The sequence below is a fragment of the Pinus tabuliformis genome, chromosome 3_2, assembly GCF_031772625.1.
Source record: "Pinus tabuliformis cultivar Carrire ecotype Pingquan chromosome 3_2, CPIR1, whole genome shotgun sequence".
Lineage (NCBI taxonomy): Eukaryota > Viridiplantae > Streptophyta > Pinopsida > Pinales > Pinaceae > Pinus > Pinus tabuliformis.
Window position 1 is genome coordinate 609974943 of NC_142302.1, and position 144179 is coordinate 610119121.

The window sequence follows — 144179 nt, forward strand, 5'->3', positions numbered from 1 at the left end:
ATCTATCTTTTCTATCTTCTCTTGAGCTGGTTTCATAACAATCCACCATCCATCACATCATATTTAAGAGGAAATTCTAAGGTTCATGTAGTGGAAGATCACATCGAGCATCAACAAAAAGTTCTTCAAATCTTAAAGGATAACCTCAGTTTGGCGCATAATCAAATGAAACAACATGCATATCAGCATTGCAGTGAAAGGAGTTTTAATGTAGGCAACTAATATTTTTATGGATACAACCATACAAACAAATATCCCTCAATCAATCTATGAAGGATACAAAATTATCACCAAAGTACTATGGTCCTTACAAGGTGTTGCAAAAGATTGGTGATATGGCATACAATTTGGAGCTTCCTGCATCTTCCCAAGTGCACTCAGTTTTCCATGTTTCATGCTTAAAGATGGTTATAGGTGACAAGCCCATTGTTTAAACAATATTGATAGAACTTGACGAGGAAGGAAAAATCATATTGGAGCCTGAAGCAATCACAAAAAAAAGAAATCGACATCTACGTAATTGAACAATTTTAGAGTATCTCATCAAGTGGAAGAACTTACCTGCTGAAGACTCCACATGGGAGGATGAGAATTTTATACAAAATCATCTAGAAATACTCAAGCATTGAGGACAACACTTTTTTGAAGGAGAGGGGATGTTGGGTCCCTATAATACTAGTGTAGCCCTTATTGTTATTGTTGTTCCCATGTAGTCCCCATATTGTTATTATTGTACCCTATATAAGTCCACTATTATTATTGTTGTGCGCTTACATTATGATTGTTGTGTAGGCTCTGATTATATTGTGACCCCTTAGACTCTTATATATAGAAATAAGGTTTTTTCATTTCAATCATCAAACAAGTGTTCAATGATGTAATTTAATGGAGGTTTCCCCCTCGAAGTGGCTATTTTTCAGGTCGTTGATCTATATTTTCTTATTTTTTGTGAGCTGGTTGCATAACAAGGGATTTTAAATAATGTTTGAAGGAAATGTCATTGCATGGCTAATGATACTTGTTGATTATTTCTAGAATGGTCATCCTAAAAAAGCCTTGTTGTGTCATGAATGAGAATAATTGACAATTATTCATTAAAATTGGAACCCCCCTGAAGCCATGGAATTATTTCATTTGAAATACAAGTCTAGGATGTAAAATCCAACTCATTCACCATAGTTAGTGTTAGGAATTTGTGTGATGATTTATTGGTTCTTGAACAATGTAAGAAGATCCACAAGTATGAAATAAAATGTGAATGTGAATATGATTTTGTTGTTATCCCTATGAATGTAGACATGTATGGAAATGTGGGAAGGTTAACATTAACCAGAAACAATTTAAAATAATTTTAAATATTATGGGATGCCATACAATGTAATAATTTATTATCATTCTAGAATGATAATCGTCATGAAGTATTAATATCTTTCAATTCCATGTAATTCCAAGGAATAAAGTCCAACTCAATCTCCCTATTAGTGTTATGTGATACATTGTATATATCTATTTGCATTGAAATAACGAAAATAAACATGGTTGCATTTAATGGTTTTTATATAAATTAATAATAGCTTTGTTACATGTAACTAACAGAAGTGTTGGTTGACTCTTCTCCATGATAATGTTGTAACATCCCCAAGCTAGTAGTTAGGCCACACTACCACTTTGATACCAATCTACAATGTACCCAATGCTTAGGTACCCTAATGCACTATATATCTTTGGAAAAATTAAAATACTAATACCATTATTTAATAACCTAGAAGATGAGACATGAAGTACATCAGCTCATGCAATTACCAAAAAAGATAAAATTTGTGAAATTCAAGCATATTAACATACATAGTATTAAATCATAAATATTAAATGAATAACCAATGGAAATATAATTATAGAGAACATATAAAGTACTCATATTTAAGAAATTTGACCAACTTCATACAAATGTTAGAAATGCCACCCAACTGTTGGCTCTATTGCACAATCATTAACTATAACAGGCCAACCTTGATATGAGACTATGACTTCACAAGAATGGGTGCCTAAAACAACTCTATCACTCACATATAATTATCTCACAAATTCTCTCTGTTCACATAGTCAAATAGCTATCACATCTATACAATTTTACACAACCAGTCCAATGGAAATGTCAACCTCTAGCTGTTTTTTCCCTGAAACTTGAATAACCTAAGGAAAGGAATCCCTTTCTTCATAATGTAACCCCTTATGATATTTTTTTTTTCTCTAAGGATGCTACTGATTAAGAAATCTCATTTCTTGAATCTCTAGGGACTCTACACCATGGATAGTTCCATTAGAAATTCTAATGAATTCATGCACCCAAGGATCTTTCATATTATGGAATAATAATCAATTTTTAACATGTTTTTTTAGGTCCCTATACTACTAGTGCAACCCCTTATTTTTATTAGCACAACCTCATTATTGTATTATTGTGCCCATATAGTTCCCATGTTGTTATTATTATGCCCCATAGAAGCCCACTATTGTTATTGTTGTGCCCCTATAATATTATTGTTATGTAGGCTCTGATTATATTAGGACCCCTTAGACTCCTATATATAGAAAGGAGGTCTTGTCATTTGTATCATCTAAGAATTTTTCATTTGTGTAATGTAAAGGAGGTTTCCCCTCGAAGAGGCTGATTTTTAAGTCATTGATCTATCTTTTCTATCTTTTTGTGAGTTGGTTTCATAAAATTTGGTATCAGAGCTTTGGATTCTAGGGTTTCGCTACTCTAAACAGGTCATCATGGAATGTTCATTGTAACGTTTTCGATACGAAGTTTCAGAAGCTAGAAACAAAACCCATTTGATATGAAATCGTTCTGAACCTTAGGTACGAATTTCGGATCTTGTCTAGCAATATTTTCGGAGATATGATTTGAGGAAGTTAGGGTTTTCGCAAGGTCCAGAATTCCATCTCAAACAGGTCATCGTGGAAGTTTCGCTATAATTTTCTTTCTACAAAGTTTCAGACTCTGAAATTAAAATAAATTTGAGTTGAAATGTTGGTGAATCTCGGGCCCAAATTTCAGATCTTTTTTCACTATATTTCAGGAGATATGGTCCAAGAAATTTATGGTTTTTATAGGCTCTCGAATTACAACCCAAATAGGTGACCTTGGGAAAATCATCATAACTTTCTCTCTGAGCATCATATTGAAATTTCATAAGAAGGTACAGAAAGAGGACAGACTGTACTTCTTTGCTTATCATTTTCAGGTCTGAAGGTTGAAACAGTGACATGTGGCACTTCGTACAAGTTCTCTCTACTGAAAACATATATAATCAGGTCATCTTGGGAGATTGGGCATAACTCTTTCTTGGAGAATCCAATTTTGATCAGACTTGTGGAAATTATAGACCTTGGAGATTCAAACTTTCAGAGATACAACAGATTCAAAAATTGAGTTCCTAGAAGAAAGAAAAATAAAGACCCGAATCAAGAAAATAGAAACACCTAGTAATCAAAATTGGATGGATGATTTGAAGAATGTGATCGAAGCTAAGATAAATAGTTTTATCTATGCCATGGAAGCTGATATCGATGGTATGGAAGCATATTGGAAGAAAGACATGGAATATTTGAAGAAAGACATGGAAGGTTTGAAGGAAGGTGGGACAAAGCTACTACAAGGAAGACCTCCTAATGGCGAAAAAGTAGTGGAGGAAATTCATGATGAGAAAAAAAGTAATGTTAATCATGATTCATAGAATCTAACATTGGATTGAAGACCCAATATATTTCCAAGATAGTTATGAGGAATTTTGATGGCAAGGATCCCGTAACATGGATACTACAGATGGAGAAATATTTTGATCTACATAATGTGCAAAACACACAAAAGGTACGTATTGCATCTTTATATTTAGAACCGAATCAGTTTGTATGGTATAGAGGGATTTTTTCTCATAAAAAACTTGTCATCTGGTCAATTTTCATGGAGGAAATGATATCAGATTATGAGGATACAAAGAGAAACACGTTCTTTATCCAATTGATAAATCTTAAACAACAGGTTTTAATGGCAGAGCACATTGAGGACTTCCAAAAATTGAATATAAGGGTAAATGATATTCCAGAGAAGCAAAGGATTGAAGTATTCATAGGGATTTTAAATGATAACATCCAACATGAGGTTCACCTTTGGGAATCTGATTCATTGGAGAAAGCATACAGGCTGGCAAGAAAAATTGAAAGAAAAATTATGGCAACAAGGAAGCCTACCACTCATAACTATAAAGATGGAAATGTTTTTTCTCCTAGCCTTTCACCAACTACAAGGTTGACACCAAAAAATTGGAAGAAAAAAGAGAAAAATGGCTTTGTTACAATTGTGATAGAAAATACACTAAAGGTCATAAGTGTGCTGAGAAGAAATTAATTTACATAGATGGGGAAGAGAAGAAAGAAAAGGAACAAGAAACATGAAAAGAAGAGGATATACACTAGGAACCAATCCGAGAGAAAGAAGAAATGAAGCTGACCATATATTGTAATGCATTGATAGGAATTACCATGCCTCACACTCTTAAGATAGAAGGGAAAATCAAGAAGAAAAAGGTAATAGTGTTGATTGATTCGGGTAGTACCCATAATTTTATTCATTGTAAGATAGACAAGGAATTGAATTGCTTCCTATATCCAGCACAAGAGTGTCAAGTAATGGTTGAAAATGGAGGAACCATAAATTACTCTGGAAAGTGCCATAATATCAAGCTATCCATGGGAGAATATGTCTTGAATAGTCCAATGCTTTCCATTCCAATGAGTGGTGTAGATGTTGTACTAGGAGTCCAATGGCTATAATCTTTGGGTATGATAGCTTTTAATTTTCAAGAACTTTTCTTGATATTTTTTTGGGAAGGAAAGGAAGTTGAATTAAGGGGTATCGCAAATAAACCAGGAAATATGATTAGCTCTAACAATACGAAAAAGCCTCTAAAGAAAGAAAAATGGGGCGTAATTGAAAAATTATGTTCACTGGAGGTTCCCACATCGAAATCATTTATTTCTCTAGATCTCCAAAATGTTTTGGACAATCATTCCAAGGTATTTGAGACTCCCAAAGGCTTCCCACCTATTCGTGATCATGGTCATGCTATTCATTTGATTCCAGGAATTGTTCCCCCAAACATCAGGCCTTACAAATATCCATATGCCCAAAAGAGTTAAATTGAACGTATGGTTGCAGAAATGCTATAGGTTGGTATAATTCAACCTAGTCAAATTTCTTTCTCTACTCCAGTGGTATTGGTACACAAGAAGGATGGATCATGGCACATGTGTCCAAATTATAGGGAGCTCAAAAGCTTACTATTAAAGATAAATTTCCCCATTCATGTCATTGATGAATTATTGGATGAATTACATGGAGAAATTTACTTTACCAAGTCAGATCTTCGTTCAGGATGTCATTAAATTAGAATTAAGACTGAAGACATTCCAAAGAAAATATTTAGAACTCATGCAGGTTATTATGAATTTTTGTTCATGCATTTTGGCCTTACCAATGCACCTTCTACATTTCAAGGTTTGATTAATTCCATTTTCAAACCCTTAGAAAATTTGTGTTAGTATTTTTGATGATATACTAATCTACAACAAGTCTTGGAAGGATCATGTTCAACATGTTGACGGGTGCTCAAACTATTGGAGGAGAAACAATTATATGAAAAAAGCTCTAAATGTTTCTGTGGAGTACAAGAGGTGGAATATTTGGGTACTCAATTAGCTCATAGCTCATCTTATTATCCTCAATCTGATGGGCAAACTAAGGTAGTGAAAAAATGTTTGGAAGGATATCTTTATTGCTTTGTATATGATAAACAGACATAATGGGTTAAGTGGTTTCCTCTGGTTGAATGGTGGTATAACACTTCCTTCCATACTGTAGAAAAAATGACCCCATTTATAGAACTTTATGGATATTATCCACCCTCAATCACATCATCTTTAAAATAAAATTCTAAGGTCCAAGCAGTGGAAGATCACATCGAGCATCAACAACAAGTTTTCAAACTCTTAAAGGATAACTTCACTTTGGCGCAAAATAGAATGAAACAATATGCATATCAACATCGTAGCGAAATAAGTTTTGATGTAGGTGACTAGGTATTTATACGACTACAACCATACAAACAAATGTCCCTCAAGAAAGCTAAGAAGGATAATAAATTATCACCAAAGTATTATGGTCCGTACAAGGTGTTACAAAATATTGGTACTATGGCATACAAATTGGAGCTTCCTGCATCTTCCCGAGTGTACCCAATTTTCCATGTTTCATGCTTAAAGAAGGTTATAGGTGAGAAGATCCTAGTTCAAACAATATTTCCAGAACTTGACGAGGAAGGAAAAATCATATTGGAATCGGAAGCAATCACAAAAACAAGAAATCGACAGCTACGAAATCGATCAATTTTAGAGTATCTCATCAAGTGGAAGAACTTACCTGCTGAAGATTCCACATGGGAGGATGAGAATTTTATACAGAAACATCCAGAACTACTCAAGCATTGAGGACAACACTTTTTGAAGGAGAGGGGCATGTTAGGTCCCTATACTACTAGTGTAACCCCTTATTGTTATTAATGAAACCCCCTTATTGTATTATTGTGCCCATATAGTCCCCATGTTTTTATTATTATGCCCCATAGAAGCCCACTATTGTTATTGTTGTGCCTCTACAATATTATTGTTATTTAGGCTCTGATTGTATTGGGACCCCTTAGACTCTTATATATAGAAAAGAGGTCTTGGCATTTGTATCATCCAAGAATTGTTCATTTGTGTAATGTAAATAAGGTTTCCCCCTCGAGGAGGCTGATTTCAAAGTAGTTGACCTATCTTTTCTATGTTTTTGTGAGATGGTTTCATAACACGTTTAGTAATAATGGTTCTCTACAATATAATTACTCCTTTGTCTTCCCTTAGAGAAAAAAGAGTGAATAGAATAATGACGATTGAACACTAAAAGGAGCCGAAAAGGCAAGGTTAAATATGCATGCTCTCCAACCACCATGTGACTTCCCAAGAAGCTCACATATCTACATTTTTCTCAATTAATTCAAATATTGGTGCAATAAGATATTCCTAGAATGATCTACCTTCTCTAGCTTCCCTTCTCTCACGGAACCATGTCCCCTATACTCTTATCCTCATTCATCTACATTCGATGATATATTTTATTAATAATAAATGAATTCATTACACATGTAGGCTCTCTAGAATTTTATCATGTACCACATATATTATTAAACTAGGGTTCAAAACCTAGGGAATTACATTCTCCTCCCCTTTATTTCAACACTATCCTTAGTGCTTGATATAACACATGTGTATGTATATACATAATTTACATCAAGAATTCAAAAAATGAATGTGGGTGTGTTTCCCCGATACCATCTTTAATATCCCATGCCACGTCTTCAAGTCTATAACACATCATTGGACCTTTACCTACCCCATGAATTTTTTTTATAGCATCATGACATTCGTATTTAGTATATGCACTACTTATGCCTATAAATCTCTTTCTAGATCCATATAAATAAAAATCCATTCAATTACATGGTTAGGATCATGTACATGCCTTTTAAAAAATACATGTGGAACACATAATGTACTAATTGAAAACATTGCAAGCATGTATGGAACTAGTCTTATCTTGTCCAATATTTCAAATGAACCACAAAGTTGGCTACTAGCTTAGTAAAATTTCCCAAATTTAGTGATCTTTCCATTGGCTTCAAATTCAAAAACATATACCCAAACACTTTAAATTATGTATTTTTCATGTTCTACTCAAATGTTGTGAAATGAAATTGATGCCATCATGGAGATCTATAATCTTAACTAAAAATGAGAAAAAATTCTATATATGCACTGTGTTTTACCTTGTAGGGGTTGGCACATCCTTATGTTTCTAGAGATGTTACTGGGTTTGACAAATACCACATCAGAAGGGGAGGAGGAGCACTTTAGTTTGAAGAGTATAGAAAAATAAGAAGAGGGTTATTCACATTACCACCCAAATGTGGATCTTCCCTCTAACTTGAATAATATCATACAAGGGGCTAAGGAGTCTGAACCAAATGTACAAATGGATTGATTATGATAATAGTTAATCTTAAAAGTCAATATTAAAAGTGTATATAGTATTGCATTTGCATAACTCTTTTATTTTTCCTCAATTTCTATTTGTTTCTACTTAATTTTTACCATCTATTCTTCTATTGCATCGAGAAATTATGGCGCAAGTACTACTTTGTTAGCTCGTTTGTGCAACTTATTGGAACATTTCATTTTTTTCCATATAAATATTCAAATGGACTCATATTTAATGAAGATTAATACTCATTATTATAGAAAAACTCAACCAAATGAAAGTAATCATCCCACTAGGAGAGTTTACATATACATTTTGAGTATGTTTTAAATCACTTGTTTAACTCTCTTTGTTTTCCATTTTGTTTGTGGAGGAGATTTCATACTAAAATTCATTTTTTACCAAATCCTTTAAATAATCCTCTCCAAAATTTTAATGTTTTGGACCACTATCTAATTTTCTTTTGATGTTCCATGCAATCTAGTGATTTCCTTCATGTATATTTTCTGAAATATTAGTTGTCTTATGAATGATTTTTATTGAAATAACATAAACAACCATTGCCAATTTATATACTACCACGATTATTAAGTGATGTTTCCTTGTTGTTTTGGGAAATATAGCTATAAAATGAATGGTTATAACTTCCCATTTCCACTCTGGAATTGCAATGGTTGTACAAACCAAATAGGTGTGTGGGGTCAAATTTGAGTATTTCACATTTCTTCGAAATACAATCAACTACATTTTTTTCATTCCTTAGCCAAAAGTATTGACTTCTCATTATTGAAATTGTTTTCTAGTAACCGATTTGTCTTACATATGGAACATTGTGCATTTTATCAAGATTAATTTCCTCAATTCTGAAGAGATAGGAACATAAACTTTACTTCATACATAAGTATGCCCTCTTCTTGTATCTTATATTCTTTTAATTTATGAGTTATATCACTTGATATAACGTTTCCTTTCACTATAAGTAATGCTGATTTGTAACAACAACCTCCAAAATTTTTCTTTTAAAATATGACACTACAAAAAAAAAGGTCATTGGTGAGGGTCATGCCTATGACGGACCTTTAAGGTCCGTCACCAATGTCACATATGGTGACGATCCTTTAAAAAGCATTGTTGTAAGTGCATATACTAATGGTCCTTTAAGGTTTGTCACCAAAGCCATTTTTAGTGACATTTTTGGTGAGGGTTGTTAAAGGTGCGTCACTAATTCTGTCTTTCGTGACACTTCTAGTGATGATTTTTTATTGACCCTCACCAATGCTCCTTTTGGTTACTTTTGGTGACGGTCAAAAAATGTTCGCCATCATTGATCATTCCAATGAGTTTTTGATGATGCGATGTGCATGCTACAATATTTTTTGTGAAAAGATAATGATTTAAGACCATCGTTGTGGAGTATTTTTCATTATGTATTTAAATCCATAGTGGTTAGATTCAGTTAATTTGTTAAGAAATAATTAGTGTGTATCATTTCCCTCAAGTAATGAGAATATATTTTTCCTATGAGTCAACGCATGATTCATCACTATTATTTTTATTATCTAACAAATTCCCTTTAGATAAAGTTCCACTAGTGTGTGTAGGAACTATATTATTTAATACATAATCAGGATCCGTCAATTCTATTAATTAGAGAGACCTAACACTCCTCAACGCTCTTGACACATATTAACATGTTTTGGAACAAACGAACATTCCTTGGCACCTCGCATGTCTTGGAACATCTTTGTACCTAGAACACCATACCATGACTAGGACACCCAAGCACGTGTTGGCAGGCCCTATCATAGCATATCACTCTCCTAGCATGCGTTGGCATGCATTGTAGTCCCTAGCATGCCCTGGAACACTTTGGCATGCATTAAAATACATTATCACTTGGCACACATTGGCACTTGGCATGTATTAGAACCTATTATTAGTGTGCCTAGCATGCCCCTTTTGAAAAAGATAAAGTCTTGACTTATTAACCCTCTTATGTGTTCATTTCCTTGCATTTTAACTTGGTTCTTCCTTATGTTTCCTTGACAATCCTTGAAACATATTAGCATACCCTGGCACCCTGTACATCCTAGCATGCCTTAGCATCTATCATATCTTGGCATGCCTTGGCACTATTTGGCACATGTTAACACACTCTAGAACTCCCTAGAACACTCTGGCACTTCTTGAAATGCCTTGATATTCCCTAGCATGCCTTACCAATGCTTAGTATACCTTGTCACTCCCTCCTTGGCATGCTAGGCACTCGTTGACACTCCCTGACACACCCTCATATTCATTCACTTCCATTCATTTTGACCTAGTTCTCCCTTGTGTTTCCCTAGTACTCCCTAACACTCAATATGCATTAGCACTCTCTGGCATACCTTAGCCTCTTTGACATGCCCTGCCACTTCATAACATGTGTATCACTCCCTAACACACATTGGCACGTGTTGGCACTTGGCAAGTCTTAGCATGTCTAGCATTCATTGAGATGCCTTGGTATGCTTTGGCATGGTTTAATATTAAAATTTATTTGAGATCAACTATTGGAAAGTAGATGAGAAGTAACAGAGGAATATTTGGCACTTAAAATGCACTAACACTTGGCACATGGCACCTATCAGAACCTAGTGTTGGTGTGCCTAGCATGACCCTCTTGGAAAAGGTAAATTGATGACTTATTAACCCTATTATGTGTTCATTTCCTTGTAGTTTAAATTATTTCTCCTTTTTGTTGAATTGACAGTCCCTGACACGTATTGTGACACCCTTGCACATCTTGGCACGCCTTAGCACTTGACACATCTTAGCATATTTGACATGCCTTTGTACTATCAAGAACATGTTAGCATTCCCTAGCATGCCTTGGCACTCACACCCTCCCAACTAGCCTTACATTTTCTCACGACTTGGGAACCCAATCAAGTCCTTAACTACTACAGTTCATGTGACATTGGCCTGCTTTAGCCTCAATAACTTGACCAATTGCACCTATTACAAGTAGATTGTGCCTTGTTCACCTAAGAACTACCTATAACTCATCTTAGGCTACTCGTGTCCAAGTTCAAACTGTCCCAGTTAAGAAATTACCAATACAAGGAACAAATCTAGCCACGACCATAAAATAACTAAGAAATATGGCTTACACACTATATTTCACATGTATGTCCAGTTCATATAAAAAATAGAGCATTAACTAAGAGTTTGCAAGAACCACAAGATGCACAAGACACATGTGATATAAGCCAGCACAAGCCGAGTGCCCCAAAACTTATACACAACAATGTACAATATGCAATTGTCTAAAATAGTTTAAAACATGAGCATTTGGCAAAAATGTGCCACATGTCATATAAAAATAATAGCTAAAGGAAAAATAGTGTTGTGCCTAGCAAAAAGTCTCCCTTTATCTAAAACTATTTTTTTGAGCCCCTTATCACAATCATAGGATTGCCTCTTGTAAATCCTATTATGAACTTCTCCTAACACACTTCGTCCTTGGCACACTTGAATTCACTAACACTCCCTGACACACACTCTTATTTCTTCATTTCCATGCATTTTGACCTAGTTCTCCCTTGTGATGCCTTGACACTCCTTAACACTCCTCAGCATGCATTGATATTGTTCAGCATGTGTTAGCATTCCTTTTCATTCCTTGTCATGCCCTGACCCTCCCTAGCTATCATGCCCTCACAATTACCCTTACTTAATTTGCAACTTGGGAACCCAACCAAGTCCTCGCTTGACTACAAGAGCTTGAAAAAGTTACGATTACTACAACTAGACTATGTTGTTGAATTGTGTAGCTTGGGAGGTACTCCATAAGCCTAGTGAGATGGGTTTGTGTGAGTTTGGTCACAAAAGGCTTTGTGGGAAAAGAAACCAAGCGAAGGGGTTTTGGACCCAAGATGGGGTTTAAAATCTAAAATAAAATTATAAAGGAAAATTAATATTTCCTAAGGTCTAAGTGGATAAAACTTGTAATTTCTAGAGGGTTCCTAAGAGGCCTAGCTAGGAAAAGCTATTTAAGGAGGAATTAGTATGAAGGCAAGAACATCAAGTGAGAAGGAGCTCATTTGATCAAGGAGGCCAGGAGAGATGTAGTCCTAAAGTAGGCTGAGTTAGAGGGTTGAGTAAGGGTTGCTAAAGGGAGGCCATGATCATCCACCAAGAGAAATATCATCATGTGAGGGTTCACAAGAATGTCACATACCTTAATGAGTTTGAGCTAGGAAGTAGGATGTAATACCGTTTGTTCTCTTCTGCTAGATCGAGCTCAAGAGAGGTGGCTCATGAGAATTTGGGCATGTGATTTTAGTGGTGTTTTTATGTGAAGGCCGCATCAGATTATGAAATATTATAGAGAGTTGAGACCCTATCTTGTGGTTGTTAGTAGGTTGCAAGGTTTGTGATAAAGAAAAACACAAATGGAGGAGGGCCTGCACTGAAATTTAGGGCTAGAATAGAAGTAGTTGCAAGTGTAATATTGATTGAGGTAACCGTAGTTTGAGGGTCATACAGATATGAAGTTTAGGTCAAGATTCAGTAAAAGAAATGCCCAAAATATATGGATCCATATGATCTATGTCGAGTCTCTTATGGAGGCCAGAGTTGTTTTTTCTACTATGGGTGGATAGGCTTTGTTCTAAAGAAATTATAGTATAAGTATAATTCCCTAGTAGGATGGTTTCCTAGCATATTCAATCCATAAGGTTTCCCTTAAGACCGTGACAAACCTGTGTAGAAGAAAAGGGGTCGTGACCCTTGGAGCAAGTTTTATCTCTGCAATATAGACCACATATATGGAAGATGGTTTGCAGAAATATGTGTGGAGATAATAGATCCAAAGGAGGGTGAAACCTGAGCAGAAGATTGAATAGAATAAATGTGCCATATGAGGAATGGATTGACATGAAGAAGAGTAGATTTTGGTGGATTGTCCATAGAGTTTTAAACAAAGATCTGAAGCAACCTATAAACAATTAGTCAATGGATTGTTAGTGGATTATTTGTGACCCTAGTTTAGTCATCTACAGATTGTTAGAGGGACGATAAGAGGAGTAGTTCAAATTTGTTCATAGATTGGATAGTAAAGAAATTTGTACACAAGAATCGTGATTTTTAGAGGACTCGAATCACTATTAGGTGGTAGATTTGAAGAGACCTAGATGAGGGTAGTGTTGTGGGCCATAGATCAGTAAAATAATTGATTGTGGTTGGAAACATTGATGGTAGTTCTAGTACAGTTGGAGGGTCATTGGGTGATTTTCAAACAAGAGCCCTAAGTCTTATACTTTTGAAGGACAACAAGACTGGTAGAAGGGCAGGTGTATTGGGCCTAAGGACGTGTAGACTTTTAAGGACTAAGTAGCAGTCAAGTGGGCTAGCCAAGTAGCCCTAGTTCACTATATTATAGAGGATTGAGTTAGTGAGAAGAAGGTTGACCTCCATAGCCCTAAGCTTGTCATCTTGGAGTAGCAATATGGAAAAAATGGGTAAACCAAAGAGTTGTTCACAATGGAGTTGTGAACAACTGATTGAAGACCCTAAGTGTTGCAGACCTTGAAGAAAAAAGGAGGTAGCTAGAGGGAAAATTTTGTTGAGTCGAGTTTAGTAACATAAAGGAGTTGAGTTCATTGATAAAGGAAGATTGAGGAGTTGCAAAATGGGAGGCAAGAGGACCTGCTAGATGTGTTCAAGACACGTGGAATGAAATGGTTGTATGTGGCCACCATCAACAAGTAGGTCAAGTGTTGTCTTGTTCAATGTAGATTGGTTGTTAAATGACTAACAAAAAGCCTTAGTTGTATTCCTTGTATCAGTGTGATTGTAAAGGGCCATGATCCCTGGTACGTGAGCTCTAGCATGTTCTATTATAGTTTGTAATATAATGAAGAAGAGTTTGAAAAAGTTAAAAATTTTCATGTGCAATAGTTTATTCGCTGATGTGTGTAGATTTCGTTTTGTAAAGTAGATGTGTTATGGAACTTGAGTGTGTTTGCATCAAATATTCTAAGACCAAACCCAGATTCTCATGTGCTGTGGAAATTCAACATATTCCTTGTTCACCTAAGAACTACCTGTAACTCATCTTAGGCTACTCATGTTCAATCTCAACTCATCCCACTTAACAAGTTACGAAGACAAGGCTCATAACATCCAACTGTGGCCATAAAACAACTAAGTAACACAGTTTACATCTTGACATGCCATAGCACCTGACATGTCTTAGAATTCCTTAGCACTATGTGGCATGTGTTAGAATCCCCTACATTCCTTGGCATGCTTTGACACTCCCTAACACACCCTAGCACTTCCTAACACGCCTTGGTAGTTTAGCATACCTTGGCACTACCTAGCATATAACCTTGTCACTCCCTCCTTAACACACCTAGAACTCATTGACACTCCCTGTCACACACTCTTAATCATTCATTTCCATGAATTTTGATCTAGTGCTTCCTTGTGTTTCCCTGACACTCCCTAGTATGCATTGACATACCCTAGCACCTAGCACATCTTGGCATGTCACCCTAGCACTCTAGCATTCCTTGGCACTACCTAGCATACCTTGTACTCTCTCCTTAGCACACTTAGAGATTTTTGAGACTCTTAGTCACAAACTCTTATTCAATATTCATTTCCATGCATTTTGACCTAGTTCTCCCTTGTGTTTCCCTAGTACTCCTTAACACTCCTTGGCACGTGTTGGTACACCCTAGCACCTAGGACATTTTGGCATGTCACCTTGGATTTTGTCACTCCCTCCTTAACACACCTAGAACTCACTGACACTTCCAATAAAAAACTCTTATTTTTTCATTTCCATGCATTTTGACGTAGTTCTCCCTTGTGTTTCCCTCGCACTCCCAGCTAACACTTCCTTGCACGTGTTGGCACATCTTGGTCGCATACCACCCTAGCACTCTAACATTCCTTAGCACTGCCAAGCATGCCTTATCACTCCTCCTTAGCACACTTGGAACTTGCTGACACTCCCTGTCACACACTCTTATTCATTCATTTCCATGCATTATGACCTAGCACTCCATTGTGCTTCCCTAACACTCCTTAACACTCCTTGGCACACATTGGCACACCCTCACACTTGGCACATCTCGACATGCTTTCCTAGCACTCTATCATGCCTTGGCACTACCTAGCATACCTTGTCCACCCCTCCTTAGCACACCCAGAACTTGCTAACACTCCCTATCACACACTTTTATTCATTCATTTCCATGCAATTGAAACTAGTCCTCCCTTGTGTTTCCTTGACACTCCCTAGCATGTGTTGGTGCCACACCCTAACACCTAGCACATCTTGGCATGCCTTAGCACTTGGCATGTATTGGAATGCCTAACATGCCTTGGAACTTTCTAGCATGTGTTATCACTTCCTGGCATTCCTTGCACACCTTGGCACTCCCTAGTTTCCATGCCCTCATAGATAGCCTTACTTTTTTTGCAACTTGGGAACCCAACCAAGTCATTGAAAAAATAGTGTTGTCCCTAGACAAAAGTATCCCTTTGTCTAAAACTTCTTTTTCCATCCCATTATCACAATCATAGGCTTACCTATTGCAAGTCCTAGGATTTTGTAGTGTGTAAAGCTTAGTTGTGTGGGTTTGGGGCTCAAGACCAAGTTGCTCCATTTAATTGAAGTAAAATGAGAGGAAATGAGGTACTAGGTCCTTCCATACAATGGCACATCTTGGTCGCATGCCACCATAGCACTCGAACATTCCTTAGCACTGCCAAGCATGCCTTGTAACTCCTCATTAGCACACTTGGAACTCGCTGACACTCCCTATCACACACTCTTATTCATTCATTTCCATGCATTATGACCTAGTTCTCCCTTGTGTGTCCCTAGCACTCCTTAACACTCCTTGGCAAACATTGGCACACCCTGGCGCTTGGCACATCTCGTCATGATTTCCTAGCACTCTATAATGCCTTGACACTACCTAGCATACCTTGTCAATCCCTCCTTAGCACACCTAGAACTTGATAACACTCCCTATCATACACTCATTCATTCATTTCCATGAAATTGAAACTAGTCATCCCTTGTGTTTCCTTGACACTACTCAGCATACCTTGTCATTGCCTCCTTATCACACCCATAACTTGCTAACAATCCCTATCACACACTCATATTCATTCATTTCCATGCAATTGAAACTAGTCCTCTCTTGTGTTTCCCTGGCACTCCCTAGCATGTGTTGGCACCACCCCCTAACACCTAACACCTATTGGCATGCCTTAGCACTTGGCATGTCTTAGAATGCCTAACATGCCTTGGAACTTTCTAGCATGTGTTATCACTTCCTAGAATTCCTTGCATACCTTGGCACTCCCTAATTTTCATGCCCTCATAGATAGCCTTACTTTTTGTGTGACTTGGGAACCCAACCAAGTCATTGAAAAAATAGTGTTGTCCATAGACAAAAGTCCCCCTTTGTCTAGAATTTGTTTTTTCCATCCCCTTATCGTAATCATAGGCTTATCTATTGCAAGACCTATTATGAAATTATCCTAATACATTCATCCTTGGGACATCTAGAAGACACTCTTATTCATTCATTTCCATGGACTTTGACCTAGTTCTCCCTTGTGATGCCCTCACACTACCTAACACTCCTCAACATGCATTGACACTGTCTGGCATGTGTTATCATGCCTTTTGATTCCTTGGCATGCCTTGGCACTCCTTAGCTATCACGACCTCATAACTACCCTTATTGGTTTTAAGACTTGGGAACCAACCAAGTCCTACCTCGACTACAACATCTTGATGAAGTTATAGTTACTACAACTATAATATGCCTTTTTCACCTAAGAATGACCTATAACTCATCTTAGGATAGTCATGCCCAATCTTAACTCATCCCACTTAATATGTTACCAAGTCAAGGCTCACTTCCAACCATGGCCATAAAACAAATAAGCAACATAGTTTACATCTTGACATGGAATAGCACCTGGGATGTCTAACAATCCTTTGGACTTATGTGGCGCATGTTGGTATTCCCTACAATACATGGCATGCTTTAGCACGCCGTATATACTGTACCACTCCTTGACATGTCATGGCACTCTTGCATGCCTTGGAACTGCCTAGCATATAACTTTGTCACTCCCTCTCGAGCACACTTGGAATTCACTTACACTCCCTATCATACACTCTTATTCATTCATTTCCATGCATTTTGAACTAGTTTTAATTTATGTTTATGTCACACTTCATAATAGTCCCTGGCACACATCGGCACACCCTAACATGCATTGGCACACCCTTGCATGTCACAAAACACTCTAGCATTTCTTGGCACTACCTAACATACCTTGTCGTCCCCTCCTTAGCACACCTAGAACTCGCTGACACTCCTTGTCACACACTCTTAGTCATTCATTTCCATGAATTTGAAACTAGTTCTCCCTTATGTTTCCCTAGCACTCCATAAGACTCCCTGGCATGCATTGGCACACCCTAGAACCCAACACATCTTGGCATGTTTCCCTGGATTCTAACATGCCTTAACATTGCCTAGCATACCTTATAAATCCCTGCTTAGCACACCTAGAACTCACTAACACTTCCTGTCACAAAATCTTAATCGTTCATTTGCATGCATTATTTTAACCTATTTCTCCCTTGTGTTTCCCTAGCACTCCTTAACACTTCCTAGCACATGTTTTTGATGGAAAAAAAACTATATATATGGAAACTCATCCTCCATTTCTCAACAAGAAAATTTAGCTAAGTAAGTCTGTAATAAGATGTGTGAAGATAACCAACCAAGAGAAGGACACAGAGAGCAAAGATTTTGGTGTTATTTATGGGTCTGTTTTAGGGCTAATAGCTCCACACATGCGAAGGAAGGAAGAACTATCTACTACAGAAAAGGTCGAAGATCTTGCTGTTATTCAAGAAGTCGAATAAAGGAAGAAGATAAGCAAGGTTACAAGCTGAATTATAATAAGAGTTCATACCATCCAAGTGAAGAAGGTCAAGGTTCAAAAGGTTGGTCAACCACACGTTCTAGGGTTTATGTAGGAGGGCCGAGAACTACAGATCTGATTCATGGAACTGGAAGTTGAAGGATAGTTGAGTTATTGAAGGAAGAATCTTGATCATCATAGACTCAAGGAAAAAGAAGGAAGTTGAATCAAGGAAGCTTGTGACTTGGTCATGGAGAGGTCATTAAGTCAAGGGTGTAGGCCATGGTCTTGGTATTCATCAATTGAACTCTCTATAAGAAGAATATTTCGTTTGGGTTTTCCTCTCATGTTGGAGAGGTTTTGGCCCTGGTTGAAAGCATATTAATTGTGTCTCTTGTCTCCTCATTGTTTATGAATTGGTAGATGTTTGATGAAGAATATTGTTTTGAGCATTCTTTGTTATTGTGTATTAGTCTTGAATGTGTTTGTGTATGCAAAATTGGTTGGGTTTGTAAACTATGAGTAGAGCAATGTTTGATTGATGCATGCTTTCTACAATAAAATTTGGGTATTTGGACAATTATTTTGGAATTTATGCACCTTGCAAGTACATCAAATCATATAATACATAAATATAATGGAAAGTTGTAACGTGTTGCATCATAGAAAGGATTTTGATAAAATATGATAGCTTAAATGTACATTATAGTTTGGAAAGGTGGGGAATAACTCCTAGTTAGTCATAGGTAGCCTAATCAATTCCTTTTTAATCTGTAAATGTCCATGATGATTTTGAAAGTAGGTGGGTAGCAATTCTTACTCATGTCATAGATAGCCTAATGAGTACTTTTCTCTATCTAGAATGATACTAGATAATTTTTTTTTTATAATACATCATGTTATAAAAAACTTTAAAATAAGCTTCTCATTTTGGTTCTTGCATTTGTGGTAAAATCTGAACCTAGCTTCTGAAAGTAGTGTTATTTTGGAGGATGCCAACAATATTTTTCACTCCATAAAGGTTTTAACCTATCTTTAGTCTTTGATGAGTTTTTTTGGATGATTGTACTTTAAAAATAAAGCACATCTGTAGTTTTCTCACTTGCTAATTTAGAATCAATGAAAAAAATCAAAAGAATTACTTACATTTGTTTGTAGAGTTATAGGAAATGAGGCAATGCATACTTTGTAAATCTTAGCTATGAGGATTTGGGTTTCAAGGCTTAGTCACTTCACAATTGAAATAAAATGAGATAAGGACTTGCAAATTATTAGTTATATGTAATGACATTAAAGTGAGTAAACACAAAGTATCAAAATTCGAAGTAGAATCAATCCTTGTGTATGAAAATTTAGTCAAGCATTTTTTTATGGCTAAATTACCCCTCAAATATACATTTGATTAATGAAAAATATTAGAAAACCACATCTGTGTAATCGAGGAATCCCTCTTAGATGCACAAACCTTTCCCCTTGGCTTCCCATTTTCTTTGAGGTTGTGCTCCCTTACACTCCTATATGCTTACTAGGGATAGTACACTTGAACATGGCAGATTCTAAGATATATTGTGATAGGGGCGATGAAGGTCTGGGAAATTATTGTTGCCACAAGACGGTCTTTCCATGTTTAGTTCAACACTACGAAAAAAAATGCTCATGTAGAAGGATTGATGGTGATTTTTCAATTGTGGGAAATAGAAATTCCATACATTATGGTGCTTCTTGGTACAATATTGCCGATTCATAGAGAAGGATACCTCATGAGAATTTGGGCATGTGATTTTAGTGGTGTTTTTATGTGAAGGCCGCATCAGATTAGGAAATAGCATAGAGAGTTGAGACCCTATCTTGTGGTTGTTAGTAGGTTACAAGGTCTGTGATAAAGAACAACAAAAATGGAGGAGGGCCTGCACTAAAATTTAGGGCCAGAATAGAAGTAGTTGCAAGTGTAATATTGATTGAGGTAACCGTCCTTTGAGGGTAATACAGATATGAAGTTCAGGTCAAGATTCAATAAAAGAAATGCCCAAAATATATGGATCCATATGAGCTATGTTGAGTCTCTTATGGAGGCCAGAGTTATTTTTTCTGCTATGGGTGGATAGGCTTTGTTCTAAAGAAATTATAATATAAGTATAATTCCCTAGTTAGGGTGGTTTCCTAGCATGTTTAGTCCATAAGGTTTCCCTTAAGACTGTGACAAATCTACGTAGAAGAAGAGGGGTCGTGACCCTTAGAGCGAGTTTTATCTCTGCAATATAGACCACATATATGGAAGATGGTTTGCAGAAATATGTGTGGAGATAATAGATCCAAAGGAGGGTGGAACCTGAGTAGAAGATTGAACAGAATAAATGTGCCATATGAGGAATGGATTGACATGAAGAGGAGTTGATTTTGGTGGATTGTCCATAGAGTTTTGGACAAAGATCTGAAGCAACCTATAAACAATTAGTCAATGGATTGTTAGTGGATGATTTGTGACCCTAGTTTAGTCATCTACAGATTGTTAGAAGGACAATAAGAGGAGTAGTTCAAATTTGTTCATAGATTGGACAATAAAGAAATTTGTACATAAGAATCGTGATTTTGAGAGGATTCGAATCACTATTAGGTGGTAGATTTGAAGAGACCTAGATGAGGGCAGTGTTGTGGGCCATAGATCAGTAAAATAATTGATTGTGGTTGGAAAAATTGATGGTAGTTCTAGTACAGTTGGAGAATCATTGGGTGATTTTCAAACAAGAGCCCTAAGTCTTATACTTGTGAAGGACAACAAGACTAGTAGAAGGGCAGGTGTATTGGACTTAAGGATGTGTAGACTTTTAAGGACTAAGTAGCAGTCAAGTGGGCTAGCTAAGTAGCCCTAGTTCACTGTATTATAGAGGAATGAGTTAGTGAGAAGAAGGTTGACCTCCATAGCCCTAAGATTGTCATCTTGGAGTAGCAATATGGAAAAAATGGGTAAACCAAAGAGTTGTTCACACTGGAGTTGTGAACAACTGATCGAAGACCCTAAGTGTTGTAGACGTTGAAAAAAAATGGAGGTAGCTAGAGGGAAAATTTTGTTGAGTCGAGTTTAGTAACATAAAGGAGTTGAGTTCATTGATAAAGGAAGACTGAGGAGTTTCAAAATGGGAGGCAAGAGGACCCGCTAGATGTGTTCAAGACACGTGGAATGAAATGGTTGTACGTGGCCACCATCAACAAGTAGTTCAAGTGTTGTCTTGTTCAATTTAGATTGGTTGTTAAATGACTAACAAAAAGCCTTAGTTGTATTCCTTGTATCAATGTGATTGTAAAGGGCCATGATCCCTGGTACATGAGCTCTAGCTTTTTCTCTTATAGTTTGTAATATAATGAAGAAGTGTTTGAAAAATTTAAAAATTATCATGTGGATTAGTTTATTCCCTGATGTGTGTATATTTCCTTTTGTAAAGTAGATGTGTTATGGCACTTGAGTGTATTTGCATCAAATATTCTAAGACCAAACCCAGATTCTCATGTGTTGTGGAACTTCAACATATTCCTTGTTCACCAAAGAACTACTTGCAACTCATCTTAGGCTAATCATGTTCAATCTCAACTCATCCCACTTAATAAGTTATGAAGACAAGGCTCATAACATCCAATCGTGGCCATAAAACAACTAAGTAACACATTTTACATCTTGACATGCCATTTAACCTGACATGTCTTGGAATTCATGAGCACTATGTGGCATGTGTTAGCATTCCCTACATTCCTTGGCATGCTTTGACACTCCCTAACACACCCCAACACTTCCTAACACCCTTTGGTAGTTTAGCATACCTTGGTACTACCTAGCATATAACCTTGTCACTCCCTCCTTAACACACCTAGAACTCATTGACACTCCCTATCACACACTCTTAATCATTCATTTCCATGTCCTTGCGTTTCTCTGACACTCCCTAGTATGCATTGAAATATCCTAGCACCTCGCACATCTTGGCATGTCACCCTTGAACTCTAGCATTCCTTGGCATTACCTAGCATACCTTGTACTCTCTCCTTAACACACTTAGAGCTTGTTGACACTCTTAGTCACAAACTCTTATTCAATATTCATTTCCACCATTTTTACCTAGTTCTCTCTTGTGTTTTCCTAGTACTCCTTAACACTCCTTGGCATGTGTTGGTACACCCTAGCACCTAGGACATTTTGGCATGTCACCTTGGATTTTGTCACTCCCTCCTTAACACACCTGAAACTCACTGACACTTCCAATCAAAAACTCTTATTTGTTCATTTCTAGGCATTTTGACGTAGTTATCCCTTGTGTTTCCCTCACACTCCTAGCCAACACTTCCTTGCACGTGTTGGCACATCTTGGTTGTATGCCACCCTCACACTCTAACATTCCTTAGCACTGCAAAGCATGCCTTATCACTCCTCCTTATCACACTTTGAACTTGCTAACACTCCTTGCCATACATTCGTATTCATTAGTTTCCATTCATTATGACTTAGCACTCCATTGTGCTTCCCTAACACTCCTTAACACTCCTTGGCATACATTGGCACATCCTCGCACTTGGCACATCTTGACATGCTTTCCTAACACTCTATCATGCCTTGGCACTACCTAGCATACCTTGTCCACCCCTCCTTAGCACACCCAAAACTTGCTAACACTCCCTATCACATACTTTTATTCATTCATTTCTATGCAATTGAAACTAGTCCTCCCTTGTGTTTCCTTGACACTCCCTAGCATGTGTTGGTGCCACACCCTAACACCTAGCACATCTTGGCGTGCCTTAGCATTTGGCATGTATTGGAATGCCTAACATGTCTTTGAAATTTCTAGCATGTCTTATCACTTCCTAGCATTCCTTGCACACCTTGGCACTCCCTAGTTTCCATGCCCTCATAAATAGCCTTACTTTTTTTGCGACTTGGGAACCCAACCAAGTCATTGAAAAAATAGTGTTTTCCCTAGACAAAAGTATCCGTTTGTCTAAAACTTCTTTTTCCATCCCCTTATCACAATCATAGGCTTACCTATTGCAAGTCCTAGGATTTTGTAGTGTGCAAAGCTTAGTTGTGTGGGTTTGGGGCTCAAGGCCTAGTTGCTCCATTTAATTGAAGTAAAATGAGAGGAAATGAGGCACTAGGTCCTTCCATGCATTGGCACATCTTGGTCGCATGCCACCCTAGCACTCTAACATTCCTTAGCACTGCCAAGCATGCCTTGTAACTCCTCATTAGCACACTTGGAACTCGCTGACACTCCCTATCACATACTCTTATTCATTCATTTCAATGCATTATGACCTAGTTCTCCCTTGTGCATCCCTAGCACTCCTTAAAACTCCTTGGCAAACTTTGGCACACCCTAGCACTTGGCACATTTCAACATGCTTTCCTAGCACTCTATTGCCTTGACACTACCTAGCATACCTTGTCAATCCCTCCTTAGAAAACCTAGAACTTGATAACACTCCCTATCATATGCTCTTATTCATTCATTTCCATGAAATTGAAACTAGTCATCCCTTGTGTTTCCCTGACACTACTTAGCATACCTTGTCATTGCCTCCTTATCACACCCATAACTTGCTAATACTCCCTATCACACACTCGTATTCATTCATTTCCATGCAATTGAAACTAGTCCTCCTTTGTGTTTCCTTGGCATTCCCTAGCATGTGTTGGCACCACCCCCTAACACCTAAAACTTATTGGCATGCCTTAGCACTTGGCATGTCTTGGAATGCCTAACATGCCTTGGAACTTTCTAGCATGTATTATCACTTCCTAGAATTCCTTGCATACCTTGGCACTCCCTAGTTGTCATGCCCTCATAGATAGCCTTACTTTTTGTGTGACTTGGAAACCCAACCAAGTCATTGAAAAAATAGTGTTGTCCATAGACAAAAGTCTCCCTTTGTCTAGAAACGTTTTGTCCATCCCCTCATCATAATCATAGGCTTATATATTGCAAGTCCTATTATGAAATTCTCCTAGTACATTCATCCTTAGGACATCTGGAAGACACTCTTATTCGTTCATTTCCATTAAATTTGACCTAGTTCTCCCCCGTGATGCCCTCACACTACCTAACACTCCTCGACATGCATTGACACTTTCTGGCATGTGTTATCATGCCTTTTCATTCCTTGGCATTCCCTGGCACTCCTTAGCTATCATGACCTCATAACTACCCTTATTGGTTTAAAGATTTTGGAACCAACCAAGTCCTACCTCGACTACAACATCTTGACCAAGTTATAGTTACTACAACTATAATATGCCTTGTTCACCTATGAATGACCTATAACTCATATTAGGATACTCATGCCAAATATTAACTCATCCTACTTAACAAGTTACCAAGTCAAGGCTCACGTCCAACCATGGCCATAAAACAACTAAGAAACATAGTTTACATCTTGACATGGAATATCACCTGGGATGTCTAACAATCCCTTGGCACTATGTGGCACATGTTGGTATTCCCTACAATCCATGGCATGCTTTAGCACTCCCTATATACTATACCACTCCTTGACATGTCATGGCACTCTTGCATGCCTTGGAACTTCCTAACATATAACTTTGTCACTCCCTCTAGAGCACACTTGGAATTCACTGACACTCCCTATCATACACTCTTATTCATTCATTTCCATGCATTTTGAACTAGTTTTAATTTATGTTTATGTCACACTTCATAATAGTCCTTGGGACACATTGGCACACCCTGACACGCATTGGCACACCCTTGCATGTCACACTAACACTCTAGCATTTCTTGGCACTACCTAATATACCTTGTCGTCCCCTCCTTAGCACACCTAGAACTTGTTGACTCTCCTTGTCACACACTCTTAGTCATTCATTTCCATGAATTTGAAAGTAGTTCTCCCTTATGTTTCACTGGCACTCCATAACACTCCCTGGCATGCATTGGCATACCCTGGAACCCAACACATCTTGGCATGTTTCCTTGGCTTCTAACATGCCTTAACATTGCCTAGCATACCTTATCACTCCCTGCTTAGAACACCTGGAACTCACTAACACTTCCTGTCACAAAATCTTAATCATTCATTTGCATGCATTATTTTCACCTACTGCTCCCTTGTGTTTCCCTAGCACTCCTTAACACTTCCTAGCACATGTTTTTGATGGAAAAAAACTATATATAGGGAAACTCATCCTCCATTTCTTGACAAGCAAATTTAGCTAAGTAAGTATGTAATAAGAAGTGTGAAGATAACCAACCAAGAGAAGGAGACAAAGAGAAAATATTTTTGTGCTATTTATGGGTCTGTTTTAGGGCTAATAGCTCCACACATGCGAAGGAAGGAAGAACTATCTACTGCAGAAAAGGTCAAAGATCTTGTTGTTGTTCAAGAAGTCGAATAAAGGAAGAAGATAAGCAAGGTTACAAGTTGAATTATAATAAGACTTGATATCATCCAAGTGAAGAAGGTCAAGTTTCAAAAGGTTGGTCAACCACATGTTCTAGGGTTTATGCAGGAGGGCCCAGAACTATAGATATGATTCATGGAACTGGAATTTGAAGGATAGTTGAGTTATTGAAGGAAGAATATTGATCATCGCTGACTCAAGGAAAAAGAAGGAAGTTGAATCAAGGAGGCTTGTGACTTGGTCTTGGAGAGGTCATTAAGTCAAGGGTCTAGGCCATGATCTTGGTATTCATCAATTAAATTCTCTATAAGAAGAATATTTCGTCTGGGTTTTCCTCTCATGTTGGGGAGGTTTTGGCCCTGGTTGATTGCATATTCATTGTGTCTCTTGTCTCTTCATTGTTTATGAATTGGTATATGTTTGATGAAGAATATTGTTTTGAGCATTCTTTGTTATTGTGTATTAGTCTTGAATGTGTTTGTGTATGCAAAATTGGTTGGGTTTGTAAACTACGAGTAGAGTAGTGTTTGATTGATGCATGGTTTCGACAATAAAATTTGGGTATTTGGACAAGTATTTTGCAATTTATGCACCTCACAAGTACATCTACTCATATAATACATAAATATAATGGAAAGTTGTAATGTGTTGCATCATAGAAATAATTTTGATAAAATATGATAGCTTAAATGTACATGATAGTTTGGAAAGGTCGGGAATAACTCTTAGTTAGTCATAAGTAGCCTAATCAATTCCTTTTTTAATCTGTAAATGTCCATGATGATTTTGAAAGTAGGTGGGTAGCAATTCTTACTCATGTCATAGATAGCCTAACGAGTACTTTTCTCTATCTAGAATTATACTAGATAATTTTTTTTTATTTATAATACATCATGTTATAAAAAACTTTAAAATAAGCTTCTCACTTTTGGTTTTTGCATTTGTGGTAAAATCTGAACCTAGCTTCTGAAAGTAGAGTTATTATGGAGGATGCCAACAATAGTTTTCACTCCATAAAGGTTTTAACCTATCTTTAGTCTTTGATGAATTTTCTTGGATGATTGTACTTTAAAAATAAAGACGCATCTGCAGTTTTCTCACTTGCTAATTTAGAATCAACGAAAAAGAATCAAAAGAATTACTTACATTTGTTTGTAGAGTTATAGGAAATGAGGCAATGCATACTTTGTAAATCTTAGCTATGAGGATTTGGGGTTCAAGACTTAGTCACTTCACAATTGAAATAAAATGGGACAAGGACTTGCAAATTATTAGTTATATGTAATGACATTAAAGTGAGTAAACACAAAGTATCAAAATTCGAAGTAGATACAATCCTTGTGTATGAAAATTTAGTCAAGCATTTTTTTATGGCTAAATTCCCCCTCAAATATACATTTGATTAATTTAAAATATTAGAAAACCACATCTGTGTAATCGAGGAATCCCTCTTAGATGCACAAACCTTTCCCCTTGGCTTCCCATTTTCTTTGAGGTTATGTTCCCTTACACTCCTGTATGCTTACTAGGGATAGTACACTCCAACATCATAGATTCTAAGATATATTGTGATAGAGGGGATGAGGGTCTGGGAAATTCTTGTTGCCACAGGAAGTTCTTGCCATGTTTAGTTCAACAATACAAAAACAAAATGCTCATGTAGAAGGATTGATGGTGCCTTTTCAATTGTGGGAAATAGAAATTCCATACTGTAGGAATTTACAGGGTAAGTTCCACAGAAAGAATACCAAAAGGACACCGCTCACAACCAGATCTCAAATCAATACACCAGTATTTTTGACGTGGTTAAAACCCTCAGAGTGCAAGGAGGGAAACAGTCCACGGCCTGTCCCAACGTGGGTACTACAGGCAATTTATTAATCAAAGAATGAAAATTTACATAAGCTTCTCTCATGCACGGATCACCCGAACAATGACCCTCCATGCGCTTTAAATAGAACTCATGGACCAATCGGGTGTCAAGCCACGGATCAAGTGTCGGTAATACCGAGGTGAGAGTGAACCGTCGGATCACTACATATCGTGACCGTCGGATTGTAAGTTACAAAATGTACAACGGTAAAGAAACACACTTTACCTAACTCTAACCTAACTCTATACTAGACCAAGTTGAACTTAACTATATCCTATGTGTCGGAATATCCTAACATCCCCCCTTAAGAACAACTTGGGATAGGATTGAAGGATTTACAAATATGACACAATAGGAGAAGGAAGGAGGCACTAGAGCCTATCCCCCCTTAGTGACAACTTCCTGAACTCCAAGCATATATCGAAGTTTAGTGAACTTCGCCTCTGTGAGAGCCTTTGTGAAGATGTCTGCAACCTGATCATCTGTTGGACAATATTGCACTTCAAGAACATGGTCATGAATGAGCTTTCTGATGAAGTGCATGTGTAGTTCAATGTGTTTGCTGCGCTGATGCTGGACTGGATCTTTGCATAGCTGAATGGCACTTTGATTATCACACCAAAGTGTGGTTGGATGCTGCTGCTCAAAGCCAAACTCTGATAGGATCTGACGACGCCACAAGGCTTCCTTACTAGCTTCCACGGCACCACGATACTCTGCTTCTGCTGACGAAAGAGAAATGGCAGCCTGTTTCTTACAAGCCCATGTAATAGGTCCTGAACCAAGAGTGAAGACATAACCGGCAGTAGACTTCCGATCATCAGGGTCACCAGCCCAATCAGAATCAGTGAAACCAACTAACAGAGGAGCTGCTTTGGCACTGTAATGAATCCCAAACTGTACTGTACCTCGAACATAACGAAGTATTCTTTTAGCTGCTTTCCAATGACTTTTACGGGGGTTTTGCATAAAACGAGCAACAAGGCCAACAACAAAGGAAAGATCAGGACGAGTATGGGTTAAATACAAGAGTTTTCCGACAAGTTGACGGTATAAGGTAGCATCAACTTTAGGAGAAGTACAAGAGACTGAAAGTTTGACTCCAGACTGAAAGGGAGAAGGGGCTGGCTTACAGTCTTCCATGTGAAAATGACGAAGAATATCACAAGCATACTTGGACTGGGAAAGGAAAATACCCTCTTGGGATTGCAAGACTTGAAGACCGAGAAAATAGTGTAAATGTCCTAAGTCTGTCATTTCAAATTTCTTTTTAAGGCTGGACTTCACATGGTTTATAAGGTTGGGATCACTACCAGTAAGAATAAGATCATCAACATAAAGAACAAGGATGATAAGAGAGTTGCCCACTTTCTTGGTGTAGACAGTATTGTCAGAATGACACCTAGAAAAGCCAGATTCTAAAAGAAAGTTATCCATTTTGGCATACCAAGCCCGAGGAGCTTGCTTGAGGCCATAAAGGGATTTATTAAGTCGACAAACAAGGCTGGAGTCTGTTTGTATGAAGCCAATGGGTTGTTCCATATAGATTTCTTCCTGCAAGTCCCCATGCAAGAAGGCAGATTTAACATCCATCTGATGGACTTCCCATTTTAAAGAGGCAGCAAGGGAAAGAACAAGGCGGATAGAGTTCATTTTGGCAACAGGGGAGAAGGTTTCAGTGTAGTCAATGCCTTCAACCTGTGAAAAGCCCTTAGCAACGAGACGAGCTTTATGTTTATCAACTTTCCCATCTGGTCCATACTTGGTTCTGTAAACCCATTTACATCTAACAAGTTTGCGTCACTTTGGTAGAGGAACAAGATCCCATGTATCATTTGTCATTAATGAATGATATTCTTCATTCATAGCTGCTTCCCAATGTGGATGGCCTGAAGCTTCTGCAAAAGTGTCAGGATCATTTTTTACTGGAGCTTGAGCCAGTAAAGAAGAGGCTCTTTCGAACTGAGAACGTGTACGTCGCTGATCTGTAGGATCACCGGCAAGATCACCTGTTGCATCCCGAGTAGCACGGACCCATCTTGGAAGTTGAGGATCCTGAGAAGGTGGGGGAGGATTATCATCCTCGCTTTCATCATCTGAAGAAGAAAGGTTTTCAAAAGTAGAAGAGATAGGAAGAGGTGGCACATCCGCCGGACTAGGCTCGCAGGCCGATTTATTTTCATCAAATTTTACATCTCTTCTAATGATAACATTTTTGGACTTAAATGGAATAAGTCTATAACCTTTTACATCTTCAGAATATCCAACAAAAGTACATTTCTCACTCTTAGGTTCTAAAGCTTTATGCTTTTCATCTGGAATATGGGTCCATGCTTCACTTCCAAACACACGAAAGTGACTTACATCTGGTTTAATGGAACTCCAAGCTTCTTCTGGAGTGATATTCTCTAGAACCTTAGTAGGAGTGCGATTGATTATATAATTTGCACAATTAATTGCTTCGGCCCAAAAACTAAGACTGAGTCCTTTAGATTGCAGCATACAATTAGCCATTTCCTTTAAGGTGCGATTTTTCCTTTCAGCTACACCATTTTGTTGTGGAGTGTATGGAACAGTATGTTGCATTTGAATTCCATTTTCGGTGCAAAAGTTGATGAATGTGTTTTTAACATATTCTCCACCATTATCAGTTCTTAGCTTAAGAATTTGATGTCCAGATTGTTTTTCAACAAAGGCTTTGAAGGCCAAAAAAGTGTTAAATATTTCGCTCTTGAGTTTTAAGAAGTATACCCAAGTGCGTTTGGAGAAATCATCAATGAAAGTTAAGAAGTACTTGCAGCCAGAGAATGAATCAACAGGAAGAGGACCACATAAATCACTGTGCACAAGCTGTAAAGGGGCTGAGGCGTGCCAAGAGGCACGTTTGTCAAAACTGTCCCGATGATGTTTTCCGAGTACACATCCGGAACAAACACCATCTCTGCAAGATACCATAGGAAGACCTGTCACCATATTTTCTTTACATAGATGCTGAAGGGAGCGATAGTTTAAGTGACCAAATCGCTCATGCCAAAGTTTGCTCACTTCATCATTATGAGCAACAAATACTGAGGGAAGATTGGATGACCCAAAGTTGTGAAACTTATACAACCTTTTGGAATCATCAGCAAAACCAGTAGCTAGAATCTGTTTAGGATCGTTTAGATCCTTGATTACAACATCATGAGGTGAAAATTCAGCAATTTTACCTTCACCTGAGTGAGTTATCTGATAGACAGATAGAAGGTTGCAGGATAAGGTTGGAACACATAATACATCATTAAACTGACCATTGTCTAGATGAACAGTTCCAGTCCCTACAACATTAAGAGATCTATCATCACCAATATATATATTTTTGGTGTTACAATCATTTAAAGAAGAAAACATGGCTTGGTTTTTGGCCATGTGACAAGAGGATCTAGAATCAATGAGCCACTCATGAGAATGAGAAGAAGAAGAAGATACATTTAATGCATAACCAGACTGAGATGATTGACAATGAGATGCAGAAAGTGCCATTCCGGAAGTTGAAGTTGAAGTAGGCTCCACATGGATGTTATGTTTCTTCATTGCGGCTTCCAAGGCTTCCATCTTCTTAAAGCATTTAGATTCTAAGTGGCCATCTCGATTACAAAAGTTACAATGTCTATCAGTCTTCTTCCATTTGTTTTTATTGGTCTTATCATTTTGCTGAAATGATCTTTCATTTTGAGGCTGAGATGGTTTAGGACCATTCTTTTGAGGATATGACTTCTTAGGATTCTTTGAATTTGGTTGCTGCTGGGCGGCTAACGCTTTCGTGGAAGAGTTTCCAAGATTAAGAAGACCAAGGTGTAAGAGTTTTTCTTGTTCTCTTATTAAGGAATCATAAAAGGAGTCAAAGGAAGGGGCCTTGTAGTCTTGTCCTTGACAAATGAAAGCTTCCCTTGTAGAATGGAAAGTGGAAACAAATACAGAGTAGGCTGGTCCCAACTTAGTAAGGATGGAATAAATAAGGTTACCATCTTCTTTCTTAACTTTAACACCTTCCAAGAGATATCTAAGGGTTTTGAATTTGGACAAGAAATCTTCAATGCAAGAAAAATTATTAGGATCCAAAGTAAGCAGCTCATTTTCAAGTTGATGGGCTCTAATTTCATTTTTAATCCCAAAAACTTTAGCAAGTTTTTCTAATGCTTCATGAGGAGTCTCAAGTCCTGCAATGTGGAATCTAAGATCAGGAGAAATAGACATCCCTATCAAACCACATGCTTGATCTTGTCTATTTTCCCATTTTGCCGCCTTGTCTTCATCTTTTGGTTTCTTCTCTTGGTTTGTGGCTATTCTGAAGAGACCTTTACTTCTAAGTAAATCTTCCATGTATTCTACCCATTGGAAGTAGTTAGTGCTGTCAAGAATGACTTGGCATGGACTTTCCATTTAAAAAAAACTGAAGCTGAAGATGCTGAAAGTAAGTGTTCCAACGGATAGATCTCGAAAAAATAGGCGGTTTTAAAAAAAACGGCTCTGAAAAAGGCTTCCGGATGAAGAAGTTATGGCTTTTTGAAAAAAAATTGTTGACGTTGCCGGCAAAGTGCGCGAATGTGCGGGAATGAAAAAATCCGCCCCCCACAAAATGGAGACTTGAACCCAAGACCTCTACTCTCTTAAAATAGCTTTGAACCAATTGATCTATACAAAAAATTTGAGAGAGAGAGAGAGAGAGAGAGAGAGAGAGAGAGAGAGAGAGAGGGGGGGCCTTGGTTTGCATGCTTGCCTTGAAAAAAGTTCTTTTTCCCTACAAAACACAAAACACAAAACCCAACACGAATATGCAAAGAAAAACGAACCTTGTGGCTCGAAGTTAGCTTTAGCCAAAAAACTAGAAATTTAAAAAAAGTCTCAAAGTTAGCTTTAGCCGAAAAACTAAATATTTTTCTCAATGTTTCTGATTTTCCGAGATCACACTAAGGTGCAGGGAAAAGAGCATACGCATGAGAAAAATCCTTCCTTTCTGTTTCTGATTTGCCCAGATCGCACAGAGTCGCAGGGCAAAGAGCATACGCAGAAATGAAAGGTATAGATCCGGTAAAAAAAGGCTAAATAAACTGAGACCGAAATAAGCAGAGAGAAAATAACAGTAAACTGCAAAAGAAACACTGTATACCTCCCGATCTGAAAAATGACGCAGCTAGGGCTACCGGAAACCTTTTCGCGTGAAACGAAAGGGGTTCCTCACTGGAACAGATGCTCCGAACGCAACAGAGCAGTCCTCTCGGCCCGAAAGCAGTCAGAAACAGCAGATCTAGGAAACGACAGCCGCATGCAGTTCTACCGGCTTCAGATTTGGATCACCAACGGACGCGGCCCTCAAATAGCTCCGATACCATGTAGGAATTTACAGGGTAAGTTCCACAGAAAGAATACCAAAAGGACACCGCTCACAACCAGATCTCAAATCAATACACCAGTATTTTTGACGTGGTTAAAACCCTCAGAGTGCAAGGAGGGAAACAGTCCACGGCCTGTCCCAACGTGGGTACTACAGGCAATTTATTAATCAAAGAATGAAAATTTACATAAGCTTCTCTCATGCACGGATCACCCGAAAAATGACCCTCCATGCGCTTTAAATAGAACTCATGGACCAATCGGGTGTTAAGCCACGGATCAAGTGTCGGTAATACCGAGGTGAGAGTGAACCGTCAGATCACTACATATCGTGACCGTCGGATTGTAAGTTACAAAATGTACAACGGTAAAGAAACACACTTTACCTAACTCTATACTAGACCAAGTTGAACTTAACTATATCCTATGTGTCGGAATATCCTAACACATACATTATGGTGCTTCTTGGTACAATATTGCCGATTCATAGAGAAAGATCAATGGTTCCTTGGGTAGAACTATACCAATGTGTGGGTGGGACCAGGCTCATGAGATCCATTTTTTACTACCATCACAATGAACTACAACCAAATTGATTAGAAAGGATTTATGCGATGGCAGAACCCATGAGATTCATTTTTTACTACCATAACAATGAACTACATCCCAATTGGTTATAAAAGATTACATTGTTAAAAGTTAATTTTTAGCTTTAAAGTTTGACATAATAACCATAAAACTAAATCTCATTTGTTTAAATAACATGGAAACCCATAATATTAGTATTAGATAATTAAACATTAATAAACAATATTTATAGTTTTTTTGGTTTAATTATATAAAATCCAAATTTGAATTTGTGTAAAATTATTACTTACAACATGGTTAGTTATTTTGTAATTTTGGAAAATAAAAAATATAAACTTTTGAAATGAGTATACAATAAGTTAAGAAAATATACATTCCATACATTGTGATATATTCATAAAATATAATGTTTTTAAAATTTATAAAAAAATAAATAATTATAAATAAAAAGTTAATGATCATCCAAATTAAAAATTTAATTTCTGCCGCGTTTTCTTCCCCGCTTAGTGTATTCGAATGAATGTTGAGTAGTTGAAAAAAAAGGAAAGACTAGAACACTAATAAATTTAATTTCTGCCACGTTTTCATCCCCGCTTTATTGTATTTGAATGAATGTTGAGTAGTTGAAAAAAAAGGAAAGACCAGAACAATAATGGGCATGGTACAATCTTCTTTGTGGCTATATGGAAACATGTATAGGTCGCTGAATCAATCTTTAGGGTTTCTAGATCGATTGTCGTTCTTAGAATTGATTTGCAAATTTGTTTTATATTTTCACATGAAATGCTGTAGTGATTCGCTCGTAGTTAGTGTTTCGTGGTTGAATTTGGATGCGTTGAGGGATCAATATTGAGGAGGATCTCTTCAATGGCTTGTCCACAAAACTTTGATTTGTTTGATGTCTATTTTCGCTGGGCAAATTTGGACCATGGTGGAAGGATTAGTGGTTTTGAAGCCTTGTTCTTCTTTCAAGAGCCCAATTTACCCAAGAAAATACTTGCACATGTACCCTTTCTCTCCTTTAATTCCTTCCCCAAATTCAATTGCTTCAAACAATCTGCCAACTTTTTCACCTGAAATTAGGTTATTTGGGTTTTGTATTTTCATGAATTTAGCTTCAAATGAACTAGCCACACAATTAATATATTGGAAACGAAATTTATATTAAATATAGGCTAAAATCTTATAGTAGTTTGGTAGCATACCACATAAGAAAAATTCAAAATTACAAAAGGCGACAAAAACCCAATAGGGAAAACAACGAAAAAAACAACAAAGCAGACTTCTCAGGGTAGGGGAAATCACAACTCCCTACCCTCCCTCATTTCAATGCAACACAAAAATCTTTTCTTGCTGTCTTTCCATTTCATGACAGTTCTTCAATCATAAATCTCAATTTCAAGCCCTTCCTTCTAGCTTTGGTTGAATCTCTACATTGCTCTCAATTGCAAAAGCAGGTGATAGAAAGGATGGGTAGAAGGTTGGGTACCCGAGATAGAGTTAAAGAGGAAGAAACATTGAGTTAGACACTACAATATTCCTCTCGTGGGGTTAAAGGATCACAACAAGGACACATTAAGCCCCCCATAGAGAACAAAGATGCTACTACATGCAATGGTAACAATCAGAGTATGGTGCAACGCCGTATATTAAGGTCCACCAATGACATCATATTATTAAAAATCTAAGCATGAAAATAGATTGAAACAAAAATAAAAGGGAAACCCTCACTTACTCATCAGGCCCTTGCTCAATAATCACGCAACATTTGGGTATGAAAAATCAAGAATCCCTTCTTCAAAGTCCCTACTTGCTTTTATAGATCTCTTCATATTGATGGATGGCTTCGACCCTCCTCGAATGGCCATTGGATGAGTGCTGGGATGTTACATTCTTTAAAATTCCTGGCAACTGTTTGGATTTTTTTTTTAATTTAAAACTTTTATATAGAACTTTGACTTTCACATTTTGTAATTTGGTGCATATGTATTCTGCTCAGGCCAATTTTTTTTAAATAAACTACATATTTATTTTCTTTTGATTATGTTTCTCAACTATGGCCATGGATTTATCCTCAACAAGTAGTGAAAATAAGATATGTTCCAGGGAACTGAAAATATGTTTTTTCATCACTTGTATTGATATACTTTGACAATAAATAGTGATCCAAGTTGACTCAACTCCCGGATTTAACCAAGATCTTTTAATTTCGTGATGTGATTAGAATTGCATTAAAAATAGCATAATTGAACATATATGCATGCTATAAAGAAGAAGGAACATGGCAATCATCAACAAAATAAGACTCAAGACATTGATAACAGAGTTCTTCTAGGAGGGACTACGTCTCCATGCCCCGGTGTAAATATGGTGTAGGCCGCTGCATTAAGTGTTATCAATAGTGATGATGTACATAGGTGGTGACGTCGCTATCACACAAGGAAAATTCCCTCACGTAGGAGTGGTTCCAAGAGATGTTCCACTGCAAGAACCCTCATTCAAACATGACTCCTATCAGTATGACCGAAACTCATCCATGATGATAATGAGCATCTTGCCAACATGGCATAAAAGGAATCTCAATGCAAACATACATGGTGACACATGAATATCTCATCAACATAACAACAAAGGGATATCAAACAAAACATGACAAATCATGACAACAAGTACATCCCACATATGATTCGCATCACATCAAGTAGGAATCATGAAACAAGTAGGAAAACACAATGCCACATCAAACATCAAATAGGGATCTATGCAGCACAATGCATCTCATAGCAAAAAGAAGTACATGAACACACTACATATACCTCACATCCTGGTGCCATATGAAGAAAAGGATGGCAAACTACTGAAGCTGGCTGTACCATCAATCTCGCGACGTCGCATCGCATGGAAATGATGCTTGCACATGAATGCTAACACCTGCACTCCACTTTGAAAAGTGGTTGAAAAATGAAATGATCAAATGGAAAATCTAAATGCACCATCATATTTGTGGTGTCGAATAGTGCAAAATTGACTGTCAAATTTTTGAATACTTAGAAAATTGAAATCTGGGGCTTAAGGAATCTTTTAAATTCCTCGTAGATTCCTCAAAGATTCCCTCCTCCGGGTCATTTGAAGATCTGCTGCTCAGATCAAAATTCTGACTATGCCATTAGGTTTGTGTCATTGAGAGGTGTAATATTGACATAAAATTTGTCCAATTTGGACACTCGCAAAATTTCACCCTCCTGAAAATTTGGCTCAATCATGGTTCGCCTACCTCTTCTTTGGGCTCATGGTTCCGCTTGCAAAAATTAATAAAAAATTACATGTCTTGAAAACCATGCCGCATTCTGTCTTCCTCCATACTGGGCGCACTGAACAAATGATAGGTTTATATGTAAATATTTGGGTGGATAAAACAATGAAATTGTTTGGTGCATTGGTGAAATATGGAAATTTGTTAAGGGGAGGTCAGGGGATCAAATCTCGCCTCCCCACAAAATCCACATATATATAATATTTAGGCCATATTTTGTTTGAATGGAAAGCAGTCACGCATTTGGCGTGCTTAATGAAGCCGTCACATCGGTGGGGTTCGTTTCGTTGTTGATTGGTGTATTAATGGTTGGTTGGTGGTATTATGGGGCCACCTGGTTGGGGCCGGCCCACATGAGCCAAGTGGGTTCAATCCCCGCCAACCTCACATTTAATTTATGTGGCATTATTATAAGGTGGGGGTGTGGGCCGAGTCCACTAGAGGTGGCCTGCCCACAACCCATTACATTGTTTTTTATGGCGGTGGTTGGAGGGTTCAGCGGGGTCATGGCCGTCGGCGCATATTTAAACATAAATTTGGCTAAGTGATGCGGTTGGGTTGGTGGGGGTGATGGCCCATTGGCCCTTTAATAATTGAATTTTTTTTTTTGGGTTCTGGTGGGGGTGGCGGGGGTCATGACCCGCCACCCTTTTTATAATATTTTTTTATTATTTTTTTTAAATAATAACACATTTTTTTGAATTTGTCTAATATAGGGGATATTAGAGAAATTAACGATCCAACAAATTTGCAAGCTTTCGGGAGCTAGGTTTCATATCTTGAGGTTGGTTGAATTGTAGGACACTTAAACCTGGCCCACAATCCAACTTTGACCAAAACTTTGACTGGCTCGTTCTTCCTCATACGAGGTCAGATTGACGAACCATTTGCACCATTACAATTGGGACAACAATATCTACGCTCTGGTCCTAGTTCTAAATCATTCTGATCACTTTGATTTTTGAGCTTCCATAAGCCCTCTTTGTCATGTCTGTGTCCCTAGAGCCACCTGGATCAATCCTCCCCACTGAGGAGCTTTTGGTCCTCCAAAAGCACGAAAAATAATCTGCAACTTCTCTGTACCTTGTCTGCATCACAAGTGTCCTGAAAAGGTCTCGCTTCCATCTCCTTCACCTTTGTTCTTCGAAGCCTTAAGAGATGAGTTGACACCTGCAACCTCTGCAACCTGTAGTAAATTCTTTTTCAAATTACATGCTTGTCTTACATGACCAACTAATGACCCAAGCATCCCATACTTTCCACGAGTTTATAAGACATACTCGGTGGTCAAGTTTACATCAAAGTGGAAACAATACCCTAGCTACGAAAACGAGGCCAACATATCATTGTTTCTCCAACAAGTGATGGAAAACACATCTTCACCGCAACACATGATTTAAAAAAAAGGCCAAACACTATTTTTGCTTTGACAAGTGATGGAAATACAACATCACTTTCACATTTTATCATGCAACTCAAAATAAGACCAGAAATCATTGTTTCTTAACAAGTGATGGAAAACACATCATCACTTTTACATTTTAAAATTCAACAAATGATTTACAAAAGCAAGACCATGAAAAGCTAACATATCTAGAAACCATTTTTCACTTATTGATGTGAATGGGTCATCCCCCTGTGGTGGTTTTGCTTGTCGAACAATTGTTTCACCTGGTTCATGCATCGACACTTTGTCTTTAAGGCGTTGATTTGGATGGAGCCTCCAACAAGTGGCTCTTTGATGGCCACCTCTATTGCAATGGTTACAATACATCTTATTCCTCCAGACCTACTTAACATGTTTCTTTGCCTACTGTTGAGAGGGTCTTTCATGCCTTATATTTGTTTGTGTTGCTATTCTTTTCAACACTTAGAAAATGTATGGTTATGTAATCCACAGAAGGTACATGTTTTTCGATGCCATGTTTTATGTCCATCATTAACAACATGATTATAATTGAAATGAACATTCAAATATCGAGAATTGTTATACGTTTTCTTGTTGTTTTTGGTGTCATTATGATGATGAGAGCTTGCCTTAGCTCTTCCCCTACAATAGACACTGCCATGGGATGATGGGGATGTGTTCCCATCATTCTCTTTCCTCGATGATTTCAATGATGTCTCGGAAGAATCGTCCACCTTCGAGCATTCTCCTTCAGTGTATCTCAAGCCTGAAAATTGGGGTTTTTTCACAACCTCCAATGGTTGAGTTATGCCTTGGTTATTAAAACCAATTTCTTTTTTCTCCTTGTACCTCATCCTAGTAATAAGCCTCATGTTTTTCCCCGTAATTGGTATCTCCACATCTCCAACAGAAATCATACTATGTGAAGATGAAATTGAAAGGAAATCAACATCTTTTACCTCCTCTATCGATTTGGAAAGAACTGATGAGGGATTCTCATCATCTATTGTTGGTGGTTCACTAGCTGTTGTGGCACATTACACAACTTCCTGTCTTACATACCCAAGTCCTTCCTAACGGGGTAATCCCTCTCGTCTGATGGGGTTGACAATGCCTTGTCCATTAATGCCCAAGCCTTTTCCTTCATAACCCATTTTATTCAAGAGTTTGGAGCCAATTCCTATGGTATGATTTTCAAAAATAGCGTAATCATCATCAGGACACATACATGAATTTAGAGAATTATTTTTTACCTCACATGGGTCACGTTGCATCTTTTCCAAGGCCTCATCCTTAGCTTGTAGCTGTTGTAGCAAACTCTGTTTTTCCTCTTTCTCTTCATGTAAAGAATCTTCAATTCAACGTTCTCTGTTTGAAGATTCTTTTTGTTGTGCTTCAGTTCTTCCAGGGCCTTTTCTGTGTCTCGTAACTGAAGCAACAATCACTCCTTTTCCTCTATCTCTTTTGGTAGAGCTTCATACATTATTTCGACCTTTTGGGAAATTTTGAGCATGTTCTCATACATCACTTTTTCATCCTTTGTCGCCACATGTTCCATTGTTCACACTTGCAATTCACATCCATGTAAAGACCACTCTGATACCAAACTTGATTTGAGTTGACTCAACTCTCGGATTTAACCAAGATCTTTTAATTTTGTGGTGTGATTAGAATTGCATTAAAAATAGCATAATTAAACATATATGCATGTTGTAAAGAAGAAGGAACATGGAAATCATCAGCAACATAAGACTCAAGACGTTGATTATGGAGTTCGTCCAGGAGGGACTACGTCTTTGGGCCCCAGTGTTAAGATTGTGTAGGTCGATGCATTAAGTGTTGTCAATAGTGATGATGTACATAGGTGGTGACGTCGCTATCATACAAGGAAAATGCCCTCACATAGGAGTGGCTCCAAGAGATGTTCCGCTGTAGGAACTCTCATTCAAAAAGGAGTCCTATCAGTATGACCTAAAGTCATGCATGATGATAATGAGCATCCTACCAACATGGCATAAAAGGGATCTCAATGCAAACATACATGGCGACACATGAGTATCCCATCAACATAACAACAAAGGGATATCAAAAAAAACATGACCAATCATGACAACAAGTACATTCCACAGATGATTCTGCATCACATCAAACAGGAATCATGAAACTAGTAGGAAAACATGATCCCACATCAAACATCAAATAGGGATCTATGCAACACAATGCATCTTATAGAAAAAAGAAGTACATGAACACACTGCATGCCTCACATCTTGGGGCCATCTAAAGAGAAGGATGTTAAACTACTGAAGTTGGTCGTACCATCAATCTCACGACATCGCATCGCATGGAAATGAATGCTTGCACATGAATTTTGACACTTTCACTCCACTTTGAAAAGTGGACAAAAAAGGAAATGATCAAATAGAAAATATGAATGCACCATCAGATTTGTGGCATCGAATAGTGCAAAATCGACTGTCAAATTTATGAATTATGAGAAAATAAAAATCTGGGGCTTAAGGAATCTTTTAGATTCCTCAAAGATTCCCTCCCCCGGGTCATCTAAAGATCTATTGCTCAGATCAAAATTCTGACTATGCCATCAAGTTTGTGTTGCTGAGAGGTGTAAGATCAACATAAAATTTGTCCAATTTGGACACTGGAAAAATATCACCCTCCTGAAAATTTGGCTTAATCATGGTTCTGCCTGCCTCTTCTCTGGGCTCATGGTTCCACCTGCAAAAATTAATAAGAAATGACATGTCTCGAAAACCATGCTGCGTTCTACCTTACTCCATACTGGCTGCACTGAACAAATGATAGGTTTATATGTAAAAATTTGGGCAGATAAAACAATAAAATTGTTTGGCGCATTGGTGAAATATGGAAATTGGTTAAGGGGAGGTTGGGGGATCAAATCCCGCCTCGCCACAAAATCCACATATATATAATATTTTAGGCCATAGTTTGTTTGAATGACACATAGTCATGCATTTGGCATGCTTAATGAAGTCGTCGCATTAGGCAGAGTTCGTTTCATTGTTGATTGGCATATTAATGGTTGGTTGGTGGTATTATGGGGCTGGCCCATGTAGGTTCAATCCCCGCCGACCTCACATTTAACTTATGTGGCATTGTTATAAGGTGGGCGCATGGGCCGGGTCCACTGGAGGTGGCCTGCCCACAACCCATTACAATGTTTTTTTATGGCGGTGGTTGGAGGGTCCGGCGGGGTCATGGCCGCCATCCCATATTTAAACATAAATTTTGTTAAGTGATGCAGTCGCGCTGATGAGGGTCATGGCCCGTTGGCCCTTTAATAATTGAAATTATTTTTTTGGGTTCCGGTGGGAGTGACGGGGGTCATGGACCACCACCCATTTTATAATATTTTTTTTATTATTATTTTTTTTAAATAATAACACATTTTTTTGAATTTGTCTAATATAGGGGATATTAGACAAATTAATGATCCAACAAATTTGCCTACTTTTTGGAGCTTGGTTTCATGCCCTGGGGTCAGTAAAATTGTAGGACAATTAAACCTGGCCCACAGTCCAACTTTGACCAAAACTTGTACTAGCTCGTTCTCCCTCATACGAGCTTGGATCGACGAACCATTCACACCGTTACGATTAGGATGACAAGATCTACGCTTTGGTCCTAGTTTGAAATCATTCTAATCACTTTGATTTTTGAGCTTCCATAAGCCCTCTTTGTCTTGTGTGTCCTTGGAGCCACCTGGATCAATCCTCCCCACTGAGGAGCTTTTGGTCCTCCAAAAGCATGAAAAACAATCTGCAACTTCTCTGTACCTTGTCTGCTTCACAAGCGTCCTGAAAAGGTCTCGCTTTCATCTCCTTCACCTTTGTTCTTCGGAGCCTTAAGCGATGATTTGACACCTGCAACCTCTGCAACTTGTATTACATTGTTTTGCAAATTACATGCTTGTCTTACATGACCAACTAATGACCCAAGCATCCCATACTTGCCACGAGTTTATAACACATACTTGGTGGTCAAGTTTACATCAAAATGGAAACAATACCTCAGCTACAAAAACGATGCCAACATATCATTGTTGCTCCAACAAGTGATGGAAAACACATCATCACTGTAACACATGATTTAAATAAACAAGGCCAAACACTATTTTTGCTTTGACAAGTGATGGAAACACGACATCACTTTCACAGTTTATCATGCAACTCAAAATAAGACCAGACATCATTGTTGCTTAACAAGTGATGGAAAACACATCATCACTTTTACATTTTAAAATGCAGCAAATGATTTACAAAAGCATGACCATGACAAGCTAACATATCTAGAAACCATTTTTCACTTATCGATGTGAATGGGTCATCCCCCTGTGGTGGTTTTTCTTGTCGAACAATTGTTTCACTTGGTTCATGCACCGACACTTTGTCTTTAAGGCGCTGCTCTGGATGGAGCCTCTAACAAGTGGCTCTTTGATGGCCACCTATGTTGCAATGACTGCGATACATCTTCTTCCTCCAGACCTGCTTAGCCTGTTTCTTTGCTTGCTATTGAGAGGGTCTTTCATGCCTCATCTTTGTTTGTGCTACTATTCTTTTCCAAAACTTAGAAAATGTATGGTTATGTAATCCAAAAATGGTACATGTTTTTTGATGCCATGTTTTATGTCCATCATTAACAACATGATTATAATTGAAATGAACATTCGAATATTAAGACTGGTTATACCTTTCCTTACTATCGATGGTGTCATTATGGCGATGAGAGATTAACTTAGCTCTTCCCCTGCAATGGACACTGCCATGGGATGATGGGGATGTGTTCCCATCATTCTCTTTCCTCGAATATTTCGACGATGTCTTGGAAGGATTGGCCACCTTTGAGCATTCTCCTTCGGTGTATCTCAACCTGTAAATTAAGGTTTCTGCACAACCTACAATGGTTGAGTTATGCCTTGGTTATTAAAACCAAGTTCTTTTTCCTCCTTATACCTCATCCTGGTAAGGAGCCTCATGTTTGTCCCTATAATTGGTATCTCCACATCTCACATCCAACCAGAAATCATACTATGTGAAGATGAAACTGAAAGGAAACTAACATCTTTTACCTCATTTGTCAATTTGGAAAGAACTGATGAGGGCTTCTCATCATCTATTGTTGGTGGTTCACTGGCTGTCGTGGCACATTCCCCAACTTCCTTTCTGACATACACAAGTCCTGCCTGACGGGGTAATTCATCTACTCTGATGGGGTTGACAATGCCTTGTCCATTAATGCCCAAGCCTTTTCCTTCATAACCCATTTTATTCAAGAGTTTGGAGCCAATTCCTGTGGTATGATTTTCAAAAATAGCGAAATCATCATCAGGACACATACATGAATTTAGAGAATTACTTTTTACCTCACATGGGTCATGCTGCAGCTTTTCCAAGGCCTCGTCCTTAGCTTGTAGCTATTGTAGCAAACTCTGTTTTTCCTCTTTCTCTTCATGTAGAAGCATCTTCAATTCAAAATTCTTTGTTTGAAGATTCTTTTTGTTGTGCTTCAGTTCTTCTAGGGCCTCTTCTGTGGCTCGTAACTGAAGTTGCAATTGCTCCTTTTCCTCTGTCTCTTTTTGTAGAGCTTCATACATTATTTCCACCCTTTGGGAAATTTTGAGCATGGTCTCGTACATCACTTTTTCATCCTCTGTTGCTGCATGTTCCATTGTTCACACTTGCAATTCACATCCATGCAAAGACCGCTCTGATACCAAACTTGATCTGAGTTGACTCAACTCTTGGATTTAACCAAGATCTTTTACTTTCGTGATGTGATTAGAATTGCATTAAAAATAGCATAATTGAACATATATGCATGCTGTAAAGAGGAAGGAACATGGCAATCATCAACAACATAAGACTCAAGATGTTGATAACGGAGTTTGTCCAGGAGGGACTACGTCTCCAGGCCCTAGTGTCAAGATGGTGTAGGCTGCTACATTAAGTGCTATCAATATTGATGATGTACATAGGTTGTGACGTCGCTATAATACAAGGAAAATTCCCTCACGCAGGAGTGGCTCCAAGATATGTTCCACTATAGGAAATCTCACTCAAAAAGGACTCATATGAGTATGACCTAAACTCATGCATGATGATAATGAGCATCCCACCAACATGGCATAAAAGGGATCTCAATGCAAACATACATGGCGACACATGAGTATCCCATCAACATAACAACAAAGGGATCTCAAACAAAACATGACGAATCATGACAACAAGTACATTCCATAGATGATTCTGCATCACATCAAGCAGGAATCATGAAACAAGTGGGAAAGCAAGATCCCACATCAAACATCAAATAGGGATCTATGCAGCACAATGAATCTCATAGCAAAAAGAAGTACATGAACACACTGCATATACCTCACATCTTGGGGCCATTTGAAGAGAAGGATGTCAAACTGTTGAAGTTGGTCGTACCATCAATCTCACAATGTCGCATCACATGGAAATCACTACTCGCACATGAACGCTAACACCTACACTCCACTTTGAAATGTGGTTGAAAAATAAAATGATCAAATGGAATGTCTGAATGCACCATCAAATTTCTGGTTTCGAATAGTGCAAAATCGATTGTCAAATTTATGAATTTTGAGAAAATGAAAATCTAGGGCTTTAGGAATCTTTTAGATTCCCCATAGATTCCTGAAAGATTACCTCCTTCGGGTCATTTGAAGATCTATTTCTAAGATCAAAATTCTGACTATGCCATCAGGTTCGTGGCACTGAGAGGTGTAAGATCGACATAAAATTTGTCCAATTTGGACATTGGCAAAATTTCACCCTCCTGAAAATTTGGCTCAATCATGGTTTCGCCTTCCTCTTCTTTGGGTTCATGGTTCCACCTATAAAAATTAATAAAAAATTACATGTCTTGAAAACTGTGCCTCGTTCTGCCTTCCTCCATAGTGGGTGCACTAAACAAATGATAGTTTTATATGTAAAAATTTGTTGGATAAAACAATGAGATTGTTTGGTGCATTGGTGAAATATGGAAATTGGTTAAGGGGCGGTCAGGGGATCAAATCCCACCTCCCCACAAAATTCGCATATATATAATATTTTAGGCCATAGTTTGTTTGAATGGCACACAGTCACGCGTTTGGTGCGCTTAATGAATCCGTCGCATCAGGTGGAGTTTGTTTCATTGTTGATTGGCGTATTAATGGTTGGTTAGTGGTATTATGGGGCTACCCGGTGGGGGCTGGCCCACGTGGGCCGCGTGGGTTCAATCCCCACCATCCTCGCATTTACTTTATGTGGCATTTTTATAAGGTTGGGGCATGGGCCGGGTCCACTAGAGATGGCCCGCCCACAGCCCATTACAATGTTTTTTTATGGCGGTGGTTGGAGGGTCTAGTGAGGTCATGGCCGCCAGCCCATATTTAAACATAAATTTTGTTAAGTGATGCGGTTGGGCCAGCGGGAGTCATAGCCCGTTGACCCTTTAATAATTGAATTTTTTTTTTTAGGTTCTGGTGGGGGTGGTGAGGGTCATGGCACGCCACTCGTTTTATAATATTTTATTATAATTATTTTTTAAATAATAACACATTTTTTTTAATTTGTTTAATATAGGGGAATTATAGAAAAATTAATGATCCAACAAGTTCACCCACTTTCAGGAGCTAGGTTTCATGCCCCGGGGTTGGTCAAATTGTAGGACACTTAAACCTGGCCCACAGTCCAACTTTGACCAAAAATTTGACTGGCTCGTTCTCCCTCATACGAGCTCAGATCAACAAACAGTTCGCATCGTTACGATCAAGACGACAAGATATATGCTCTGGTCCTAGTTTGTAATCATTCAGATCACTTTGATTTTTGAGCTTCCATAAACCCTCTTGGTCCTTTGTGTGTCCTTGGATCCACCTGGATCAAATAGCATGCAATCGCCTACTCAAGTGAAAAAACTCAGTTTCATGTACAAGCACGTTGAGAGTAATAAGTATCTTCCCATGTGTCATGACAGAAACAAATTCCATTTTGCTAATTCATCTTGTTTCTCATTCCAGTGGCCACAATTATTGTGCAAGTTTCTCCTACCACTTTTTTCCTCCATGAAAGTTGATAAGAAAATGCTAAATGTCAAATTTCAGCAAAGATTCTGAAAACCTTTTTGATCCATTTTCTAGCATGGTCCAGAATCTACTTTGATAGTACTACAATGTATCTCTTCCAAAACTTTATTGTCTTTCATATATGGACAACTAATTTGATAAATGATCTCTTAAAATCTATCTTAGACTCAAAAGTTATTGGATGTTCTTGAAGATGGGAAAAATGTTCACCCAAAATGTCCAAACATATCAGTAACAACACATAGTTTAACATAAATATTCATCCTCATCCAATTATTAAATGTGGAAATATTCCTCTAAAAGCCTGGATTTCCCATACACTGGGCCTATTACTTATATAACCTCTGGTTTTAGTTTCTCTTGCATGTTTTCCGATTCAGCTGGAATATGTCAAAATATAGAGTTCCTTGATGTCTTCACTCCAACTTCTTGGATGTCATATCAAAGAAAGGCTCAAAGGATATTTCAAATATTATCTTTAGAGCCATTTTGACCCGAAAGGCCAAGTATCCATGCCATCGGTCACACTCTTATATTGATGTGTACATTTCCAAGAAATTTATCATCAATAAACATTGTTGCAAGACAATAATTGTTCAAATAAATTTTTGAGACATTCTAGATATCTAAAGTGATTTCCTTATAAAGCTCAAGTTGAGCAAAGCATCCAACATATGGATCATGAAATAGTGGATCCTCACACTAACATATTCACCGTGGGATTGAGACAAAGATATACAAATTGTAAACTCCCTCATGTGGATGAGCAAGTGGTGTTGGAAACTATCCACGCTAAATTTATCAGACTGAAGGTTGAGGAAACCATGAGTGCCATTTAGAAGTAACATTCTCACCATATTGAAATGGTGTCCTTCCTCAATGTAAACAAATCTTCAACAATATGGTCACTCCCCCACATGTGTCACTTCTCCCAATCCTCACGCTTAATTGGCACGTTGCACCTATGCATTTCATTTGACAATGTGCAAATCTTGGGACTTTGTATCCATTATCGTGGGTCTTCATCCCTCTTCTATTATGGAGAAAACTTTTCCAGGTAGGGGAAATCACAAATCCTTGCCCTCCCTCATTTCAATGCAACACGAAAAGCTTTTCTTTCTCTCTTTCTATTTCATGACAATTCTTCAATCATAAATCTCAATTTCAAGCCCTTCCTTGCAGCTTTGGATGAATCTTTGCATTGCTCTCAACTCCAAAAGCAGGTGATAGAAAGGATGGGTAGAAGGCTTGGTACCTGAGATAGAGTTAAAGAGGAAGGAACATTGAGTTACACACTGCAATATTCCTCTCATGGGGTAAAAGGATCACAACAAGGCCACAGTGAGCCCCCGAGAGAGAAAGAAGATGCTACTGCATGCAATGGTAATAATCAGAGTATGGTGCAGCGTTGCATATTAAGGTCCCATTATCATGCCCTCAAGACTTCGATTGCTGAGGAGAGAGAAGATATTTTAAAAGAAGAATCTGACAAATTTGAGGCTATAATTAGCAAAGTGGAAAGCTTGCACAATCTTGTTTAGAGACCTCGTGAACAAGTTGCAGATGATGAGACACTCTTTGATCTCAAATCCACAGTCCTCGCTACTGTTAACAGATCATAGAACAATGATGGTGCTACTCCAGTTGATTTTATTAGTAGTGCTATTCTAGGAAACTATAGTGACCAGGCATATGGAAGTAGGTCTTTGGAGGGAAATGATGATCAAACCCAAATATCATGGAGAAATATTGGGCTTTTAGCTGCTTCTGTTTTCCAGGACGTGACAAGAATTTGAACTATGCTTGGACCAATGTATAATGAACCCAAGCAAAGGAAAGCTATAGTATAGAGAAAAGAGACTAAGCTGACAGAAAGCACTTGAACTGAAGTAGTGAAAGAGTCCCCAAAAGATGAAAAATCAGAAACAAACAGGAATTTGGAAAGCATGTTTAACAGTTTGCGAAAACAAAAGCAAGCTAGATTAGAGAATTTAGTTCTAAATAGAATATAATTTTCCTAGATAGTAGAAAACATATTTGCATTATCATTTCTAGTAAAGGATGGTAGATTTGAAATAAATGTCGATGAAAATGGAAGACATTTTGTTGTCCCCAAAAATGCTCCTAGAGCTACATATATGGCATTTGGAGAAGTTGCTTATTGACAATTTGTTTTTCGGTTTGATTTTAAAGACTGGAAGTTGATGATGGAAGTTGTTGAAAGTGGTGAGCAGTTGATGCCTCACAGAACCAGTCCACTTATGATTCCTTGTTATGAGAAGGCTACAGAGCCTCCTATCAGAAAGATTTCAAGAAATAGGGGCAGAGTGGTACCTGCAGCTCTTGAGGCATAAGAGGATGAATGTGGAAGTGATGATGATGGTGGAGGTCTTCAAAGACAAGCACCGAAGAAGTGAAATAAGCATCTCCTTTGACTTTTGCTGCTTTTTTGGCTACTTTTTGTTGGAAACTATCTCTGTTTCTATCAGTGCACTGTAACTCATACATGAAGCTAATCTTTAATTTAAGTAATATGGTATATAAACAATGCTATCTTGTTCTCATAATTAGTTATAATTAAGTTGACTAGCAGTGCAAACCCCGAGTCATGTAGTACACCCCTTTAGCCATGGTTCCAAGGCTTGGGTAGCAAATTGGCAACATGTAAAAGGAAATTGTTAATGTAAGATGCCAAGTCCGATCTGTTAAACCATGAGTAGTCTCCTTGTGACAGTATGTTGTAATTTTATGTTTGAAAAGTATTTTGAGATACCACACAAGAAAAACGTTTCTGATTGTGTAGTTGGTTTAATTTGAGAATACATAGAGATGAGAGTAGGGTAAGGCCAGGTGAAAATAGATGTAAATATATAGGTTCAAAAAACTATCTAGCAACCCTTACCATACCCAAACCCTTTCGATGGCATTTCAGGGATAGAGAGATCATTGCGGAGGCGTGTGGAGAATAAGTAGGGATATGCATGCGCCAGATTGACTAATTGGTTGAGCCTGACTCAAGTAGGTGCAACTAGCAGATGACAAGATGACAAAATTAGAGGCTTATGGTAAAAATTCGTATTGCAGCAACAACTAAAGGAACTACTAAAGGACCTGCAAAGCAAGATCAACCAAATTATTATCTCTAGTTCAAGGGAAACTTAAATAAAATAAATAGCATTTAACACTATTTTTTGAAACCATGATTGGGCTTTACACACTACGACCCCATAGTTATTTAGAGGGAAAATGTGATAGAAATGAGATTTTAGTAACAAAGTGAGGCTCGAGGAGGTCTAAAAGTCCAAAACTAGTATGTTCGATTCTTTCAGTGAGTCTTATAGTAGATAGAAAGTGCCTACTTTCACAAATCAAATATTCATAATTCCTCAACCATTGGGAGAGCCATTATTGCCTTACTTTACCAGATATAGATCTAATACTAAGGTAAGGAGCTCCACCAGAGGAATATACCTTATTGAACAGAAAGACCTTCCTCCCCTTGGCAGATAGACCATGGACATAATCTTGCCATAAGGGAGAGAAACCTTATTGGACTGGCCAAAGACTTGGAATAGTGACACTAGAGAGTCAGGAAGATCCCCTTCAATGGGCTTTTCAAGCTAGCTTTAACAAGGCCTTATTCCTGTATCTTAAATAGTGGGTTCTTCTTGGCTTGGCCCTTCCTCTTTGATTGACTATTTTGATTTCCAGATTCTGATTCCTTTGTGTTTTTTTTTCACGAATTTAGATTCAAATGCACTAGCTACATAATTACTTTATTGGAAATGAAATTTATATTAAAGATAGGTTGAACCCTTATAGTAGTTTGGTAGCATACCACACAAGAACAGAGTTTCATTCTAATTTGAAGGATTTGAAAAGTGCTTAGACCATGATGTTCTTTATTCTTGTCCCCTTGAGTGATATTTCTGAACATGATGACATCTCTTAGATATTTCAGCTAGATATATCATATGATTCAATCAATTATAGCTTTAGACTGTAAATTACAATGGTACGTAGCCCATTACTGACTCAATAGACTTCGATATCTACACGTGCACAATAGAAAAACTATTGTAAGAACTAATGAAACACTTGATGCTCAATTTGACGATTCATTTTGTTTATGGGGTTTAAATTCTCTTCATTAAAGGATTCTTCGACTGTGCATAATTAAATTGGTGTGATTTTGGGACTTTAGCTTAAGATCTTACAGAATATGATCTTCAAAAAGAGCAAGATGCGTTGACTGTCACAATTGTGCTAGAAACGTGCATTGATGGATCTAAAGTTGGATGATCTCTCTTCCTTTTTCATTATCTAATCATTATGTCTATGCACTCTACAGATATGGATGCATGCTGATCAAAATGGCGTGGGCTTCTTTGGAAGGGTACAATTTTACAATGCTTTAAAGCTATTAATAGTAGTAGAGTGGTTGTGAGTTGACACAAGATATTGTGAGGGAAACTTTTTTTGGACCAACAACCTCTCAAATTCCCGCACCTCAAATTTCACCACCCATTGTAGCTACACCACTTCTCATTCTTCTCTCAACAAGCATTAGAGGTGCCATGATACAACCAAGTGTGGGAACTTCTCAATAGTATGTGCTTCCAGGAAATAATTAGTTCTTACAACCTATGTATCCACTGACTATTCCAACACCAACCCCTTTTCAGGGAGATTCCATGGGAATTCCTGGAGTTGGTACAATAGGTCAGTGGCCACAGATTTCTAGTAGTTTGGTAGAGTGGCTAGGTTTAAGGATTGCTGAACCAACTTCTGTTGGACCTATTAGCAATGTTTCTGCTGTGCAGGGTGTTAAATTTAGGGGAAATACTCCCTTGTCACTCAAGTAAGATGGTCTCAGGAAAGAAAGTTCAACATTTCAAGAAGGGTTAATTCCATCAGTACCATCAAAACCCTTGCAAGATAACATCAAATCCATCTTATCAGCAGGACTAAGTGATGTTAAAGGCATGTCTACTAATGGAAATGGTTTTTCTTCGTTTTCAATTTTCGGTGGAGATGCTTTTTCTGTAACCCCTCTCAATCTAAAAAATTGTAAATTCCCAGTTTATGTATTCAATCAACAATGTTTCATATTCTATGTACTGTACTTGCTCCAGATCTGGATAAGAACAATCAGCTAGATAAATCATACAACACATCAATTGTGCCTTTATCTATTGGAGTTGGTGAAGAAACTTCAAGCCTGGGAGGAAACACCCAACTATCCCTCCCAAGGATGATGTAGTTTGATGCTCAAAAGTATACCAAGGTTTTCTTTGAGGTGGACACCGACAGGGATGGTAAAATCACCATTGGACAAGCTCGTGATATTTTCCTGAGCTAGAAGGTTCCAAGAGGTATTGAAGAGAAGCTTCTAACATGTACTGAAGAGACAAATGAGAATATACATTTGATGATTATTTCTATGTCATTTTACTGAAGTGCTGGATTAATTAAGTCATTATGTGATTTTACTCGATATCTTCATGGTTGTTGGCTTCTTAAAATTGGAATTTAATGTAACATTTATGAAGGCCGATAAAGACATGTCAGTGGACACATGAAAATTTTCTAAAGGTTCTCAATTTTGTATGAAATAATAAATTAGTCTTCCTTTGAATTTATTAATGCTCATTTCATTATGTGTTTTATGTTGTTTCAATTAATAATGAAAACATAACAACTAGCCATTAGATATTCTGGTTCCATCATTTGAGGATTGAAATCCATGTTATCATTGACATATCTATAAAGAAGATCTTCCTTTAATGGTGACGTTGAAGGAAATGAATGCCTGACATTTCTATCACACTATCCTAACTTTAATTGTTGGTGTTCTTTTGGGTGCATCATGTAGAGGTTTTAAAGTAGGTTTGGGATTTGTCTGACCAGGATGCAGACAATATGCTTTCTTTAAGGGAGTTTTACATTGTACTCTATTTTATGGAATGATATAGAGAATGTCGTCCCCTTCCTCCAGTGCTTCCTCCTAGTATTTAGATATGAAGCACTAAAGTTTGAAGATGAAGTGAAAACTACTACACAACGTTCAGTTGTGTTTAATGGAATGACCTGGTAGCAAAACCCAAGTATTTTTCATTTAATATTGTATTCAAGTCTTGTAAATACAAGTTTGTGCATCAATTATTTTTCTAAATAGATGCAATTATATTTTGATTTCTTCAAATATGGTATTTGTTTATCGGATCTTTTTTGGTTGTACCATTCAATTGAAGAATATCTGCTTGTTTGGTTAAAGTTTTGTGGTTGGTTGTGATCTGTTAAAAGTGAACTTGGGTATGATACTTTAACTTAACATAGGCTTACAATGCAATCATGGTTTCTCGGACTGGTATGCATGGTGATGTTCCTGGAAATATTTCAAGGCAATTTCAAGCACCTCGAAGTGATGGACTGAATACTGAATAGTCAGTTCAACAAAAGTCCCGAGTGCTAGTTTTGGAAATGAATTTTGTAAATCAGGTAAGTCGGGATGAGCAGAACACTTTGAAGTCAAAACAAAAGGATGCAAAAGAAGCAGAGAAAAAGGTATTCTTACAAATATCTCTCTTCAGCAATTGCTTTGTTTTCAATGGATTTTTCACACTAATAGTGACAAAAGGCATCAAGGGAAATTTGAGGTTTTATGGACTTATACATTGATGTTCCCATGTAAGTAGATATAACTTATTATTTCATAATATTGACTAGATATTGCAGCACTTATTGTATTCATTGTTGCATAGTTTGAGATGTTCTTGTTGCACAATTGGGTTGGAAATGGATGGTATTTTAGAGCAATAAAATATTTGGTAATGTGTCAGTTTTGTCGGATCTTGAAATTTTTGATAGCAAGTGTACCCATGTGTAGCACAAATAACAACAAGCTTAAACCATACCATTGAATAACACTAACTAGGTTAATAGTAACTACATTGTTTTGTTCCTAAATATTAAGATATAACATTAGTGATCCTAATTTATTTTTAGATTAGGGCCATTACTAACATGTTATGTAGATGCTCGAATTGATGACATGCCAATTATTTAGAATATTTCTTAAGAAATTCTGGGGCATTTGGAACATGCGATTTCAAGTATGCACAACCCAAAATCAATCATAAATCCTAGCCAGCTATATATCATAAATTTTGTTTAGAGTTAATTAGCTAGATAGGAATGTTCTATATGATATCACAACTCTTATTTAAAATACAATGAATATTTTGCAAAAAAATGTGGATACAACCAAAGCTTAAGGTATCATGGAATCCATAAGTTATTCGTGTTGAGAAAATGAAACAAATGTGCACCACATTACACTATCTGCATGAGTGTCATTAGTATTAGTGCAAAAGTTATTTTTTTCCACAATAAGGAAAAGATATTTAAATGGACATGAATCCATAAGAAAACATGAAGGAAATCTAATATGTTGGCATATAACTAGAGGTGGTAATGGGGCTAATGCGCTTATTACGATTCAGAACAAATAAGTGGGTAATGGGTTACAAAGAAAACTTTCACTCTGGTTTATTACTGGAACTTTAATATATACGATAATAAATAGTGAAAAGATATGAGTTACTAGTGCAACCTTAATAGGTCATTTTTTATTGGGATGTTTCCTTGGTCTCATAGATGAAATCTTCATTACGGGTCCTTAACATTAAATGGAAATTTGGTCCATAGTTATTCATGTTTGTAGTTACTCTTAAGAAGATAGCTTTTCTACACCTGAGGCTGGTAATTTCTCTGAAATAGTGAATAAGCTAATGAGGAGAAGCATTGTACCCATGAACTATTTGGAATTTGATTTCTGAAAGAGTGCATCATGCCAAGGGTGATGAGAAGTTATTTGATCTATACTCAAGGATGTAACTTTCTAAATTGAAGTAGGCTTTGAGAACTCTTTTTACACATTAATATATGCATTTGTCAAGGAGCTATTCTATTAAAGGCCATGTTGTTTTGACTATTCAATTTAGTAATTTTCAAAGTAGATACTTTTGACAAATACCTTAAAGTACTTGACATGGTACATTGGATTTTTAAGATATTAATAGTCAATAATCAATAATGTTTGTTGTTTAAAATCAATGTGATATTGCAAGTTAGTATATCTCTTGAAGTGCTCCTTAACCATTTAAATCAAGCAAAATATGATTATGGATTACGAAGTACATATTAAAGAGGTGTTTATTGTGTTTAAAATGCATTTTACAAGTCAGATATGTTGTATAACCCTAACTAGCCATCCATATTCTCTTTTACAACTAATGGCTACATGCATGGAATTCATGATTATTGTGTTTGTAACCAACATACAATGTGATGATTCATCACATTGTATTTATTTTTCATATCAAGTTTGGGCCATTGCTACCTTAATTGGTAAAGATACTTCTATCCAAATTTAACATGTACAACTTCACATCTGGGTCAAAATGTGGAAAGGGATCTTCAATTAAGGTAATCTCTGGATTGGAAGACACAAGTTGCCTATTTATATTATGGTACAAGTTTTTGATTCAAAGAGATGAGTTTTCAAAATTTTATTTCTCGATGAAGAGCACAATCACAAGACATGGACCCAAGATGGGAAAAGTCTAGAAAAGAATATTGATTTGGATTCCCTAATAGAAAATTGTCATAAAACTCCACAATTAAAATAAATTCTGAAATAGTGGTTTTCCTAGTCAGCAAAAGTGAGGTGATGAAATTTCTTGTATCAGTGTTCAAGCCTCTTTGATGAAAAAATTGTGTTTATAGTTATCGATGCAACAAAAAAAAAAATAATGGTTGGAGTCATATGAAAGTATCTTCTGGCAAAATAACTTCCCCTCACTCGCAATCTCTTAGTTGATACTATTGGTTCAGATTTGTCTCGCTTATCTAGTCACATTGTGGTAAGAGTAGGCTACTCCAGATTCTCTTTTTGAGACATACATAAAGGGGAAATTTGTCAAAATATGTCAGAGCAGTCATCTCTATCAAACTTCCTTTTCAAATCTTGGGTCAAGTTTGTTGAATAGCTTAGGAAAACATAGTTAAGCTCATTGCATCTTGACTGAACTTGACAATATTTGACTAGGTTTGGCCCAAACTCAAACAAATCAGACATATTTAGAAACAAATTTGGGAACTCTTATTTTAATGTTGGAGAGTAAGCATAAAGTGTAGCACAAAACCCAAATTCCATACATAAAGGATTTATTCCATAGGATAATAGAAAAGAGGCTAGGATTTTCTTCCTTTTTCTAAAGAAGTAAATGCCATTTTATCAAGTGCATAATCAATCATGATGGGTTCTTTTGGTTCCTCTAATATTTGAGTACATGTGGACACATGTTAAAATTGGTGGATTTCATTGCTGGTTATTTTTTTCTTATCATCATTATTTCCCCCTCTCTAATCTTATTCTCTATGGATCTTTTTGTTATTCCCCTAGATCTATTATGTAAAGGTAAAGGGGGGATGAAGTATATTTTTGTATTGTGTAGTTCTTTTAGCTTTGAGGTTCTTGTCTTCACACCTCGTTTCTAGTTGAAGTACTTGTGGGAGGACATAGTTATCATTGAGAGGTAGAGAGTGATTTCCTTGTATCCATGCGATTTCATCTTTGGATACTCGTGTTTGGTGTGGATTTGGAAGTGTTTGAATGCCTCTTGGATATTTTGTTGGTGTAACAAATATTAGCCAAACTTGTGCTTACAATTTTAACATCTGTTTAATGGTTACATTTTAGGATCATTGTTATTGATCGTTGTATTTTGACATCTTGAATTAATTAATAACAAGAAGCATTCCCAATTAGTTTTCTAGGCCCCATAGCCAGTAGGATTCAAGCATGTAGCTCATTATTCATAATTGCATCATATATACTCATTTTTTAACTTTTGGCATGAAAATTAGTCTTTGAGGCATATTTTTATGCTGTCACAACATACTATACATGATTCACAATGTGAGAAATAAATCTTTGGTGTAATTGTAGATTTTAGGTTTGATAATTATAGGTCATTTATACGTTATAAATGTCTTCAAATATCACTTATAACTGAGTATTTAACTGAATATATTGAGTATCTTATATGCAACTATTTTTCCCTCCACCCACTTTTCATAACTTTCATAACCATTAGGTAGGGACTTGCAAACTCAATGTTAATTTACTTGTTTAGTAAAATATTTGCCAAGACAAAGTTTTATAATTTATTGATTGTAAAATTTACAATTTATAAAGTTTCAAGATCTAGTTTTTTAAAGTCTAATTCTTTAAAGGGTGCTAGCTCAATGGAAGAGCGACTGCGTTACAAGTAGGAAGTTGGTGGTTCGATTCCATCGTGCCCTGATATTCATATGGATTGGCGACGATCAATTTTTTGTGACAGATGCTCTTTTGACCATCACAAATGAGTTTATGGTGATGTTTTTCGACCCTCACCAAAATATGAAATGGTCATGGTCAATGAATGACACCATATATATGCATCATAGTGATGATGATGAAATGTCCATCACAATAAATCCTTGTTGTTCATATGAAATGGTGATGGTCATTATCCATCATTATAATCATTATTCATGACGAACCTTGAATGTCACCACAACACCTATACTTTTGGTGATGCCACTTTTGGTGACATTTAATTTTTTGGTGATGGAGGCTAAGGTCCATCACCATTTTTCATATGAAATGGTGATGGCCACTATCCATCGTTCTAAATCATTATTGGTTGACAGACCTTGAATGTCACCACAACACCTATACTTTTGGCGAAGCCACCTTTGGCGTTGTTCAGTTTCTGGTGACGAAGACTCTTTTGACCATCACTAATGAGCTTCTGGTGACATTTTTCGACCCTAACCAATGTATTTTTTCTTGTAGTGTGAATTATTCACACTAATGGATTTAGCATGCATTATATGTACCCTTCTATTGTATGCATCAACATATTTGTTCTCTTTCACTTTGATGTAGCTAATATCAAATACATATTCACTCACAAATTCCAACCATATTGTTTTTCCAATATTTAACGTTGGTGGCTCAAATAGATATATTAGACCACTATGGTGTCTCCTCAATTCAAATGTCTTTCCCATTACGTAAATGTACTCTCAAAACAAGTTCCAAATAATTTGTGATATAATTTTTTGCATGTTCTTTCAATTTCATTGATTCATAACCAGTGACATATCCATTCCAAGTAAGTATTCACCAAGTCCTTTTTTGCATGAATCTCTATATACCACAAAATCTTCATCTGAATAAAAAATATTTAATATTGATGAAGTTGTAAGTAGATTATTTGATAACTGTAAATCCCTTTGCATTTTATTTCCCATTCAAAATCAATTCCCATCTTTTGTATAGAAGTGATGGGATAAGAAATTCATGAAAAGAATATTATAAACCTCTTGTAGTATCTATATAATCCCAAAAAAGTTCTAATTTTTGAAATATTCTTTGATTTTAGCCATCCTTTAATGGCTTTAATCTTTTTTGATCTACTTCTATGCTTTATTTTGAAATGATATGCCCAAAATAATGGATATTCTCTTGGTAAAAGTAACATTAACACATCTTGGAATAGAGCTAATTATCCCTTAATACTTGTAGTACAAATCTTAGTTCTTGTTCATGATCTTCCTATAACTCATACTAAATTAGCATGTTTCATGAATACAACAATGAATTTATGGATTTTTTTTTTTTTTTTTTTTCTCCTGAATATACCATTCATGAAGAAGATAAATATAGTTTTTTTTCTTAGTCTCTAAATTTTATCTTACTTATGTCTTCTTAATTTTATCACTGAAAATATATTTTCCCCTCTTGTCTAGTCAAAAAGATCATAAATTTTGGGTGGAGGGTCCTTTTTCTTCACCATATTTTTGTTTAGTTTTATAAAATCAATATATAATCTTAATGTTCCCTTTTTATTTCCACAAAAAGTATTGGTTATCCCCTAGGTGAAACACTTGAGTGTATCTACCCTTTCTTCAACAATTATTCTAACCACATTTCTAATTTCTTTAGTTCTAGTGTGCTCATTTTGTAAGGAGATTTTGATATTGGAGTGGTTTTGGCAATCAAATCAATAGGGGAATCTATATCCCTCTTTGGTTGAAAACTTGATATTTATCCAAATACATCTTCAAACTCTTGCAACATTAGAAAATTTCCATGACACGTCTCTTTGAAATTTTACCGATCTTATAAATGGTATATATATAATTGACATAATTTCACTAAACATCTCTTCAAATCTAAGGCTAACGTCTCCCTTTTAGAAATGGGTCTTGAAATTCCTTGCATAATTACTTTCCTTCTTCATCTTGACATATAAATGTCGTATTAGAAAAATATAGGATGGCATGATGCTTGTCCAACCGATCTATTTCAATTATGAAACATAATATCCTAATGGAATGATATTCAATTTTGTAAAACTATCCACTCCATTTAGATTTATGGCACAACTCCTGACCATTTCAATGATCCTTCCCTTGGCACTAGTGTCTAGTGGAACAAAACACGATATTTCAAGTTTACTTTTCATCTAATGTGTTCTAACCACTCTTTTTGAATCAATTTAACTCTTCCACCTCCATCATATGGGATTGATGTTTTCCTTGTCAATCTAGAGGGCCACAAATATTCTTGGAATATTTGTACACGTCTTATACTAGTGTAGCCTATTGAATGTTTTTTAAGGTTCCTGCTTATCATATTTGTTACGGAATTCCTTATACAAGTGATCTCATTTACATTCCAAACATATGATGGGTGGTCTTCCTTTTTTCCAATAGTTACTCCATTTTGGATTTATCTTGAGCATGCTACTATTGAAAGGTGGTATGAAACCATTCACTATCTAATATCAATTTTTCTTCTTTTTATCTTTCCAATATTAATGAATATTTAATTTACCTTTGATCCTCTCATACAAATATGTTTTAGTGGCTACAACCACCCTCCAAAATATTTCCTTAGCTTCATTTTGGAGCCTCCCTACCAACCTTCCATAGGAGCATGCCTTTCTTTGTCAAGTACACAAGCTTTAGTGATTTTATAGCTGATTGCCAACCTGTGCATAATGGCTTATTGCATCCCCCTCACAGGTTGTTTCTTTAGACTTGATCCAACTATAGGCTGAAAAACTCCCTAAAGAAATTGCACAATTATGGAGGGAACCTGCCTTCCCTCTAGAAATTGTGCAATTCTGTCTGGTAGCCTGCTGGGCTCTAGAATTGTGCAAATCTCCCCGTCACCCTTCACCGAAAAAATTGCACAATTCTTCCTAGCAGGGCCACTCAGCCAAGAAATCACGAAATTCTAGGCAATAGTCAGCTGCTCAACCCATAAATTGCGTAATCCTTCTGGGTAGTCAGCCCAAGTCCCTCTCAGAAATGCGCAAATTTTCCCCTCAATTGAACAGGCTGTTGCATGTGCCATTGAGTTGAATGGTTCCACCCAGGACTAGGAAAACTTGACTTGCATGCATGGGATGATTTTTCTTGGAATATAAAAAGCAACATGCAAAAAGAATCCCTAGATTTTAGGGAGTTATTTTTAGCAGCTAGACGTTACATGCAGATATCCTTTTATAATATTTCCTCCAAGTGTCGTTTTTTCCTAGATTTGTGGCATGCGCATCATGAGCCTCAAAATTATTTATTCGAAGCTTTAGATCTCACTTATTCACATCGATATTGGAGCTCTGACATCCCACAACATGTCCAGGAGTCTTCGATAAATCTAGCTCAACTATTCATGGGTAAGTCCTCTTAGCTTGTCTTTTGTAGCATTTCTGTTGCTTTTTTTGTTTTTGCTTGTGTGAGTGTTGTTTGCTTGATTTCTATGAACGCTTGCTATCATTACATGCATAATAGCTTGTACTAGCAACATTTCATTTTTTGTTAGCATCTCATTGCTATCGCATGCATGAAGTTGTTTTGCACGAACACTCGCCGATTCAGTGACTCGCTTCACCCACATGCATGTTGTTCCATTTTCTGAATCTTTCATTCATTGCTTGCATGCACAATCATTCACTCCTACTTTCACTTAGAATCTCCATTCATATAAATTCATATTTGCTTTCATTTTCCCGTCAACGGGTTTGGGAAGACTTGGCCTGGACTCTGCCTCACCCAGATAACACTGGGCAATCCTGAGAGGGAAGGCCCTATCTTCCCCTTAGATAATGCGCATTTCTGTCCAGTGAATATCCTCAAGTATTGCATTGTGAAATTCTAAGGGACAGTGACTGTTGGGCTAGAAAATTGTGAAATGTAGTCACTGTGCCTGTAACCATTGCCAGTTGAAATTGCGCATTATGCAGTTCCAGTAGCCAGCAAGCTAGAATATATTTTGCATTGGAAAATTCTAGCAACCATCCAGCCTCCCAGACAACCCAAACTACCTTTCGTGTAGTTTTGGCAACCAATCTCCCAGCTTCCCAGGAAAAATTGCGCAATCCTTGCTAGTCAATCCCCAAGTATGTACATGTCGTTCCTCAAGTTTTCTTTGTTTTAGCTGAGAAATTTATTGCCATGCATGTTGCTTTGTCTCCAAATATAGCAGGTGTTCTTCCACCTCTTAGCAGTCTAAGATCAATGGCCTCCAAGAGGGAAGGCTGAAAGGACACTAAAAAAAGTGCAACTGGAGCAACAGTTGACCGAGTGTCTACAAGTCTTCCGATCTATGAAGACACCAAGCTGATTGTAGATAAGGACATCAAGATGAAATGAGAAGAGGTCAATGATGCATTTGTAGGCACATTTTGGGAGGACCTCGAAGACCTCCAAGTCTATGTGAACATCCACAAGTCCGGCTTGTACCAGATTTCATGCAGGTATCCTGCGCTCCCATGCACAGACATGATACATTGGATCATCTCACACACTAATCCCAAGACGATGACATTGAGCAGTGTCAGCGGGATGGAGATTGATACCTTCAGGGCTCAAAATTATGATGAGATGTATCATATGTCGAAGCCCGTGATCACCATGGAGACACCCTTCAGCATACCCAACAACAATGCCAACTCCAGAGATATCTTGAAGAACTGGGTGAAGGAGCCGGCTAAATTCAGGATGACACCCAACCAGGTCTACAAGACAAAGATACTGCAGAAGGCATATCAATACTTGGTCATCTTTGCATGTCATTTGTATGGCTAAGAAAGCACAGAAACCTTCCCATAGAGTTGGGTGATTGCGTTGGACCAATTGGCCAGAGAAGGCAAAGCATGCAACTGGTTCGATATGTTGGCTCACCAGCTGAATGAATAGGTAACAGGGGCTCAGCAACCGCCCAAAGGTATGCAAGGAGAAATCTACATGTCTGCTTACATCTTGGATGCAATCTGTGACCGTCAGGAGTTCCCGGGCTTGAACTGGGCATGGACACTGACGAAGACCTCTGTGAACACTTATTGTAAGATGTTGTCTAAATGCAGCTTTAGAGGAGTTATCACACAGCTGTCCGAACATTTCGTCACCCCATTTTACAAGATGATATTTGAATAGGATCCACCCTGCATGTCGAAGGCAACAATGGAGCAACTGATCAACATAGCTAATTAGTATGCCTCACTGTCCGACACCTTCATATGGATGTACAACACGGAGAAGCTTTCGCGTATTCTACCGAAGTTTTCCTTGGACAAACTTGTCATGCAGGAAGTAGCATATCGCATCTTGGTAGGATTATCAGCTATGCTTCATTGGAATAAGAGGGCACCTTGGCCTGCTCTTTTGTTGTGGATCGGGTTATACAAGATATGGAGTTTCAAGCATGTGGATATCAAAGCAGAGGAGATGAAGAAATACCCATTCAATGCTCGAAGTTACAATCTATATGAACCGCATTGTCTTGTGAAAGACCACTGCACAAGAGTACAGTTTAAATGGATCCACAGGTTATTTCATTGGGTGGAGGAAGACCCATGGAGATATCGTTACAATTTCTCCAAACCCAATGAACCAGTCGGCCTTGCTGTGGAATGGGTTGTGAAGCAGCGTGAAGAAACATCCTAGAGAGCACTAGAAGCAGAGGAAAACATACTAGTGCGCAACAAGGGAAAGAGGAATATTGTCAACAACATGGAGGAAGAGAAAAGTTGTAAGTTCCGAGAAGACCCACTTGTGCTGAAAGAAGCTTTAACAATAGAGGCAAAGAGCCAAAAAAAATGCCAAGAGAAATGTGCAAAGGAAGGGAGAGAAATGGAGAATGGAGGCAATAGAGAAGGAGTTGCATGAGTTGAAGGAGAAACTCTGGAAGGAATAGGATCTGTGCAGACAGGAGAAGGAAGCACAATAGGAATAGGTGCAATAGGGGGAAAATCTTGTACAAATAGATGAAACTACGCCTGTACATATAGTAAACTCATCAAAAGGCTTGGCATAAGGCAGACAAGGTGAACCATCGCAGGAGTAGGACTTCACTCAAGAGATAGAGCAAGCACTTGAACAAATGGATATGTATATGGAGCAATAGGAGTTAGATCGAGATATTGACCTCATGCCTCACCATCAAGAGGTCAACCCACCAGCTTCACCGTATCCAGAAGAGGAGAAAGTCCCAAGCGACCAAGGAGACATTGAGATCCTTGGAGATTAGCCGAAAGGAGAGATGCACAACATCTCATTCAACGAGTCTCAACATAGAGTTGTGCAATCTCGTAGAGTGTCAACTCCAGAGTAACATACATCTCCTATATAGTTTGAGGAACGAGTGATCATGTTTGACGTGCGCAAACATCCAACATCATTGGCCGATGCTACCAGAGCATATGCTGAAGCCATTAGCTCGAGTGTTCACTTCTTGATAGCTGTGAACGAGTGAATGGCTAACAAGCTATAGACGACCAAGCAGGGAGGAGAATTGGTTACAACATCCTCCCGAGAAGAATTGAAGAAGGCAATACAGGATGAAGTATTGTCCCTTCACACAATCATGCGAGTGTTGTATTCCAAGTTTGGTACCATGCATAAGGCAGTCATCCATCTCAAAGTTTGGCACCAGTGATGTGCTGGGAGAGCATGTATCTTGTCGAACGTGCATAGGGTTCTAGATTACATGCAAACATGGATGATGAGATACAAGGGAGCCCTGTTACACTTGCCCAAGATGATGAAACCCAGAGCGGTCAAGATGAAGGCACACATCTGTAGTCAGATCCAGAACTATGAAGATCTCCCGCATCTCATCACTAGTCTAAAGGCTTCCCATGCATGTGTATTCAAGAGTATGGATGTAATTGTGTGCGCACATGCAATCCCATCTATTGGGACACTCACCCAAGAGAAGACAAAGGCACAGGTCTGACTAGATCTTAACTCGTACTTTGAAGATTTGATGCACATAACCACCAGCCTGGACTTGTTAATCAGTGTAGATACCATGCACAAGTATGTTGCTGGTCTGGCCGCACTCAAGACAATGATGCACATGTTATCAGATCAGTTGGACAAAGGAGCCCGAGCAGTGTACCCGAATACTATGGAGGCAAGAGTTTGTTTCTAGAAAGATGTCACCTTAGAGTACACGGGCACCATTGCGGACTATCGAGCTTGGCATCAGTTCGCTATTGTCGATCACCATGAGGATGTTGAAGAGCTGGTCTTCCAACAATTGTTCAAGTCACAGTGATGTCTTGCATGGCCTTCTCAAGCCATTTTGTCTCACATGGGTACATGTGCATTGTAATGTAACATCTTTTCAAGTGTAATTTCAAGTGTCGATAGTTGGATGTAGCAATCGTAGAGTAGATGAAGAGTCATGAGGGTAGATGAACTGTCACAAAGGGGAATGTCAAGGGCCACCCCACCTTTGCTATATATAGTTTCTCATAACTCATTGTAGAGGCTTTTGGTTAGCCAAGATTCCGATGGGACTATCTTAGAGAGAGCTTGGACACTATTGTAATGAGCCTTGGCTTCTCCACTCCGCAGAGCTAGTATATCTCTTTGGAGGAGTAGGCGACAATGACTGTAATGTTCCGCTGTCAGATTAGTGGTTGGACATGGATGTATTGTATGACTGGAACTTACACTTCTTAATATAACAGAGCCAACACGTTTCATGCATATGTCATATTGTATTTCAGCTATCTTGTTTGCTCTAAATGATATATGTATTTGTTTGCTTAATCATGCATGTGTAGCTATTTTCTATATCTGTATGTATGAATATTTCTTAAATATGTTGTTGGTTTAACCATCACTTTGGATTGCTAGCTTACTTGCCTTCCATGTTGTGATGCATATTTGCTCGTGTGTAGCCTTTTTAATTGTGTTCTTTCACAGGTTTCCAAGGGGCGTACTCACCTAACCCTATGTGTGTTAGAACCACTCATGAACCTTCTTTGACTTACCACATATGCCACACCCTTGCTACCAACAGGGACATCTTACTTGCCTCTGTGTGAAACCACGGTCAAGGAGATACCGTACGACCCACTGCTAGGACTCCTACGCCAAATGATCTAAGGTCTAATTGGGACTTCTTACTGGGGAGATCCCCTGACATGTTGGTGGGTCCAACACCATCAACAAAATACTAACCATTTCTAATGGTCTCAACCAAATCCTTGGGGTCATCACAATGCAACTTATCTTTATTAAAAGTTGACAATCCAATTAACAAACTTGTTGAAAGATGGAAAAATCTTCCTACAACAGGGAACAACACCCAATCAAGGCGATGATTAGGCCTATATTTGTTTAGTGTGGTGATGTCCATAGGAATGTGGGTCTAGTTACCACTGAATAACCTTTTCCTAAAAAATATACTTATGATAATTCTTACCTAAACCTAAATGCAATATAATATAATAATATAAATAAAACTTTAGTTATAAGACCTTGAGAGGAGATAAATCCATTTAGATAGGAAATAGTTCATTGTTTTAGCAATTTGATAATTACAATGAATAAGAGAGCTTGTAGAATATTATATTAACATTTCAACATCTAAATATAATAAGTGAAAAGAAGAAAGATAGTTCAAGTCATGAAATGAAAATAGTTACATTTTTCAAAATTTAAAATATAATACATTCAAAATAAAGTGCCAAAACAATCCACACAATGTTATAGTGAATGTATTTTCACTAATTAATGGGTTTAAAATATTTTATTAAGTTTAGATAACAACATAAAAAATCCAATATTAGATTCTCAATATCAACATAACACCAAAATTAGAAGTAAACAAGGTAGAAATACTCATGCTTGACTCCTCATGCCATTGCCTCTATCTAAGGTCTTCAATCCTTCAATAAGAAACTTGAAAATAGTGCAGATTTCCTTGTTTTCTAGATCGTCTGACCTCTGGTCACCAAAATTTCAAAAGAAAACCCATTATCAATAGTGCAAGCTTTCTTTCTCATAAACTAGCCATCTCGCTTTCTCAAGAAGAGTTGCATTTATAAAATAAATTCAAACAAAAAAACATAAATTTTTCCCCACCATTTTCTAAAATGAATCTACAAATAATTTTTTTTTGATCAAGATAAGTCTATTATAGAAATTGAAGGATTACTTTGTTGTGTTGTTAATTCTATCCTTGTTGTTTTCTTGATTCCCACACACACAAAAAACATTTTAATATAATTATTTAATATAATTATTGATTTTCATATGACATAATCACCATTAATATATATATATATATATATATATATAATCTCCTATGCACCTATACATTTATTAAATCAAATAAATAAAAAATAAAACCAACACAATATATGAACCAAATAATAATAAAAAGTGACTACGCAGTTACTAAACTTAAAATATTTCCATAATATTTACATAGTAAATTTGTGGATCTTTTTCCTTTATTTTTTCTAGGCATTAATTTATCTATCAATTAAAAATAATTTAACCAAAAAGTTCCTTATAGTATCAATCTTCCAACGAGCCATATCTTGCTTAATATTGCTTTCTAAAACTGAAGATATGGATCTCAAAAGTTAACATTCAGTAGCAATTTATTTTATTTTCATATTAATTATCTACCATTGATTTATGAGTTTATTTTTTATCCCACATGTAGTCTGGAAGACCATTTCGAAGATTGTATATATTTTTACTTATAAACATTTTTTATATTTGATATTATTTGAAATATGTAGAGTGGAGTCCATGCTAAGGATTTGGTCATCTCTAAACAAATATAAATAAAATAAACAAATAAAAGCCACACAATGTCTAATATTTAAAAATTCTTTAGATAAATGAACCAAAACCTTATCAACCACTGGATTTCGTCAACCCAACTACCATATTCTGGCCCTCAGGTATTGGAAGAATTAGAAAGTGATGAGAAATATGAAGTATGATTTTGATATTTCAGCCACTCTATTTTGGTTCTCGAGGCACAATTTCCCAATTATCAAATATCGAGAGATATCACGAAATTCTAGCCACTAGATTCCACCCACTAGCCGCCGAGCCACCTATTTCTGGCAATTGGTTGTTGGGGGATTTAGAAAAGTTATGATAAATGGAAAATATTGATATCATATGTTCTGATAATCTTGTTAAGTGATTCTTGATATTTCCATTAGTGAAGGTCAAAAAAATTATGTCACTCAAGTTCTATCAATAGCCGATAATTGGTAATAACATAATAATAATATAATAATAAACATTGACTGTTAAGTCAACACAAGTAGTAAAAATATGTGCCAAAGGATCAAGGGAATCCATCATTGCCACACAATCAAAACATGGTGATAATACAAAAAAAATTGTGGGTGAAAACTTTGTCTTCCAGACTCAAAATGATTTTTTTTTTTTTTAATATTTCTAGAAAACTCTCTATGAGTAAAAGATGGTGGAAAATTCAAAATTGAGGAATTACCAAAAAAAAAACATTTAAAAACCTACTTCAAACATTAAAAAGTAATTTACACAATAATTTATGACTTATCAAATTCAAAACAAAAGGGAAATAAAAAATTTGATCGTACAACCCAAAAAATAGTGAAAAAATAAATAGTAAATTCACAAAGTCAGTCATTAAAATGAACTTTTGGTAGGAGGGCCCCTTAATTTCTTGCTAAAAACTAAGTGGAGTGTTAAAATATGAAAGTTCTATGCAGAAATTTAAATTTTCTTTTTAGAAACTTGAAAGTTCTATGCAGAAAAATGAATGTACTTTGCAGAAAAGTGAATTTTCTATGTTGTGGAAATTATTTAGAATGCATATTTCTTCTTCAAAACTTTTAAGATCAACAATTGTAGATAGAACATAAAATTAAGGATCATATGAAGACAACCAAGTACAAATATAAAACACAGAGAGTTAGGTCCAATGACCACCGAAAAACCCACAATGGGAAAACCCAAATGATTCTTCTTTTATTAGATTTCTTCAATTGTTCAGTAAAGTACACACACACAAGGGGAGAGAGAGAGAGAGAGAGAGAGAGAGAGAGAGAGAGTCACCAATGTCTGATCAACTTGCACCTGATGTGCTCTTGCTTTTTTCTTGAAGATCTCCTCCCTCTCTTGATCAAATCTTGTCTTTCACACTTTCTCCAACTCTTCCCTTGATCTTACTCTTCACTTTCTCTCACGATTCTCTTGCACACACTCAACATTAACTCTCCTTTTTCGCAATGAAGATGATACTCTCAACTCTCAATTTCTCTTATTTAAATAGATGAGAAAGGAGAGGAGTTACAAAATGAATTCATGCGTTGAGATGATAATAGGTGAATCAAATTCCATGAGGCAGGAGTTATTAGAGGAAAAGTGTAACTCATCCAAAGAATAGAGAGAGTGGTACACTTGTATTGAGGAGTTACAATTTGAATTAGCGAGAGAGAGAGAGAGTTACACTTAAACATGTGAGAATATTTGGTGAGAGCTAGAAATCAAATTGAATGAGGGAGTTACAAGTTCTTTTAATGAGGAGGAGTTACACTTTTTTGATACATTGAATTAGAGAGGGAGAGTTACATTCTCTTAAGTGTGGAGTTACTATTTTATTCCAAGAGAGAGGTTCAATTTTCCAAGTAAGATATTCTGAATTTAATTTACTTATTCCATGAGAGAATTTGTTTTTATTAATCCATTAAAGGTGAATGACTTTAAACTATTTTAATAATAATAATAATAATAATAATAAAATAGTAAAGATAAAACATTAATTCTTCACTTCTATAATCATGATTGATTTGATTTTAAAGTGGATTCCATATGTTGAGATCATCCTTGATCATTTAGACATGACTTTCTCTTTTTGGAAAGTCACATCCAAATTGAGTTGTGACTTACTAATTTTGGAAAGTCATATTAGAATTGTTAGAAATGAAATTTTATTATAGGTGGTTCAAACAAAATTGAAAGATATGATTTATTCTAGGATAAATTCATCCCTGAATTATCAAATTTAAACACAAACTCTCAGCTAGGGAGGAATTTATTTCTAGATCAAAGATATTTGCTTCCTCTGGTATCCTTCATTCATCTCATTTACATTGTGCATTGTAACCTCTATAATAATGAAGTCACAATCTAAAGAAGAATCATCCACTTTAAAAAAATTGGAAAGGAAAGGATCATCACATGTCACATAGACAAGGATTACACTCAACCAATTTTCATCTCAAAAATAAGGTGATAGAATAGGCATCACATAGATAAGACTCAAACAAGTTACACATACAAGAATCAAACACAACCAAGCATCAAGTGGTGGAACACTTGCATCATAGACAAGTCACAGAGATATGTCTCACTACACCTATCGGTCAGATAGGTGGTTATTCCCACATCCTAGAACGTGGGTCAGATGCATATTGATGCCTACTCTTGTGGCACACACTACACAATAGGTCCCTCATCCTTAGGAGATTTACGACATCATTCCCTAGTCTTGTGAGCTTTGATAGGGGGAAAGGAAGCTCAATGTTCTTGATCAGCTGTTACCACTTCCCGGAAGGGACATGTCCATAAGTCCAAGCTTCTCTCTAAAAACCAAAAACTTTTCTTTGGTAAAGGATTGGTAAGAATGTTAGCTATCTGATCATGAGTGGATATGTTATGGAGCCTCACTACTCCTCTCTGCACCATATCCCGAATACAATAATACTTGATATCAATATGCTTGGACTAGTCATGAAACACAAAATTTTCCGCAAGACAAATCCCACTCTTATTGTCACAATATATAACTATTGTGTTTGGAACTTGCTCAAATATTTCCCCAAAAATATTTCTTAGCCAAACTACCTCACAGCTAGTCATGCTAGTAGTAATGTACTCAGCTTCAGTTGTACTCAATACAACAAACTTATTCTTTCTACTCATCCAAGAGATCATGGAAAATCCAAGCTAAAGCAACACCCATAAGTTCTCTTTCTATCGGCAGAGTTACTTTCCCAATCAACACTAGTATATCCATGAAGTCTTACATTCTTAGTAGTATATTTCAATCCTATATTGATATTTCCATGCAATTATCCAAGTACATATTTTTTAGAAATATAGTGGGCATGAAAGGGATCAACCATATGCTAACTTAAAGTGTTTAAAACAAAGAATATGTCAGGCCTTGTGTTTACCAAAAAAATCAAAGCACTAGTGAGTTGTCAACTTTATAACCTGTGGGATTTGCTATACCAAGTCCCTCAACTTTGCCACATAACTTATTAAATTTCATTTCCATAGGAGTATGCATGGACTTACATTCTACCATAGAAAATATTTCAAGAGTCTTAACAACATCTTTTCCTTGAGAAATATAAATTTCACCAGGTCTTTGTCATACCTCTAGACCCAGATAGTAATGCATCAAACCAAGGTCTTTCATTTCAAATTCAAGAATCTAACTCCCTCTTACACTGGAGGATAAGAAGTTCTCCTCATGTCAAAAAAAAACCATCAACATACAATACCAAACTCAAAGGTATACCTTGGGTTTTCTTGAAGTAGATGTTTGGGTCTACATTGCTTCTTCTGAAACTAACCTTTATCAGGCAGCTATCAATGTGAGCATACCAAGCTCTTGGAGCTTGCTTACACCCATATAAGGCTTTCTTAAGTCTGCATGCATGATTTTCCCTATCATGCTCTTCAAATCATTGTTTTTGTTCCATAAATACCTCTTCCTTGAGGAAGCCATGCAAGAAAGTAGTTTTCACATCCATTTGGTGAAGAGTCCATCTCTAGCTAGCAGCTAAGGCAACAATAGATCAAATAGTAGTATATTGACCTACAGGTGTAAAAATCTCATCGTAATATATTCCCTCTTTTTGATAGAAAACTCTAGCTACAAATCTAGCCTTATATTTTTCAATGCTACCATTTGCATCATGTTTAATCTTAAACAACCATTTGGAAGTGAAAATAGATTTACCTTGAGGTCTAGGAACCATTTCCTAGAAATCATTCTAAATGATGGACTCATAGTATTTATTCATGGCATCTTTCCAAACTTTTTCTTTTGCGGCTTCTTCACAGGTGCATGGTAATGCTTGAATGGCGTTTCTCATGGCAAAAACATACCCTTGAAACCACCTTGGCTTCTTACTTTCTTTGAACATTCCTCTTGGGGAAACATGTTGTTCAACATATTGCAAGGTATCTTGCAAACATAGTGATCTCTTTCTGGTAGGAGGATCATGTGGTGGAGGATCCAGAGGATCCATGGAACCCATTGGATTATTAGCAAGCTCATTCCCAGGTTCCAGTTTAGACTCAAATGCAACTTATTTTTCATGAATAGCTTGCCTTTGAGTAATGGCAGGAGGAGGAAATTCTCCTGATTTTCTTCGAGCTACGTCTTCATCAAATGTTATGTATTTGATATACTCTATAGTTGTTTGACCAGGTACATAAATTATATAACATTTTGAATTATCACAATAACCAACAAATGTACTTTTCTTACCTGAAGCTTCGTGCTTTTTCCTTTTCTCTTTTGACACATGGGAGTATACAAGACAACCAAATATTCTCAAATGACTCACCTCAGGCCTTTTACCAGTGAAGACTTCTTCAAGAGTTGTATTGTGTAATGTTCGATGAGGAGTTATGTTTTTCACATAAATAGTGGTATTTGCAGCTTCTCCCTATAGAATCTTTGGTAGCTTTTGATCACGCAACATGGCTCTAACGGCTTCCATAATAGTTCTATTCTTCCTCTCAACCACACCTTTTTGTTGTGGATTTTATGGAACAATGGTTTCTTTCTTTATTCCAACGTCTTTACAAAGATAATTAAAATAATTAGAGGTTAACTCTTCCCCATTATTAGACCTAAATGATTTGATCAACTTCCTAGTTTGATTTTCAATCAGAGCCTTAAAATATCTGAACATGTCAAATGATTTCCATTTATTTTTTAAAAAGGATATCCATGTCTTGTGAGAAAAATCATCAACAAAAATCATGAAATAAAAGTAGCCACCAAGAAAAGTAACAAACATAGGTCCACATAAATGAGAATGTATGAGATGAAGTACCTAACTAGTTTTTGTTTTTCTTGAAGGGAATGGTCCCTTTATATTCTTTCCACTTACACATCTTGGGCAGAATCCTCCATGATCCATTCTGATCCCATGCGTTTCAAAAACAATCTTCCTTACATGAGGTAAGGTTTTGTAGTGTAGGTGAGCAAATATTTTGTGCCATAGCCCACACTGAAGATCAGTATCATGGACATGTGCATGAATGGGTTCATCATTGACTTTGTAAAGCCCTTCACATCTTGATCCAAGTGTGAAGGATTCTCTTATACTTGAGTTCAAAGGCCAAGTTAGAATCTTTCCATTAATAAAAGAAACTTTCATTCATTTATATTCTAGAGCAGATATGGATACAAGATTCCTTTTCAAACCAGGTACATACAAAACTTCTTGTAGAAAAATAGATTTTCCTTCATCTAACTGAAATCAAACTGAACCATATCTTTTAACTTGGTGAGTAGAGTTATCTACAAGGATAACATTTAAATTAGTATCCCTCTCAACTAGATTAGAGAGTGCTTCTTTATAATTAGTAAAATATTTGAAAGCACCACTATCAACTAACCAGCTATCAAATGAATTTGCATAAGAAGAATTGGAAAGAGAAGAAACAAGAAAATATTTTGATTGAGTTTCTGCTGCATTACTTCTATACCTTGGATTTATTTTTTTCATAGGATGGCCTTTTCTTTGATTTTCAAAAGTTTATTTTCTATAATCATATTTTTTTATGAATCTAGGTGCTCTTCTTCTTTCTTTACATTCATGAGAAAAGTGACCATGCTTTTGATAGTTAAAGCATCTAAATTTTGACATGTCTAGATTCCCTTTATTTGATTTTAAAGCAGAGTTCTCTTTATTACCCTTATTTCTATTGTTATAGGGTGAAACTGCAATAGGTTATCCTTATTCATGATGTGAAATTATTCACCTGGAGATCATTTTGACTTCCTCTTGGATACAATTTCCTAGGAGCTCATCAAATGTGAGAATAGTGTTGATATTATTGATGGTGGTGATAAAAGTCTCCCAAATAGGAGAGAGGCCTCTAAGCACAATCAACACCATTTATGTTTTGGGTACAACTTCACCAAAAGTTGGTTGCTGATTCTTCATTTTAGTCATTCTCAGGAAGCATGCTTGAACAATCTATCCTCTATTCATATGGATGTCCTTTAGTTGATTCTTCAAGGAAATAATCTGGTTCAAGTTACTAATTGAAAACATGCCAATTGGTTTGTCATACATTTCTTTACCTTTCTTCATACTAGAAACATAAGTAATGAGATGATCACTACGAGAACCAAGGAAAATTTTCCTAGCTTTGATTTCACCTATTTTATGTTTGGATTTGATAGCAACGCTTGAATTCTTTGGTGGATCAACTTCTATGCCTTCAACATACTCCAAATATTTGTGTTCTTCAAGAGTGGTATCTAGTCTTGCTTTCCATGGACCAAAGTTTGAAGCATCATTTAATTTCTCCTCTATCATGATGTACTACAAATTCATCTTGATTAAACAATATTTGGAAGCATGTGGGGTCTCTTCAGGTGATATTTGGCCACCTTGAACTTGTCTTCACCAAGGATCTTATACCCTGATAAAATTTGAAATTTCTATGAGGAAATTTAAAATTTCTTTGCAGAAACTTGAAAGTTATATAAATAAAACTTAATGTACTTTACAGAAAACTAAATGTACTTTGCATAAAACGGAATGTAATTTGCTGAAAATTGAATTTACTTTGAAGAAAACTGAATTTTCTATGTTGTTACAATTACTTAGAATGTCGATTTCTTGTTCAGAATGTTTCAGATCAGTAAATGCATATAAAACATAAATGTAGGGATCGTATGAAGAAAACCAAGCACAAATATAAGGCACAGAGAGTTAAGTCCAATGACCAGGGAAAAAACCACGAGGAAAACAAAAAGTGATTCTTCTTCTATTAGATTTCTTCAATTGTTCAGGAGGGTACAGAGAGAGAGAGAATGAAAATTAATAAAGTAACCAATGTTTGGTCAACTTGCAGCTGAAGTTCTCTTGCTCATTGCTTGAATATCTCCTCCTTCCCTCAATCCGATATTTTCCTTCACACTTTCTCCATCTATTCCCTTGACCTTACTCTTGACTTGGTCTCACACCTCTATTATACACACTCAACATTAGCCCTCCTTCTTCACAATGAACATGCTACTCTCAAATCTCACTTGCTCTTTCTTAAATAGATGAGAAAGGAGATGAGTTACAAAATTAATTCATGCCTTGAGATGATAATAGGAGAACCAAATTCCATGAGGGAGCAGTTACTTGAGGAGAAGTGTAACTCACCCCAAGAATAGAGAGAGAGGTTCACTTGTCTTAAGGAGTTACAATTTGAATTAGGGAGAAAGAAAGTTACACTTAAACATGAGATAATATTTGGTGAGAGTTACAAATTGAATTAAACGAGGGAGTTACAAGTGAATTTAATGAGGAGTTACACTTTTTCCATACATTGAATTAGAGAGAGACAATTACAATCTCTTAAGTGTGGAGTTACTATTTTATTCCAAGAGAGAGGTTTTATTTTCCAAGTAAGAGATTCTCAATTTAATTTACTTATTCAATGAGAGAAATTGTTTGTATTAATCCATTAAAGGTGAATAACTTTAGACTATTTTATAAATAATACTATCATAATAATAATATTACTAGCGAGGATAAAAAATTTAATTCTTGACTTGTATAATCATGATTGATTTGATCTTAAAGTGGATTCCATATGTTTAGATCATCCTTGATCATTCAAACATGAATTTATTTCTTGGAAAGTCACTTCTAAATTGAGATATGACTTACTAATTTTGGAAAGTCATTATAATTGCTAGAAATGAAATTTTATTTTAGGTGGTTCAATCAGAACTAAAGGATATCATTTCTTCTAGAAGAAATTCATCCCCCAATTGTAAAATTTTAAGAGGGAGTTGTTATGTTCTTGAAAATTGATGACACATTGGAAGAATCAATTATTTATATCTAATTTTCCATAAAATACAAATTCACATCTAATGTTGAAGATAAGCGTAATGAATATAAAAATGTACATCCTAATTATGGGTACCATGGTATGCTTTTGAATTTAAAAAATATTCCCATTGAGAATTCAACATCATATAACTAATAGACAACCTCTTTTAGCTAATTTATGAATTTAATTTTACCAAACATTTAATCTACAAATGATTGGTTAAAGGCATTTCCCAGGGATTTCAATTTTGGTGAGTAATATAGTTTCTCAAGTGTATTCTTCATCTCCCATTACTTAGCATTGAGTCACTACGTGAGAGTGTCCATATCCTTGAAAAAAGGTGTATTATTACCATACAAGTATGGCTTCACTACTATTGAGCATTCATAGCCCTGACATGTTTTCTTGTACTTCCCATTCTATATATAGTGCTTTCAACTTCATTTTTGTTTTGACACACCTTTATTGATTTTTGCATATATATTGCATGTGTACTTGGGTGTTAGGTAAGCAAGGTGATACATAAGTGTTTTGTTTTTTCTTGGAATATTAATTACTTTCAAATATTATCCTAAGGTCAAATGCAAGGTGGATTGAGATTAAACAAGAGTTTTGTGAAAGACCTAAAGTTTCAAGTGCTAGCATTTTAAATACAAATCCATAGTAACATGGGTGTTCCACAAAAGTGTAATCCTATCCATAATTCCCAAAAAAATTGTAATAATATTTAAGAGTGATGACTTTAGTTATAGATAGACATTTAAGCACAATCCAAATGTCATCATTCTCATTTGTCAAGGGTTAAAACTCTTTTCAAAATTTCTAGCAAAATAATAAGAGCAAACAAAATACTTTGAGAAACTTGTAATTCCTAAATATGCAATTGAAAAATAAAAAGCAATTAAGTAGGCTTGAAAAGTGCAAGAAAAGGAATTTTAAAAAGTGTTGAGATCATTTAAATTAATAAATTGAGTTTTAAAAGAAAATTACTGAGTTAGGCCCAAAAATATCTACATCCCAATTTTCATATTGAAATCCAATAAATATGTCTATCTTGAAATATTAATAAGCTATTTACCAAAAAAATAAAGGATAAAAGGAAGAGTTCAAATTAAGGAGGGTATGTTGAATCATAGATCCAAACCTTTATCATTTTGAATTTTGTTATTTAAGTTGTTTTCCATAAGTAAAACATGTTCCTCTTTAAGCACAAATTTCAATTGATTTTATGAGAAGTAAAAATTTCAAAATAAAGGATTTCAAATATTTCTTATTGGAAACAAAATAAAATAAGGAAAAATATAACTAGCAAAAAAATAGGCACTATACAATTTTGAATAAAAATGAGTTCTATTTAATTTGTACAATTGCAATATCAATTTCAAAAACACGAGAATCTCATTAATTGATACTTAAAAAGAATTCAAAAAACAAGGAAGTGTAACAATTTTTTTTTTTATTTCACTTTAATCTCTCCAGCTATTCTCGCTTCCTCATTTTTGTCCAAGATCAATTGCATCATACATTTCAAAACCAAATCCAAGTAAAATGTATATTAAAAGTCCAATAATAAAGCTATGGTCAGATTCGACAAAAAATGATTTAGTCAATATTGTTGTGAGAAATATAATTAGTAACCAAGAGAGGGAAAGGGTAAGGATAATATTCCATGAATGTAATACGATGATGGATAATATTTAGGTTAAAATTGATAGGGTCAATCATAACTATATTATTACAAAAAAAAATAATAAAATTGTATCGGATGGACAAAAATGAAACTAAGGAACCTACTTCTAAAACTATACTATACTAGTTGACAATGACTAAGTAAAGTCATAATGGAAATGTGTAACAACCCTGGTTAAAAATCCATGTAAAAGTATATAAGACCAGGGTCATGGGACATGTATTCCAAGCTGAATGGTGGTCAAAAAATCCTAGTGGGTGTTCATTTCAGTTATTATGGCTAAAGGAAATTGGCAAAAGCAATGGAAAAGACTTTGGAAAGGCATGAGGGATTTTTTGGCATTTTATTTATGAAAATAATGGAAATTAGGAGAAAAGGAAGGTGAAAGGTCATAGGTTGCATGTGAGGAGGAAATTGAAGGAAAATAATGGAAAATTAATAAAATAGAAGCATCATTGATAAAAAGGTTTCTGAGGATCAGTTGGAAAGTTTTTGGTCAAGCTTGGTCAGTGTAAGATTTTGTGAGTTCAGTTTTGGATCTCTCATTCTATTCTCTCTCTCTCTCTCATACTCTTGGACACTTAGAGTTTTCTTGGAGCACTCTTGGAGAGTGTGGTATACTTGGATTCTTGGAGAAAGTAGGAAAATGAAGAACATGAAAGTGCAAGAGGACATCGAGATCAACAACTACAATAGGTTTCTCTTGTATGTACCAAGTTGCATGTATGTTTTCCTCACTAGTTGTGGCATGTATGGAATATGCATGTGGTTTATTGGTCATAATCTGTCATTGACATGGAAGATTTCTTGTATTGAAAGTGAATTTTCCTAGCCTTTCCATTTCCGGATAGCCATGGTCTTGTGGGTTCCTTTCCTTATTATTTTTGTTGGTTCACATGTTTCCTTTAGCTTGGGTTGAGTTACTAGTTCCTGGAAGACTTGGTTGGAAAAATTCTCTAGAAGTCATGTAACATCTTGGGATGACTTACTAGTCTTGGAAGCATTGGTTGGACAAACTCTATGGAAGCCTTTGGTGGGTTGAGTTACCAGTCCCCGAAGCCCCAGTTGTGAAAACACTCTAGAAGCCTGGTGGCAGCTATGGGTTGAGTTACTAGTATTGGAAGCCTTGGTTGGAACAAACCCTCTAGAGCCCTAGAAGGCTTGGGTAGAGACTAATCTGGTGATGGCTTGTGATGTCTAGCCGTGAGGTGGAATCACTCTTTGATGGGGATGTGGTTTGTCCTCTGGAAGCCCTGGTTTGGTTTTGATGGATTGTTCTGTGAGATCCCATATTCATGCTTGGAATATGGCATGGGGGTGATTGGATGAAAGAAATATTTGTTTAGCCAATCTATGGTCATGTGGTTCATGGAAGTCCCAAACTTGGTTGGTCATTGCATCATTAATATGTGGTTATTTCTCCTTATTATTTCATGAGTATTATACTGGTTTATATGTGGATTATATGGCTATTGTTTCCTTGGTATTTTTGTTGTTATTATGTTGGTTATCAATATCTATTATGACAGTGGTGATGTATGCCTCTCATCATCTTTTTCCTTGTAAATGAATGAACATTATATCTATGGCCTAATAGATGATAACACAACTAACGTGATAAGGAAACGATGCCTCATAGCGAATCTCAGATAAGTATGAGACCCCTATGCTTAATTTTTCTATTAAGACCTATAGATTTCATGTTTGTGATATGTTTGATCAAATGCTTGTCATGGCTAGTAGGGGTCCACTATAGTCCTTATTGATGTTTATGCAAATGTATCTTTGTTCCACTGTGAAATTTCATTTTTGAACCTGTCATTGAGTTTTGGGTAATGACCTGGGCTCTAAATTTGAAAAAGTGGCACAAATCCTGGAGTCACAGGTACAACACTAGGGAAAAAATTACTTGAAATATCCCTTTCCCTTACTGTGGGAGCTTCTGGAGCCTCCCAGACGCACCCTTGTCCATATCAAGGGAAATTCTAGGGGTTTGATACACTAAAAATTTAGTTGGTCTCAAGGACTAGTTACCTAAGTCGTTGGGATGGCTCTTGGGAGTTATGCTGCTGATGTGGAAGGTTTGTGTGATGTGTTCCACTTCCTTAACTGACACATAGGGAGTAAAATCATATCATAGTAACTTCTTGTCACATGTTTACTTTGGTTGACCGATTACTTGGGTAGATGTGAGAGGAGTTTGTTACAGACTGGTATCAGAGCGGGTTTCATTCTCTTTGGGTGGTTTCTAGTTTTTGTTATCCTTGTGTGATATTTGATACCACAAGTGGTATCAAAGTGGGATGTGCTCTCTTTGGGTCCTATTTGATGCCACAGAGTGGTATTAGAGTGGGTTTCATTCTCTTTGGGTGGTATCTAGTTTCCGTGCTTTTTGAGTGATATCTAATACCACAGAGTGTTATCAGAGCATGATTCACTCCTCGGATTGGATGGGCAATGTGTTAGTCATGCATTCATTTTTGTTGCATATGTGTTCCTTATGCTTGTATTCCATGTGCTTGTCGCATTTGCATGGTGTTGATCATGGTTGTAGTGATGTCGCCATGTGAAGGTTTATGCTTTTGTTGTGGGATGTGTCATCATGAGTGTATGGTTGTATATGCATTTGTTATGCATGTCGGTGTTTATATGTTGTTGTGCATGCATTTTCACGGTCAAGGTTGTTGTGCATAAGGTCATTGTATGCAATTAGGTTATCATCATGATATTGGTATGTTATGATGCTAATATGTTAGCAGAGATAGAGAAGGAGATGTATATCATTAAAGTGAAGTTGAAATAATGGACTTTGAGGTAAGACCACATCATCATACAGGTTTTTATGGTGGGCATGTAGGTATGTTGGTTAATGTTTGTTATATTCATTTGGGTTATTGATATGCTTGTCATTCTATTATTATTATGGTTACATGTATGATAAATGCTAGTTGATTAGTGTAGTCATATGCACATGTGTCGGATAGTCATGAATGATAGTAACCTGTGGTTGTATGCATTGCTATTGTTGTTTTATGATAGTTAACTTGATGATTATGTTATATGTTGTTTATGAGCATGTTATATGTTAACGTTTTTTTTATATGTTAGTTAATGATTAGGGTTATTGCATTAAGATCTTGATGTTATATGTATCATGCTAAATTCGATTGGCATATGCAGATGGTTAGGGTTATGGCATTAAGGTATGAGTTTGACTATGTCATCTGTTATAACTCTGATATTTTTTTTGAAGTATGAAGAAAGAAAAACCAGAGGTAAGCACAAACCACTTTTGGAGAACAGGACCTAGCCTTTCCTGATGCTCAGAGAGGGCTCTCTCTTTATAATATAACTTTGTTTTAGTTAAGATGATTTTAGGCTAGTTATTGTTTGCACTTGGGTTTTGTTTTGAAAATTTGGTGGTGGGATCACTTTACTGTTGGCATTATGATTCAAGTGTTGTCCTTGATGGCAACTCACTCAGAGGCTGGTACAGGTGCTCAGAGGTTGGTACAGGTGGTACAGGTGATGGCAACTTAATCAGAGGACAGATCTGAGTATAGCAGGCCAAGACAATTCATACACACAGGTTCGTTAAGCCCAAGTCGCGTGTACACGCAGGTTGGCTTCAGTAAAAGCGCGTGTATGTGAAAACGTACCTTTGGTCCATGGCGGTTAGTCCTTGGAAGTTGTGCCTATGGTTTTGGACCATGGCGTCTCGACGGACGTGTTGATCCCTAGTTTTGAAGTTGATGGTATTGTGTTACTATGGTTTTGGACCGTGGTATTGTAAAGGGCCTAAGGCTATATAAGGAGAAGATCATTAGGCAAATGGAGGCAAGCAAGGTGCAAGAGTGTGTGAGTGATGAAGATCTGAGGAAGTGTGAGATCCAAGTGCTGGTTATGGGTTGGTGATCTGAACCAAGGTTTCACTCATGTGGAGGATGATGAATGATGGAACGAGATCTCAAGGCTTGGAATGATTATCTTCATATGGTTTGCCTGTGGATAGATCAGATCTACTGACGCATGTTTATTATTATGATCTGGGTATGTTTTGATGTCTGATATAGCTGCAGAGTTATAAGTTAGAATTTGCAGATCTGTACGCGGGTTGGCTTTGGTAAAAGAGCGTATACACGCAGGTTGGGTTCATCCAAGTAGCGTATACAATGTGAAGTATGATATTTGAAGATGAAGTTGGATCTGGTTGTTGTTATGTTGTTTGGTTTTTGTTGACAGGGTTACAGTGATTCAGAATTGGGTGTTTCAGTGATTGATGATGCAGGTTATTCTACAATGATGATTGTTTCATGGATCCAGTATGAAAATATATGAAACGTGGTCCCGGGAAGATCGTAGGCCGGCACCTACGTACTGGTAAACATATCAGCCAGTACAAGAGCCAAGGGGGTTGTAGCTCCCTTCCAGGAGCAGCTGGAAAACGAGTGAAGGTTGTAGCCTTCTGTAGGGTTGGCACCTACGTACTAGTAAATGGATCGGCTAGTACAAGAGCTATGAAGGTTGTAGCCTTCTGTAGGGTTGGTACCTACGTACTACTAAATGGATCGGCTAGTACAAGAGCTATGAGGGTTGTAGCCCTCTGCAGGTTGCAGCATGCGTGCTGGTAAATGACTGCACCAGTGCATTGTAAAAGAAGTTTCTTATTAAAGAAGAAAGAGACGAATTGCAGCAGGTGGTTTTCACCCACATTGGGTTTCCACCTTATATCATGGTGTTCATGTGTGTGGCTCTTGTGTGATGTTCTGTTCTGTTATTCTGCACCTGTTTACTGTTAATATGCTTAATAATGATCTGATGCATTTACTGAAGATTAAGCTAACTGAATTATAAGATCTCTGGATATACGCGAGTTTCATTAGACACAATAGCGTGTACACGCGGGTTCACTTAATTGAAGTAGCGTATATGTTTCTGAGCATGAAATTGAAAAAGTTTGATTGATCTGATAATACTGATTCACCCCCCCTCTCAGTATTATTTCCAACATTTACTTAGATTTAAAGAGGATTGGCTTCTACCATTGGGCTACGAAGTCGGATGTTTGACTAACAAGACTGGATTCAGTTCTAAAAACAGTGTCTACAGAGCAAGATAGGTGAGTTACTGCAGATCTCAGAGGCTAAATGGTGAATGGCTTCAAATCGGATCCAGGGAGCAATTAAGGGTTCCCTAGGCTGGACTTTGGAAGAGATGAAAGAAGTCAACCCGAATGGGAGAGCAATTAAGGGTTCTCAAATCCGGGTATCAGAAGAAAACATGTAAATAAATTACTATGCAAAACAAAGTGTAATTAAACAAATTCTGAGTGATATTTCTAGTTAAATCATTTAGATTTTAGAACACATTTAAGATTATGAAAACACATAAGAAAGGTAAACAATCACACAAAGAAATTACTTCACTACAAATGGCTCATCTCATGAATCCTGTAGCGAAATGCTTTTATCACTTTCTCCAGTACGTTGACTTGAAAATGGTACAATCACCCTTAGGTTCAAGATCACAATAACTCAACAAATGTAAAATAATCCACACCAAATACCTCGAATGGTGAAGTATTTATACAAAAATTTTATTACAAAATATCTCAAACTAATTTGAGAATTAATCTAGGAAAAGGAAAATATCTTCTTGAAAGAAGATAGAGATAGCTATTGAACTGTTTCATGCTGTCCCTTTTATTTTGGTTTCGTTGGCTGTAGACTTTGATTTTTAGCCCTTTATGCTGTTAGGTTGTTTGGATTCTACTCTGGATGCTCTGTTTTACTTTAACCTTTCACCTGATAAACTTTGACTGTGCTAATCTGTCTTCATCCTTTTACCATGCTCATTTAATTTTTACTGTACACTTATATTTTTATTGTTCTTTTACTACAGTAAATCATAAAGTTTTTGCCACGTTTCTTTATCTAGTAACTTGATGTTTAGCATTTTCCTATCTATCTCATTAGCCTCTGTATATTTGGAAAAAGTAGGCTTATTAATAAATAAGTGTTTCACCTCATGTTGGAGGTAAAACAGATTTTCAAAAGTCTGGTATAATACTCTTCCAGTTGGTATACCACTCATTGATGAGGTAGTTTCCTGTTCTCTAGCTACTTCTCTAATTTTCTTGTTGTAGTCCTCCTGTGTTATCAATTTATCATTTATGACTAAGGGACTAGGTAGTCCCTTTTCTCTCAAAAGCTCAAACTTGGTCATAAACCTACCAATGGCTAGTTGCATGGTTGGACACTTATCTTCTAAATTTAACATTAAATTTCTCTTGCCTAAGACCCTCTTGACTTCCAAAATGGTACCTGTCCTATCAGGTATGTCAAGTTCTTGTAGCTCATTTTTGTTATTAGAGTTGAGGAATTGAATAATTGTTATTTCTTTCTCTGGCATTTCTCCAATCTCTTCTTTGACATTCTAGATGGCTTCTATAACTTGTTTGATTAAGTCCATCTGCTAAAAAATTACCTGGATAGATGGCCAGATATCATTGACAGAGTCAATGATATTGGCCCATAATAATTGTTTGGCCTTTCCCAAAGGCTCACTCAGTGTTAACTCTTTCTCCAGGCTTTTCACTCTCTCATTCATTTTGGTAGCCTTCTGTTGTTCTTCCTTATGCATGATCTGAGCTAACCTGCAATCTGTCTCTAGGCTGGTAAGTTTCTCTTTTAACTTGTTCATTTCATTGGTTTGAATGGACATTTCTTCCATTGCCTTGACTAGCCTGTTTACTTCATCACCTGTGGTATCTGTTGTTATTGATGCCATTGCTGATGTAGTTGCTATTGCTGCTGGTAATGTAGTGGCCATAGGACTAGTGGGAGCTAATGTTGCCGCCAATGTGGAAGGCACAACTGTGGTCATTGTGGGAATGATAGTTGGAGGAGAACTATCTAGACTAGCTTTTTTGAGCTGGATCAAGATATATAGTTCCTTTTCCATTTCCTTCAACTGGTCATTAAGATGCAATACCAAGTCCATCATCTCCTCATGATTTGTTTAGCTTTCTAGGAATTCTTTTGTTTGAGGGTGCTATGACTGAGGCAACTTGAGTTGTTTCATAAGGGCTGCAATGTCTTCATTTTTCTTCTTAATTAACTGTTCAGCAACCTTGAAGTCCTATGGGTCATGGCCCAGCTCAATGATCAGGTCTTCTAAGGATTTGATCCTTGTGTCTTTCGCGCTGGAAGATGCTTTTTCCAGTTTGTACTGGGCTGTCACATTGTCTAATGAGTCTTTGAGCTTGAATGCTGCCATTTCTTTTGCTGTGAGGGTGGAGTAGATCATCTCTCCAGCTTGCTTGTGAAATTCTATTTGATCTATGGGATGCACGTCCCTAGCTAAGACCTCAAAGTTGGTCTTCTTGTAGTTTGCTGTAGTTTTAGGTTGTTGTATAATAGGCTGTAGGAAAGACACCTGCATCTTTCCTTCTTTGATGTCAAAAGATGACATCAATCTATTTTGATTTGGTGGTGTCAACTTCAAGTACTTGGCATAAGTGTCTGCCTTGAGTTTTTCATTCCTCATTTTAATCTCTTTGAATATTTCCTTGATACGTGCTTCCTTGTCAGCTGGCCTGACAAAGGAAGACACCTCCACACTCTTCTGTCTCTGTATGATATGTGTGTTGGAAGTAGATGGCTGTTGTGTTTCTGCTGATGTAGCTATCTTTGTCGTCTGTTTACTACTCTATCCCATTGCCTCAATGTCAATGATGTCTTCTGATGCAATGTTTTCCTCTTGTTCAAACACGAGTCAATTTGGGCCTTTTCCTTAGTTGGAACCGCTGATCAGTGGTCTCCATGGAAAAGCTTGATGCTTCCTCCCTGTTTCTTTTGGGATTCTTCTCCTCATTGATAGGAGTCTAAATGATGGGAGGGATATTCATTTTCTCTTCCAACTCTGGGACCTGCAAGAAAGAGCTTTGGTCAAATTGTTTCTCTAAGTCAAACATGGTGTTCTCCACATCCACTACTGTGCTATCCATATCTATCAATGTGTTCTCTACCCATTCTGACTGATTAGCATATTGTTTAATGTCAAGCATGCAGTAGTGGATGTAAGGTCCCAACTTGACCTTTTGTCTGAGTTTGTTCACAATCCCATAAGGGTCATAATGCCAAATGAAACTATGATGGAATTTCATGTCTTGAAGCATCTTATTGGCCTCAGGTCCAGCCTCTTTGGTGTTGCAGATGAAAGGTCCCATTTGTTTTTTCATCTTAAGCTATGTCTTCTTCCTAGCAGCTAGGAAGTTGACTTCATATGCACTTATGATTTGCCTGAAGTATTCCAAGGCAAATATTCTCATTGGGAGGTACTTAGGCAGTTTGTAGGGGGGTAACTCACAGCCATAGATCCTGATTTCAGTATGATTCTGGTAGAGGTACTAGTCTCCTACTCTGCTATTCTTTTCTAGTTGCAGTACTCTCTTGATCTTAGTAATGATTCTAGGTTGATTGCTAGAAGTTAGCATGTTTATGACAAGGTGAACAAAACAATCTATGAAGTCTTTGTATGTGAATGTTGTGTTATACCTCTAGACCAAGGGTGTCCAGTAGATGACTAATCTTTCCTTTCCCCTGGTATCTATTTTCTGAATCTTCAGTGGGAACTTGTCTATCTGGTAATATAGAAACATTTGAAACAACACTGAAGAGTACTTGAACACTCTTTTAGTGGGTAGTCTAGTAAATTGTTCATGAATTCTGTCTGCAATGAACTTAGCATAGTCAAACATAATAGCAGGGGGCTAACTTGGAGTGAAAATAGACATAAAAGCCATGACTATCTCATCTATATGCTCATCTGTTCTATATCCTAAGATGCATGAGAGCATGGTGATTATTCGCCTACTAGTTTGTGAGAAAATGGTGGCAGCATAAGGTGGGATGTCTTTTGGAGTGTGGCATTCTTCAATGATAAAATTCCAAAATATTTGCTTGATTTTGGCTGGGTCTAGGGTACTATAGAGGTCTAAGAGGCTTCCAATGGACAAAGGAGTCAAATGGTGGCTGGGCTGGATTTGAAATATCTGGTTAATAGACTCAACAATAATTGAAAACAAGAAGTCTCGGTTTGATACAATTATAGCCCATTGGCTAGGGATGTAACATGCATGGTAGAAATGTACAATGCCTGGGAAAATGTGGACTTCTAGGAATGAATACTTGGGTAGATTTGAGTCCCAAAGGTGGATATCATCTGCTTTGTTCAAGAATCTATCTTTACTCCAACAATGTATTTTCAAAAGGTCACAACAGGTGACTGTGGCTTTGATTTGGACGTCTCTGTCTGCAAGGGCTAGGTGGTCTATGTTTAAGTGAGGGGTTGTTACTAGTTTGACATCTAGGGAGGTATGGGCAGCCATTTTTTGTGATAAAATGTGGAAAATTGGGCTTTATATTGCTTTGGGAGTGAAATTTCAGTAATTGAATAACCAGGGTAGGGTATGAGCAGTTTACAGGTTGGGTTTCTGGTACTTTGGGAATGGGACACTCTCAATTAAATTAAAATTAATCAAATTATTTTAGTTATTTTAAGAATTTAATGTTCTTTCTTTAAAGAGAGGGTAATTCTTGGTTCTTGTTCAAATACCTGGAATTTACAGTTGGGGCTGCAACTAGTTTTCAATTGGGGTTTGTAGAGGGATTCAACAGCTAGGATGGTGTAGTGGTGGCGTTGAAATGCTTTGATAGTTAATAGCTAGTCGCAGGAGTTCGAAAGGTGCAGGTGCTTTAGAGGTTCAATAGTGTGATTTGAGTGAAAAAGGGGGAAAATGGGGGTCAGAAGGCTTTTAATTGCGAACGGTTGGAAAAATGGTGGGAAAACATGTTTTATGAATAGTGCTGGTTTTCACTTTGGTGGGGAGGTGGTTTTGAATTCCATCACACTGCTTATGGGGGTCCGGTGGTATTTCGTCGGGGAAATGCGATATACACCAGAGGCAGACACGTAGGCAAATGGGCCTCGAGAAAAACTGCCCATATCACATGCTCTTAGGCTGTTAAAGGTCAGATATCGCGCGAGCATGATATGGGCGATGGTCGTGGGATCTGGGGGTGGATGATCAGACAACCATCGCGTGGGAAAGTTGCACATTCGGGTGATGGGGTGGAGTTTAGCGGGACCCATGGGTTTTAATTACGATTAAGAGTAATTAACCCATGTTTAAGTGAAAATTAATTAAATTGCGGAGCTTTTTAAGGGTAGAGGAGTTAGTTTACCTCACCAGGGTGGCGGCTTAAACTCAAGTTTTGTCGAGAAAATGGTTAAGTGGCAGAGTTAGTGAGGCGGGGGGTTTTTAGAGTTAGGATAAAGGGTTTAGAGGGGTTTTGGGTAATTATTGAAGTGAAAACATGATTTAAAAAGGGGGGAAGGGGTTTCACACTTAGGGTAATGGATTTTAGGAGTAATTGACTAGGGAAATGTGTGCAACTAAGGGGTAGGAGTAAAAATGAGGGGGAAGGGGTTTTCATAAGCCATGAAGGGGTAAAAGGGAAATGCAGTGAAGGGGGAGTTAAGCAAATCAGCTTATGAGCACACTTTTTTCATTGATAACTTCTCCTGCACACTTGAAACACATAGTTAAGTATGATAGTAGTGCTTATGCTCCAGATGAATTGTATTTCTACAACCTTTCTTTACTTACCCTTTTACCTACCCTAACATTTTTTCTTCACTTTAGTGGGTGCACTTAAGCTAGAAAACCCTTTTCTTTCCTTTTCTTTTATAAAACAAACTATCTACTTCTAACCTTATATCTTCCAAGGGCTCAGATTAAACTGATGAGCTCCTTTTATTTCTCTACCTATCTAATGATCTACCAAGATTGAACTATTTGGTCAGATTTTTATTCTCTAACTATAAACATGAAATTCAAAGCATGAAATAATCAAGATTAAATAGTGTGACTATCATGGGTTGTGGCATATAGGACAAGCCACACACAACCATTATTTAAGGCATTAATAGTAAAAAGTAGTGGCACTTGGACTTGCACACTTTCATGATTTGTTTTTTGTTTGGGGTTCATGTTTTTTCATTTTTTTGATCTTTTCTTATTTTTCTTGTCCTTTGATATTTCTTTTTAGGACATACCCTCTTTACATTTTTTAATTTTAATATGGAAAAATTTTGCAGAAAGCAAAGGTATGTACAATATTACAAGAGTTAACCTCAACCAATTCAAAATTATGAATCCTATCACTATAGGACTCTAACAGTGGCTCCACATGGGGATGGAATTTTTTGGTGAAATGTCAAGAACTATGAAGATTAGTAGCCTTTGAATTGTGACTGTAGTTACCTTGTGAACTGTCCTTCTGTGATATCTGCTTTATTGATACTTATGACAGTAAATCCCTCAAAGCTTAGGGCCTTCTCTCCGGGCTTCAACTTCAAAGGATTACCATCAAATCCAATCTACATTCTGCAATGTTATGTACAATGATGCAAAGTAAAGTGAACTATTGTGAGTCAGTGGAAAAATAATGCTTCAACATTCTACCATTAATAGGTCCTCTTGGTAGATCTGATCTATCTATGTTTGTCAAGAAAAAGGCATTGTTGCCTCTGTAGCCATAAATGACATAAGGCCCCTACCACAAAAATCAAATTTTCCATGCTTTCCTTTGTCTTCTCTCCTTGAATCCCACTTGAGAACTTTATCTCCTATGTAAAAATCATCTGCTTTGGTCTTTTTATCAAAGACTTTCTTGATCTTTTGCTGGATTACTAGTGATTTTACATATAGTTCTTCTATGGTCTGCTGCAGGTGTATGTTCTGCTTTATTCTTCTCTGAATATCATTTGGTTCCACCTATAATTCCTGGATGATCTTCATCACTGACACTCCCAAGGTTGATGGGAAAATTGCATCCATCCCATAAACCAGCTGATAGGGTGATGTTCCAATGGACTTCTTAGTATTCAGTCTATCTTCCCATAAGGCATTGACTAACTTCTTATTCCATGTCTTTTTGTTATCTTCCAACAATTTTTTAATAATATTGACTAGGATTTTGTTGGATGACTCTGCTAGTCCATTACCTTGAGGGTAATAGGTTGTGGAATGGCCAAGGGTGATGTGGTACTTGTTACAAAAATATATCATTCTCTTGGATTTAAAGGCAACTGCATTATCAGTAATGAGCTTATGGGGAAATCCAAATCTTGACAGGATATTACTCTCTAGGAAGGAGATTATGACAGTGTTTGTGGCTTGCCTAGAAGGTATGGCCTCTATCAATTTGGTAAAATAGCCAGTGGCTATCAGAATCCACTTGTGTTGAGTTGAGGAGGCTGGGTGTATTTCTCCAATGAAGTCTAACCCCCATTGTTGAAATGGCATTTCAGTGTAAATTGGTATAAGAGGCAAGGGTAAAAGTTTTATTTTTCCCTCAAATATCTGGCATTGATGACAGGAGGTCACATGTTTCTTAACATCTGCAAACAAAGTGGGCCAGTAGAAACCAGCCCCCAAGATTTTGTCAGCAGTAGTCTTCCAGTACAAGTGTCCTCCACAATCGCCTACATGAAACTCTTGCATGATTTTATCAGCTTCATTTTTCAATAAACAATTCAAAATAATACCACTAATGTCTTTCCAAAACAATGCATTATCTATAATACAATAATTTAATGACTTCCTTCAAAATTCTAGCTTTAGTTCTTGTCAAACCAGGAGGATCTTGTAAATTTTGTAATACAAATATAATATCTGCATACCACGGTGAATCAATAAAAGTTTCATTTATCGGTGGAGTCGTTGTCTCTTCCTGATCATCAAGGGCACTAATAAAGTTTATATCAAGGGCCTGATAGTTCGATTCAGACATGAGTTTGGCTAAACCTTGGCCTTTGATAAACTTAATTGGCTTTATCTCTATGTCATATTCCAATATTATGGCAATCCACTTGCCTCTTTTCCCTTCATGCCCATTTTGTTTCAAAATGTCCTTAACTACAGAATTTGGAACATAAGCAATAATGTGAGAATACATAATGTATACTCTGAAGTCTTTGATAGCCTTTACTAAAGCTAATGCTTGTTTTTCCATGATATTGTATTTGAGTTTGGAATCCCTTAAGGATTTACTAAAAAATGCAATTGGTTGTTCATATCCTTGGTTGTTCTTTTGCAGCAAGACTGTTGCAATGGTGTGCTCTGAAGCAAAAGAAAAAATTATAAAATCCTTGTTAAAATCAAGACTTATTAGGACTAGAGTCTTAGTTAAGGCTTCCTTGATGGCTTCAAAGGATTGTTTGGCCTCCACTATCCATTTAAGTGCTGAGTCCTTTCTTAGCATGTTATTTAACTCTCTAATTAGCTTTGTTAGATTTGAAATGAATTTCCTAAGGAAGTTCATCTTGCCTAGAAATTACTGTAACTCTCTAATGTTTCTAAGATGGGTAATGGTCAAAATGGCCTCTATTCTAGCAGGATCTATTCTAATCCCATCTTTAGATATGATATTCCCTAATAGTTTTCCCTCTTTTAGACCAAAGAGTGTTTTCTTGGGGTTTAAAGAAATCCCAAATATTCTACATTTGGTAAATACTCTTCTCAAGTGGTCTAAGTGTTCATTGTCAGATTTAGAGAACATTGTGATGTCATCTTGGTATACTACTAAGAAATCATGGATCTCCTTGGCAAATGCTATATCCATAGCTCTTTGAAATGTGGCACCTGCATTCATTAATCCAAAGGGTATCTTCAAATACATGAAGGTACCCCAAGGAGTAGTAAACGTAGTTTTGGCTTGGTTCTTAGGTTGGACTAAGACCTGGTTATACCCAGAGAATCCATCTAATAGTGAAATACTAGATGAGCCTACTACCCTCTGCAGTATATGGTCCATTTTTGGTAAGGGATAGTTATCTTTTAGTGAGAAATTTTATCAATTTCTAAAATATACACAAAGTTTAATTTCACCTATCTTTTTCTTATTTGTAACTAAGTTTGAAATCAAGTCTAAGTATCTAATGGGGGCTATTATTTGGGCATCAAACATCCTTTTGACTTCCTTTTCAATAGAGGGCATAAGAACTGGGTTTATTCTCCTAAATTTATATTTGAAAGGTTTATGATCTTCTTTTAGAGGTATTTTGTGTTGGATTATGCTGGTGTCATGAGATTTTAAGTCTTCATAAGTCCAGGAAAATAAATCCTAGAACTCTTTAAACAGATTAATGTATTTAACCATTTTGTCTGGAGGTAAGGCTTTTGATATTTTTATGTGTTTTGGTTTATCCTCGATTCCTATGTTAACCTCTTCTATGTCAGCTCTTAGAGGTTCCATCTTGGGTTTCCTAGCTACATCATTAGAGTCAAACAAATCTTCTAAAGGCACCAATCCTTCAGGAAAAAAAATATTTTTCAAATTAAGAATCACAGGATCATCATTCATTATTTCCTCAATCTCTACATTCTATAAACTATCTATTTCTACTCTAGTAAATTTAGTTGGTTTATCTACATCTAAAATATTTGCATCTATGCTACTTTCTATATTATTGTCTACTGTATAGTCAGTGTCTATCTTGCAATTCTGAAATTCACCTTCATTGTTCATGAAATCGTAGATCTGAGAATCCTTGTAGAAAATCTGCCAATAATTCAGGTTGTCTGGTATAACAGGCATATGTTTGACTTCTGCAGTGCACTGGTGGTTTGGTTGAAATGGCAATTTACAAGTACTAGCAAAGGTGGCCAGACTATGGGCCTACATATTTTTTTTCTAGGAATGGCAACAAAGTTTGATTCCAAGAGGTCTTTGAGCAAGTCTAAAACAATATCCCTATATCGACCAAGCCTAGGGTTGTTGACATGATATTCACCACTAATATGTTTAATAATCAACTTTGAGTCTTCCAGGATGGAAACTCTTTTGGCTCCCAATTTCCTAACCAATTGTAACCCCAGAATTACGACTTCATATTTGGCCATATTATTGGTACATTTGAAGTTAAATCTAAAAGCATGTCCCTCAACATGATTATTCTCCATATAATGGGTCCACACTCTTGCACCAGCCCCTAACCTATTGACTGACCCATAAAAGTCTAAATTCCAAAGTGACTCATGAAATATGTTCTCATTGTTAGCTATTCTTTATTTTAGGTCTTTGGCTGTGATGTCCTTTTTATCATTTTCTACATTGTATAAGATGAAAGAGTCCATATTTGAATGCATGGAGTATATGGGAAAGTTTTGTGGCTTTTCCTCACTACTAACCACGTATTTCATCAAGGTATCCCTATATAAATTTATTGGTTGGCCAAAAACAAATATGGTGGCATAAGACATATCTAACTGCAAGGATCCTTGCAGTTTTTCTCCCCATGAGTGAGATAGTAACATTCCATATTTTGGTGGGATGTCTGCAACTACAATGTCCATTAGAAACCTCTTTGCAGGGCACTGGACAAGAGTCACACATAAGTCCTTGATTAGACGAAGGCATTTAACCTGGCTGGAGTCAAAAGAAAACAAATCCTTATAAGGCCTGGTAATGTCTAGGTTTAGTCTTTCCATTATTGCCTTTGGCATCAAATTGTGGGATTCCCCCGAGTCCAACATAGCGTTATGCAATATTTTATCATGAATGTTTAGGCTGATGTAAAAAGGAGGAACTCCCCCTTGCTGATGAAAACCATTGGCCTCAGGGCCAAACAACAGTTCAGGTTGATCATCATTCAAATTAACAGACTCCTCTCCCTCTCCTATGTTCAAAGTCTCATTTATTTGTGATCTATAAGATTCATTCTTTACCAGTTCGGTCAAAGGAACTAATATCTTTAATTTTTCTATTTCATTTTTGATGTTGAAAGGGAGCTTAGGTTTGTTTGTTTGATTTAGATCTTCCTTGACATGTGCAGTTTGTGTGTCCTTATTCTGTTTCTCAGTGCTAGGCATTTCAGTTTGTGTTTCTACTGTTTTGCCTTGATTTCTCTTATTTTGATTGTTTTCAGTAATTGTCTCTATTTGGGTTTCAGTAGAGGTTATATCTACAATCTTAGGGGTTGAATTCTCCGATGTTCCCCTAGGGAGGATTTGTAACACTTTGTTAACTGGAGCTTCTTTTATTATCTTAGTCTGGGTTTGGATGGATATTTTAAAGGGAGTCTCGTTATTATTTTTTCTTCTCAAGCTACATTGTTTATGTATCTCATATATAGATGACTCATATCCCTGTTTAAAATCAAAAGATTCACCAGATTCTAACTGCAATTGCTGTAGCATATATAACTCTTGTTCTTCTTGAGTAAGAAAAATAGTGTCTTTCTCTTTGGTTTTTGGTAAGTTAATTTGGGTATCATCCTCTGCTTCTTGGTTCTGTGAATCCTCAACATAATTTTCTTGGAAGGGGGGCCTAATCTGTTGATCTGGTGTAGCATTCCTTCCAGCATTAGGGTTCTTCCTAAAATTTGGGTTTGTTATTAGGGGTTGTTGTTGTTGCTGATTCTCCTATTGATTTTTCCTCTCCATGTTTTCTAACCTATCCATGATTCTCTCTAAACTCTTAGTTAAAATATCTACTTTTCCATCTGAAGTGGAAAATTCCTCTTTAAATACAACTTTCTTTTCATTCCTCATTCACGCTTTCTTAGCTAATAGGTTTGCCTCAGCACTAACAACATTGCTCTGCATTTGTTCAAGTGTTTCTTTCCCTTAGCTGGTATGACATGTCAGCATCAAAACCATTAGGGAACTTAATTAATGCTAGGTCCGGTGGAGGCTTAATATTGCATGGAATTGCATTGTAGATATTATTAAACCTAGTGCAATAGTCCTGAACTGACTCATTATGAGCTCTTCTAATATTGTCATATTCAGAAAGTATTTTCATTGGGTTTTTCTTTCTCTCCCATCTATCAATGAATAACCTATGAAAATTGGCTAAGTCTGCAATATGGTTGGCAGGAAAGGCTTTGAACCATTTCTTGACATCCCTGTTTAAAGTTTGGGCAAACAACCTCATTTGGACATCTGCTTCATCTATTTCATGCAACACAAAAAAGTTAGACATCTTGTTTACATGCTACTGGGTAGTTTAATGACCAGTAGCATCAAACATGAAAATATTACTCTGATAATCTGCAGGCATGGCATGGAGTTGTGTAGGTAAAACAAGAGGAGCATATCGATTTACCATTGCTGTAATTCTGGTTTGACTAGGGGTAAAGTTGTGATGCTTGAGGAAGGAATTGAAACTGATGGAGGTGAACTAGATGATGACGAGGATGGTTGATTAATAACTAGTTTAGGTGATTGGATTGTAGTAGATACAATTGGTGAAGTTCTGGTAAAGCAAGGTGTATTTACAGTGAGTGAAGACTGTGCCGAAATATCAGAGGCAGTAGCAGTAAGGGTAGCTAGCTCAAAAGATTGCTGAAGGTAAGCACTATCTATATTGCTAATCAATGTAGAGGTCAAAGATTCTAACTTGTCAAAAGCGTCCAAGACAAATTTATCTAAATCTGGATGGATAACCCTTTTTGATTCGATCAGTTGAGTAAACTCAGGGTCTAAGACTGTTTCATGGATGACATTCTCAGATTTAGTTCTAAATAATGAGAGGTCAAATGAAAAATCAAAAGGGATTTTCACTAAAGTTGACAACCCCTCAGAGAGTGAGTTTGCTTTGACTAGCTGGCTACTACTTGCTCGAGTTTTTTCGTTTTTTGGTTTTCTTAGAATTCTGTCTGGGTCATAAACTATAGTTGCATGGTTTGGATTTGGGTTTTCCTTGGTATAATGAATCTTCTTAGAAGCCAGAATTTTAAGTTTTTAAATTGTTTTTATGAAATTTTTGAAAATCTACTTCAGATAATGACCTTGAGGGGCTAAAGATTAAATTTAAGGTTTCCTTAAAGTTTTATCAGACCGAGGATCGAAGTCCCCAGTGGAGTCACCAGAAATGTTATCACTCTGATATTTCTTTTGAAGTATGAAGAAAGAAAAACCAAAGGTAACCATAAACCACTTTTGGAGATTAGGACCTAGCCTTTCCTGATGCTCAGAGAGGGCTCTCTCTTTATAATTTAAGTTTGTTTTAGTTAAGATGAGTTTAGGCTAGTTATTGCTTGCACTTGGGTTTTGCTTTGAAAATTTGGTGGTGGGATCACTTTACTTAGATTGAAAGAGGATTAGCTTCTACCATTGGGCTATGGAGTCAGATGTCTGACAAACAAGATTAGATTCAGTTCTAAAAACAATGTCTACGGGGCAAGATAGATGAGTTATTGCAGATCTCAGAGGCTAAATGGTGAATGGCTTCAAATTGGATTCAGGGAGAAATTAAGGGTTCCCTAGGCCGGACTTTGAAAGATATGAAAGAAGTCAATTGGGATGGGAGAGAAATTAAGGGTTGTCAAATCCGGGTATCAGAAGAAAACATGTAAATAAATTATTGTGCAAAACAAAGTGTAATTAAACAAATTCTGAGTGATATTTCCAGTTAATTCATTTATATTTTAGATCAAATTTAAGATTATAAAAACACATAAGAAGGTAAACAATCACACAAAGGAAGTACTTCACTGCAAATGGATCATCTCATGAATCCTGTAGCAAAATACTTTTATTACTTGCTCCAGTCTGTTGACTTGAAAATGGTACAATCACCCTTAGGTTCAAGATCACAATAACTCTACAAATATAAAATAATCCACACCAAATACTTCGAATGGTGAAGTATTTATACAAAAATTTTATTCCAAAATCTCAAACTAATTTGAGAATTAATCTAGGAAAAGGAAGATATCTTCTTGCAAGAAGATAGAGACAACTATTGAACTGTTTCATGCTGTCTCTTTTATTTTGGTTCTGTTGGCTGTAGACTTTGATTTTTAGCTCTTTATGCTACTAGGCTGTTTGGATTTTACGATGGATGCTCTGTTTTAATTTAACCTTTCACCTCATACTCTTTCACCTGATACACTTTGACTGTGCTGAACTGTCTTCATCCTTTTACCATGCTCATTTACTTTTTACTGTACACTTATATTTTCACTGTGCTTTTACTATAGTAAATCATACAGTTTTTGACATGTTTCTTCATCTAGTAACTGGATGTTGAGCATTTTCCTATATATCTCATCAGCCTCTGTATATTTGGAAAAATTAGGCTTATTAATAGATAAGTGTTTCACCTCATGCTAGAGGTAAAACATATTTTCAAAAGTCTGGTATAATACTCTGCTAGTTGGTATAGCACTCATTGATGAGTTATTTGCTTGTTCTATGGCTACTTCTATGATTTTCTTGTTGTAGTCCTCTTGTGTTATCACTTTATCATTTATGACTAAGGGACTAGGTAGTCCTTTTTCTCTCAAAAGCTCAAACTTGGTCATAAACCTGTCAATGGCTAGTTGCATGGTTGGACACTTATCTTCTAAATTTAACATTAAATTTCTCTTGGCTAGGACCCTCTTGACTTCCAAAATGGTACCTGTCCTGTTAGGTATGTCAAGTTCTTGTAGCTTATATTTGTTTTTGGAGTTGAGGAATTGAATAATTGTTACTGCTTCCTCTGGCATTTCTCCAAGCTCTTCTTTAACATTCTGGATGGCTTCTTTAGCTTTCTTGATTAAGTCTATCTGCTCAAAAATGACCTGGATAAATGGCCAAATATCATTGATAGAGTTAATGATATTGGCACATAATAATTGTTTGGCCTTTCCCAAAGGCTCACTCAGTGTTAACTCTTTCTCCAGGCTTTTCACTCTCTCATTCATTATGGTGGCCTTCTGTTGTTCTTCCTTATGCATGATCTGGGCTAACTTGCAATCTGTCTCCAGGCTGGTAAGTTTCTCTTTTAAATTGTTCATTTCATTGGTCTGAATGGACATTTCTTCCATTGCCTTGACCAACTTGTTTGTTTCATCACCTGTGGTACCTATTGATGTTGATGCCATTGCTGATGTAGTTTCTATTGCTGCTGGCAATGCAGTGGCCATTGGACCAGTGGGAGATAATGCTACTGCCAATGTGGAAGGCACAACTGTAGTCAGTATAGGAATGACAGTTGGAGGAGCATTGTCTAGACTAGCTTGTTTGAGCTTGATCAAGCTATCTAGTTCCTTTTCCATTTCCTTTAACTGGTCATTGAGTTGCAACACCAAGTCCATCATCTCTTCATGATTTGTTTGGCTTTCTAGGACTTCTTTTGTTTGAGGTTGCTGTGACTGAGGCAACTTGAGTTGTTTCTTAAGGGCTGCAATGTCTTCATTTTTCTTCTTAATTAACTGTTCAACAACCTTGATGTCCTTTGGGTCATGGCCCAACTCAATGATCAGGTCTTCTAAGGATTTTATCCTTGTGTCTTTGGCATTGGAAGATGCTTTTTCTAGTTTGTACTGGGCTGTCACATTGTCTAATGAGTCCTTGAGCTTGAATGCTGCCATTGCTTTTCCTGTGAGGGTGGAGTGGATCGTCTCTCCAGCCTGCTTGTGAAATTCTATTTGATCTATGGGATGCACATCCCTAGCTAAGACCTCAAAGTTGGTCTTCTTGTAGTCTGCTATGGTTTTAGGCTGTTGTACAGTAGGTTGTAGGAAAGACACATGCATCTTTCATTCTTTGATGTCAAAAGCTGAAATAAATCTATTTGGATTCAGTGGTGTCATCTTCAAGTACTTGGCATAAGTGTTTTCCTTGAGCTTTTCATTCCTCATTTTAATCACCTTGAATCTTTCCTTGATATTTGCTTCCTTGTCAGTTGTCCTGACAAAGGAAGACACCTCCACACTCTTCTCTCTTTGTATGATCTTTGTGTTGGAAATTGATGGTTGCTGTGAATCTACTGATGCAGGTGTCTTTGTCATCTGTTTACTACTCTACCCCATTGCCTCAGTGTCAATGATGTCTTCTGATGCAAGGTTTTCCTCCCGTTCAGACACACGAGTCAATTTGAGCCTTTTGCTTAGTTGGAACCACTGATCAGTGGTCTCCATGGCAGAGCTTGATGCTTCCTCCTTGTTTCTTTTGGGATTCTTCTCCTCATTGACAGGAGTCTGAATGATGGGAGGGATATTCATTGTCTCTTCCAACTCTGGGACCTGTAAGAAAGAGCTTTGGTCAAATTGTTTCTCTAAGTCAATCATGGTGTTCTCCACATCCACCACTGTGCTGTCCATATCTATCAATGTGTTCTCTACCCATTCTGACTAATTAGCATATTTTTCAATGTCAGGCATGGGGTAATGGATGTAAGGTCCCAGCTTGACCTTTTGTCTAAGTTTGTTCACAACCCCATGAGGGTCATAATTCCAAATGAAACTATGATGGAATTTCATGTCTTAAAGCATCTTATCGGCCTCAGGTCCAGCCTCTCTGGTGTTGCAGATGAAAGGTCCCATTTGGTTTTTAATCTTCAACCGTGTCTTCTTCTTAGCAGCTAGGAAGTTGACTTCATCTGCACTTATAATTTTCCTGAAGTATTCCAGGGCAAATATTCTCATTGGGAGATACTTATGCAATTTGTAGGGGGGTAACTCACAACCATAGATCCTGATTTTAGTATAATTCTAGTGGAGATACCAGTCTCCTACTCTGCTATTCTTTGCCAGTTGCAGTACTCTCTTGATCTCAGTACTGATTCTAGGTTGAGTGCTAGAAGTCAGCATGTTTATGACTGGGTGAACAAAACAATCTATGAAGTCTTTGTATGTGAATGTTGTGTTATACCTCTAGACCAAGGGTGTCTAGTAGATGATTGATCTTTCCTTTCCCCTTGTATCTTTTTTTTGAATCTTCACTAGGAACTTGTCTATTTGGTAATCTAGAAACATGTGAAACAACACTGAAGAGTACTTGAACACTCTTTCAGTGGGCAGTCTAGTAAATTGTTCATGCATTCTGTTTGCAATGAACTGAGCATAGTCAAACATAATAGCAGGGGGTTGACCTAGAGTGAAAATAGACATAAAAGCCATGACTATCTCATCTATATGCTCATCTTTTATGTATCCTAAGATGCATGAGAGCATGGTGATTATTCACCTACCAGTTTGTGAGAAAATGGTGGCAGCATAAGGTGGGATGTCTTTTGGAGTGTGGCATTCTTCAATGATAAAATTATGAAAGATTTGCTTGATTTTGGTTGGGTCTAGGGTACTATAGAGGTCTAAGAGGCTTCCAATGGACAAAGGAGTCAAATTGTGGCTGGGCTAGATTTGAAGCATCTGGTTAATAGACTCAGCAGTAATTGAAAACAAGAAGTCCTGGTTTGGGGCAATTATAGCCCTTTGGCTAGGGATGTAACATGCATGGCAGAAATGTACAATGTCTGGGAAAAGGTGGACTTCTGGGAATGTATACTTGGGTAGATTTGAGTCCCAAAGGTGGATATCATCTGCTTTGTTCAAGAATCTATCTTTACTCCAGCAATGTATTTTCAAAAGGTCACGACAGGTGACTGTGTCTTTGATTTGGAAGTCTCTGTCTGCCAAGGCCAGGTGGTCAATGTCTAAGTGAGGGGTTGTTACTGGTCTGACATCCAGGGAGGTCTGGGCAGCCATTTCTATGATAAAATGTGGAAAATTAGGCTTTATATGGCTTTGGGAGTGAAATTTTAGTAATTGAATAACTAGGGTAGGGTATGAGCAGTTTAGAGGTTGGGGTTATGGTACTTTGGGAATGGGAGACTCTCAATTAAATTGAAATTAACCAAATTATTTCAGTTATTTTAAGAATTTAATGTTTTTTCTTTAAAGAGAGGGTAATTCTTGGTTCTTGTTCATATACTTGGAATTTACAGTCGAGGGATGCAATTGGTTTTCATTGGGGTTTGCAGAGGGCTTCGACAGTTAGGATGGTGCAATGGTGGCTTTAGAAGGCTCTGATAGTTGATAGCTGGTTGCAGGAGTTTGGAAGGCGTAGGTGCTTCAGAGGTTCAACAATGTGATTTGAGCAAAAAAGGGTGAAAATGGGGGTCGGAAGGCTTTTAACCGCGAACGGTTGGGAAAATGGTGGGGAAAAATGGCTTATGAACAGTGCTAGTTTTCACTTTGGTAGGGAGGTGTTTTTGGAGGCCATCACACCACTTATGGGGGTTGGGCGATATTTTGTAGGGGAAATACGATCTATGCCAGAGGCTGACACGTAGGCAAATTGGCCTTGTGCAAAACCGCCCATATCGTGTGTTGTCGGGCCGTTAAAGGTCGGACATCGTGTGAGCGCGATATGGGTGATGGCTGTTGGATCCAAGGGTGGATGATTGGATGGCCATCGCATGGGAAAGTTACGTGGTCGGGTGATGGGGTGGAGGTTAGCAGGACCCATGGGTTTTAATTATGATTTAGAGTAATTAACCCATGTTTAAGTGCGGATTAATTAAACTGCAGAGTTTTTTAGGGGAAGCAGAGTTAGTTTACCTCACTAGGGTGGTAGGTTAAACTCGAGATTAGTCAGGAAAATGGTTAAGTGGTAGAATTAGTGATGCAGAGGGTTTTTAGAGTTAGGATAAAGGGTTTAGAGGGGTTTTGGGTAATTATTGAAGTGAAAACATGATTTTAAAAGGGAGGAAAGGGGTTTCACACTTAGGGGAATGGATTTTAGAAGTAATTGACTAGGGAAATGTGTGAAACTAAGGGGTAGGAGTGAAAATGAGGGGGAAGGGGTTTTCATAAGACATGAAGGGGTAAAAGGGAAGTTAGTGAGTATATATTGGGGGTGAAATGCAATGAAGGGGGAGTTAGGCAAATCAACTTATGAGCACACTTTTTTCATTGATAACTATTCCTGCACATGGCATGATTGTTTGTCTTGGGAAAGGTTGATTTCAAATTAGTAGATATGTTGTCCTGATATTTGGAACATGTGGCTGACATGTGTGTTCAATTATAAGGAAATGTGAATGGCACAACAAGGTAAGATAATTGGTATATTGTAACATTTATTTATGCACTAACAATTATGTGTTAGGGTGTATGATAAAGAGAATTGCATGGAAAAGAGATTTCCATGAAATCTTAAAAAAGGCTCAGGTTGAGCTTTCACTTGGAAGCATTGGAAACCCTTGGGGATGGAGTCATGGTGCCTATGGCCAGTCTTGTGCTTTTGGTCTTCTTTTGAGCTTGATTTGTGGTTTTGTTTATGTCTAGTGCAAGGAATTTCCACTTCGTTGTGGTGTTGTGTTGTTATTGGTTTTCATGGTTTTCTTCTTGTTTGTTTATTGTGATTTATTTTTAAGTTTTGAGTCTTGGGAATTGGTTAGGAAAGAGGAAATTTAGTGGAGCTCGAGGAGAGCTGAATCAAATCCAATAGGAAATGTAAGACTCAGATGAAGCCGATGCATGTATGAGGGAAGCTGAAGTCAAGAGTATGACAACTAGTTGGATTGGTTGGGTCCACTAGTGTAAATGGATGGTGGTAGGACAATCATGTGAAAGCTAACACAAAAGGTAAAGTGAATGTATGTGAGGCATCTGATTCCTTGGCTATATTGGTAATGGTTTTTCTCAATGTTCTGCATGTTGTGTATGGATAAAGGGAGTTATCTTAACCTTGAGCTTATGATATTTTGTAATTATGATGTGATCATGTTTATGCTAATGTTTATATATATGCACGTATATATGTATGTATGTATGTCATTTTATGAAAAGATCATGATTGTTTTATGTTGATGTATATATATATATATATATATATATATATATATATATATATATATATATATATATATATATATATATATATATATATATATATATATATATATATATATATATATATATACATATGCATATCGTTGTCTGATAGGGTCATCAGGAATTGTTCTTGTGGAGGAATGATTGCTTATGCAGTTGAATGACACAAAGACATTCTTGGTTCATATGGAATCAAGAGGGAAGAGTAGCCGAACAGATCTATGAGATCAATATCATGTGGATATGAATTGATATGATGTGATGATACTATGTGTTGGGTGCCAGAATTGTAATTCAATTCCTCAACACTTAATTGTCAAACCAAGGCTACATAATATTTGATGCATAACAAAAATGTTGAGCCTCATCATTGGGTAAATATATGGGCCTTAATTCACCTCCTAGCTTAGTCAAACCAACTATTCTCATAACTTATTGCATACATTTGATTATATTTTGTTTATGAGATGCGTTACAGTTGGATATTTTTCTTTGTGGTCTAATGTGCATGTAATGCATGATTAAAGGATAAAAACAAGGAATTTTAGCAAAGAACTTGGTCAAAACTAGAATGGGACAAGGGAGAGGGATTATAGGTGGGAAAACCTCCTCATTTACTACCCCTCCAGTCAAATATTCCTCCATCAACTCAGAGTGCAACCAACCAAATCATGAGGACTAGAAGGCAGTCGAGCAAGTGGAAGTCAAAGCACTGGTTTATATCTAGTTTGGGAGCCAAGCCTCCCTAATTTTTAGGAATTCGTTGGAGACATAAGTCGTATAAGTAGAGAGACCTAGGACCTCAGCAGGATTCAAAATTTTGATTGTAAAAATTTACTTTATTTTCGAGCTGCAAGACTTGTGATAGTTGTTGATGTAATCCAGTGTTTTGATAATAAGAATGAGTTTTGTTTCGAGCCAGCATTGAGTTAAATCAGAGGGCTGAAGCTCTTGGGGTTAGGGCCCAACCCTAGTAGCTAAGGCTGCTCTTTATTTTACATGTATGTTAGTGTAGATTCATGGTTTAATCGTTCATTTGCTTAAGTAGCTGCATTTCCATTACAACAGGGTAGCACATAGATTCATGGTTTAATCGTTCATTTGCTTAAGTAGCTGAATTTCCATTACAGTAGTGTAGTGCATAGATTCATGGTTTAATTGTTAAATTGCTTAAGTAGCTGCATTTACATAACAATAGTATAGCGTATATTGGTTGTGTTTTAGTTTTCTTCCGTTTGCGCCTTTTTCTTCAGTTAGCAGGTTAGCAAGGATTATACCCATATATTTCCTTACCATCTGATCCACAACAAACCTGGAAAATCACTGTTAACCGTGTGCGTATTCATTTCAACATTTGACTTTAGGCGCTCCAAATCTCCACCATTGATCTGCCTCGCTTGATCCAATGGATATCGCGTCATCTCGATACTTTATACGCTCCAAATATCCACCATCAATCTATCTAGCTTGATCCAACGACTATCGTGTCGTCTCGATACTTTATACGCTCCCAATCTCCACCGTTGATCAAACCTGCATGATGTGATGGCTATTGTGCAATCTCGCTTGAATTCTTGCACTGTCGATATCCGCTCGCGAGCATGCGAGAAAAGTGGTTTTCTCATGCTACGTGTCACCTAGTTAGGCTAATCACGTAAAATTTTGGAATTCCGCTTACAACCTTGAGGGCACGTGAGAAACTGCTTACCGTCATTCATCTCCCATTTAACCCTGTTCGTCCATCTATTCACTTAACCTACATGATAAGATCTCCGCTGCTCATCTTCCGTTAGTCCTATTCATTCATCTATTCACTAAATTGCCTGCAATAAGAACTTTGTCACTCATATTTTGTTAACCCTGTTCGTTCATCTATTCACTAAATCACCCGCAATACGATCTCCACCATTCATGTTCCAATTAATCCTGTTCTTCCATATCTTGACTTAACCTCCCGCGATAAGATCTCCGCCATTCCTCTTCCAGTTAGTCCTATTCGTCCATCTCTTGACTTAACCTCCCGCGATAAGATCTCTGCCAGTCATCTTTCATTACTCATGTTTCTCCATATATTCACTTAGCCTCCCGCGATAAGATCTCTACCATTCATCTTCCATCAGTCTTATTCGTCCATATATTCACGTAATTTTCTGCGATAAGATCTCCATCGCTCATCTCCCATTAATACTGTTCCCAATCGATCCAATGGTTCCTATGCACTTCTACTTCGTTACGTCCTCCTTTCACTGATTTCGATCTTCGCTTGCTCTTCTGCTTGACTCCTTGCATGCTTGATTTTACCAAAACACCAAAAATGCGAAAACAAACTTAGTTTAGTTTCCTTGCTTACACGTTAGTTTGGTTTGATGCTCTTTACTTATGTAACTTAGATAGAAGCATTAGGTTAGTGTTGATTTATTAATTCTGCTTAGTTTAGTTGTTTAAATGGTTAATTAGGATATGGTGTGATTTAGAATTACATGTTGTTTTCTTCATTAGCGCAGTAGAGTAGCTCTCCTAGAATAGATTTTCTCTTCTTCCATCAAATAATCAAGCTTCTTCTGACTCTATAGAAGTTTGGCTTGGAACCTGTTATGAAACCAGCTCAAGAAAAGATAGAAAAGATATATCAACGCCTTAAAATTCAGCCTCTTCGAGGGGGCAACCTCCTTTACATTACATAAATGAACAATTCTTCGATGATACAAATGAAAAGACCTCCTTTCTATGTATAGGAGTCTAAGGGGTTATAACATAATCAGAGCCGACATAACAATAATAATGTAAGGGCACAATAATAACAATAGTGGGCTTCTATGGGGCACAATAGTAACAATATGGGCACTACATGGGTACATCAATATAATAAGTGGGTTATACTAACAACAATAAGGGGTTACATTAGTAGTATAGGGGCCTAACATGCCCCTCTCCTTCAAAAAACATTGTCCTCAACGCTTGAGTAGTTCTTGATGATTTTGTATAAAATTCTTGTCCTCCCATATGGAATATTCAGCGGGTAAGTTCTTCCACTTGATGAGATACTCTGAAATTGATCGATTTCGTAGCTGTCAGGTTCTTGTTTCTGTGACTGCTCCAGGTTCCAATATGATTTTTCCTTCTTCTTCAATTTCTGGCAATATTGCTTGAATTGGTATCTTTTGCAACTTTTGAATAAGTGGCCATACTTCTTTGTCCTTCTTCCATTCATCCCTTGCTTCGTTTACCCAATCTGGTTGGATAATATAAATAGCACAAAACAATGCTTCCACATCCTCATCCTTGAAGAGTCTTCCCATTCGGTAAGGTCGCCATTTTTTAAGTGCATGTAGTATTGCCAACATTTCCTTCTCATAAATAGCTTGCTTGAGATGTAGCAGTAAAAATACCCAATCACCTACATCAAAACATTTTTCACTATGATGTTGATCTACCTGTTGTTTCGTTTGATTTCGCACCGAAGTGGCGCTATCCTTTAAAAGTTGGAGAACTTGCTGTTGATGCTCGATGTGATTTTTCTCTGCTTGAACCTTTTTCTTCTTGATATGTCCTTCTATCTTTTGAGGAGTGGTAATTTCTTCCAGTCCTTTACAAGATATGGTCGGATTCATTTCTTGATGCTCTATGTGATCTTTCACTTCTTGAACATTTTTCTTCTTGATGTGTCCTTCTATCTTGATAGTTTGAGGAGTGGTAATTTCGTCCATTGAATTACAAGATATGGTTGGATTCATTTCTTCTTTCTCGATGTGAGCTTTCACTTCTTGCACCTTTTTCTTCTTGATATGTCCTTCTATCTTGAGAGTTTGAGGAGTGGTAATTCTTGCCAATGCTTTACAAGATATGGTCTGATTCATTTCTTCTTTCTCTGGGGTGGTGTCCTGGTGTATATCCTCTTCTTTTGATGTTTCTTAATCCTTTTCTTCCTCCTCTTCATATTCTATGTAAAATAATTTCTTCTCAGCACACCTATGACCTTTAGTGCATTTTCTATCACAATTGTAACAAAGCCCTTTTTCTCTTTTTTCTTCCAATTGTTGTGGTGTAACCCTTGTAGGTTGTGGAAGGTTGGGAGAAACAACACTTCCATCTTTATAGTTGTGAGGGATATGCTTCCTGGTTTCCATAAGTTTGCTTTCCATTATGTCACAAAGCCCTTTTACTCTTTCCAATTGTTGTGGTGTTGCTCTTTGTATCCTCATAATGTGCTATCATTTCCTTTGTGAAAATTGACCACGTAACAAGTTTTTTACGAGAACAAAGCCCTTCATACCATAAAAATTGATCTGGTTCTAAATATGAAGATGCAATACATACCTTTTGTAACAGTTGTACACCACGTAGATCAAAATGTTGCTCCATCTGAAGTATCCAATTTACCGGATCCTTGCCATCAAACTTCTTCATCTTGCTTTTTCTTGATTTTAGGAGCTCGACCTTGAAATGACTGCAACTCTGTACTTTCAGATCTTTAAGTTCTAAAATTGTGAACTATAGTAGCCCTTTGTGTCCTCTTTCCAATGCCACTAGTCTGATCCAAATTGGATTCTCCAAGAAAGAGTTATGCACAATCTCCCGTAGTGACCTGATTATAGACTAGTTCAGTAGAGAAAACTTGTATGAAGTGCCACGTGTCACTGTTTCAACCTTTGACTCTGAAAAATATATAAAAGAAAACTACCGTCTGTCCTCTTTCTGTACCTTCTTATGAAATTTCAATCTGATGCTCAGAGAGAAAGTTATGACGATTTTCCCCAGGTCACCTATTTTGAGTGTAATTCAGGAGTCTGCAAAAAGACCAACTTCCTCAGATCATATCTCCGAAAATATCGTGCGAAAAGCTCTGAAATTTGGACCCAAGGTTCAGCGCGATTTATTCTCAAATGGGTTGTTTTTGCAACTTTTTAAACGTCACAGAAAAAAAGTTATAGCGAAAATGCCACGATGACCTGTTTGGAGCAGCGAAACCCTAGAATCCAAAGCTCCGATACCAAATGTTATGAAACCAGCTCAAGAAAAGATAGAAAAGATATATCAACGCCTTAAAATTCAGCCTCTTCGAGGGGGCAACCTCCTTTACATTACATAAATGAACAATTCTTCGATGATACAAATGAAAAGACCTCCTTTCTATGTATAGGAGTCTAAGGGGTTATAACATAATCAGAGCCGACATAACAATAATAATGTAAGGGCACAATAATAACAATAGTGGGCTTCTATGGGGCACAATAGTAACAATATGGGCACTACATGGGTACATCCATATAATAAGTGGGTTATACTAATAACAATAAGGGGTTACATTAGTAGTATAGGGGCCTAACAGAACCCCTGGGGTCTCTTGCTAGATGAACAAATGACAACAGTTAGGACCTTCACTTCTACTTGTGCATATAGCACTGTCACCTTCAAGTTTGTACGAACCTTAGGTTGATAAGTAAAGCTGGTAGTCGAGGAGTTGCAACATCCTTGCTGCAATACTGACGCTCATCACTTTTTGGTGTCGTTGCCGGGGAGGTGTCAGAGTAGAATGTGGTTATTGCTTTCTTTTCTTCTATTTCTAGTCTATTTTCTTTTCTTCTATTTCTAGTCTCCAACTTTATTCCATTAGTTTATTTATGAAAAAGTAATCTAGTAGCTTCCTTTCTTTCATTTGTCATTATCTGCTTTCCTTTCCATTCTGTAAGTAGAATTTCAATTTAGCAAGTAGTTTCTTTTTGTCAGTATTTTTCATTCAATCAACAATTTCATTTCTGCAAAGTACTTTCTTTCCAAAAATATCTTCCAAAAACCAACCCAAAAACATTTCCTTTCATGCCTCGTAGGAGTAGGGAAAATTTAGGAAAATTGTTGCCAAATTAACCCACTGCATCCAACATTCTCTCTTCTTCGGTGGCTGTGAACTGGAGGAACCTTTAGGTGAGAAACCTAACATATTTGAAGAACCTATAGGGGAAGAAGAAGAAGAAGAACCCATTCCTACTAAACCAATTGCTGAAGACCGAAATGACAGAGGGAGTAGAGAGAGAATTGAGGGTGCCGTCCCCATTAGGGAAACCAATGGGGACACTAAGATGAAGAATATAAGCCCCTCTGCTCTACCTCATTTCCATGGCCTGACCAAGAAGACCCTGACACTTTCCTATTTGAGTTTGTTGTTATATGTCGAACCTATGACTATACAGATGATGAGAAAAAGTTAAAACTGTTTCCATCTACCCTCAAGGATGCAACATTGCGCTGGTTCATGGGTTTACCTTGAGATAGCATCACAACTTGGGCTTAGATGCAACAGGATTTTAACACAAAATATAGGGACTACTGTAGGTCAAAGGATACTAAAGAAGAGAGTTTCAGAATGTCCATGGGCTAGGATGAATTCTTAGAAGACTATGAAGAAATATTCCAGCTCAGTTACAAAAGGGCCAGGTGCACACTTGACCCCGAGTCACTAAAGTTGGTCCTGCTTAGAGGAGTAAGGGAAGAACTTTTGGATACCTTAGATTTGTTAGCAAGAGGAGATATCTACCAATTACCCTATGAGGATATCAAGACTGTCTTTAAAAACCTTTCTAGGGAAGCCAGGAAAAAGGGTAGGAGTAGTCAACCTATGTCTAATACATTATCTTCCAACTCATCCATCAAGGGTGAAATTGGAAATATGTTGGAAGATTTCAAAAGTGAGATGTTGCAAACCCTTACCTTGCAATCAGATACCATGAATATCAAAAGGACGCAAGAAGAAGAAGAGAGAGCCTTGGCAAACTTTTGTCCTAGATGCACCAGGAGGCATCCTAGGAATGAATGTCCATTGAACCGCATTGAGATTTGCTCTATATGTGAAGAAAACCACTCCACAGACAAGTGCCCTTCTTTACCTAGACTCAAAGTTGTATATCAAGGAGTTGAAGGGGTCACTAAGTAGCTTTGTTACATCAACCAAAGGAGATCTCCTGGGCCTAGACCATACTAGCAGGGTATGCAAGGGTCATCCCATGCATATTACAACCCGAACCAAACCACAACTATACCTTCTTGGGGACCCCCTACTCATCCTTCTTGGTCTACACCCACTCCTTGGTCCTATGCATCTCAGTAGCATTCCCAACTAGCTAGCCAGCCATTTCAACCTTATGTTCAGCCACAACCTCAGTGGAATACCCCACACCAGGGGTGGAGGCCCCAGTACAACAATGCTTCTGCTCTATTGCCTCCACCACCTATCCAACCACAACTCCTACACTCTGCTCCACCCAAGCAACCCCAGATGCCTGCCCAGCCAAATCTGAACCCAAACAATAGGTAGGTTCAATAGGTATACAGTGGAGAGACATCATACCCAGCTTATGCTATAGAAACCCAAGAGATCAACCTAATATCTGGGAGAATTCTCCCATATAACCAGCCTCCCTCTCCACATAGGGAGGTTGAGGAAGAAAGAGAGGAAAGCAACCTTAAAGTAAATCCATCGTTTCCTGAGAGATTAGCCCAACCACTCTATCCTACCCTAGAAGAACTTAAACTTCTAGGAGAATTGAAAAATCTATGTGTAAAGGTCCCCATTCTCCAAGCAATAAAAGATGTTCCCATTTACAATAAGTTGATTAAGGAGAAATGATTCAAGCATCCAGGAAGAAGCAAAAGGGATGCCCATACCATTAATGTCATTGGGCAACTGTCTAACTTAATGTTGGGGCAGGTAATATGCCCAAAATATTTAGGCCCTAGAAGCCCTGTTGTAGATGTGCACATCAATGGCACCATTGTCCCACACACTCTGATCTATATTGGGGCTGCCATTAATGTGGTGACCAAGGAAACCATGCTCAAATGAAACCTCCAAGGGTCATTGAGGAAGACCACAATGGTTCTACAACTTGCAAACCATTCCACAGTCACCCCTGAGGGAATTATGGAGGATGTGATGGTCTCCATTGACTCCTGGGAATACCCAACATATTTCCTAGTTCTCCTGCCTAAGGCTAAGTTTACTAGTTACCTTCTCATCCTTGGGAGGCCATGGTTGGCCACAGATGATGCTTACATTACCTGCAGAGCTGGGAATATGACCATCAAGAATGGGCATATGTCCAAACAGTTAGTCCTATACCCTCTTGCTCAACCTTCTCTAGAGCATGATTTACCTTTATGGTTGGAGGAAGAGGAAGAAGACGAGGTTTATTCAGGCCAACTTTATGCTTTGGAAGCAACCATATGAGGAGGACAACAAGATGATGATGACTTAATTGAACACCTGCTCCAAAGTACAACTCCTAGTTCGTTACCATTAGAAGAAGAAGTAAGGGAAACCCAGAACAATAATCCAATTGACTTATTCTTGGCCAATTCCAACCCACTCCATGTCAAAACCATAGAATTTGGCCCAGAGAAAACTTTGAAAATTAATCCATCTCTTTCTGCTCTTAAAGAGGAAAATCTATGCAACATGTTGAGAGCAAACCTAGAAGCCTTCGTTTGGAGTTACAAGGAAATGAAGGGAGTACACCCCTCAGTGTGTACTCACCATGTATACATCAAAGAAGGTTGCAAGCTAGTTAGGCAACCACAAAGGAGGATGAATCCAGCTTTTAAAGATATAGTCAAAGAGGAACTGCAAAAACCGCTAGATGCAGGATTCATTTACCCTATCTCTGAGAGTGAGTGGGTCTCTCCTTTTGATCCAAAATGGATCTTGAATAGAACCTCTAAGTCTAAGTCTTAAAATATGTTAAAAAAACGCAAAGAGTATGGCAAAGAAACAATGACAGAATGGCGGAAAACCCAAATGAAACGAGGAACGAAGAAGCGCAGCCTTAATGCCCAGAGCCGTTGGATCTATGGGATCAACAGATGAGATTGAATCGCGTAAATTCGAGAATAGAACCAAGTCAAACTTCAGGCCAGAGAATCAATGGCTACGTCAGCAGGACATGTGGCACCCAGGATAGAGTCATAGGTTTCTGGTGATGTCAGCACAGTGGATGAGGTGGCAGTCGAAGATTGGCTCACGACATCAAAGATGTGGAATAGGGTTAAAAGCGGAAAACATGATTAATGAGGTTAAACGCTGCTTACCGCTAAAGCTCATTAGGCAGCGGACCTGATGGATTTATGAATAAAACATTGAACCTTTTGAGTTCCATGGTAAATGGTGTTTCGGGCGGGCTTCAGGCGGTAAGTGGTATTGGAAGGGTTGCCTTCAATTCCATACACCATCTGGCACGTAGCATGCCATAGGAGAGAGAAAAAAGCTTTTTCGAGAGGGTAATCTCCATGCAAGTGGGCCACTCGAAATGGCTGTCACCCATTGGATTAGTGATCACAGATTGGACGGTGAAGAAGGCATGAGCTATTTGATGATCGGGTTGGATGTGAACCGTTGGATGAAGGTAGATCAAATGGTGCAGAATGTCAAACGGTGTTGGTAGATGAGGCATGACATCTGTCCGATCCATCCGTTTTGGGATTTGTGTTAGAGGAAGGCCGATGCTCGGGTCCACCCGTGCCCGTAGGTCCCTTCGTTGGTATACCATTACAGTTTCCATGAGGGTAATGAAACAATGTTAAAAACAATGATTAACATAGAAAATGCATGGAGGCAAACAGAGGGACAGAGGCACGAAGAGGGAGAGGCTGGTACTCTTTTAGACTCGAGGATTTCGAGTGAATCCATGTGTTAATGTCACGTGTTGAGACTCTGTTTGAGATCACACTTGTAATAATATGTTCTTGAAGACACAATATAGAGGTTGACACTGATAGCTTGGACTAGGAGACGTAGCTAGGGGGTCTGGTGATCTCCTTCATTATTTTTGATTGTGTTGATGTGTGTTTGTTATGTTTTCTAACTGTTAATGGTCTATATTATTCGCAATCTTTTCGATCTGTTGCAATAAATAATATAGGCATTCCTGCGCATGAGTCTATAATACCTTTTCTTCTTGTGGTAGTATCCATTTCGGATCAAGTGGTATCAGAGCCATGGGTTTTGGTTTTATTAAGGTTAGACAAGCTTCTGCTGGATTTTGAATGCTAACTAGATTAAAGCTTAGACTAGGAGAAGGAGAACTTGTTGAGGCTAATCCAAAGATTGGAAGAGTCTATTCTCAGAGGAGAATGGCAGAAGAAGCTCCATTGGGATCAGAATCTCAAGTTATAGAAAGTTTTAAGAGACTCCAAGCCATGGTGGAAGAGATGTATCTGGAATTTAAGAAGGGTCAAGGTGAAAGCACTGCAACACCCAAACCAGACAAAGGATTAGAGGAACTTTTTCTAGTTTCCCCTCCAAAAGGCAAAGGGAAAGGAGAAATGCCTCCTCCACCATCTCCTCCATCATCACCTTCATCATCCTCATCATCTTCTTTGCATAACACTAGCTCTTCTAAGAAGAAGAAGAAAACTTCCTTAATCAAATTAGATGTGAATTTTGATTTGCCAATTTATGATGGAGAACTCAATGCATAAAAGATAGACAATTGGATAAGAAAAATTGATGTATATTGCAGGGTACAAAATGTTGATTCAGAAAGGAAGAAGATTCAACTGGCTAGCCTTCGACTTGGATGAACTGCACTAGTATGGTGGGAAGGCAAGACATAAGCTGATCTGCAAAAACATGGTAAAATCATTTCTACCTGGAATGAATTTGTTTATGCTATCAAAAAGCAATTCTATCCTTTATCTTACATGCAGCAGGAAATGATGAGTTGGCAAACTCTTCACCAGTTGAAGGGTCAAAGTGTACAAAGTTATACTTAGGTATTCAGAAAGAGAGCTTTAAATCTAGGTATATCATTAGACTCACCTGAGACTTTATTGAAATATATAGGTGGCCTTCATAGCTATTTAAAGCATACTATTCTCATGTTTAATCCCTCTAGCTTAAATGATGTGTCAGTTCAAGCCACAAATCTAGAAGCTGGAGGTAAGAATGTAAACCCAGAGGTTGGGGGATCATCTAAATATTCTGTAAGCAAGAGCAAGGAAAAGAAGAAATTGAAATGGAAGGAGAGGAAAGAAAACACCGTAAACAAGGATAAACCTTCATGCACTCATTGCAAGAAAGAAGGACAGGATGAGGTACACTGCTGGTTTTTGCATCTAGAACTGAAACCTAAGAAGTTCGTTGGAAGGAGAAGAAGAATGCTGCTGCTATTCAGCAGGACTTGGGATCAGATTCAGGTGATGAAATAATAGTTACAGCCACATGTATTAAAGGTAAAGATTTTGAAGCATCCACAAGTAATTCTGCACAATCTGTTGATAATGAAAATAATGAGAGGGAAAGAAATGAGATTTTTCGTATTAGGGTAATTTCCAAGCATAATAAGATTAATACTTTATTTGATAGTGGATCACAAGTAAATTTGATTTCTGAAACAATTGTAAAGAATTTGGGATTACAAACAAAACCTCATGAGAAGCCATATCCATTAGGTTGGGTGTGTGATAAAACAAAGCTACAAGTAACGAGACAATGTAAACTTAAGTTTGCTATTGGATCAACATTTGTAGATGAGGTTGAATTAGATATAGTTCCATTGGATATATGTGGTATTGTTTTGGGAAGTCCATACTTGTATAGTAGAAAATATATTTTATATAGAGCTGAGAATAAGTATCAACTCACTAAATATGGAATAGAATATATTATAAGAGCCCACAAACTCAAAGGTAATTATTTTCTCATAAACTTAGGACAGATGAAAAGAATTGTGAATTCAAGTAAGCAATTTTTACTAATGGTTGTAAAGACAAAGGATCCTGCAAAATCCAATGCATTTGAAGGCTGTGATTCTAGACAGAAAGCTGATTTAGTTAAAGCTATTTAAGAGTATGATCTTCTATTTCAAGAACCTAAAGGTCTGCCACCTAAGCGGGAAATAGTACATGATATTTATTTGCAGCAAGATGCTCCAATACCTAACATTGGATGTATAGGTTGTTAGCTTTAGAGAATGCAGAGATAAAGAAGCAGGTACAGGAATTTCTCGATAAAGGGTTTATACGACCAAGAACATCACCGTGTGGATCTCCAATCGTGCTGGTGAGAAAGAAAGATGGTTCGTGGAGAATGTGCATTGATTATAGAGCACTAAATAAAATAACAATCAAGAATCATTATCCTCTTCCTCGTATTGATGATTTATTAGATCAATTGAAAGAAGCAGTTTACTTTTCTAAGCTAGACTTGCAAAGTGGTTATCATTAGGTTAGAGTTGCAGAACAAGATGCATTGAAGACTTCTTTCAAGACAAATCAAAGACTGTATGAATGGTTGGTTATGCCTTTTGGCTTAACTAATGCTCGTGCTACATTTATGAGAATCATGAATGATGTACTTAGACCATTTATTGATGATTTTGTAATTTTTTATTTAGATGACATTCTTGTTTCTAGTAAGACATGGGAAGACCATGTAAAGCATGTGAAGCAGACTTTATATGTTTTAAAAAGAAAAAATCTCTATGTAAAACTGTCAAAATGTGAATTTGGCAGAACATCTTTAAATTATTTGGGTTATATTATAGGGGGTGGTGAATTGAAGATAGATCCCACTAAGGTTGAAGTCATTGTGAACTGGCCTAAACCCAAATCTGCTACAGAGGTTAGGAGTTTCCTAGGGGTAGCACAATAGTGGAGAAAATTTATTGCTAACTTTTCATTAATTACAGCTCCTTTACATGCTTTAACAGGATTGAAACAAGTGTTTAAGTGGGGAGGCAAATAGGAAAAAGCCTTCGACACCTTAAAAGGAAAAATCAGTACAACACCAGTACTAGCACTGCTAGATCTTTAACATCCATTTGAGATTGAGACAGATGCCAGTGACTATGCCATGGGAGTAGTGTTGATGCAACACATAAAGCCTATATGATATCATTCTGAGACATTTACTTTTGCAGTGGTTAACTATCCTACATATGATAAAGAATTGTATGCATTAGTACAAAGTGTGAAAAAGTGGAAACATTACATAATGGGTAAAGAAACAATCATACATACAGATCATCAACCACTTCAATATTTTCACTCAAAAACTAAATTACAGAAATCAAGACATTATAGGTGGATGGGTTTTCTCCAACAATTTCATCTTATCATCAGATATAAGAAGGACATACACAATAAGGTTGCAGACATGTTATCAAGACCAATCATAAATGAATCTACTATACTTAAGCATAACTCAGTAATGCATGAAAGTTACATTGAACAATATGCTCAAGATGTAGATTTTAAAGATGTATATGCAACTTTGAGTCATGGTGAGCAAGTAGAAGAATTGGATTATTATGTAAAGGACCAACTCTTATATCATTTGGGAAAGTTATGCATTCCACAAACTGAAAGAGTTAACATAATTCGAGAAGCACATACTTCTCTCATATTAGGTCATTTTGGTGTAAGTAAAACAGTTTCACAATTGCAAAGGTTCTGTTATTGGCCAAGAATGCATGAGACAATTTCTAGATATATCAAAGGATGTACAATGTGTGTTATAAGCAAGCCCAATAATAGGAAATTAGGCTTGTACACTCCACTTCCAATTCCTTCTCATCCTTGGGAAAGTGTTTCCATGGATTTTGTTGGGGGATTGCCGAAATCTAGGAAAGGTCATGATTATTTGTATGTAGTTGTGGATAGGTTCAGTAAAATGTGTATTTTGATACCATGTAACAAGCAAGTTACAACTGAACAAACAACAAAGTCGTTCTTTCAGAATGTATGGGTTCATTTTGGGTTACCCACTTCTATTGTATCTGATCGAGATTCTTGATTTGTTGGGAAGTTTTGGTCAAATCTATGGGAGTTGATGGACACTAGGTTGAAGAAGAGCACAACATTTCATCCACAAATATATGGTCAAATAGAAGCGACCAATAAGATAGTGATCCAATTGCTCATAGGTTATTGCAGCAAGCATCCCAAGCTTTGGGATGAGCATTTGTGTTATGTGCAACATGCTTACAACCGTGCCAAGCACTCTTCTACTCAGAGATATCCTTTTGAGACTTGTTTTGGTTTTATACAAAAGTCTCCCTTGGTTTTTGTCTTTGGTAAAGACATAGCAGTTTATGGACACAGTGATGTGGACAAAGCAACCAAGTTCATTGAACAAATACAGGAAATTCACCAGGCAGTACGAGAATAGTTGGGAAGAAGTCAAGCCAAGTACAAGGCAAGACATGACAAGCATTGAGCTAAACATAGTTTCCAAGTTGATGATCAAGTCTGGCTGTACATCAGCAAAGACAGAATGCAGGGTGAAGGTAAGAAACTAAAACCAATAAGGTATGGACCTTTCAAGATACTTGATAAAATTGGTGAAAATTCTTTTTGCCTTGATTTGCCAACTTATATACAGATCTAATTAGTTGTTAATTCCAGACACATTAGATTGTATGAACCTTCATTGATTGAAGATCCCGAAGAACAAAGTTAGTTTCCTTCTATTTGGGATTTGTTTCCTGAACATCTCAATGATTTACAGGAGGACACAGTTCTAGACAGGAAGGTAAGATCTATGCATCAAGGGGATGTTGAGCACCTGAGAGTAGGACTCAAAGGTTCAAATCCAAGCAAGGCACGATGGATAGAAATTGGACAAGTGAGGGAACTGTATCCTCACTTGATCGATGCCTAAAACCAACTTTTGGTGGTCCAAAAGCTTTTCAATGGGAAGGAATGATCCAAAATGGATCTTGAATAGAACCTCTAAGTCTAAGTCTTCAAATATGTTAAAAAAATGCAAACAAAGTCTGGTAGAGAAATAATGACAGAATGGTAGAAAACCAAAATGCAGCGACGAGCGAAGAAGCACAACCTTAATGCCCCAGAGCTACTGGATCTATGGGATAAATGAACGAGATTGAATCACATGTAAATTCGAGAATAGAACCAAGTCAAACTTCGGGCCAAAGAATCAATGGCTATGTCAGTAGGACATGTGGAAACCCGGGATAGAGTCATAGGTTTCTGGTGATGTCAACACAGCAGATGAGGTGGTAGTCGGAGATTGGCTCATGGCATCATAGATGTGGAATAGGGTTAAAAGTGGAAAACATGATTAATGAGTTTAAACACTGTTTACTACTAAACCTCATTAGGCAGCGGACCCAACAGATTTATGAATAAAACAACGAACCTTTTGAGCTCCATGGTAAACGGTATTTCGGGCGGGCTTCAAGTGGTAAGTGGTATTGGAAGGGTTACCTCCGATTCCATACACCATCCAACACGTAGCACACCGCGGGAGAGAGAAAACCGCTTTTTCGAGCGGGTAATATTCGTGCAAGTGGGCCACCCGAAATGGCTGTCACCCATTGGATTAGCGATCACCGATCAGACAGTGAAGAAGGCATGAGCTGTTTGATGATCGAATTGGATGTGAACCGTCGGATGAAGGCAGATCAAATGGTGCAGAATGTCAAAGGGCATTGGCAGATGAGGCATGACAGCTGTCTGATCCATCCATTTCAAGATTCGTGTCAGAGGAAGGCTGACGGTCAAGTCCACCCACGCCTGCTGGTCCCTTTGTTGGTAAACCGTTACAGTTTCCATGAGGGTAACAAAACGGTGTTAAAAATGACGATTAACATAGAAAACACATGGAGGCGAATAGAGGGACAGAGGCATAAAGAGGGAGAGGCTGGTACTCTTTTAGACTCAAGGATTTCGAGTGAATCCTTGTGTTAATGTCACTCTTGTGTTGAGACTCTGTTTGAGCTCACACTTGTAATAATCTGCTCTTTAAGATATAATATAGAGGTTGACACTCATAACTTGGACCAGGAGACATAGCCAGGGGGTCTGGTGAACTCCTTCATTATTTTTTACTGTGTTGATGAGTGTCTGTTATGTTTTCTAATTGTTAATGGTTTATATTATTCGCAATATTTTCGATTTGTTGCACTAAATAATATAGGCATTCCTGCACATGAGTCCATAATACCCTTTTTTCTTGAGTTAGTATCCATTTTGGATCACCTTTAGTGTTAGTTCCCAAGAAAAATGGTAAGTGGAGGATTTGTGTCGATTACAGGGAGTTGAACAAAGCCAAAAATAAGGATAATTTTCCCCTACCCTTCATTGACCAAGTGCTAGATGGCCTGACAGGGAAGAAGTTCTTTTCTTTCCTAGATGGATTAAGTGGGTACAACCAAATCCAAATCTACCTAGAATACTAGGATAAGACGACATTCACCTGTCCTTGGGGTGCTTTTTCCTATAGGGTCCTTCCTTTTAGCCTGTGCAATGCCCCTGCCACTTTCCAAAGAGCAGTTTTGCTGAATTAGTACATGATGCAGTGGAAATTTATATGGATGATTTTACACCTTATGGCTGTGATTTTCAAGAGTCCTTGACTAGCCTAGGAAAAGTATTGCACAAATGCATTGAAATGAACCTGTCTCTAAGTCTAGAAAAATGTGAATTCTTAATGATTGAAGAGACCGTGCTAGGTAATTAAATATCTTAGCAAGAACTACAGGTGGACCCAAACAAAATTGCAATCATCCGAAGGGTCCCACCTCCTCAAAAATAGAGGGATGTCAGGAGTTTCTTGGGATTAGCTGGATACTACCGAAGGTTCATAAAGGACTTCAACAAGTTGGTCTCTCCCTTATTTGGGTTGTTGGCCAAAGATTTAGAGTTTATATGGTTAAAACGCTGTCAAGAGGACTTAGACATTTTAAAGGGTAAGTTAACCACTGCACCAATTCTTCGAGGCCCAAACTAGCCCCTCCCTTTCCATATTCATGTTGATGCCTCACACAAAGCCATAGGAGTAACCTTAGGTCAGGTAGAGGAGAAATTTCCCTATGCCATGTATTTTATCAGTAAGAATCTGTCAAAGGCTGAGCTAAATTATACTGTGACTGAAAAGGAACTCCTAGCTGTTGTGCATTCATTAAACAAATTTAGGCATTACATTATAGGATATGTTTAGTCAATTTAGTGTGTCCTAAATTGCTACATTAATTATCAATCCGGGAGTCGTAGACTGATGAAGTGTGGCACACTATATGTGCAAGACAACCCCTTTCTTACCTTTTTGTCGTTTTCAATTTTTATTTTGTTTTGGGGGTTTTTATCTTCGTTTATCTCCTAATATGAATGGAAATCCTATCCCTAAGTTTTAAGAATACTCTTAGAAGGCAAGTATGGATATAGATTTTAAGGCAATTATGTCTTCTATAATGATTTTCAAAACTTAACACTTCAGAGGGTCTTAGAACATACTAGTGGTGAAATTAATACTTGAACAAGAATAAAAATGTGCTGCTATTCAAATCAAGCAAATAATGAACTACTGATCATGAAACCATTATCTCTGCTGCTGTCTAAATACAGAAAAATGAATTAAGCTACTACACTCAAACAAATCAAAAATTGTGATCTAGTAAAAGTAAAATCAATTCACATCATTCATAGTCTGATACCTCACCAGGTAGTCTAAGCTATGGCTTTCGGAGATAACGTCAATGATATGAGCAAGTTGATGTCTAATTGCAGAAAAGTAAAACTAAAATCAAATCACATCATTCATAGTCCGATACCTCGCCAGGTAGTCTAAGCTATGGCTTTCAGAGATAATGTCAATGATATGAGCAAGTTGATGTCTAATTGCAGAAAAGTAAAACTAAAATCAAATCACATCATTCATAGTCTGATACCTCACCAGGTAGTCTAAGCTATGGCTTTCGGAGATAATGTCAATGATATGAGCAAGTTGATGTCTAATTGCAGAAAAGTAAAACTAAAATCAAATCACATCATTCATAGTCCGATACCTCGCCAAGTAGTTTAAGCTATGGCTTTCGGAGATAACGTCAATGATATGAGCAAGTTGATATCTAAACTAACTAAAAAAGCAAGTGAATAAGACTGAAATCAACAAAACAGAATTGGAATTAAAAAAACTAAGAAAAGCAAAGTCAGCAGAGAGGATAATTCCATGTCACTAATTATTGCGAAAATTGTATGAAAATGCCTAGGCCTACTTTATCCTGAAACATACACACACTGATCAGTGTTAACAACAATATACAGAACTTGAAAAATCATGTACAGGAATGAAATGTTAATATCATAGCAAATGAAATATACACAGGTGGATAACTATGAAATATGTGCAATGAAAATAAAGAAACAATGCATAAAACTTTACAACAATAAGGAAAACAAAACCTCAGCGTGCAGGGGCCCTCTGCACGGCCTTGGTCAATAGGCTATCAGTCCAAAATTATGCTCACACAGTCATATAAAAACAGAGTCTTCTTTATAATTCAAAACAGAGGACAAATCCTCTCGTTACCACAGTGGGATTAGTGTCACGGCACAATAGAATTAACAACAAAATTACATCAATAAATACTAACTCTATGCGTTTGGAAACACGTTATTTATAACAAAAGCTTCATAACTGTTTTCCTGTGAAACTATGTCAACAGAGGACACGTAAAAGACAGCGTCCATGAATTTAGCATAATGGTTGCCGAGATTATTCAATCTATCAAAAGTGGCTGTTGGATTCGCGTTGTGGGGCAGTCTACAGTTGTCAACATGATCCGAGGGATCTAGGAACAACCACGAATCCTTCACGTGTTTGAAAACGGAGTCTTGTTGCTATAGGACTCCTCTATTTGACCACCATTGACCACAACTTTCCTTGATGAATCTGGCTGAACCAATAGGACCTGATCCATGTCCAGGTTATTTATAACTTGCCCATGTGGCTTCGTTTTGCCTGATAACACCTTCACCCTAGAGTTTAACAAAAACAGCTGCAGAAAGTGACTGGATTCCGCAGCTAAAGAGCAAAATCTAGTTCAAACAACAAACACAAAAACATAGTTAGAAAACCACTTAAATTCTCTTTTAAGATCAATATGCAATGATTTTGATAGCTTATGAGGTCTAGGTGAGGGGAAAAAGTATAGGAAAGTGTGTAGGAGATATGTAGTTTCAGGACTCAAAATACCTCCATTGTGAAGGTGTTGCATGTCCCCATGCAACCAAAACTTTGACCCTTTTTAGTTCATGTGTTCTGAGACCTCTGCCAACACATCCAACCTTCTTTTCTTCTTTCTTGGGACCATTGTCATCCTCGGCTTCCTCATTAGGGACTCGAATTTGAGGTTGATGAGAGCCCTACTCAACGTCCTGTTCTTTTTCTTCAATTTTCTATTTTTCTTCTGCCATAGCCCAAGATGCAACATGGTGTTGTCATGAATAATCTTATCTAACCTGCCCTGTTCTTTCAATGTTTCATTTTCTCTTTTGATGTGTCTATTTAGGACCTCCAGCTTAAAAACTTCCTGTTTTAGTGATTGGATTTGAGCTTCTTGAGCTGTATTAGGCTAGGCAAATGAAGTGCCTTGGTTTGTGGTAGTTTTCTCCAACGTCTCAATATAATCATACATTTCTTGCTGGATTGGATCTATCTCAGTTGTAGTCATCCTTGGACTATCCCCAAAATCTGGTTGAGAAGGTCTGATCTCAAAATTTGGCCAAGAAGGACTATTTTCAAAATCTAGCTGAGGAATAGGAGTATGGTGTGGGCCACGGCCAGGAGGGATTGCTGAAGGTTGTTCTAATGTTTCCCCTCCTAAATCAATAAAGCGGGGCCCTTTAATTTGTACTTTCCTCAATTTCCCTTTAATTTTGGAACTTCTCCTTAAATTTTGTGGGCTAGTGTCCTCTTTCTTCCACTCTATTTTTCTTTCCCTTTCTTCTTTGCTGCAGCTGACTGTTCCTGAAGGTAAACTAGTCTTTCAGACAATATTTGGTGGTCCTCTTCTTAGGAAGGTTCTGGGGTTTGATAGACATCCTCAATATTTCTTTTCCCTTTTGATTTTATTGGCTTCTTACCCTCAGTTCTTTCCTTTCTACTTTCAGACAGTTTTTCTTCCCTACTAGTTTCTTTAACTATGTTAGTAGGAGTGTCCTGAATTCTAACACTTGTTTTCATTCTTTTTCTTTTCCTTGATGAGCTGCTTTCAGGTGTTTCATGTGGATCTTGAAAGAATTTCTAACCAAAAACTGATCCCAGGTGTTTGTCTTTTCCTTTAATTATTTTTCAATCAAAATTTTCACAAGGCTGTGATGGTACAGGTGGGGTTCTACGTCCCCCAGATTCTTTTGGACGGTGATGGACTTTTTTCAGGCTATTTAAAAAAAAGTAGGGAAAATTAATAGTTTGATTTTCTAGAAAATTCATTAGCAACCGGGTGTGGTACATATACATTGACCTGAATCGTCCCTCACAGGTAATGAATTTCTGGATTATCAATAATAGACTAGCCCACTTTTCTTCTAAAGCAGAGACAGGGATTCCACGTTTGAAAATGGTTATATCCATACCTGGATTTCGTAGGATAACCCTCCATGCTCTCTCGTCAAAGCTTTTATTTTTGAACCACCATTCTCCCTCCTGTGGGAGTTCTGTTGCGGCTGCTATGGATGCCTTTGTGACTGAGAATTTAAGGTCTCCAACCTCAGCTTCCACGCCATCAAAAGACCTCACAAAAGTCTTCGTAACTTCCTTGTTGTAGCCTCTAAATTTCTGAATGAATTGTAGCCACTGTGCCTTCCTTAGCATGCTTTTCAATTGTGGATACCCTTTCGGTTCTGCTCTCAACAGAGGACCCATTCCTTCCCCTGCTTTAAAATATGTTTGCGTGAATGATAGACTAACGGAGGTGAGACGGTTGTGCTTGCGGGGGATGTAGAAGGACTGTGGAGAAAAACCAGTAGTCATAAATGGAGGAACAGAGAATAGGTAGCGAGAATGAGTTCATAGAACGAAGGCTTATGTGAGCAGACTAGAAATATAAATGCAACTTCGATGGGGTAGTATGGAAATAGAGTGAACCCTGAAAGGTTTTGAACTAGACGACTACGGAATAGATGTTAGCATGCTCACAAAATGGTTGCGGAATTTGTGCGGTAGGAAAGAGCCGTGACCAAATCGATCACGTCCTCATAATTACCCGGTTTAACAGATGGAGTGTCAAGGTACGATTAAACACGAGTTAAGTTCGGAGATGGATCATGAGGCCGTTAAAAATTAATGCAAGGTTCGTGGTGGAATTATGTAAAGGCTATGGAGCGGTTATGGAAGCTATCAAGGCGAATCATTACATATAATGGAGCTGGTGGTTTCATAACTATGTAAAATGTGTTTTAAAATGCTATTTGAAATGAACTTTGCTCATACCTTGGAACTTACCACTTCCGTCCACTGACCTTTGATTGGCTGCTTCCTGATGATGCTTCTAGGTGCTTTATATCTTCAGAATATCTTCCTTTTGCCATACCTGCATTTGATTTTCATGATCATTTAACTAACATCTGACTGTCAGTGTTGAAAAACAGAGTGATGGCTGCAGAATTAGCTTTTGGCTGCGGAAACTGGGTTTAGCTGCGGAAACTGACACAGTGATCATATTATTGAATGGAGATGGATAAATGATGACTAAGTGAATGAAAACTGGTCATGAGAGGGTTTTTATTGGTAGAATGAAATGAAATGAAGTGAAGTGAAATGAAGTGGAGTGAAATGTAGTGGAGTGAAATGAAGTGAAGTGAAATGTCATGAAACTATGAATACAATGAGAAAAGATTTTTTTTTTTTTATTGGAAAATATAGGGCGTCAGGAGTTCCTGATTTTTGCCCTGTATTTTCGGTATAAGACTGCCAATCAGTGATTGGTTTTCAGGCTTATACACATTATTTTTATTTATTGATTTATTTTATAAAAACAGAAAAGAACAAAGGCTAGGCTGGTGGAGAAGAAGGATTCTTCTTCACCAGCCTTATTGCAGAACTATCTTGAAAGATTTTGACAAATTCCTCTTTTGAGAGTGGCTTATGATAAATCGTTAATCTGTGGCCATTCACAATAAGAGGAGTTTGATGTTCATCAATGGTTTTGAGTCTTACTGCTCCATTGCTAAAGATTTTGTCAATCTCATATGGCCCAAGCCAATGAGTCTGAAATTTTCCTTTAAAATCTTTAAACTTGAAATCAAATAGCAATGCCCAATCTCCTTATTGAAACTTTTTCTCCTCAATGTATTTGTCATGCCACTTAGCTCTTTTAAATTGAACTAGATCAGTTCTTAGGACTGCTTCTTGTCTAATCTCATCTAGCTCATTCAACTGCTCTATTCTATGCTTTTGGGCTTCTGATATATCCATTCCCAACTGAACTGCCATCTTGAAAGTTTTGACTTGGAACTCAATGGGGAGCAGGACTTCTTTCCCATAAAAACGTTCATAAGGAGAATGTCTTGTTGTATTTCTCCATGTAGTTCTGTAGGCCCACAAGGCTTTAAGAAGCCTTTCTGCCCAATCTCTTTTGTATAGATGAACAGTCTTGGTGATGATGCCTTCAATAACTTTGTTTGTAGACTCTACTTGACCATTTGCTTGCGGATGGTAAGGAATAGATTTTCTGTGCTTGACTTTGTATTCTTCCATCAGCTTCTCCACCAGGTTGGATGTGAATTGACTTCCCTAATCCGCCACAATTTCTCTTGGAACACCAAAGCAAGTAAAAATATCCTCATAAAGAAAACTAACAACTGAATGCTCAGTAGCAGAAAATAATGCTTCGGCTTCTACCCATTTAGTGACATAATCAATGCATACCAATATATACTTTCTTTGTTTAGATGGTGGGTTAATAGGTCCAATGAAATCTAAAGCCCATTTTTCAAAGGGTTCGATGAGTAACTATGGTTGCAATGGCATTTCATTTGAAAGGGTAGGTTTCCCTACTCTTTGGCAGCTGTCACACCTTTTGACATATTGTTTTGCATCTTTGAAGATGGATGGCCAATAATATCCTAAAGAGAGGATTTTATAGGCTATCCTTTTGTCAGCAAAGTGTCCTCCACATGGTTCATCATGACATGCTTTGAGGATATCAGGCATTTCATCTTCCCTAACACATCTTCTGATCACAAGATCTGGCCCTGTTTTAAACACTTCGTTAGAAATCCATGAATATTTTGAACTCTCCTAAATAATCTTTCTTATTTCACTAGGAAATAAATGTGGAGGTAGTTTCCCTGTAACCAAATAGTTAGCTATATCTGCATACCAAGGGGTCTTAGAAGTTACTACAAATAAATATTCATCAAGAAACTTGTCCTCTACAGGAGAATCTTCTTTAGTATTCTGAATCCTAGACAAGAAATCAGCTACTGTATTTTGTTTCCGTAGTCTATCCAACACAGTAATATTGAATTCCTATAAAAGTAGGAGCCATATTGTAACTCTACCATTAGTAATAGGTTTGTTCATTAGATATCTAATTGCAGAATGATTAGTATGAATAAAAGTTTCATAGCTTGTTATATAATGTCTGAAGTTATTGATTGCATGAACAACAACTAAGAACTCTTTTTCAGTCACAGTATAGTTCAACTCAGTGGGAGTTAAATTTTTACTGGTATAGTAAATGGGATAAGGAACTAAATCTTTTTGACCCAACGCAGCTCCTAAAGCTGTATCTGAAGCATCTGTAGAAATATGGAAAGGAAGTTTCCAATTTGGTCCTCTCAAGATAGGTTCTTAAGATATTCTTGTTTTCAAAGTTTCAAATGCTGATTGGCAATCAGGATCCCATTTGAATTCACAGTCTTTTGGAAGCAGTTTGAAGAGTGGAGATGCTATTTTAGTGAAGTTTTCTATAAATATTCTATAGTATCCAGTGAATCCTAAAAAACTTCTAACATCTTTTTGACAATTTGGAATAGGCAACTTGGAGATGACTTCAACTTTAATCCCATCCCCTGAGATATGATGTCCCAAAACAATACCCCCAGTAAACATCATAAAGCATTTTTCATGGCTTAGTGAGAGGTTTTTTTCTTTACATCTTATAAGGACTTTTTCCAAATTTTCTAATGCCTCTTCAAACGAATCACCATAAACTATAAAATCATCCATATAAACCTGTACACAATCATGGATTAGATCAGAAAAAATTCCTAGTACTGCTCTTTGGAATGTTGCGGATGCATTACCTAATCCAAAAGGAAGCACTCAGTAATCAAAAAGTTTCCCATGGACAAGTAAATGTGGTCTTATCCTGATCTTCAGGTGCTACCTGAATTTGATTATAACCACTAAAACCATCCAGAAATGAAAAGTACTTTTTGCCTGCTAATGTATCTAATACTTGATCGATAAAGGGCAAAGGAAAGTGATCCTTCAAAGTTGCTTTGTTTAATTCCCTGTAATCAATGCATACCCTCCATTTACCATTCTTCTTGGGTACTATAACCAAAGGAGAAACCCATTGGCTATCTGAAATTGGATAAATGAAGTTTACATTGAGTAGTTTTTGGAGCTCTTCTTTCATTATCTCCCTAAGATTTGGATTCATCCTTCTCTGAGGTTGTTTGATTGGTCTACTGTTTTCCTCGATATAGATATGATGGATGCAAGTTTTAGGGTCAATACCTTTCATATCAGTATACTCCCATGCAAATGTAGTAGAATGTTTTTGGAAGATTTTGGTTAGCTCTTCCTGTTGTGATTTTTCCAAATTTTTGTTGATATTCAATGTTTTACTTGGAAGAATCTCAATGGTAGAACTACCAAACTCTTCCATAGAGTAAAGAGACATTTGTCTTGATAATAAGTACTCAATATCAGAATCTAACTGAAATTGTGTGTGGTCATATTCTGAAGATGTTTTAAAATTTTCCAATGTGTTCAGAATTTGACTATCTTCACTGATTTTAGAAATGGTAAAGACAGGTTGTATACTGTCCTCATCATCGACCCATTCATTGTCTCCTACTTCTGTAATTGCTTTTGCTGGAGGATACAGATTGAATTTCTCTGTCGAACTACCATCAGAAATGTACATACCTCCAGATCTACAACTAATGAAAGCATCAGTTGTGGCTAGCCAAGGTCTTCCTAAGATGAGTGGGTGCCCTCCTAAATTACTCTTGGGAGTAAAAATCATGAAATCTACTGGATATTCCAAAGAATCTAAGGAGACTGAAATATCTTCAGATACACCATCTGGTTTGATTATTGATCTATTTGCAAGTTGCAGTAAGGTGGGTGTAAAAAGAAGATTAGGAAGTTTAAGCTGTTCCATAGTCTGTCTACTCATAATGTTGATAGCAGCCTCTAAGTCAATCAAAGTATTTGGAATTCTATCCCATTTATATGTGTCTTGACAATTGGACTACCTGAATCTACATATTTCTGCATGGTAATTTTTCCCATCATGATATCTGCCATTTTTCCTACCAGGTGGATTCTTCTTGTATCTCTTGGTTTCCTTCTTGGTATCTTAAGACTCAACTCCTTTATTGTTTTTTCTAGAATAGGAATCTCTCTAATGGCTCGTAGCAAGGGAATCTTGATACAGACATTCTTTAATTCATCTAGAAAATCATAGTCAGGCAACAAGATTTTTTTTTCTACCCCTTTGTCAATTTGTAATCGTTCAAGGAAAGGAGGTGTGGATGAAGATGCAGGTTGCTCAACTATAGGAGTTGTGGGGGTTGACTCTTTTTCTTTTTCTTTTTGAATGTTTGGGTTTTGAAGAGATGCTTCCTCAGAACCTTTATTGGCTTTAAGAGAATCCTCCTTAGAGGTATCTTGCTCTTGAACATCTATAGAAGGTTTTTCTAAAACTCTACCAGACCTGAGTTGTACATCATTGAGAGGAACAATCATATAGGTAGGAAATTGTTGTCCTTCTACCATGTAAGCATTTTGAGGATTTTTTTTGTTGGGATTTGGCAATGGCTGGGCTGGTAGTTGATTTGTTTTTTGTTGAAATGGACGCAAGAGTTGAGAATTTGGATTTTGTTGAGAAGGTTGTTGTTGTGGAAATGGTAATGAAAGTTGTGGCTTTCAATTTGGAAGTTGTGGATTTTGTTGATTTTGAAAATACGGAGGATATTCATAAAATTGAGCAAATCTCCCATAAGGATTTTGCATCCCTTGTGCCCATGATTGGTATGGATTTTGAGATTGGGGCCAAGGTTGTTGCCAAGAATTCCAATTTGGTGGGATCTGAAAGTTCATAGGATTGTTAAATCCTTGATTTTGTGGCCCCTACCATGGTCTTCTTGAAACAAAACAAAGGGACTTTACTGAATTTGGATCTTCCTGAAAGATAGCTTTGAGCTCAGTAATTGAAGGACAATCCTTGGTCTCATGGCTTTTTGAGCAAATCACACATGTTTCTACAACTTTTGCATCCAAGGGACATTCCCTTAAAGCATGTTTCTTCCTACATTTTGGACAAAATATGGCTAAGGTTTCGGCTTCTGCTTTCTGTTTGTTTTGTATTTTAAGGGTGTCTAGTTGTTCACTAAGGCTCCCTAGAATATCAGTTTTGAACTCATCAAGCATATTTCCAATCTCTTCCCTACTTACTGATCCAGTTGCAGATTTTTTTGCTCTAATAAGAGAAGGATCTCTAGGCCCTTTTCCAGTTTTAGATTTTCCCCTTGAGAGATGGACACATAATTCTACTATGTCATGGAGTGGAAGTTGAGAAATATCTCCCTTCCCCATCATGTTTAAAATATCTATCCATTCATCTCTAATGGCTTTTAATAGAAGGGCTTTCAAGGTTTCCTCATCTAAATTACTCATTTTTGCTCTCTTTAAGTTGTATTGAAATCTTTCAAGTAAATCCTCCAAGTTTTCATCTTCTTTTTGCATCATCTTGAATACCTCATCCTTATGATTGGTGGGCATACAATAATCCAGGTATCTATCCAAAAATGTTTGTTTCATATCATTCCAAGTCCTAATAGATTGAGTGACTAATCCCATGAACCATTTCAAAGTAGCTCCTTTCAATGTTGAAGGAAACAGTTTGAGTTTTTGAGAGTCTTCCATATAGTCATAGGTTCGGCATAAGACTTCAAACTCAAATAGAAATGTTTCAGGATCCTCACTTCGCAACCCATCAAAGTTTGGGAGGACAGATGGTGAAATGTTTTTCATTGCTATATGGGTTTCCTCATTAGCTAGGGAATCCAAATGAGTTATCTCCATCCCTATTTCCACCGTTGTTACCTCTACCTCCTCCATTGTTTCCTCCTCCTCTACCTCTACCTCTACCCCCTCCTCCAAATCCATTCACTACTTCCTTTGTCATGATAGTTTCCTTAGAGTTCTCAGAGTCCTCTGGTTCTTCTATTAATGGTGAACGAGGAGAATTTATCCCTCCTCTTCTTCAGGGGATTCTACTTCTTTGATTACAATATGTTCCCTTATAGAAGTGAAGAAAGATTCTTCTCCTAGGTTAGATTTAATGGATAGTGTGGGAGAGTCTCCTAATTCGGCTGTTGCCCCTTGAATTCCAGGAATCCTAAGGCTGGGAGTGTGAGTCGGAGATGATGGAGGTGTATCTTGTCTATGCCTTGAAGTAGCTGGAGTTGTGAAAATTGAACTTTTGGCCCTAGCTATAAACCTTCCCCTAGAATCTCTTGCTCTATGCATGTCATTTTTTTTATTTTTATTTTTTCAAGTCAGGCTAATAATTCTCTTTCTAATCTTCCAGGTCACACTAAGTGCAAGAAGAGAGCATAATCAAGAAATTATTGAACTAACAACTCTCTTTTCTGATCCTGCAGATCACACTAGGTACAAGAGGAGAGCATACTTCAAGAAGTTATCAATTTTTCCCTTTTTTTTATGTAAGAGATCGGCTACCTAGTTACACTTCCTCAGCAATGGCGCCAAAATGTTTAGTCAGTTTAGTGTGTCCTAAATTTCTACATTAATTATCAATCCGGGAGTCGTAGACTGATGAAGTGTGGCGCACTATATGTGCAAGACATCCCCTTTCTTACCTTTTTGTCGTTTTCAATTTTTATTTTGTTTTGGGGGCTTTTATCTTCATTTATCTCCTAATATGAATGGAAATCCTATCCTTGATTTTTAAGAATACTCTTAGAAGGCAAGTATGGATATATATTTTAAGGCAATTATGTCTTCTATAATGATTTCCAAAACTTAACACTTCAGAGGGTCTTAGAACATATTAGTGGTGAAATTAATACTTGAACAAGAATAAAAATGCGCTGCTATTCAAATCAAGCAAATAATGAACTACTGATCATGAAACCATTATCTCTGCTGCTGTCTAAATACAGAAAAATGAATTAAGCTACTACACTCAAACAAATCAAAAACTATGATCTAGTAAAAGTAAAATCAATTCACGTCATTCATACTCCGATACCTTGCCAGGTAGTCTAAGCTATGGCTTTCGGAGATAACGTCAATGATATGAGCAAGTTGATGTCTAATTGTACAGAAAAGTAAAACTAAAATCAAATCACATCATTCATAGTCCGATACCTCACCAGGTAGTCTAAGCTATGGCTTTCGGAGATAACGTCAATGATATGAGCAAGTTGATGTCTAATTGCAGAAAAGTAAAACTAAAATCAAATCGCATCATTCATAGTCCGATACCTCGCCAGGTAGTCTAAGCTATGGATTTCGGAGATAACATCAATGATATGAGCAAGTTGATGTCTAATTGCAGAAAAGTAAAACTAAAATAAAATCACATCATTCATAGTCCGATACCTCGCCAGGTAGTCTAAGCTATGGCTTTCGGAGATAACGTCAATGATATGAGCAAGTTGATATCTAAACTAACTAACAAAGCAAGTGAATAAGACTGAAATCGAAAAGACAGAACTGGAATTAAAAAACTAAGAAAAGCAAAGTCAACAGAGAGGATAATTCCATGTCACTAATTATTGCGAAAATTGTATGAAAATGCCCAGGCCTACTCTATCCTGAAACATACACACACTGATCAGTGTTAACAACAATATACATAACTTGAAAAATCATGTACAGGAATGAAATGTTAATACCATAGCAAATGAAATATACACAAGTGGATAACTATGAAATATGTGCAATGAAAATAAAGAAACAATGCATAAAACTTTATAGCAATAAGGAAAACGAAACCTCAGCATGCAGGGGCCCTCTGCATGGCCTTGGTCAATGCGCTATCAATCCAAAATTATGGTCACGCAGTCATATAAAAACAGAGGATTCTTTATAATTCAAAACAGAGGACAAATCCTCTCGTTACCACAGTGGGATTAGTGTCATGGCACAGTAGACTTAACAACAAAATTACATCAATAAAGACTAACTCTATGCATTTGGAAACGCGTTATTTATAACAAAAGCTTCATAACTGTTTTCCTGTGAAACTAGGTTAACAGAGGACACGTAAAAGACATTGTCCATGAATTTAGCATAATGGTTGCCGATATTATTCAATCTATCAAAAGTGGTTGTTGGATTCACGTCGTGGGGTAGTCTAGAGTTGTCAACATGACCCCAGGGATCTAGGAACAGCCACGAATCCTTCACGTGTTTGAAAATGGAGTCTTGTTGCTGTAGGACTCCTCTGTTTGACCACTGCTTGACCACCATTGACCACGGCTTTCCTTGATGAATCCGGCTGAACCAATAGGACCTGATCCATGTCCAGGTTATTTCTAACTTGCTCATGTGGCTTGTTTTGCTTGATAACACCTACAACCTAGAGTTTAACAAAAACAACTGCGGAAAGTTGAATCAGCTGCAGAAAGTGACTGGATTCTGCAGCTAATGAGAAAAATCTAGTTCAAACAGCAAACACAAAAACATAGTTAGAAAACCACTTAAATGCTCTTTTAAGATCAATATGCAATGATTTTGATAGCTTATGAGGTCCAGGTGAGGGGAAAAAGTCTAGGAAAGTGTGTAGGAGATATGTAGTTTCAGGACTCAACAAGCTATCAAACATTTGTGCATACTAACCATGCTATAATCAAATATTTAATGAACAAACCAGATGTGAATCCTAGAATTATAATATGGTTACTTTTATTACAACAGTTTGATCTAACTATCGTTGATAAGCCTGGTAAGGAAAATGTTGTTGTAGACTTTCTATCTAGGATGAATCTACTTGCAGGTGAAGAAGGAATGGTGGATGACCAGTTACTAGATGAGAATTTGTTTTCTATTTCAGTTCTCTCCCCATGGTTTGCTGATATAGCAAACTATTTGGTATCAAAACAGTTGCCACCAAACTTGCCCTCCAAAGAAAAGAGCAAGATAGTCAGGAAAAACGCCCCCTTCACCTGGATTGGGGGCAATCTTTTCAAACTTGGCCCAGATCAAATTTTGAGAAGGTTTGTAAGGGAAGAGGAAGTTTTTGACATCCTTCTAACCTGTCATGATGGGCCATGTGGAGGTCACTTTGCAGCAAAGAGGACAACATTCAAAGTGTTACAAGCGGGCTATTATTAGCCCACTCTTCATTAGGATGTGAAAAAGTACATTAGTCAGTGTGATCGGTGCTAGAGGATGGGAAAGCCTACTCCAAGAGATGAAATGACCTTGCAACCTCAGGTGACTTTAGGACATTTGACAAGTGGGGCATGGACTTCATTGGGCCTATCAACCCTCCTTCAAAGAAAAAACAATACATTATTGTGTGCACTGATTATTTGACTAAGTGGGATGAAACCAAATCGATTAAGGCAACAATAGAAGAGAAGGTGGCTGAGTTCCTAAGGGAGAATGTATTCTACAAATTTGGGTACCCTAGAGAGCTAGACTCTAGTCATAGACCAAGGCATCTAGTTTACCTCTAACATGATTGAAGAACTGCTCAGCCATCACAAAATCAAGCATAGGATCTCCACTCCTTATCATCCACAAGCTAATGGGCAAGTGGAGGTGACCAATAGGGCACTGGAGAGCATCTTAACCAATGTAGTGAGCGTCAGTAGGAAGGATTGGGCAGAGAGACTAGTTGAGGCCACATAGGCCTATAATACAACATCGAAGACCACCACTGGATTTACACCCTATGAGCCGGTCTATGGGAAAAAGGATTTACTGTCCATTGAGTTGGAATATAACACATTGAGGATGGCAGCACAACTATATTTGGATCTCAGTCATGCACAAAAAAGAAATATTGTTCCATTTGAATGGCTTGGATGAATTCAGAATGCAGGCCCTCCTACATACAAAGATAATTCATCTTTAGAGGAATATATGGCATGATAAACATATTAAGGAGAAGCAATTTCAAGAAGGTGATTGGGCATGTTATATGATTCTAGGTATAAAGACTTCAAGGTCAAGCTAAGGACAAGATGGCTTGGACCTTATGTGGTGGAAGATGTTATGATAATGGTTCAGTGCAAATCAGAACTATAGATGAAGAAACCATTCCATTTCTTGTTAATGGACACCGATTGAAAATGTACAAGAGACATTTATCAAAGCAAGAGTTCATTGGAAATATCAATAAAACAATGATGATAGTGGAGCAAGTTCCAACTCCTCTCTCATCAGGTCACTAAAAAAAAGAAAAGAAAAAAGAATAAGGACTTAGGTGAAAACCTCCATGAGGCGATTGAGTCCCATCTTTGGGTTGAAAACCTCATGAGATGGCCCAATGATGAAAGAAAAGAAGGAAAAAAGGAATAACAAGATCCCTAGGTGAAAACCTCCTTGAGGTTCCCAAGGCAAACATCTAGGGTGAAAACCTCTCTTAGGCAGCCTAGGTGTTTTTCAAGAAAAAAGAAAAAGAAAAAAGAGATAAAATATGTAATTGTTATTTGCAGGTGGACGAGAAAGAAAATCAAGGTGCAAAAAGAAGATCCAAATGGAACCCTACCTCACATATTCATCTCCTCCACTCCTCACCATGCATCCCTCCATTATTTCTATCGTTTTCCACTGCATTGCTTCTATTTAGGTGAAGACTGTGCTTCCTACAAGATCCCCCAAAAACCTATAGGAAGCAAACCAAGGGTGAATGGTAGGTTGGTTAGGTCTTTTAGCAGCCTATCCCACAACATATCAATCATCATCTATAGGTCTTCACTAGGATGATCCAGGAGCTCCAAACAATAGATAACAGACATCAGACAACAGAGGAGGAAGAAGAATGACCATGCAGCAAATAAACAACGCCAACACCTCTGATTTTTTACAACTGCAGCATGTCATCGAGACCACAAGTAAGTATTCCACTCACTCACTCATATGCATCATTTGATCAAAAGTTGTAAGAGTCGCGAGGTAGTTGGTTTATAAGTGAAAAGGTGGCCAGTTAACTTGGTCACCTTCCTTCAGTCATCACATACCAAACTGGGTGTCCTTTCACACGTGGCTGTAGTCAACTCAAAGACAAAGAGGGAGTTGGACAAGAATTGGTTAACTACGGATCTACGAGGTGGGAGCTGATTATGAGGAGGAGGAGCTGATTATGAGGAACCTCACCCTAGAAAGCCATAAAGGTAAATAAAACATCGTTTGCATGAATTCATGCATTCCACCTCCTCGAAACTCCCTCATACATGTCACTCTCATAACTTTGGCCATCCACCAAAAGGAAGAATCCATTGTTCTACAAGAGAATTTCTGTAGGAGCATGCACAAGAATTCCTACATGAGCAATCTATAGGAGAAGTATACAAGATACACAGAGGTAGTCTACAAGATAGGCAGAGAGGGGTTCAAGAGGGAATATCACGAGAACTGTCCACTACCACCATTCTAAAGAGCTAGGATCTAAAAATCCATCCCCATTTACATGCAAATGAACTAGAAATGCTCTAAAATCTAGTGGATATAACAACTGCGGGAGGTGAATTACATACATAGGAAACTCTATTTTCTCTTGAATTTAAAATTCTTGTGTCAAACCTCTCATTTTCTCCTCAAGCCTCACAAGTAAGATGATAGGAGGGTTTAATAGGAGAGAACCCACAAACATTGTGAGGATACAAAAACACCCCCAAGTGCTTGAAATCTTTATAAGACACCAATGGATGGGGTTTTTCGAAAAATTCACAGGGTATGATGATGAGGTGGCTCAAGAATTTTCTCATTCCCTCACTCCACATAGCAGAATCCATGCCACTGTTATAGTTAGAGGGCTCACTATAGATCTCACCCCAGAGTTCATCAATAGGGTCACCACACTACCCCTAGGAATTCCATGGAGAAAAGAAGACAAAGTAGATAGTCAGGTGGAAAAAATGATATTATTTTTAGAAGGTGAAGAACCCACAGAGGATAAAAATGGAGTAAGGAAAGACAATCTTCCATACCCATGGAGTGAGGTAGGTTACCAACTCATCAAATATATCTTATATGAGGGTAGATACAGTGTTGTTTATGCCTACCATTTTAGAATGCTTGAAGAATTAAGATTTTGGGTAGAAACACCAGTTCACCAAAGACTCAACATACCCTATTTCTTGATGCAATCATTCATAGACTCCAACAACAAAGTAAAGGAAGTGAATTCCCAACAATTGGCTCACCATGGGTTGATTAGGATCCTCATTGAGGATGCCCTCCAAAACCTTAGGATCCCTATAACATAGTCAATCTTCAGAGACTTACCAACAGAGGATGACATCAAAACCCTCACCTATGATGTTAGTCCTTCCGTCAGTGAGAAGGAGGAAAAACAAAAAGAAGAAGATATAGATCTAGATGTGGACAAGATGAATGAAGAAGAAACTAATACATAGGAACGTGATGAAGTGGAAGAAGGAGGAGAAGAGAAGGAGGATGATGCTGAAACAGAGGAAGAAATGAAGGAAGAAACTAATGGAGATGAGAAACAATAGCAAGAGGAAGAAAATAAGAAAAACAGAGAAGAAGAAGGCATTGAAACAAAAGGGGAAGAACACAAGGAAGAGTCACCTAGGGTGTCTTGAGAGGCCCCTACGAGGGAGGTAGCAGCTGCCCTCACTGCTCTCAGCACCGCAATTAATAAAAAAGGGAAAAGAAGGAGGAAAACCCCTCTATATTTCAGAACAAGAAAGAGCACAAGAATCAAACAAGTGAAGCTCGAGGAAATGGGCAAAGAGCTAAGTGTCTTAAGAGATGGAGAAGCAATAATGAGAGATCAACTCGAGAGGGAAAATACATGGTTGAGAGGTCAACTTCAGAAAAGGGAAAACCGACTAGCATGTATGGCCTACCTCTCCTTGGAGGCCATCCAGTGTAGGATGCTAAATAAATCCTATGCTCTTTAGCTCAGAGAAAAATGGCTGCAACTTCAGATTAAAACACTAGCACAAAGGGGCACCATGTGATTTCAGGACTACAGGCAGTTTATTGATCTTTGTGATCAAAGTACACTAGAGGATAGAGCCAAAATGGTTGAGTTTTACTTGCACAACATGGCACTCACAGACATGAATGTTTGGGACCCTAATGCTGAGCTAGGATATCTGCAATTAATGGCTTTGGCATCATGGATGAACCATGAAGAGTCAAGGGTTGTAGAGATGAAAAGAATATTGGCTAGAGAGTAGAATGAACCTCTTTTCATCAGAGCTGAAAAATCAAATCCCATGGCCCTAATCAGCAACCATAATCTAATTGCAAATGATCCTTAGCTGGCACCTAGATATCTTCCTGCCCAAGAGCAAGCAATTTCACATTTTTAGGATATGTTTAGCCTGCCAGGAGATGATAGTATACATGCCTGCTTCAGGAGATGGAATACACTGCCACATAGCTTGAAGATCAGAGAATATAACTCCCCTCAAAGGTTGAGAGAGGCACTCAAGAGGATACCTATGTATAAGCAATCAATGCAAAGGTCAAAGGTCAATTGGATAGGCCTAAAACTAAGTCCACCACTACTCCTAGGGATGCTAGAAGGGAGAAAAGAAAAAGATTAAAAGAGGCATTGGGAAGAAGTAGAAATGAAAGTAAGCTTCTATAAACAAGACGAAGAGACCATAGTAGAGGCATGGCACGTCAGAGAGGCTACCAGAGCCATGAAGGACATGGAAATTGACTAAGTTTCTCAGAGGATGAGAAACACTTTCAGTAGGGGGGTGATCATGAGCCTCATCATTGGGTAATTATATGGGCCTTAATTCACCTCCTAGCTTAGTCAAACCAACTATTCTCACAACTTATTTCATACTTTTGATTATATTTTGTTTATGAGATGAGTTAGAGTTGGATATTTTTCTTTGTGGTATAATGTGCATGTAATGCAGGATTAAAGGATAAAAGCAAGGAATTTTAGCAAAGACCTTGGTCAAAAATCGAATGGGACAAGGGAGAGGGATTATAGGAGGGAAATCCTCCTCATTTACTACCCCTCCATTCGAATATTCCCCCATCAGCTCAGAGTGCAACCAACCAAATCATGTGGACTAGAAGGCAGCTGAGCAAGTGGAAGTCAAAGCACCAATTTATCTCTAGTTTGGGAGCCAAGCCTCTCTAATTTTAAGGAAGTCGTTGGAGACTTCATATGTGCAAATAGAGAGGCTTAGGACCTCAGTAGGATTCAGACTTTTGATTGTAAAACTTTACTTTATTTTCGAGCTGTAAGACTTGTGATAGTTGTTGATGTAATCCACTGTTTTGATAATAAGAATGAGTTTTGTTTCGAGCCAACACTAAGTTAACTCAGAGGGCTGAATCTCTTGGGGTTAGGGCCCAACCCTAGTAGCTAAGACTCCTCTTTATTTTACATGTATGTTAGCGTAGATTCATGGTTTAATCGTTCATTTGCTTAAGTAGCTGCATTTCCATTACAACAGGGTAGCGCATAGATTCATGGTTTAATCCTTCATTTGCTTAAGTAGCTGCATTTCCATTACAACAATGTAGTGCATAGATTCATGGTTTAATCATTCAATTGCTTAAGTAGCTGCATTTCCATTACAGCAGAATAAAATAGATTGGTTGTGTTTTAGTTTGCTTCTGTTTGCGCCTTTTTCTTCTAGTTAGCAGGTTAGCAAGGATTATACCAGAGATTTCCTTACCGTATGATTCACAACAAACCTAGCCAATCACCGTTAACTGTGTGTGTATAACATTTAAACGTTTGAGTTTAGGCACTCCAAATCTCCACCATCGATCCGCCTCTCTTGATCCAACGACTATTGCGTCATCTCGATACTTTATGCGCTCCAAATCTCCACTGTGGATCTGTCTAGCTTGATCCAACGGCTATCGCATTATCTCGATACTTTATTTTCTCCCAATCTCCACCATTGATCAAACCCTCATGATTTGACAACTATCGCGCAATCTTGTGCGAATTCTTGCATGGTCGATATCCATGCAAGAGCACGCGAGAAAAGTGGTTTTCTTTTGCTACATGTCACCCAGTTAGGCTAATCACGTAAAAGTTTGGAATTCTACTTATAGCCTTGAGGGCGCGCAAGAAGGTGTTTACCGCCATTCATCTCTCGTTTAGCCCTTTTCATCTATCTATTCATTTAACCTACGCGATAAGATCTCCATCACTCATCTTCCGTTAGTCCTATTTGTTCATCTATTCGCTAAAACGCCTGTGATAAGATCTTCGCCGCTCATCTTTCGTTAACCCTATTCATCTTCTTATTATTCCTGTTCGTCCATGTCTTGACTTAAACTCCCACGATAATATCTCCTCCATTCCTCTTCCGATTAGTCCTGTTTGTCCATCTCTTGACTTAACCTCCCGTGATAAGATCTCCACCATTCATCTTTTGTTAGTCCTATTTGTCCATCTATTCACTTAGCCTCTCGTGATAAGATCTCTGCCAGTCATCTTCCGTTAGTCTTATTCATCCTTCTATTCATGTAATCTTCTACGATAAGATCTCCGCTGCTCATCTCCCATAAACACTGTTCCCGATTGATCCAACGGCTCCTATGCACTTCTACTTCGTTACATCTTCCTTTCACTGATTTCGATCTTCGCTTGCTCTTCCACTTGACTCCTTGCATGATTGATTTTACCAAAACACCAAAAATGCGAAAACAGACTTAGTTTAGTTTCCTTGCTTACACATTAGTTTGGTTTGATGCTCTTTACTTTTGTAACTTAGATAGTAGCTTTAGGTTAGTGTTTATTTAGCAATTTTGCTTAGTTTATCTATTTAAATGGTTAATTAGGATATGGTGTGATTCTGTATTACATGTTGTTTTCTTCATTACCACAGTAGAGTAGCTCCCTTATAATAGATTTGCTCTTCTTCCATCAAAGAGTCAAGCTTCTTCTGACTTTATAAAAGTTTGGATTGGAACCCCTGGGGTCTCTTGCTAGATGAACAAGTGACAATAGACAAGACCTTCACTTCTACTTGTGCATATAACACTGTCACCTCCAAGTTTGTACGAACCCTGGGTTGATAAGTAAAGCTGTTAGCCTAGGAGTCGCAGCATCCTTGCTGCAATACTGGCTCTCATCAACAAGTAATGCCAAAGAATTTGGATTTAACCCCACAAATCATACTTCTAATGATTAAATAATTTGAAATCTGAAAGAACAAATTACAAGAAATATTTTTAATCTTTTACTTGCACTTGAAAACACAATGACACCAGTCCAATATAGAAACTAGATTCACTCAGAATTAACAATCAAAGACTTCATTGAAATAAATAAATCATGCCACTCGATAAATTGATTGTAAAACTCAAAAGATTCAAAATGAAAATATGTTCTTGTACTTTAGTTCTTGCACTAGGATGATAGAGGAAGTTATTTTATGTGTTATATCAATTCTATTCCCTGTACTAGAATGACCCTGTTCCTATACTGGAACGATTATATTTTTGGACTCATAATGATTTTGTTCCCATACTGGAATTAGTCTACTCCTATACTAGAATGATTCTATTCTTGCAGTCAAAATGATTATGTTCCTATACTGGAACAACTCTGTTCCTGTATTGGAATGATTTTGTTCTTGTACCAGAACGAATCTATTTCTACACTCGACAATATTTCACTCCTTTGTCAACAAAAAAAAATGTTGAGTTATCAAGCATGAAATCAAGAAGTGCGATAAGGTAAACTTCAATTCAATAAAGATAAAAAAATCCAAATCATTACATGCTCTGTCAAATGTGAATTACAATTCTAAAATATGAACTGCGAAATCTAATGAGAAATTGATCAATCTTAATGAAAATATCAAACTGTTATGTTCAAATACAATATCACCATATAAAGATGTACTATACTTATATTCCCTATGAAACATTCAGCATTGTGTCAAATTGTGTTCATGTGTTTGTAAATGAATTCAACTTTAGACAAAAATATTTGTTTTATAATCTTGAATCTGAATAACAATAATTATCGATTCATGTACTTTAAGACTCCAATAAATGAATGATTAAAAAATAAAGGAATGTGATTTAAAAATGATAGTTTACACATGAATATTGACATCTTGACATATTTGCGATATATATATTTTGATTAGAGTGTGGGGGTTCTCCCCACTTGCTACAAAGAAGAAAATTTTTAAACAGAGCCTCAACTATTCATTAAGCAAGATTATAATGAGTAATCATGCAAACCCTAATCATTAACTGAAGAGATTAAAAAGTAAAAATTCTCAGACCAAAGAAATTATCTCTATGCTTTAAAGGAATAACGAAAAAAAATTCTTTAATGAAAACAAAGGAAACACACTTAACAAGCACACAAATGCTCAGACCTGAGAACACTTCCAAAAGGAAAATGAAACACGCAAGAGCTCTGTCAATCACGCACACTCATAATGAAGAAGTAACCTTCTCACCACTTATTTCCTGTACCTAACACACAACACAATAAATCTAGGAGAATGAGTTGGGTTGACTTGGCCCTAGCCAACCAACTCGTTTCGGTTTTAAGGAAAATGCTTAGCTTATGTGAGTAAGATTACCATTACAAGAAATAAACAAGAATTATGCATAAAAATAGCATTGCCTCCTTTTTATTAGAAAGGTATAAATTTTTTATGAATACACATTACAGAGTGACAAATTTAACCCCCAGAGGGTTGTGGCGATACAATAGTAAAAATACAAAAGCCAAAATTCTCATAGTATCGCTACCCTACGCTATGATAGAGATCTAACTTATACAAGTTACATCGGCTCTCGGATTGTTATAGACATTTTTGTGCCTTACAGCTCCAAGCATGAAATGTCCATAAACCAAGGGCTCCTAAGTCCCTAAAAGTGTTGTTCTAACCCCTAAAGGAACAAGGTCAACAAATTACAGCTTCTCCCAGAAGTTCTCCACCAGAAACTGCTCAGAATAAGTCAAAACAGGATCATTTTAGCTGCTCCACTGGCTAGGTGCGTTGCATAGCACCTAAACACACTAGCTATGTGCGTTGCAACGCACCTAAATGCACTATGAGGGTGCATTGAGCGAGAAATGACAAATGGCAGTGCCATTCTGCGAGGTGGAGAGACAATGGAAGCTTCCAGAATCTTATCCAAGGATGAGTAAGAGGCCTTCAGTCTCCAAGTGGAAGAAAGAACTGACAGAGAGAAGACACTAATAAAATCACAAGCTGACTCATCCTCCTTGCATACATCTATATATGGATCCCTCATCCCAGAGATCCAGAGGCTGGAATTTTGCACATTGTAAGGAATTGCTGTTGGTTTTGAGACAAATATCAGAGTATTGGGTGATTTATGCTTTGTTGGAGGTGAAGAGGGGCTTCTTTGCTGGGAGGTTGATGCTGGGTCAGGAATCATCGGTTGTAACTCCTCCTGGATCTTCTTGTTATATCAATAAAAACTATTTGAGTTTTTCCTCCATGCTTTTGTATCATTGATGCTTGTTACATTTGTATGGTTAACTTAAATCTGATCCTAAGTTGTTTATGAATATAGATCCATGTATTTGTATAGTTTTCTTCTTCTGTGATCTTACAGGTACTTGGTGAAGCTGGGCAAGTAAGGGAGCAGGGAGATGGAAGCTGTCAAAGAAGAGAGGGATTGGATCAAAGGATTAGCGCAAGACATAGGTTGGTTCTTTCTATTCCTCTCTGTCTATAGTTCATAAAGGAAATACAAAAGTAGTTTTTCTCTGTTTGTTTCTAAGGCAGCTATCACACCTTAGTGGGATAGAGCAGTTCTAAATAGACACTTTTCCCGGTAACAAAATGGCGACTCCACTGGGGACGAATGTCTAATTAGTTTGTTTGTGTATCTCTTTGTTGTTTGTTTCATAAACTTATAAGTAGCATTCGAACCGCATTTGCCATAACAAATGCAAAGTAGACATCTGCTGCTTCAATCCATTCACTGGATTTGTTTATGATTTGAACAGCTGATTCACAAATGATCTGATTGCCCTTATGATAGCTCTTAGACCCTCCTTCGATCTACCCCTGATTGTGCATTACTGATTGCTTTTACTCGGCCAAAAACCAAAGACTAAACTGCAAACCGTGACCCAGAACCCGGACAGATTCTCGTTTCTGGCCCAACGCAGGTATTGTTAAGAGTTCCTGCATTTCAGCGCACTTCCCGAAAGGGCAACCTACACTGCAATCCAGTTTCTCTGTGTTACAGGTGCGCTGATCAGACTAGCCCTGTGCAGCTGAGGTTTTTGTGCTTCATTCTTTCTAGTTTTGTCTCTGAATTTTGTAGCCTGTGATCAGTATATGTCTGTTTAAAAACCCCTTTTCCTTGCTGTTATTCCGCCTCCTTTGTACAAAAGAACTGTAGATGTTTTTGTGTGTTTGTTGAGTCGTTTACAGTTTTCCATTGCAATAGTAGAATAGTCGTATTGTCGTCCTTTGATTTAGATCTGTCGCAAGTGTCGATTTCGATCATAAGAGAAAGTTTGATTGCTGTTGATGGCCGATTATACTTTTACTATTGCCTTTGGTCTGAATTTGTGACTTTCTAGTGTCAAAAACGAGTATTCATTTCAAAATCGTAAAGTGTCGTAATCGTCTCTATCTTTTGATTTCGAAAAGAAACTTGTTTGTGTTTGTCGCTTGAAAGCAAATTCAGATTTGTACATCAACTTTCTTTTTAGCATCAATACTAAGAAAGTCGAAAACAAATACATGCATGTGCATTTGCATATTGACAGTCTGTTTGGCTTGATTTAGGAAAGTGCATTTACAGTGTGCTCTTTGCTCTTTGTGAAAAGATTGTGTCTTTCTTTTCCTCTAGTAGCTAGGATTTTCATTGCACAAAAGAGATAAAAGTTTGTTTATCATCTTTAGATTGCATTTTAGGAATTACATCTACATCTCGTGGTGAACCCAAAAGGCAAACTTCATAAGCAAGATCAACTTAAAATAAATTCAATGAATCTAACAACGCTTTGGAACTTAACGCACAACATTTAGAGGTCTAGGCTAGAGACATATTCCGGCATCGTAAAGCCTGGTAACTGTTGTCCTCACTGATGGTTGGGTGATTCCTCCACTTTGAGACGATAAGTGCCAGTACGGACTTGTGCTCCCACGTACCGTCGAGTATATTTTGGGAGACCCCTATAGGCTTAAATCCTTTATCCTTAGGAAGCCGTGTCTGCCGCCCTATCGATCACAATGCACTGAACACAGCATTCGGGAAGATTGACTGCCGTACCGTAAAAAGTATTCTGCAGTTTTACGATTGGTTTGGTACTCCCTCTACCTAGATCTCCAGAGCAGTTGATCCGGATTTAAGCAGGAACGCAACAAATTACAGAGATAACCATAAATACAGAGATGCAATAACCATAAACACATAGATGCAGCGGAAATAATGATTCATTTCATTAATGGAAAATACTGAATACAACCAGAAATGGAAATAAATCAGCTAGGGCGATGGTAGCTATCTCTGAGAAGAGATGTGCGGCTACATGCCTCTGAACTGTCCCGAACTGTGTTACAATGAGGCTTGAAGGCCTATTTATTGTTGAGAAACAATGGAAAACCCTTCACATCCCGAAACCTAACCCTTGGAAGATGAAACGCCAAATTGTGGGCCCCGTTTGGGTAAATTGGTACATCAATTTCCCGGGGTCGTAACTTTGGCATATGATCTCTGTTTGATGCGCACGATAGCTCGTTAGAAAGATCTATCCGAGTACTACCACTTTGGGAGGCAACATCAGTCCATGGACTCATGTTGCCCCAGATTCCCAAAAAAACGTCGTTTAGGGCCTCAAAACGGCTCTGGAAGTTCAGGACCCGAAAAACTGCTAAAAATAGTAAATTGTGCTACAATTTAGGAAACTGAAAAGACTGAAAGAGACAGTTGTGAGGGTCCAAATGGGTTGGTGGGTGGCCACCAACATCCACCTGTATCAGCAGTCCCTTTCGTTCCTTTTCAAACTCCTTAACGGAAAAGGTCCATTTAAGCACTTGTCACTTCAGGCTCATTAAAAATCGAAGGAGACTAGAGTCATCTTTTGTTTTTTCTCGACTCTTAAAAACTGAAAAAACAAGTTGTGTCAAAGCATATAAAAATTTATTTTAAACGGAATATTCATTACCCCTTTCCTACGTTGATCTTGGGTTGAGAAAATGGAGTCTACCAACCAAGGAATTCCCCTTGGAGGAAATCCTAGTCCCTTATCCTCTTGGGGAGATGTTGGTGCGCCCCATATGGCCACATTGTCGCTTCCAGGACTGACAATTGGTTTTCCTGTATGGCTCTTCTCAACCTCTGTCGTTCAGAACACCACTATTCCTGAACAATCGAATCAGCAATTAGACGAGTCCAGAGTTTCCCACCAACCTTCTACTTCCTCTAATTCCTCCTCTCCTCCTTCCTCTTCGCTTGATGGGGTTCGTAAAGCCAAAAGTCAAGTTCCTAAGGAGAAGAAGGAAAAGAAGAAGAAAGAGAAGAAGAAGAAGAAGGAACCAAAGGCGAATGGGGGAAAACGAGTGTCGTCTAACGAAAATCCACACACTGCCCCGACCAGGCCTAAATCGCCATGTGTCATTTGCAAAGGAGACCACTTTCACAGAGATTGTCCTTGCATCCCTTGGATATTAAGGGACTGGTCTCCTGGATTGCACAACCCGGTGTCGTCAACCTCTGATGATCATGTTGAAAGCACACCGTCAACTAGTGAAAGTGAAGCCCCAGGACAAAAAGGAAAATATAGATTTCCTTGTAAACTGTGCGAAGGCGATCATGCCGTCCACCATTGTCCCTTCTTAGACGAAGCTAAAAGAGTTTTGGATGATCGTCCGGTTTCACCGTTACGACTTCCTCCTGGATATAAAAAACTCTTGCCGA

At 37.4% G+C, this 144179-nt stretch overlaps 1 pseudogene; it reads left to right on the top strand.

Moving 5' to 3' along the window:
• The first annotated feature begins 34203 nt into the window (after positions 1-34203).
• On the top strand, positions 34204-96899 carry LOC149182095 (uncharacterized; annotated as a pseudogene).
• Positions 96900-144179: the final 47280 nt, after the last annotated feature.